The sequence below is a fragment of the Leptinotarsa decemlineata genome, unplaced genomic scaffold (assembly GCF_025532065.1).
Source record: "Leptinotarsa decemlineata unplaced genomic scaffold, Ldec_3_MD MMD2_P_RNA_scaffold_1, whole genome shotgun sequence".
Lineage (NCBI taxonomy): Eukaryota > Metazoa > Arthropoda > Insecta > Coleoptera > Chrysomelidae > Leptinotarsa > Leptinotarsa decemlineata.
Window position 1 is genome coordinate 432,625 of NW_027412523.1, and position 121,014 is coordinate 553,638.

General features: G+C 36.4%; 3 protein-coding genes and 1 pseudogene across 5 annotated transcripts; 2 read left to right on the forward strand and 2 right to left on the reverse strand.

Annotated features, from left to right (window-relative positions):
* Positions 1-4,906: 4,906 nt before the first annotated feature.
* On the forward strand, positions 4,907-30,718 carry mmm (missing minor mitochondria). Of its 3 annotated transcripts, XM_074186797.1 has the most exons (17): positions 4,907-4,945; positions 8,769-8,935; positions 10,125-10,279; positions 10,943-11,093; positions 11,656-11,842; positions 15,059-15,265; positions 18,241-18,486; positions 18,582-18,743; positions 21,443-21,629; positions 24,378-24,592; positions 24,658-24,910; positions 27,555-27,814; positions 28,088-28,259; positions 28,469-28,750; positions 29,340-29,511; positions 29,563-29,786; positions 30,564-30,718. In XM_074186797.1, exons 1-17 carry the CDS (start codon positions 4,922-4,924, stop codon positions 30,674-30,676), a joined length of 3,177 nt encoding a protein of 1,058 aa, XP_074042898.1. In that variant the 5' UTR covers positions 4,907-4,921; the 3' UTR covers positions 30,677-30,718. The 3 variants fall into 3 exon arrangements, with proteins under 3 accessions (XP_074042898.1, XP_074025321.1, XP_074025268.1); XM_074169220.1 differs by lacking the exons at positions 4,907-4,945; positions 8,769-8,935 and adding an exon at positions 8,994-9,156; XM_074169167.1 differs by lacking the exons at positions 4,907-4,945; positions 8,769-8,935 and adding an exon at positions 9,182-9,485.
* Positions 30,719-31,690: 972 nt separating this feature from the next.
* On the reverse strand, positions 31,691-93,198 carry LOC111513875 (tetratricopeptide repeat protein 28). The gene is made up of 37 exons (XM_074186733.1): positions 92,694-93,198; positions 79,565-79,624; positions 76,606-76,814; positions 73,422-73,641; positions 69,505-69,656; positions 66,777-66,936; positions 66,364-66,609; positions 62,992-63,110; positions 62,751-62,923; positions 60,206-60,487; positions 59,975-60,151; positions 59,706-59,918; positions 59,452-59,640; positions 59,185-59,392; positions 58,804-59,042; positions 58,546-58,746; positions 58,298-58,456; positions 58,022-58,239; positions 57,576-57,768; positions 55,858-56,106; positions 54,643-54,951; positions 54,295-54,429; positions 53,969-54,162; positions 53,571-53,816; positions 52,882-53,043; positions 44,421-44,611; positions 44,026-44,296; positions 43,567-43,720; positions 43,363-43,513; positions 43,159-43,310; positions 40,313-40,668; positions 36,336-36,512; positions 36,037-36,249; positions 34,959-35,181; positions 34,393-34,584; positions 33,938-34,142; positions 31,691-32,191 (listed from the first exon to the last, which is right to left on the reverse strand). The coding sequence occupies exons 1-37, from the start codon at positions 92,715-92,717 to the stop codon at positions 31,969-31,971; spliced, it is 7,245 nt and encodes a 2,414-aa protein (XP_074042834.1). The 5' UTR covers positions 92,718-93,198; the 3' UTR covers positions 31,691-31,968.
* LOC141479932 (dynein axonemal heavy chain 7 pseudogene) lies at positions 44,884-46,434 on the reverse strand (annotated as a pseudogene).
* Positions 93,199-101,022: 7,824 nt separating the features above from the next.
* LOC111516194 (CUE domain-containing protein 2) lies at positions 101,023-112,951 on the forward strand. Its single transcript, XM_023172369.2, has 5 exons — positions 101,023-101,173; positions 101,313-101,493; positions 105,685-105,859; positions 107,273-107,423; positions 109,578-112,951. Exons 2-5 carry the CDS (start codon positions 101,322-101,324, stop codon positions 109,938-109,940), a joined length of 861 nt encoding a protein of 286 aa, XP_023028137.1. The 5' UTR covers positions 101,023-101,173; positions 101,313-101,321; the 3' UTR covers positions 109,941-112,951.
* Positions 112,952-121,014: the final 8,063 nt, after the last annotated feature.

The window sequence follows — 121,014 nt, forward strand, 5'->3', positions numbered from 1 at the left end:
GAAACCAATTCAAAGTGTCACAGTTACCCATCAAGAAATGGAAATATAATTAAACTGCAGCAACATCGTACTAGATTGTTTCAAAAATCACCCTCTCTAGCAGCCTCCAAGCTATTCAATTGTCTACCTTCAAATATAAAGGGAATCCCATTAATATCTACTTTCAAACGCAAGTTAAACAATACCTTTTAGAGGGATGTTTTTATTCTATCAATGAGTATTTTGAGTGTACTTCCAAATAATTGTAATCAATGTAGTGTACTCTCTATGTAACACATATACATATTTTTTTATTTGACGTTTCCTATATCATTGTTAAATGATTATTTGAAAGGAATAAAACATTATTATTATTATAATATGACCCCAAATTCCTTCAATAAAATCTGATTAAATTTATTGCTGTTATGCTACTTGGGGATTGCTCCAATTGCTTCGCTGCGGGTAATTGAATATTTCTTATGTTCAATAGATAAATATTAAGTAGACGTTACTGGACAGACACATCGAGGTCACCGACAGAAATCCTGAATAATACATAAAAAAATTGAAAAATGTTGCTCCCAACCTTTCGAACCGAAAATATTTTGCCTTTTGTGTTGCATTCGTAATTACAACACCTTCCTTGATCACGTTTCAGCATTTACAAGAAACGTTCAACACGTTTGACTCGGATAAAAAAACTTGAAATGCCACGTTAAGTTTGTATATGGTGTAGCGAAATATCTACACAAACGGTGCGAACAAAAGTGAGAGGATATTGTTTGAAAAAGGGCGGAGCAGAGTAGAACGGGCGTAATATTTCAATGCCCATGAAATAGTTTCTAGTTACGGGGTGGTGCGTGTACCTTACCGGATATGCTGCAGTCATACACTACTAGAGAGTGATTTTGGTGTAATTATTCATTATTTCACTTGGAAGTTCCGTTAGAAAAAAAGATAAAACCGTATCTTAAGTATTTCCTGGATTCTTTTCAGAGCAAAATAGTGGCCAGCTTGGTATGGCCACTTTTTCCAATGTGAGACCGATTATATTTAGAAACACTAATGAAGGCAAATCAAAAATAGCGTGACCGATTCTTGAATTACAATTTTCGTTTACATTGCTATCCTTTTTTACTGATATTAGTTTTCTTTTATTTCAGATGGCAGATTCTCTCCGTTTGCTACAATTGGATTAGATAATAGACATCTCGTACTCTTGGTTTCTCTCTCAATATTCATTTAGTGCTGCTCTGAATGTGACTTTACGTTCTCGTGCTGATACTTCATCGTTAATGGACCCTTCCACTTTCCGAAAAATAATGATAAAAATCAATATCATTTGTTAGTTCTGTAGGAGAATGAGAAATTCATCAGGAAGTAACACCTAATTTTTTCCATTTCCAAAATGAATATTATTTTTGTAAAGCAGAAAAAATACATGAATGTACGACAAAACTATTCAAATATACTCTGTTCATCTGAGCAACAGAGTACCCCAAAACATTATCATGCATAATGCACGTAATCTCCCAGACAAGGCTGCTTATAGAGAGTCGCACTAAGGAACGACCGAAATTTTATTTTTTTCAATATGTGGCAGGGTACAGGAATTTTTTCAGGTAGAGTATAAGGACCCAACTTAGTAGTTTCTTGGCGGTTTGGCTGTCCTTGTTCATCTTTCACTGCCTGAACCACTGTGCATGCTGTTTTTGGCGAGTGCATTGGCTTGGGATGTGAGGGTTGAGCAAACCGGCCACCGTATGCCTGCTTCCACGTAGCCCCGCTGGATACGGGAATGACAGAATCACTTGTGGTTCTGTTATTTCCTAATTGAATGGCATCCTAACGATGGCTTGATTCTAAAGTGTGTGTATTCGTGCCGAGAGGATGGATGACACTGAGCCTATCAGCTGTCTCTACGGAACCTTGGAGATACCAGGCGCACTTTCGTCGTAGAATCGCCTTGTCACGGTAATGCGGGGCTCTGCCGTCATTGCCCTTCTTTCCCTAGCTACTCGTGGGACTTTTATGGAAAGAGTAAACTTAAAAATTATTTCTGACGCTGAGTCTACAGAGAAGATAGATGTCCAGCTTACGACTCTAACTGACCTCCTAGTAAATTTAGATCATGGGCGAGAGCTTCTCAACTCTCCAACTCCTGATCCAATAACTGAACCTAAAAAAAGGTTTGGTGGTGCAGCCAGGAAACGACAGAGTCGTTTCCTCAAGAGCGGGGTACCTTATGAAACCGCCTTCCACCAAATTCTTGAGCGGCTCACGCAGAATCTGCCTCAGGTGGAGGAACAAACCCCCTGTGAGCAGGTTAGCAAACGTTTGTGATCAATTGATGATTCACAAAAGCAGAGGCGAGAAAGCCTTGCACGGTTGAATTTGAGGCATCGTCAGGTGTAGCTGACGTGCAAAAACCCTCATATAGGAAGGTTGTCGTGGGTATCAAGGTGGGAATCTTGCACCTCGACTATCCGACTACCTCATTAACGATAAAACAGCAGAGCATATACTTTGTGCCTGCCCCGCTGGGGACCGAATCAGGTTTTAGAGTTCAGCAGAGCCGTACTCTCACTATCTTACCTGAAAGACCACTCACCATACAAACTAATGGGCTTCGTTAAGAAGCTGGGTTTATTTGGTCTAGTGTGAATAGGTGTGAGCCACAATAAACCCTTGTGGGTTGGTGGAGGGTCGAATAGACCCACTCACTTTGGACCTAACCTAACCCAACCCAGTAGTTTCTTCAGCCGGACAGTACTTGACTTTTTGAAAATTTTATACCTAAATACCGCATATGTACACACCACAGGCGTTAAAATGTATCTGACCACTCCGACACTGTAACAATGAATTACGTCAGCCGATTGCAGTTGAATCTGATTGGCCAGCGTAAGGAGGCTTCAGTGTCGTTGCTTTTCGATTTCGAAAGCCATGGGTTTTTGGAATTTCTTCCTGACGTTTCGCTGGCTAGCTTCTTCAGAGGTTCAACCATCATGGCTTGCTGTCCGATGCCTAACTATTAGGCTTCGTAAAGCGGATTTATGCCTTGTCAGGTAATCAGTTGTATTTGTACCTGAATTTGTACCTGTATTCGTACCTGCACTTGAACCTGGAACATTAAAAATCTTGCTGCCTGTTGTCCTGTTCGTTATTCTCGAATTCTTTAAAATGGGGTTCCATATTTGATTGAGGTTCACCGCTTCTTCTTTTTTGTTAAAATTATCCGTGTGTTTGTGGATCTCTGTTGACTCCCGTACCAGTCGGCTATGGTATCCCTGGTTGGGGGAAATTAGTTCTGTGTTCTCAAACAAAATTCTGTGGTCTCCTTCACTCAGTGCGTGTTCTGTCACAGCTGACTTGTCTGTGTGAACTAATTGCCCCCAATCAGGGATACCATAGCCGACTGGTACGGGAGGCAATAGAGATTCACAAACACACGGATAATTTTAACAGAAAAGAAGAAGCGGTGAACCTCAATCAAATATGGAACCCCATTTTGAAGAATTCGAGAATAACGAACAGGAAAACAGGCAGCAAGATTGTTAATGTTCCAGGTTCAAGTGCAGGTACGAATACAGGTACAAATTCATGTACAAATACAACTGATTACCTGACAAGGCACAAATATGCATTACGAAGCCTAAAGGGTAGTCATCGGACAGCAAGCCATGATGGTTAAACCTCTGAAGAAGCTAGCCACTCGCGCCAGCGAAACGTCACGAAGAAATTCCAAAAACCCACGGCTTTCAAACTCGAAAAGCAACGACACTGAAAACCTCAGCCGTGAAAGTCTAAACCATTTTGTAAGGGGGCTTGTTTAATTTACCCCATAGAAGCGAATGGGCGCGGTGATCATGCTTTGATCACGCATCTACCTTTTTTTGGGTTACCTTGTTAGTTTGATGGATATAGTTTAGTTCTACTCAGTCCAATATCGCTTCAACAAAATTCCAAATATAACCTCTCTGTTTCGTCACGACCATCGTTTTCAGTCGATTTTGAAAAACTACTGAAAAAAATCTGAAAAAAAAATGTTTGCACTATCGTACAATTTTCACCGAAAGGGTTATCCCAATATCAGTGGAAATATTAACCATTCTTGACTTACTCGTTCTTCAGATCGGGTTGACTCATTTTGCAATTAAGTAATTTTCAAAAATCGAAGAAATGATTGCAAGGGGTACGGGTATTTCTAAAAAAAAATATATTGTGGTGACTCAAAATTCTTTATTTTCTGGTAAAACATAAGAAATTAGATAATACAAACTCGAATGAAACAATCACTGATTTCACTGTTATCAATTGAACAAGAAAGTACTACGTTTGTTTATTTTAACACCCTCATCAATTATAAAACTTGAATACCTCATTTAGGTGCCTTTTGAATGGATAGTGTCCAATCGCTAAGTTTTTTAGATTTCCGTCAATTCATTTCCTGATATATTTCCATACCATAAAGTTCGAGATACAACAGTCAGAATAGCTAAAGCAAAACAATGTATTCTTCAAACCATCAATTGTTTTCGAAAGGTTAGGTTAGGTTAAGTACACTTATATACACTTTCGATGTATCATTTTTTTGTGATTCCTTGAATATCATAAGGTACTCCAAGAACATAAAAATATTCACACGTCATCATGTAGTTCTACAAAAATATTGTTTGTGTTGTACTTGTTATGTACTTGCATCAATTGATTCATTCACACTATTATGCATTAATTTTCTCTTTCAGCATCTAAATATACAGGCCTATCATGTTCATATAAAAAAACAAATGAAATTCTTCAATGAGTTTGTACTCATTATACTCCTGGTTTTATAATCAGAAGACCGGCGACAGAAATTGTAAATACTTGGTCCTTGGCTTAGTTTGATCAATACATTCATATCGTTTATTAAACTGGTGCACAATTGGTGTTGATAATGTCTTCAGAGTCGCTTTCTAATGTGAGTTTTATATTATATTATTGATTAATTGAAAACTTGAAAGTTTGGCATTATTGATGTCAACAATCACATATGCTCATTTCAATCAACTCTATTTTATTTTGCCACATCAACGTCATTTCTAGGTTAGCTAATCATTTATTGATAACCTATTATTTCGTTCATTTGTTTTACATAAAGTCATCAAATACTTTTATTGGGATTGGAGCATCAAACTTCTATATTTCATCATGGGTGATAAAGTTTATGCTCACAAATGTTATGTATGTGATATATGTCTATATACTTTTGATTGAGAATTGTAAATGATCTCATTTTCTACTTAATAATTTAATTGTGACCTGTATATTTTATAGATACCCATTTCCAGCTTGTTATTTGTGAATATTTAGATATCTATATTTTCTATAATCTTCCGACAATGAACATATACCTATGTGTGACCTCACCAAAGGTACATATACCTTTGGTGAGGTCAATTTTTTTGTAGAGCCTAGGTAAGCTTGTGGTAGTTACTAGGTGTGATGTACTGTTTGGAACCTTCGGTGTAGTATGAATATTACTGGAGTTTTTTCCCAACACCAAATCGTTATTTTTACAACTCGACACGTGTTTCGATCATCAAGTGATCATCTTCAAGAGGAAGATCCTCTTGAAGATGAAGAGGATCTTCAAGAGGATCTTCCTCTTGAAGATGATCACTTGGTGATCGTGTCGAGGTGTAAAAATAACGATTTGGTGTTGGGAAAAAATTCCAGGAATATTAGTTACTAGGTAATCAGAATTTCCAAAATTCTGAGAAAGTGAAAACAATAAATTAGCTTCTCTTTGTTCTGTAAAAAACATATAGGCATTCATTGTTGAGAAATCGATGTTCTAATGTTGATAAAAAAACTGATATTTCAATCGAAAATACTTTGGAACAAATTAACAATTCATAGCTACCTAAAATTTATAATAATAAACAGGTAATAGAAATTTAACAAGGATTGAATAATTGGAAAAGCTTTATAATCATACAAATGGTAATTTCAAAATGAGAAACTAAATGAAACCAATATAGAAAGTGGTGGAATAAAACAAATTTAATCTGATAATCAACAGGTCGAAAATAACATTTCAAAACGTTGAAAGAAAGATCCTTCCAAGTGCGAACTCGTTTCCTCCTTTTCATAAAATAGCACGTATACCTCTCCCCTCACAGGCGATTCTGTTCAAATTGGTGACCCACGTGAATCATCGTATTTGTGCCACGTGCCAATGTAGGGGTGTCTGCAGTATGCTGTGTATTGTACGCTGTGAGGAGACCCACTGTGATTCAAAAGTGCATATAGTTTATAACAACAAGGAGTCACATTGTCTGCTGCATAATTGCTAAGATCTAATTCATCTAAAGGAAATTCGATAGCAACATTCAATTTGCCTCTGAATCTTTCAGTTGGAGAGAATATTTTAAAATGAATTACTGAAATACGGGGATACTTATGGATTGATAGAGACTTTGTGCATTTTCTTCTTTCCTTGCACCTCGAACACGTCCATTCACAGTTCCCTCTCTTGTGATGGAATCCAAGCATCGTGACAAACTCAATTGGCCAGTTCCTGGTGGTATAGGGACTGACGAATCCTAGAAAGAACAAAAAGCTGCTGATGAGGGTCCATAGTGTGTGCACTTCTGCGTGGATTTCAATTGACCAATGAAATTATCTGCAATCTTAGAGTTATAAATACTATCTCAGCCGGAACTCTTGTACTTTTTCGCTGTCGCTCAATTTTTCATCAATCTCCGTTAAGATCGGTTGAGGTTTTTCATTTATTCCATTAACGTCATCATGTAAAACTTCTGAATGACAACGAAGGAACTCCTGGATATCTTGATGCTCATGACCCATGAATGCTGGGGCAAAACTTTGAATCTGACTCTTTAAGGAAATTGTGTTCACCACTCTATAAGATGAATCTTATAATCACAATTCTTTGATAACTTGATAACGGTTTAATTAAATCACCCTCCATACTAAAAATACTAGTCTTGATATCCTCCATGTATACATTTTTTTTAAATATTCCTTTGGTAAAAGCTGTTGTCAATATTTTTCAACCCATTAAACCCAAGGGTTTTGACTGAAGAATATATCACTGATGTGATGTTGTTGTGGCTGTTGATGCTACGTTAACCACTGCTGTCTTCTTCTGTGTAGTCACCGAAGCTATGATTCTTCCCATTATTGGACCAACGGGTTGAGAAATTTGAACTGCACGAAACTGAATTGGATAGATATAAGGCAGACCTGACGAATTTGTGAAAAAGTGATAATTCCAGAACTTGTTCATATTTTTCTGCATCTGAGAAAATCAGAAAATGGTTAGTTTGCTGACTCCATTTTGGGTGAATCTCAGAAAATTTTGATTTGATTCAGGAATATGGGTTCAGGAATATTTCTTCTGACTTTTGAGTAGACAGAAGAATACCCAATTCCCATGTGGCATCACCTCTTTGAATTGCGATACTAATTCTTTCAATCAAAAATGAATAGGCTTCGTAGTCATCGTTAAATGTCATCAGTCATCTACCAATTTCATTCAACAATTCAGAATCATATGATCCCAAAAGCACCAAAGGTTTCAATTGCAACATGAAAGACACAGTAGGAACTTTAGCAAAGTTTAATATTTTCGAAATTTATATTTTTCTGTAATCGTAGCAGCTGCACTACCGGAATTAGAAGTTGCAGCAAGATGTGAAGCTGCAACTGGGTCTACGCAGAAAGAAAGCTAACTTTTTATATTCGCTTTGTTAGAAATATAAATCTTTCTGAAATTATGAAACAACAAATAATCATTGGCGTTCCGGGTCGACTTCATTGATTCCAGTGGCGCATTTGCTTTTTCAGCTGCAGGAAAACCCAGAAAAACCTGCAGCACCACATCATCTGAAGATCTTGATCTAACGATGTCCTCTCTCTTATAAAACAAAATGTAAGGTGTCTCCAGAGGCTCCAATAAATTCAATGCATCGCCAGAACACTTCGTGACACGACTATCGTCAAACTGAAACCTGTCCGTTTCGTCTGATGAAGAATGAAGATTATAATAGTGGTCTGCTAGATTGAAGTATGATCATCAGTGTCTCAACTATACTTGTTTTCTTATAATAGTCAGTTAGTTTGGCGCATATTTGGCAATACAGTTGATCCATCACCCTTTAAAATTTCCAACGCTAGTTGAAGTTCCAGGAGCATTTACTACAAAGTATACAAGTGAGGATTTTTCCAGCGAAAGATCTAAAAATATAAGACGAGATAGATTGCATGGAATCATTTAATTTAGAGCGATCAGGAGTATTGATTTTGCTATTTTTTTGCTCACGAAGAGTATTCAACAAGAACCCCAAGAATTCAGAGTAACCTTCGTGTCCCACCGAGTTACTAGTATACTTCAAAGACTCCAGGAAATTGGTTGGTGGGAAATATGATACATTCTTACGAAATTGCAACGGCATGCACAATTTGAGAGACTTCTCCCCAAAAGTTTTCGAGAGAAAACGGTTCCTAGAGAATATTATTAATTTTGTAATTTCATATCTAATTTGAATAACCAAGACAGAAATTACTTTGTCAGTCCTATTCCGGATAATGATAATTTTTGATCGATTTTTACTTTCTGAGTTATTACGAATATTGACAAGGAAAATACATTTCTAGATGTAGTAAAGGTATGATATTAAGAATAAATTACAGGATCCATACAAATATTTTATTCTATGATAATCAAGTTTTTAATTTCATAGAAATATATCAACATTCATTACTTTCTGTCACAGTTAGAAGAAGAGATGTCTGACATAAAATCTGTAACTGCATTCAATAGAGAATCAATCATGAAATCTTCAAAAAAAAGAAAGAAACGCAAGAAGAAACACAAGGATATTTTTGATTTGCCAGGAGTTCACAAGTTACAATTATCAGAATTGGCACAAAAAATAATAGGGTGAGTTCACTAAAATATTTTTTATATACGTCAAAATGTGCGTCAAAGTGACATGTGTTTGAAAAATATATATCATGAATCAAAAAGAAATTCTCATTGAACAGGAGAAAAAATTGGATAGTAATGGAAAGTGTAGAAAACGTGTTTCAAGATTTATGTTGAAAAAGCCATCATTTTTGGAATGCTAATTGATTTTGAAGAAAATATAATGATATCCAAATGTAAGAACATTTGATAGGTATTGAAAAGCTGCAAATAAGTTGAGTGACCTCAACTTCACATCAATATTTTTTTTGTCTATTGATTTTGATAGAATTTGTATCTGTAAGGAAAATCAAGCCAATACAATATAAACAGTATCAATAAAACGATTAATAAGTATACCTGCAAAAAATAGAAAACATTACTCTCAGCAAAAAAATCAAACTTTCACCACCGTAGGACTGTAGTCAATCGATCGCTGTGTGAGCCGGCGGTTCGATACGCAAGGCCGGACGATCGATTTCCACTTCCTATCGTCCAACCCGTGTTAGGAATCACACGTTGAAAGGTAAGACCTCGTTAGTCCTCAGCTTGCACTTCTGAGAGTTGTTGTTCGTAGGACGGGGACATCTGGTTAACGGAAAAACATATTTTTTGAACAGAATACAAAAATAAATGGAAGCAACGAATATTTTCAATGATTCTTTTGAATTTCAGTCATATTTCGTATTCAGAAGTTCGTTGTATAATGGTATTTGTTCATCAACTATCATTGCTTGGTTAATTTTTCGGGCTGTTTTGCAACAACTTAATATTCTGATTGAATCGGCCATTACTTGATGAAGATCCATAGTAATTTCACAAACTACACCTAAACGATTTGATCTCCACAAACTTTATTGAAAAAATATATCACAACATGTTTCGCTAAACATTAGCTTTTTCAACCTTTTTCAATAAAGTTTATGGAGATCAATTTGTTTAGGTGTAGTTTGTGAAATTAACAACTTAATAGCAACAATAGGTAAGTTTCCTGTAATAAGAAAGCTAGGCTAATAATAGGCAACCATTCATCCAAATTAATGTGCTGAAGTATAACAATATTTAGATCTTTTTTGATCGACTCTTTCAGTTGTATTGCTAATATTTAGATCAACAACAAAACATAAAACACTAGTGATATCACTCTGATCTAGTTTTTCCCTAGTTGTGTTGCAGGTGACAATGTTACTGCGGAAAACCCTTGGATGTATGTAGATAAAGAGAAAATACAAGATAACTTGGAGTTACACGAGGAAAGTTCCGAATTTTTACCACTCAAAAAATACATTCTCGGTTTTCCTAGAAAGCAGTTTCTCATAGGTGAGAATTATATATTTTGGGATTCAAATAGGAACGATTTTTTCAGAAATTATGAAGAATTTTTTGAATGAGCGGTATTTGTTTCAAAATCAGTTGAAAAGAGATGAAACCACACATCAAAAATAATGTATTCATTGTCCAACACCAGACAGCGCTGCCATCTGTGGTACTGGGCGGAACCAAGCATGCATTGCTGAACTGAACCGCCTCCAAACAATAGGTCTGAATTTCATTTAGTTGTTTTGCAGTTAAATCTACAGAAAATGACATAGTCATTTCTCATTCGGCGATCGATGTCGAAGCTTGGATTTGTAACTGACCGCCTTTGGGAGCCTCTTTCATCATTGTGGTTTCTGTCTTCTGATATTCCACAGATGGTGTTTTCGTACTTACTTCAATGACATTCGAGTCTAACAATTCATTCCTGATTGAGCCTAACATCACTGATGATACCTATTATGGGTTGAAACAGTGCTGTATTGTTTTGGAACGCTTTGCTGCTTCTGTTCTGGTTTAATCGGTTGCTTCGGAATAGATTGTCATTGAAAACCTGGTTCATAATTGATATTTGAGCTTTCAGTAGTTCTCATAGGTCCATGTTTACTTTTATAACTTTTATAGAAAGCTTTGATTGACTTTTAAATATATGGTGACTTTTTTTAGGGTACATACCTGATGAATCTAGAGATGTGGAAGAATTCTACATCTGTGTTACAGAGCAAGCAACAGATACCGTTAAAGATATAATTGAGAAAATGAAACAGGAACAGGAAGAACGATTATTCAATACAATCAACAAAAGTGTGAAGGAATGGTATGAAAACTCTTTAATATTGTCACGATATTAGTTATCTGTGATACAATTTAAACCTGCATAATGGAATAGTTTTAGTGTCAAATTGGAACCTGTGGCGTGATATGATATTTTTATGCTCATCCAGATCAGTCTACATAATGAGGTCGCTAAATCGATTTCTAGGTCCATTCATTGTATTCTTTTGTTTTTGTTCCTACTTACCAGTTTTGATAATCAATATCAACCTGTTTTCTATGTATAATTAGTAAGGTTCCTAGACAGGTTGATATCTCTGTCCTCGGTCTGCGACTGAAAACACCTGCACCAGAATCGAAAGGTGTTTTTAATCCATCTGTGAACCAACAACTATCTGTTCTTAACATTTCTTCCTCCAAAATTAATTAGTAGTGACACTTAATGAAGCTGCCCTTTTGTGATATGAAAGTAATTCTACAATCCAATGATTGTTTTTTAAATGAAACATTTTCTTCATTTCCCTTGAAAGTCTTTTCAGTGAGAGCTTTAACTATTCATTGTCATCAATGCAATTTGTGATTTTCACTTCCATTATTTCTCGAAGGTTCACTCAAGGAACTGAAACCGAAGTGGACGAAGCCATTGTGAAAAATAATCGACCCTTGATCGAAGTTGAAGTTGAAACTGAATATCCTATTTTCTCTCCTAACACTCAGTTCAAAACTGTGAAAGCTGAGCAAAGGCGGGATGGTTACATGGAACTGAGATGTGTCGATGAAGTCATGGAAAACGTATGTAGAATAGATGAATTATTCAAAAGAAATATTTCTCATTATTATTCATTCTTACACTTTTGTGATTCATTTTAGTTTCAGTTCGAAGCCGCCTGACATTTATTTCTTTCAAGTCTCCGAAAAAGATTGCAACCTCATAGGCTATCTGGCTTCCTGCACTAGTTTGTACAGGTCCCTTGTTGAATGTTGTGATACTATTCTGGATATAAAACGGAATGACTACAAAATATTTAAAACATAACAATATTTAAACTGCATTGCATGCCTCCTCATTTTGTTCAGGTGTCTTCTCAGTCGGCAGTGTCCAGCAAAAAGCTGTGTAATTATTCTGAACCAATCTCTGTTGAAGTAGTTCTTCAATTCCCTTTTTGGGTCTGTGTTCCCGGTTGTATTTTCCCAGTGCTCTTTATGTTTTTTACAGCCTCACTTTCTGATATAATTCGGTACCAGAGATTCTGGTACTTCTCATAGAGTTGATTCCTGTTTGACGCACTCATCAGCCTTTCCATTGTCTGTTAGTACTGAGTATTTTGGCACCCTATGTAGAGTCAATCTCGTCTTCTTTTCTTTCAGTTCTTCCCACCAGGCCTAGTCCAGTCTTGGTATCACTTGGGGCAGATTGCCTGGCTTTGTGGCTATCTGTGGAAATATCGATTCACGCATTTCGTTGGGCCTTTCAATCTGGAAGTTCTTTCCCGCTAAGACAAGCAGAGTACTATCTAACTGTTCTCAATTCGTCGTATTTTTCAGTCCTCGTTTTCGAAAAGCATTTCTCCCTCAAGCATATATAACCCCTCATATTCGGGAACTGCAACTTTTGAAACTGGATGAAACGTGATTTGTTCACTACGCTTGTCTTGTCTACAAGATTTTAGCTACTAGACTACACATGTACCTTGAATTTCACTAGTTCGGACTTCTATTGTCTGATATATGAAATGATTTGAAATACCTGAAACAACTAAACAAGAAGAATTAAAAATAAATAGCTGAAAATAACAATTATATTAAGCAAAAACAACCTGAAATGAAATAATAGTGAAATAAAATACAAGTAAAAATAGAACGATTGAACGAAAATTTGAATTGAAGAAATAAAAATGAAAATAAAAATAAAAAAGTTAAGAGATTACATCTTGTGTAAAGAATTGGTCCTCCAGTTGAAAATAACAGTTACACGAATCCAACCACTATTAATCGACTAAAAGAGAAATCATAAAGACTCCATTAGACCATTCTTTCGGGCTCTGTAATGCGAAGGAACCAGACATCATCAAAAATTATTTCCAACGAAATGGCTACTCCAAAGCAATGGTAGAAAAAACTTTGGCTTGGAATTGTTATTTCCAACTGAAGGACGAATTCTCCACACAAGATGAGGGACTGCCAATAGGATCTTCACTTTCACCAGTCATTGCCAACATATATATGGAGTGGTTTGAAACTTTGGCCATTGAAGAAGCCCACAAGAGACCTCGAGTCTGGTTGAGATATTTTAACGACACCTTCATAATATGGAACCATGGGAATACTGAACTAGACGCCTTCCTGGAACACATCAACAGCATGAGACCTTCCATCACTTTCTCAATGGAGAAGGAAATCCACAACGAATTGCCATTCTTAGACGTTCTGTTGAAGAGGATCGACACTAAGTGGGAAACATCTGTATACTGAAAACCCACTCATACGGGACAGTATCTGAACCACGAATCCAACCACCAACAATCGACTGAAAGACGAATCATCAAGACTCTATTAGACCGTGCTTTCAGTCTCTGTAATACGAAGAAAGGTCTAGAGAAGGAACTAGACATCATCAAAAATGATTTCCAAAGCGATGGTAGAAAAAACTTTAGCTAAAAGACAGCAGTAGCCTCGCAAGGGAGATAAGCCTTCACAACCAGTGCTTGCACTTTCCTACATCAGAGGATTATCGGAGAGGATAAGAAGAATTGGTTCCAAGTAGAACATCAGAACCTACTTCAGATCCGGTAACACTATCCGTAGCAGCCTCACGAAAACCAGGCCACCAAACGCGGACTGCGATTCCAAGAATTGCATTAACCGGATACCCTGTGAGTGCGGAAAATCCTATATTGATGAAACTAAGAGGCCATTGAATGTTCGCATTGCCGAGCACAAGAAACGCACTCAGCGAGGGAAAATCCAATTTAGGAATAGCAGACCATGTTTGGCCCATTAACACAACATCAAGTGGTCCCAAGCTGAGATCATACACAGAGAGGAACATTGGTTTAGGAGAAAATTCAAGGTAGCCGCATACATGTTGTCCAACAACGTATTCAACCAAGCTAGCGTAGAGATACACAACATATGGAAACCCATCATCAAGCGAAAAATGACCAACTCCCGCCAAACGGTCATCTCCCACCGAACCAGTGAAGTGGAAAAAATGGAAAGCGGGGATAAGTGAAAGTACTGGAACGACCCATAAATAGTCATCTCTCGGAGGAATCAATCCAGTCATCACATGAAGACGATTGAAGATATTAACAATAGAAACGTCGTGAACTAACGTGACTTGTAATCTCTAACTTTTTTATTTTTTAATTTTTTCATTTCTTTAATTTTAATTTTTGTTCAATCATTTTATCTTTACTTGTATTTTATTTCAGGATATTTTTGCTTAATATAATTGTTATTTTCAGCTATTCATTTTTAATTGTTCTTGTTCAGTTGTTTTAGGGATTTCAAATCATTTTATATATTAGATAATGGAAGTCCGAACTAGTGAAATTCATCATGAAACATTGTCAATCACCTTCAAACACACATGTACCTTGTCTCAAAAAAATTTCTGGGAGACGACATTTACAACAATGATGAACATGAATGATAGGTTTTCTACTCCTCCTCTTACCCATCACTCTATCTGCTTAATAATATGCCCTCAGAGTATTGTAATTTATCTGGTCCCACTCTGCAAACAAATCTCGAAGAAGCTATCCTGAATGGGCAGCTGAACTCAATACCTGGAAGCAAATTTTGATCTTGTCAGTTTGTTTGTATCACATGTTTATAACCTATTTTTTTAGGCTTGGTTGATACCAATTTCAAAGTACTGTGTGTAATTTTTTGTATACTCATACAATGAATACTTATTCATATCATATATTATATCATATAAACAATGGTATGATAACTATATCACAAATCAATGCCTAAAGATATATCTATATTCATTTTCAGGTGTATAGAAAACGAATTGACGCCTCTGTGCAAGTAGCACCTCAATATTTGACTACGGAAGCTCAGACAACTTGTACATATCCATCAAATGCTGCAACTCAGTATCACTATGATGTGAACGATGATGAACAACTTTTCCAGAAATGCAAGCAGAACATCATCAGTTATGCAAATGAAAATATAGAGGATCTCTCGGAATTATTAAGGGTACTATATATTTTTTTGATTTCCCGATAAATCAATATTTCTGAGTCAAATACCTTAGAGGGTTTGTTGGTTATGGTCTGCAGAGTTTTCTGTCTGACGTTTCGTCCACGACTGCGGTTAAACACATACATTGTTTTTTTGAGGACAAACCCCAATCACTACAGAAGACTTCTCAAGGCTCTCTAAGAGCGGTTCCTGTGCCATTCAGGTTAGATTTGAATCGCTGAAGTTGAATTCATTTGGAAAAATGTTCTCAGCAATTTTATTCCACATAAACGCAGTTCTACAAATGAAGGGTTGTTAAACAGTGAAGTTCGAGATGTACTGAGTTGGCCTCAAAACGATGAGCAGCCACAGTAATGCTCTTGGTGGGATCAAATGTGTCAAGTTCCAGACTATCAAGTTTGCAAGTGATGTTCAGGCGGATGGCTTCTTTCTGAGGTTTGTTCAGTTCTCTGTTTCGGAATAGTGTTCAAAGCTTTTGAGAAGCAGCCTTTGCAATTCCAGCAACATGATTGGGCCAAAACATATTTGTGTCCATTTCATCCCCAAACAAACTCATCAAAGTGGAAAGCAGAATTGTCTGTTCTGACTTTATATCCGGTTTGGAGACATTTGTCTTTTTTGAGAAAACCGATGCCTGAGTTTTTGTGGCTTCGAATTGAACCTGGTTAAAATATGCAACCTCCTGCTGCCGTTGAAGATGTGAATCTGCAGCCGATGTCCAGGGAAGGGGCGGTCTATAACTCATATTTTCAGTACTATTTCCATTGTTGTCACAAATAACATTTTCGAGTATGAAATATGAACATTCAACATACGTAACTGGAGTTGTCTATGTTGAACAGAAAAATAACAGTGGCAATAAAAATGTTTTATCTAGTGAGGCTTACACCGAACATTTTTTTTTTCGGAATTGTATCCTGTTCAGTTTTTGAAAATATGTTGCAGATACACTCTGAAGGTTTCTGTACTTGTGTTGTACTCTTCAATAAAGTGGACTGTATAATCTGAGCTGATTTAATTGAGAATTTTGATTGGATAAAACGAATGCATAACTAAACTACACTGTATTACGCTCAATGTTCAAATTAATTCTGGCACAGAACACCCTTTAGGGTGTTCACTGTCGTTGGTGTTGTTGCCGAATTCGTGAACCGATTATCTTCTTTCACAATTCCTACACTGATAATATGAACGCAAATAAACGCAAAGTACTTCTTGAGCATCTCAGAGCAGCCCGCAGCAAACTTAGTAGGAACAAACCTCATCATCAACAACTAAGTATATTCCTACGAGGAAGTCACAAACAAAACAGACCCGTCTGAAACCGTGACTGCAGGCAATAGTGAATTAGAGAAAGTTAACACCTTCATTCCCCCAAACAGCTCCGAAGAAACCGATAGAACGGCCAAGAAAGAGAAACTACGAGATCTGGACACCAACACAGAATTTATCAACAAAATCGCAACCAGACAACAAAAGAAAACTCATTTCAAGAAAAAGTGAATCTTCTCTTTACCGCCTACTTCTTTTGTGTATTTGGTATCAAATAGGTCGAACTTTTTTTGTGTTTGCTTTATCTTTTCTCAATACTTTTGTTGAATGTATTCAAACATGCATCTGGGACATTCCAACGTGAGGTCTTTAATGGCACACTTTGTGCGCTGGTCAGGCCCTATCCCCCGAAGCTTCGATACATTCGGGAGGGCGCGCCAGCATTATCAACCAATGACCACTCCCCACACCGTGGGGTAGGTGATCATTGGGTCCGAGAATCATGTGCCCTGAGCAAGCGCAGTGAGCCAAGAATGGCAGCCTTCTGCATCTGTGCGGCTAAGAGTTCTGCCTTAGTGCGGCAAGCCGGTATGATTTTCAGATTCGAGAGTAGAGAAGACACCATTCCACCAAGGACTCCAATAATCAGAACAACCATCTTGACAGAGTGATCTGGATAGAGTCTGCGGAGTTCGAAGAGAAAATCTCGATATTTTATCCGTTTTTCCTCCTCTTTTCTGACGATATTCGTCTCGCCAGGAGCTGAAAACTCCACGACAAATATCGTTTTGGTCTGGTGGTCGAGAAGGACTACATCAGGCTTATTAGCTTATATGAGCCTGAGGGTGGGGAACAAATAGTTCCAATAAATTCGGCACTTCTCGTTCCCCACAACGGATTCAATATCCCCCGGAGCGTAGAGCAACACCGGTGTCTCATCAATACCGTAAGAGTGCCGTAGATGGTAGTATAGCACTGTTAGGGCCGCGTTATGTCGATGGATATAGGCCGAGACCGCATATGCTGGACATGCTGATAGCAAGTGCATTAGGGTCTCTTGCGCCTCGCGGCAGGCCCTGCACCTTATGTCAGGAACCTCTATACCCATCACGCGACTGCGGTAGACTAAAGTGTTGAAGACACCATCCTGGCAAGACATGATGAACCCTTCAGTTTTCGACTTCAGCCCACTCGACATGAGAAAAGCGAAGGTCACGCGCTTTGATAAGTCAAGGTCTCCAATGTTATTGAAGAAGACCCCATGCATTGGCTCATCCTTGCGTTTCCGCAGAAGTTAGGTAATCTCTGCGGCTTTTATCTGAGCTTTTTGCTGAACAGGTTCCAACTCGGTGACAGAGTTGTGGTCACCTCGTTCAGTGTCGAAAACTATACCGAGTTCATCAGCTGCTCGGGCAGCTGCTCTAAAGAGAAATGCTCCAATTCGTGCTCTCTCATGGTCACGGACTATGCAGAGAAGGGGATCCGAACTCCTGACGACTTTACAGGCTGTATCCAGCACCATTCTGTCATGTAGACACTCCAAACTCAAAAGTCCATGGCCTCCCTGTTGTCGGGGGAAGTACAATCGTGGAACAGACGATTTGGGATGCAAACTCCTATTGAGATGCATCATTTTTCGGGTCTTTACGTCTAGTAAAGTATAGACGATTTATTATTATTATTATTATTATTTTTAGGTCAATGGAGCGATAGATCTTTATACCGACGACTATTCTGCCCTAATTACTAACGATACGAAGTTTTCGAAAATATCTTCAGATGAAGAAGTCCAAGAATATATGTCCTTCATGGACGTGAACCTGTGCAAAGGTAAAATGATTGCTGATGCAGTATGGCACCCAATGTGGACAGGAATCATCGCAATAGCCTACGCCAATGCTGCTCCAAATGTTTATCAATCTGGACCAAAAATGGAGGATAATGTAAGATATTTTCAATTTTATCAATTCATTTCAAACATCCTATTTGGTACTAACCTAAATGCAATTTCAAGTCATCGACATTTTTTTTCAAAAAGGTTCTGAAAGCAGTTCATGGACTGAACTCGGTTCTTATCTGGAGCTGTTTGGATGGACTGCGGCCTAAATTGATTCTAGAAACTCCAAGAGAGGTTCACAAACTATCTTTTTGTAAATTTGACGAAAATATCCTCATTGGCGGTTGCAGTAATGGACAAATCGTAAGTTTATAGTGTTTTGTTGAACTCTAGTGTACTGATTGGCTACGAGATATTTCGGGATTAGAGAACAAAAACAAATATTAATCCCCAAAAATCACTTTATTGTTTTTCAAAATATGCCCCATGAAGATCTATACACTTTTGCATGCGTTTGAACCAATTGTCGAAGCACTTTTGCCACTCTGATTGAGGTATCTCCAAAACATGCATTCTGTCTAGGAGTGAACTACGACCACGATTGAATTCACCATTCCATCGATAAACCCTGGTCCTTGATGGAGCTTCATCGCCAAAAATTGAATTAAGTTCATCCATGCACTGTTGCTGAGTTAATCCACGTCGAGAGTTGTAAAAAATAATCGCACGAAAATGTTTACGATTGGGCGAGTTTTGGGCCAAAATGAATATTTTAAGTTATTGTAAACAACACAAATAGCGCGCGCGTATGTCAAAACGTTCTGAGTACGTATAAGCTCAAAAATGTCCAACTTTACGATAGAGCTGCCAGATTGCAACAGTGAAGTCTATCCAAATCCAAGATAGAGTAAAACAAAACAAAACCGAAGCGTGATGTTCACGTGATCGCCCAGTGTCAGATGGAAAGGGCAGCGTTCATTGGTGAATTCGCCTTCTTGGTACGAGTTCGGTACCAGCACATGGTTGTAATCAGTCTTTTGCGTGTTTGTGTGGCGTGCGTTATAGTATATTGTTTAAAATTGTTTTCCAAGATGTCCAGTACAGACACTGCTGATGACACTGTGAGCTATCCTCTGAGTCCAGCCAGGAAACGATCCAAAAAAAGACATTTGAGTGTTAAGATGAAAGGAGTGATTTTAAATGTGTTCAAGAAAGAGGTGGAAGAAATTGAGACATCGACTGTCGACGAAGTCGTATCGAAAGTTTCCGATAAAATTGGAGTGTGTTGCGCTTCGATTTACAATGTTTTACGGGAATATAAACAAAACCATACATTTTCCAAACCGAATACAAATCAGAATCGTCAAACCATTAAAAAAACAATAGATGATGCTGATAAACATGCAATCAGGAGGAAAGTGCTTGATTACTTTTTCAGAAATGAAATACCCACGATAGACAAACTACTCACAGAAATAAATGAAGATGTTTTATTGCCAAGTTTTAAGTGGTCAACATTCCATAAAGTATTGAAACATTTGAATTTTGTAAGGAAAAAACGAGGGCGCAATAGTTTATTATTGGATAGAGAGGAAATTGGGTTATGGAGGAGAGAGTATTTGACCAAAATTAAATATTAAAGGGAACAACAGAGAACAATTTATTGTATGGATGAAACCTGGGTTAATGCTGGTCATACTACCCCTAAAGTATGGGTCGATGAAACTGTGATCTCATCTAGGAGGACCTTTCTAGATGGACTATCCACCGGATTAACAAATCCATCAGGTAAACTTATATTTATATAAAGACCTGCCTCAATCTCAATATATGAAAAGTATCCCTCGGATTTGTTTTATTTACCTACACATCGGCAATGAGAATGGGTTTGTTGCTGAAGGGCTGTGGTGTTTGAGTCGAAGAAAACTAGATATCATCACAAAGAAATGAACGGTGAATCTTTCGAACAGTGGTTTTCCAAAGTTCTACCCCATCTGAAGGATAATGCTGTGATTGTAATGGACAATGCACCTTATCATTCGCGACGGTTAGAGAAGATTCCGACAACGTCTTCAAAGAAGGTTAAAATCCAAAATTGGCTGCGATCAAAGAATATTAGCTTTGAAGACTCAATGCTAAGAGCACAGCTACTAAAAATTGTCAAGAAGCGCAAGCTTGAATACCAAAAATATATAGTCGATGAGATGGCAGCAGGCCAAAACAAAATTGTCCTTCTCCTGCCTCCATACTACTGCGAGCTCAATCCCATCGAGTTAATATGGGCGGATGTGAAGAATTTTGTAGCTCAGCATAACATCACGTTCAAATTCGCAGATCTCAAAGTACTTTTTGATAAGGCTTTGAAAAGAGTTACAGCGGAGAAATGGGAGAAGTGTGTTCGGCATGTGATCTCGGAAGTCGAGACAAAGATGTGGAAGCTTGATAACATAATAGAGGCACAAATCGAGCCACTGATAATTCAGATTGGTGAGAATGACACTACTGATGAAGAGACAAATTCATCCAGTTGAATAATTTCGATTATTATTCCTTTTGATTTTACATAAAATAAAAAATATCAATAAAGAAATAAATACGTCTCTTTTCATATAATGCTTGAGTGCGCTGTGAAAAATCCAATGAAAATCTTTTATATTACACATATTATCTGCATTTTCCCGTTAAACTGCAAAACTTGTGCATTTCACTCGTTATTATAAAAAAGTTTTCCTAAATATGATAAAGCATTTGCGATCAACAAGATGTTGGTTCTGAATACGACCCTGGCCAATTCTTGAGATTTTCAATATCACGTGCGTAGGGCCATGTCAATGTTTACTTACATCCACTCTATCTTGGATTTGAATTTGCTTTAGGTTTGCCAAATCCCGAAACATAAAAGGCAACTTATCATACGTCTTTTGCGTCTGACGTGACTTTATATCTATTAAGAGCCTTGAAATCGAAAAACTGTGCGTCTGGTATGCTGGTAATATTCATTACTACATGAGAGATTCCAAACAGTGCATTACAAGTCTAACATAGCATAAATCTACTTTCAGATAATATGGGACATTAGAAATAAACTTCAGAAGGTGGATGAGTTCGAAATTTTGACGACTGCTCAGCAAAGATACCGAGCCTACATGCATTCTCTCATGGGATGGATGAAAAATATTCATGATCTGTCAATTGTGAGACCAACGGCTATTTCGGATTTGCGATATTCCCATAAACGTCCAGTCACAGGTGACCTCTATGTTAGAACTTTGTCTACATTATCAGCAAAGGACACTCACTCCAAATATGAAATCGGTTTTCTCTTTATGTTCTTCCTTTAGGGTTTTCGTGGGCCAATCATCTTTTTTGAAACATTTCCATAGACTTCAGTTCATTAGAATTAATTAGACAAGTTAACAACAACAGGCAACCAAAGAGCATACTATATAGCTTGTTAAAATAAAATAATGTTGTTGGGTTTACTGATTACTACATAAGAACACATGCAAAAATAAATTTGGATAGGCAATATTGTGAAATTGATTTTTATATAGCTGAAAATTGTTTTATATAAACATATATTGTAAAATAATAGATAAGGCAAAATTGTAAAATTATTTCAGGTTGGTATACCTGTATGGGTGGTACGCTTGGATGGTTTACCTGTATGGGATACCTACAGTGTGACCCATTTTTAATGGAAACACCCCCCTAAAATTTGAAGTTGTCAATCGATTTCAATAACTTTTTTTTTAAATGTCAAGTACTAAAAGATCTACCTTGGGAAAAAATTTGAAATGTTAATTGAAGTTTCAGGGCATACTACGATATTTTTTCTTAGTCGAAAATCGGGATTTTTTATTGAAAAAATCACTACGCCACTGGATTCAGACTGCCTCCAAATAGGTGTGACCAAAATTTCATGAAAAAATATTAATTAATAACAAAGTTATGACAACTCAAAAATTCGAAAACTCACACTACTAACAGTCACAATATATCATTTTTTTATGATTTCAACAATAAAGTGCCGCCAGATGAATAAAAAACAAATAGCGTAAATATTTTTAATGAAAATAACGGAATTACATTCATACAATTCAACTAACAATGAAACAAATAATTGTAATAAACGTAACTGATAACTAATTATTGAAATGTTTCGATTCAGTGCAACAATTAATTCGAACTCATATTCTAGTAGCCTCTACTAATCCACCACGCAATTCGATACATGTCTCGTAGCGCTTACGAATGTTTCTGATTACGTTCCTTAGTTCTTGAGGGCTAATATCTGCACATACCTGTCGAATTCTTGCACAAAGTTCATTTCTATCTCTTGAGCGGTTTTTGTGAACCTATTGTGTGAGAAGTCCCCAGAGAAAAAAATCCAAAACTGTGAGGTCTGGAGATCTGGGTGGCTACTCTATAAAAGGACTGCCACGGTCTATCCATCGGTTTGGAAATTGTTCACAGCTCTGGCATAATGAACTGAACACCCATCTAACTGAACAATTAAATTTGATCGTTCATTGATTGGCAGCTCGTGAATAGCATCCCAAAACTCTGCGTTTAAAAATTCCGGAACCCGCTGCGCATTAATGTTTTCCTCAAAAAAGAAAGGACCAATAATTCGTTCGTTCAATATCCCACACCGGACGTGATTTTTGGGAATACTGTCTTTTACAGTTTACAGTTTCACTACTCCATTTGTGTGTAACAATTTTGGCTTGAAAGGTTTAATATTTTTCGCCTTGAGACATCTCCGAATAGTTTCTCGCGGAATATTCAAATCTAAAGTGGCATTTCTTATACTGGCATTAGGATTATTTCCAAAATAATCTAAAATGATTTGATCATTCCTGTCATTCCTGTTTTGTCTTTGTACAGGATTACTTTTTAACATCATTTTTGATACTGCACCAGTTTCATTGAATATTTTATTTACCGTACCGCAGCTAGCACGAGGACGATCTGGACGTCTCTCATTAAATACTCTACAAACCTCTCTAACACTTCTAACGTCGTCTCCCGAAAGGCGTACAATTTCAATTTTCTCTCTTACGCTCAATCTTGCAGCCATGACACAAAATGATTCGAAGAACTGTAAGGTGAATATTGTTGACAATAGTACACTTAAATCTTTCACAAGTGTCAAACTGTAATATCATTTCCATGGCAACTAACATTTAAATTGAAATATTAGGTCTTAGTTTTAGTTAATTTGCGTGAAAACTTCAATGTAATTCCGTTATTTTCATTAAAAATATTTACGCTATTTGTTGTTTTTTTCATCTGGCGGCACTTTATTGTTGAAATCATTAAAAAAATATTCTCATGGCTATATCTGTTGATATAGGGTGTTCTTTGTGACTGTTAGCTGTGTGAGTTTTCGAATTTTTGAGTTGTCATAACTTTGTTAATAATGAATATTTTTTCATGAAATTCTGGTCACACCTGTTTAGAGGCACTCTGAATCCAGTGGCGTAGTGATTTTTTCAATAAAAAAATCACTAATAAAAAATCCCGATTTTCGTCTAAGAAAAAATATCGTAGTATGCCCTGAAACTTTAATAAACATTTCAAATGTTGTCCCAAGGTAGACCTTTAAATTTTAAAGGGGTGTTTCTATTAAAAATGAGTCACTGTATAACTTTCAAAATTTGGAATTTCTTTCAATTATGAGGCCTGAATATTGATTTTTTTCAACTTGGTAGAATGATTTGTGCCTCATTTTGAGATGAAGTTTCATATTGTTATTTTTTTTGCTTGGAAGTTATGAAAACTGTTTTTTCTGAGTTGATTTTTGAACTGGGGTCATTTAACCACTCCTCATCAATCTTTTCCATGTCGTTATTTCCATTCATTCTCAATGAATTCTCATATTTCGCCCATTGAACATATATTTTCGAAATCATCAACATAGAACGAATATAAAATTGGGGTCAAAACCGGACCTTGTGTGACACCATTTTCTCATTTCATGAACTATTTCAGGAATCAATTGGTTATCTCCATATTACGAGTTTTCCAAGATAGGCAATCTGATGGAAATTCCAGAAGACTGGGATAATCACTCTATGCAATTCTTATCTAGTAGTGAAGATGGTACAATTTTGATATGGGATCTCCTAAAGAAACCGACAGTTCAAGCAGGAGGATTCAAACCAAGAAAGTTGAAGAGATTGAAGAAACGCCCAAGTGCCCTGATGGTGAGATACTTTAGGAAAAAACTGTTTTTAACAATATATAATAATTCTTCACACGATGTTTTCAGGTAGATTTGTCACCCTATCATATCCTCCATTTGAATCTCAAACCGATATACAAGGTGAACGTTTCCAGGAAAGACAAAAAATTTCTAGCTATCTCCAACTCTCACGTTAACTACTGCTCAATGAAGTACACAGAAGTTAATCCTGAGAAGAGCAAAAAGAATGGACTCCACGAAAGAATAATATATACACCTATTTTTGATAGAAGTTCCCAAAAGGCTCTATCGCCGGAAATGCATATCGGCAGTATGGAAGGTGAACAATAAATTTTTTGAAATACTTCTGAAATACTGTTAGTTAGTATAATAATACGTTACAGTTATTATGAACATGTCTGAGGAAACACCTGTATTGTGAAACACTTTTTGCGGGTTTGTAACCTGTTTAGTAAGAATCTCAAAATAAAATGTTAATCGAAAACGTTATGGATTCATATTAAGTATCTGTCAATTTCGTCACATACAATAATATACAATAATATATATCATTTTTATATTTCTGCAGGAATACTGAAACGAATCACATATAATTATTTACAATAATGAGTATTCTGTGCTGAAAAAAAGTTATAAGTCTAACTGATAAATTCTACCACAGGGAAATATTTAGAATATTATTATATTTGTGCCACAATACGAAAAAAAATCATATTGAAACCATCAATAATATAAAATGATGTATATGGTTTCAAGTGATTATCTTCTATGCCGGGAAAAGTTATGAGTTCCATTGGAAAATTCAACCAGAGAGTAATATTTCAATTATCATTATATTTTTGCAAGAATACAGAAATGAATCACATTCAATGAAATACAATAATATATAAGATTTCACGTGATACCTCTTTTATACTACCAAAATCATGAGTTCAATTAAATAAGTCTACCCGAGGAAAATGTTTTGATTATTATAATATTTTTGCAATTATACAAAAACAAACATATTCAATAAAATACAATAATGTATATGGTTTCACGTGAAACGGCTTCTATACTAAAAAAGTTATGAGTTCATTTGAAAAATTATATGAAAGTTGAATATTTTGAATATTATAATATTTGTTGGAATGATACAAAAATAAATCACATTCAATAAAATACAATAATGTATATGGTTTCATGTGATACGTCTTTTATGCTACCAAAGTTATGAGTTCAATTGAATAATTTTACACGAGAGAGATATTTTGATTATTAAAATATATTTGCAATTATACAAAAACAAATCGCGTTCAATAAAATACAATAATGTATTGAGTTTCACGTGATACGGCTTCTGTACTGAAAAAGTAATGAGTTCAGTTGAAACATTCTACGAGAGAGGAATCTTGTCAATATTATAATACACACATTAAAAATCGCAATAATTTTTTTTAGATCGCTTTAGGGAAAAAAAAGTTGACGGGTGATTATTAAACGAATGTAACTTACAACAAAATTTATTGAATAGTCAAAAATACTGAGTGCGCATATAAGCAAAACTAAAAAAAATATGGCTCTTCTTTGGCACCCCGAGAAAAAATCATAATACAAAAAAAATTGGAATCAGTACAAAGTATGACCTCCACGCTGGTTTATTACGGCCCTACATCTATCGTGCATCGACAAAATGAGATTGTCAATGTCTTGTTGAGGTACATTTGCCCATTCAGCGATTAAAAGCTCTCTCAATTGAAACGTTGTGTGAGCCAGTCAGTCACTAAACACGCGACATGTGGACGAGCATTATCGTGCATTAGGTGAAAGTTTTCACCAACAGCACCAGCAAACGGACGGACGATAGGTAGAAGAATGGTGTCGAGGTACTGTCGAGCTGTGAGGGAGCGATTTGGAAAAATGAGATCGGTTCTGCCGCCGATCATGATTCCGCCCCATAGCATTACTGTACCACCTATGTATGTGTGGACTTCCTGGACGTGTCTCAAACGTTCATTATTTCCAGGTCGTCTCCACAGTCTTACTCGACGAGAATCTGGATGAAATCCAAATCTGGATTCGTCTGTAAACAAAACTGTGGCCCAATCATTTGCATCCCAGTTTTGATGTTCTTGACACTACTCTAATCTTCTACCGCGATTCCTCTCGACAAAGGTGAACATCTAAGTGGCCTTCTGTTGTGGAGATCTGCTTCATGCAGTCGATTTCTGACAGTATCACGACCAATGGTTACCTGGTGCGTCTGCTGCAACACGTTAACCAACTCAGGTGCTGTGATTGTCGGTTGTCTTCTTGCGGTTAAGACCAAAAATCGGTCTTGAACTGCAGTTGTAGCGCGTCCTCGCCCTGGATGTTGTTCGGCTGGACTGCCAGTTTCACGGAAACGCCGCCACAATCGACTGATAACACTTTGGGAGACCCCCAAACAAGAGCAACATCATTTTGTCGCATGCCACCTTGAACAAGCCCTACAGCTCTATTCATCTCAGCCAATGGTAAGTGATGGCGTTCCATGTTAAAGCACAATATTTCCAGTTTAATTGCTGAGCAAGAACTGCATAGAATGTACAAACTCGACATTTTCAGATTATTCATTTTAGCCGAAAACCTACAGTTTGTAAAAAACTTGATAAAAGATTAGTTACCGTTTTTGCAGGCTTTGTTCAACCCATAGAAATCTACAGGGTGGTCGAGTGTACCAATTTAATCGAAATTAAACGACCTCATGCATTTATTTTTATGATATTCAGTATGTTATAAAAATATCCCCAGACTTTTCCGATGTGTGTATTTTTGCAACAATACAAAAACAAATTACATTCAATGAAATACAATAATGTATATGGTTTTACTGAAAAAGTTATTGAAACATTCTACGAGAGAGAAATATTTTGATTATTATATTTTTACAATACGGAAACGGAAAAAAATAATCGAATGAAATAATATTCCTGAAATTATAGGTGACTATATCCACTTGCGCTGGGATGGCCAAGACTTCGACTTGGGAGAAGTTGTGAATTCCGAAAATGCCAAAGTGTTGAGCTGGGGAAAATATCATGATGGACCAGTTAATACTGTCCAGATATCTGAAGATAGTGACGTTATCTTAACGGTGGGTGGTAAAGTGTTTGCTCTTTGGAGAAACGATTTCCCCAATAGGCCTATTTTATGGAGGACTTGCAGGCAAATGTATACTACGGGAGAGTGGAATATTTTTCAGGTATTGTTTTATTCAAGATAATATAGATGATTGATATTTTTCAACTGTGGACTTCGATAATCAAACAACGCTGTTTTGACCCCCCGTAAGTCTCATCAGTGCTGCTAGGTACGTAAGACCCAACTTAATCTGTCCTTCCAGGACATTTGAGTCCAACAATACATTCATGGTTCAGCCTCGCACCACTTATGAGACCCGTGGCGAGTTGAAAGAGTGTTGCCTGGTATTGGGTGCTGGTTTTAACAAACTACCTCATTTTCAACTATTTTTTAGCCTTACATGATCATCAATAAGATCATCAATGGAGTTATCGAAAGCTGGACGATGTTCTCGAGTAGCAAATCGCCGGTCTTCTCATCGACATTCTCAAGTCAGTTTTTGACCGCATCAGCAATACATCCGTTAGAAATAAAAAAGGCAATTTATGGAGCTGGTGACAAACAGGGTACGCAGCGGAAAATGAAAAATGTTGTACTGAATTATGCGATACATTATTTATTTGGTAACTGCTTGAAGACGAGCAGTAAACAAATCTAAAGAAATGAACTTTAAATGCATAGCCCACTGATTAATAAGATTTGTTCACTGCCTGTCTTCAAGCATAGTCCACTAACTAATAAGAAAAGTTTAAACGATGAAAATTAAAAATTTCAGGTGCTTTTCGAATATTTTTCATGCCTGAAAACTTAGTACCCCAAGATGCCTCGGAAAAAAATGAGCAATTCAAGGAATTTATCAGGCGTGAAGTGAAGAGAAAAGAATTGTTCTTGAAATGGCAAACCGATTGGAATACACAAAACGCATCTCTAATAAGGTTACGGGAAAACCAACAAAAAGAAATAATGAATAAAGAAGAGGAAGAGCGCAAAGCTAAAGAAGCAGCTGAACTGGAAGAAAAGAGTGATGAAAAAGCCGTTAAAAAAGGTCCACAACCTGGTGAGATATTTCTCTTCTGAAAAGATTTTTGGAATACCAATGAACTACCCCTACTATTTAACTGAATATGTGAAACATGTTTCTCCTAGTGAGCTCTCTCTCTTCTCGTAGCTTATTTCGCAATTACCAGATTTTTATTTTTCTGTCATCTCGTCTACCGAGTTACACAGTACTATGTTGTAAATTATTCCCCGATAAAAAGTAATGTCGGCCACCACTGGTCTTAGTCGATCGACCGTGACTAGGCCAAATCGCGCTCAACTCTACTTGTGCTTCTCAATATTTATAAGTGTCGCGTTGCTTTGAGAAAATTCCTACCGGTTCCAGAAAATTTCCATCGAGTTATATAAGCACTACCAAGAGGCAGAGGATGCTAGTTCAGTAGAAAGTGTGGTGCACTCCTTTTGTAGGATACCCAAGTTTTTTCTTGATAACTTGCATACAAATGATAGTTGAATGCATTTTTCGACTACATCACCATATTTGCCATTATTTTGGTTCAGATTTTTGTTCTGGTGGGTTTCATCCATGAAAATCATGTTATGTCGAATTTATTGTGTTGAAATGTTTGAGTAACTTTATATTATAGGCAAATACGTTGAATGGGTGAAAGAGCAAAGGCAGATAGAAGAGGAGGCCAGAATAAAAAGTACAATAATTAGTAAAAAACAGTTAGATACCAAAGAGTTGGAAAAAAGAAGGAAACCTCTACAAAAGCTTGATGAAGAGAACGAAAGGAAAAAGAGAAAACAGAAACAGAGGTAACGATATTGAATTCGGGTACGATCAAGTAAAAATTCAATACGTTTCAGATTGAAGGAAGGTGAATCGATTTTCCAAGATACTGTAGCTTCTTTGTTTCCGGATGTGGTGAAAGAGAAACCGGCCCCGCCTCCTGATCCCTATGCAGGGGGTGAATCGCACAAAGAATTGGAGAAATGTTATTATGAATATATTGAATTATCACAACTCGCAGAAGAATTCATCGACGACAATCCTTACCATTACGACTTCGACTGGAAACAGGTTCTCATCAGTAAGTATCTAGATACTGAAACCTGAAATTCTCAATTTCTCAGAAAGTAAGTTCAACAAATTACGAGACAATACAAGATGTTTGAATTAAAATAGATAGGAAAAGGTAACAATAGCGAGTAACTCTCAAAATGAAGGTCCAAATATCAATAAAGGAATTGAATATCTAGCTATTTCTAGTTTACAATATTCACATGGAAATAGGCCTAAATATACGGGTTGCTTGAGTAAAAATATTCGTGAATATTATATTTTATGAGGATAACTAGATTAGAAAAGACCCATACAGTAGAGGATCAACTGTAAAACCCAGATTGGGAGACCCCTGAGAATAACTAAATAACTCAAATGAGATAAGTTAAAAATACCTTAAATATAAATAACGCAATCAATCAATCTGCTTTGTTGTAGAAATTTTAGAGCTGGTAACTCCGGGCTATATAAAATTCACAATTCACTGTTTAAAAGTAATAATTTGGATAGCAAGATCTTGATACCGAATAAAAACAGTCGCTCGGAACACAGTTTCCAAAATGTTCCTCATTTTGACAATTCAGGTTTTTGTTTCGTCGAAATCTACATAGTTGCTGTTTTGTCCGATTGGTGGAATTCCGTCTCGAAACTGGCATAGTATTATTAGGTGCAACCCAATCCTAAACGAATTTTTTGGTATTTATTTTTTTAAAATAACCTGAAAGCTCAGGCAACTTCCTAATATATCACTCTCAGTTGTTTTCTAAAGGATTCGGATGGTTTTAACCACCAATAATTATTTCAGGTGGAAAACAGAGAAGGCGAATTTTGGCCGATCCTCATAAATGGAGGAAGAAGAAAGATAATATCCAGAGAAGTTCAGCAGAACCAAGTGAAGGAACTGTAACTGTATTATGAGTTCGATATGAATAGTTGAAGCTTCAAAATATAGATAAAAATCAGTTTTTTCAATTACTCAAATTAAAGTGAAGTATGGTAACATGAAAAATTCAAATATTTCCCAACATTACGTTCAGTAAATAGAAAATTTGAGCTGAAACTGAACCTTGTGGTACACCAAAAGTTGAAATTATTCCATCATTTTCACAATTTTTGTTTACTTCTCTTCGATTTTGAAACTAATTGAAATACTTTTTAAGAATGACCTGCCACTTTACATATGAGTGTCAATCCACATACCACTGTCAAAATTTAAATCTTTGTCAATTATTGGGCCTTACTATTCACGCTTTTCAACTTGGTTGATAGATTTGCACTGATATTCAACATTTATTATAATACTGTTCATATTTTTTTCGTGTGCTCGTAAACTGTCACCATTTTTCGTGTTTGTAGGCCGTCAAGTTTGTTCCGCTTTTACCGGCGCGCTGGTTTGCCAGTCCTCTCTGCTTGGTATGATGATTTTGAAATAATTTTTAAAGTTGTACTGCGGAATTGTGTTATCCACGAGCATTCCTAGTAATGGATCTGCCTTCAGTTCATTGTATACTTTCAAGTATTCTGCAACATGTGACTGCCTGATTGGGGTTTGCCCCTGCATTAGCCTGTGTGTCACCAGTCGAGCTTCTATTTGAATGTAGATGTGCAATGGTGGAAGTCCGAGTAGGTTCTCAAGTGCTGCAGTTGGGGTCGTTTTCATGGCTGCCGCTATATTTATGATCATAAAATGAATAGAGAACTGGGGCTAAAACTCAACTGTGTGGAACACCATACGTTGCAAATACTTCATCTCCTTCAAAATTATAATATGATTTTTCTCCTGAGTTGTATGTTTAGTGAAGTTTCATGGTTTACTGTATCTATAAACAATATTTATTAGATCTGTCTCTGCTGACTGAGTGTTTGAATTCGGTTGGAACGCATATTGAAACATGGAAAGATAAAAAAATAATGTTAATCACAAAGACTCACTCATTATAAAAATATTTTATTTGAGAATTGGCAATTACAAACAGATCATTCAGACTCCATTGGAAGACAATAAATAGTTGAAATATACAAAAAAATAATACACTCCGACTGATGCAACAACTACTTGTGAACTATAAGGTGGAGAAGGCCTCTGTGGTATACTCCATCAAACGTCAATTCATCTTCTGATCCACTTTTCTGGCACTCATAAGCACAGTGTTAAGATAGGAAAAGTGAACAAGGAAAATTCTAGTATCTCCAGTGTTTTCCTACTTTTATCAACTCAGATTTGGATTGGGCACGCTTCTTCTGAGAGCAGGGACCGTCTTCATCTTGGCGTTTGGTTTGTTGGCAGCTAGATATGCCAGGAAATGATTGTTTTTGTAGCTCGAAGAAGTTGAGTCTGCTATACTGCGACCGTCACCTTCATCTCTTCGAGACATCTCTGAAAACGGAGAGAGTCGCTTTGGTTCAGTCTCTTCGATTCTCTTCCGTTCAGATCTGAAATTGGAAATAATTAGGTCGATATAGTTGAGAGGAAGATATGATCTTCATAAGCGTGATCCATTGCACTTATTATGCACGATAAATGGTGTTACATTTGGGAGTGATGAAATAGAATATACTCTCATGAAATATGAGAATTGAAACTTTCTATACCCTCAGTACATCCACACAAAGTATTGAAATGAAGCCAATGAATACTTACGTCACCGCATAGGAAATACTGGCTAATAGTGTCGGTGTACCCTTTGTATTTAATAGGTCTAAGAAGTGTAAAAGTGGGTGAAAAATAAATTGGAATGGTCAATTTATATTTAAGGTATTTGGTGAGTTGTGCCAGCAAAATGATCCAAATCAAACCAGAGTTACCGAGCCATTGGTGAAAAACTGGTCTAGCTACCGAGCAGCAATAGGTCCTCAACGTCCACAATGCAGCAATAAGCTTCGAAGTCAGGATGTTCTCATCATAGTTTGATGAATACTCGAGGATATAATTGTGGCACCTCTGGAAACCGGAGGCATAAGGTCACTCATCTATTTTATATGGATGATCTTTAACTTTATGCCTCTCGAGAAAAGGATCTCCATTAGTTTTTTAGCGGCGGTGGAAGAATATACGCATGCTATTGGTGGGAAATTCGGGATAGACGAATGTTCAACGGTCGATCTCAAAAGAAGATGATGCGAGGATTACGGAGAGGATGAGCAAGATGGAAGCACCCTGGACCATCTGCACTGCACCAACAACCAACAACACCACTCACAAAAAGCAGTGAGGAGCTTCCTCCTCGGCCAGTATTAGCACAAACTCCGACAGATGTGGTAATCGGAACTGTCGGGAAAAACAAATTTGCTGCTATGAATATTCTTGCCATTCCAGTCTCATTATACTCGTTTGGAGTACTGAAATAGACTCGAGAGAAGTTTTATCAACTCGACTTGAAGACCCGAAAAATGATCCTAAATCATCAGTTCCACGATTGTACTTTCCCTGATAATGGAATTCGAAGTGTCTGCATGACAGAATGGTACTGGATGGAGCCTGTAAAATCATCAGGAGTTTGGACCCCCTTCTCTGCCTAGTCCGCGACCATGACAGAGCAAGAATTTGGGGCAGCTGCCTGGGTGGCTGATGAACTGTGTCTAGTTTTTGACGCTCAACGAGGTGATCACAACTCTGTCAACGATTTGGAAGCCAACAACACAAGAATGAGCCAATGCTTGGGGTTTTCGTCAATAGCATCGAAGATCTGGGCTTTTCAAAGCACCTAACCTTAGCTTTCCTCAGATCGAGTGAGCTGGAGTTGGAAACTGAGGGGTTCATTATGGCTTGCCAGGATAGTGACTTCAACACCTCAGTCTACCGCAGTCGTCTGTTGGATATACGTTTATTGATCTTGATTTGACAAATTATTGTCAATGGTGGGGCCGAAATTGGTACAGTCGTTCCTGCAGAGAAAGTATGCAGAATACATATTTTTCTGTTTTGGAAAGAAACATAAACATAAATAAATGTTACTGGAGTTTTTTCCCAACACTAAATCGTTATTTTTAACACCTCGACACGTGTTTAGATCACCAAGTGATCCTCTTTGAAGATGATCACTTGGTGATCGAAACACGTGTCGAGGTGTTAAAAATAACGATTTAGTGTTGGGAAAAAACTCCAGTAATATTCATTACTACACCTAAGATTCCAAACAGTGCATCATAAGTAAACATAAACATGTCATAGGAACCTACCTCATCAGACTTTTTTTATGTTTCACTTCTCTCTCCAATATGTCAGCAGTGGTTAAATCAGAACTCTGAATTTGTTGAAGGGCACTTGCATTTTCTGTGAGCCACGGTTTACTGGACTTCAGTTTGCAGGTACAACTGTCAGGGTCACATCTTTGGCATTGCACAGGTTTGATTTCGCCACTGATGTCTTCGTCATCTAGTATACCTGAAAGTGGAGAAATTGGAAAATGTTTGAGAAAGTGTTGACGGGTAATTTCCATCAAGAGCATAGTGCATTTGAATAATTAAATATTCAAATATTTAGGTAGTAATCAAAATGAAATCATCAAAGCAAACAATATTTCTTTTATCTTTAGTATTGTATGTTGAGTCATCTGCAAGACTTCACCATATCGGAACCATTTTGTTTCAATGATGCAAAAATGTAAGAAAACTACTCAAAATCCGTTACTCACCCAATGTTATTTTTTCCAGTATAGAGTTGTCGGTCTTAGGAGCTGATTGAGATGACTGGTTGAGTAATAGTTTTGATAGGGGAGGTGCCAATCCCAAACCAATGTTTCTTTCATGATATACTTCAGAAATTGTAGGCGTCAACTCTCTATTGATATGCCTAAGTTGTGTTGCCAAAATTGTGTCATGTAAGGCTGTGAAGAAAAAGAAACGAAATTGGCTCATATTGGATATATTTTAGAATATAGATTAGATTAGGTTAGGTTAGGTTAGGTTAGGTTAGGTTAGGTTGAAAAAGAAGAGAAATGGTGAAGTGACTTATGGCGCTATCTCAATTCCCTTAACCAGTCAAAAAAATTGCAGGCTGTAATGAATTTGATTCAACTGTAGTATCATCATTGAGGAAGAAATTATAAATAAAATGAGCTCTGAAACTATTTCCTGTGGTAAATCAAAATGAAATATTCCTCAGAATATCAAAAACTTCTCACCTTGAAGGCTAACAGCCTTTGAATTCTCATTTTACAATTGATTTTAAGCAAATATGATTTTTCAAACATTCTCTTACTTAATGAAGCGCTTCCAGATTTCCCATCACTTATGTTTATATCCTGCTTCGAATCCTCTTTCTCGGGTGTAGAAGCAATCGAGGCCAAATTAGAAGCAGCTTCGGAATCATTTGGTGAGAAATAGAGCAGTCTTTCATTCGCTGGTAATGTTTCCTCACTTGGCAGTGTTATTGGTTTCCTACTTTGGTTTGGAGGAGGATGTAGAGGTTGAGCAGACGATACCTAAAACATCGAAAATTAGTTTACGACAATCTTGCTAAGACATCATCATTCAATGAAATGATTTCTACTGTTCTATACTATACTCAGCCATTTTGAAACGGTCATTTTGAACGGCTACACTTAAATGGCCACATCAAAATAGCCACAGTGGAATGACCACATTGAATGGCCACACTGAATGGCCACACTGAATGGCCACACTGAATGGCCACATTGAAATGGCCACATTGAAATGGCCACATTGAAATGGCCACATTGAACGGCCACATCGAAATGTTAACAAATTTTCATCTTGAATATATTTTTCATTTTCAGCCTGATTTTGAATGTTTTTCAATGAATGGATAGAAATGTATATCGGATTATTTCACATCAAACATATTTCCTGATACCTATGGCCCGATTTATATTGGGTCTTCCGACAGGGACTTCAAATCTTTGACAATTCATAACGGCCATCTTATGATATCACTAAATTGTAAATTTTTGCATAATTATTGTAAAAGATAGAAAACACACAAAGAAAACTCAAAGCTCTATTGGATAATTCACAAATTTGAAACTTATCTTGATATTGAAATGAATCAAAAAAGAATGTTTAAGAAATGAACATGCTGGTTTTGAGTGTCATCTAAAAATTGTATTTCACTACAGGGTGTTTCAAAATTAGCTGGTAGAAACAAATTTTTATTTTCCCTCGTATAATATGTATAATTCGGGCAAATCTATCTGATATAAATCAATCTAACACAAATTTCCTACCACTTATTGAAAAAAATATCGATATTGTTATCAATTTCAAGGTGTCTGTTTTTTATGTATCTGAGTGCAGTGGAAAGTCTAACATATTCTCACCTCTGTTCTTACGCTCAATCTGTCTAAAGTACACATAGCATTTCTCGGCTTCTTGTAAGGAATTTTGGTTTTGAAGGTGGTGTTGAAAAGTTTTGCTTCCATTTTTTCTAACTCGCTATCAGAACTATTTTCGAACAATCCAGCAGGCAAGTTATTATAAAGTGACGATAGTTCCGTTGCCGGTTTGACTCGTGGTGGTGGAAGAGGTGGAATCTGAAATATTATAAATTTTGACGTAATTGATCAGAAGATATTCAATAACGGAAAAACTCGAGGTATGGTGATATATGGAACTGTACCTGATTTTGTGTCTGCCTTCTTAAAATAGTGGCATGCCCGTTATCCCAATCAGTGGCTGAGCTGGCTGAACTAGAACTGTCTGGTCTTATATTGTCATTCTTTCCGTCGTTTTGGGCATAAAGATGTCGTATTCTTGTTTGATGGGCTAGTGAAAGAGCAATGTTCTGGTTTTCGGGCTGAAAGTTTCAATTTATGATTCAACTATATTACATGGTTCTCAAAATGTTCGGGGGCATCATCACCAGCTGATTTTTTGGTAATAATATAGCTAAAATGTTTGTTCAATTATCCTGGATCACTGCTGATGATTGTTTCCGAACTTCAGGTGTAAATGCTTTTATAACTGTTACTATCACTTTCATGAATTCAAACTTCTACGATTTCTCAATATTTCTTATCAGATTTTCACAAACCATTCATCATTACCACAAGAGATGATACACCACTTAGACGCATAAATATAAACTAATAGGTAAATCATACTTTCCTACCAGTAACGTAAAACTAAACTCCAAATGAGGAAGAGGAGATGAACTCATCATTTAGTGAACCCTTTGGGTTCACTATCGCAAGTCATCGCACCCAAATTAATGGTGGTTAGTAAAAGTCATTCCATTTTTCAAAATGATAAATCAGATTCAGTAATGACTCGCGGTATGTGGGAAGATCAAATATAGATTTGGAAAATTCAGATGGCATCTAGAGAATTCAATTCAGTTCTTAATTCAAATCAGTTGAGATTCGGATCAGTCCAGGATGTGATTAGTATAATAAAGTAGGTAATTAATACAGTGAGTTTCACCCGAGTGACAGAACAGAAGTATGAAGCAGTCACTGATGAAGAATTTGTTTGTGTTTTGGATTTGAACACAAACACAGTAAATTATAACTGAATCTGCAGAGTTAGTCTGTTAAGAAGCTACGAAAGTGAATATAGCTGCTTTAGATTACAAGATTATGATAACATAGAAAATGTGTAGCCCAAATGAAGGCTTCTGGCAGGTCTTCAAAATCAACAGAATAACTACGAAGGTGGGTAGGTAGGTCTTAAGCGACTGGATCTGTTCGACCTTCAACTGTAACAAGCGAGCGTTATTTGTGGCTGAGACCTAATCAAACTCGACCAAATGAATCCAACTTCTTAACAAACTCGATCACTTCATTTGGTGAGTGATATTTCAGGTCAGCTGGTAAGAGTTGATCTCTGCCAAACGCTGAAAATCTGACTACGTGGCACAGACTACATGGTCTGCTTCCAGAGTCTGAATTTTCTAATAGAAAATAATCCCCTCCAAGAATTCAGACCAGGTTATTTGCAGGATCTGCTCAATGGAAGATTATTTTATCTCCTGATGTAGATTCTGCTCGTGCTACTCAGAAATTCATTGCAAAGCCACTTGGCTGCACTACCTAGCTCCATCTCCTCTGTGAACTCTTTCTCTTAATCCTTTGTGACAGGAAGAACAGTTGTGGTCATTCACTAGACATCCGTCTCCTCTGTTGACTCAACTTATTTGCAGAATTTGCTTGGTGAGAGACTGCTTCCTCTCATGTTGCAAATTATATTCCTGCCGCTACAAAATTTAGGACAAGTCAGTGTCATAAAACTGAACTTAGGAGTTCATAATCCAATGCTACAGGGATAACAATTGCGGTCGTTTGAACTCATCTCCGCTTTGAACTCAGCTCAAAAGCCGGAGAATTGGGACAATATTTCTCCTGATTCTTTGTTACAGAAAAAATTGTTGATATCGTTTATTCGATATCTATATCCTCTATAGAATTAGATTCGGGATTTTGGTTACTTCGTGGTCCATAATGGAGTCCCACGAGTAGCTAGGAAAAGAAGGTCAATCACGGTTGAGTCCCGCATTATGATCACAAGGCTTTCTGCGACTACAAGACGCCCTATATGAGACACCACACCTGACAGAGGTAATCTATAGCTCCCGCGTAGGTACCTATAGATCAAAACTGTAAAAGACAAGTAATGAAACACAATAAAAGTGGTATGAAAATTGCATTCACTAATCAGATAGTTGAATGGTCATATTTGCCTGATATGGAAATGTTATACCATATTCAAAGAAATTAAACCAAATTTTGTGCAATATCAACTGAAAGTGGGTAGTACTTATGAAAGTTCAATGTTGAAAGCCTTGAAAAGCTAAATAATACCAAAAGTAGCATCTCTCGTGGAAGCAACATCAAAACCAATTCGAGTCATAAATTACTACAACTATTGGCCCAATAATGGCCTACAAAAAGAACAGTAGGCAGCAGAATGAAGAAGTTGAGGAGTCTCCCAACATGGAGGAAGAAGTTTTCTCTTTGGAGACTGACAGGAGCAGATCCAGAGAAAGTACACCATTCCTCGAAGACTCTGATAGACTAGAAGTAGAATCACTGAACGAAACCCATTCTGTACTTCTAGGTTTAATAGAAGATCAGGCATCTAGATCAATGCAGGAAGGGACGGCGGAGGAGTCTCCTAACATCCAGTAATGCCACTAAAAATAATACAAATTAACGTGGACAGAAGGGGGCAGCCCAAAAATTGCTAGCAAAAATCACAGAGGAAGAAGGAGTAGACATTGCCCTGGTCCAAGAGCCAAACGTCCGGATAACATCTAACAATCCACGGTGGATACTCGACTCGACAAATATCTGTGCGGTATTCTGCGCTAACTCGGGCTGCGGCGTGGTAACACACGTGAAGGGGCAGGGCTGTGCCTGCATCAAATTCGAAGATTGGGCATTATATAGTTGCTACATATCCCCCAATACCTCGCTAGAAGTATACAAGGAAAGGCTACACCTTATTTTGGATCACGTGGTGGACTCAAAGACCGAAGCGACAGTTGCGGGAGACTTCAATGCCAAATCGCCTTCCTGGAATTCACCATTAACAGATGCCAGAGGCACATATATGGACGAAGCGCTGCAAGCTCTGGACATGGTAGTCCTAAACGAGGGGAGTACCCCAACTTTCACTAGGGGAGCAACGACATCGTACATAGACGTAACCTTTGCCACGCAGACGGCTAGCAGATTGGTGCATTCGTGGAGGGTATCCACAGGGGAAAGCCTTAGCCTACATAGGCATATATTCTATGACATCGACAAAGGAAATGAGACACCGACGAGAGAATGGGTGGAAAGGCCTCGCCCGCAGGCAGATGTATTTAGAGACGTCATTCGGATAGCCCGCTAGGGGTGTAAAAGACGCAAAGAGCCTCGTCAAGGTAATCAAAGAGGCACAGGTTCTGAGTACGGTGGCGATACAGGTTGGTCCCAACAGGTTGCAGCCAGTATGGTGGAACGAGGAGATTGAGCAGCTCAGAACAATCTGCAATAGGCACAGGAGGTCCCTCACAAGAGCTAGAGGTAGAGACATGGATCAAACCACGATCGAAGGTCTAGAGGCAAGATATAAAAGCGGCAGGAAGGAATTAAAAACTGCAATTAGGAGAGCACAAAGGAGAAAATGAGAGGAGCTATGCAGTGAGTTGGAAGAAGACCCCTGGGGGAGAGGATATCAAATAGTCACAGGGTCGATGAGACATCTTAGGACCCCGTCCTAAGATTGGGAAATATTTATTATTTATTGTTATTTCATTTTTTTTATCAATTCATATATTCCTTCATATAATTTTTCATAATCGATGCATATTAACATCAACATTTGTTCAATACTTCTAACCTGTATACAGTATATCAGTTGTATGGAATGGACTTCTAATATGAGTCTTCATGCAGCTCCTTGAAGAGGTAGACGGCCATCAGGTTTACTCCGTAGTGATTTCATTCAAACGTTTGGTACTGTCATTTGTTTCATGAGACGATTTGATGAAATCATTCATTGAGTTATTCAGAGTTTGACTTGGGTTAGTACAAACATCGCTACATCGCGATAAGATTTTGTAGAGGCTTGCTGATAAAAACAATAACATTGAGACAAATGACACCATCTTACCTGTAGGACCACAGGTGGACTGGGTGTGAATGCCGCGTCAGACTCTCCACCACCGGGTCTTGCTAAAGTGGCGCTCCTCCTGAGCTTGCTATCCAAGGTTAATTTTCCATCAGGTGGGTTTGACGTTCGACCATCTGGTTCACCTCTCCGCCTAACATACGAGGTAAACGCTCCCCCAAACTTCGTGGTTGGTAATACTGTCCTGGAAAATGGTGGAGGGATGCGCAGTACAGGTTTGGGAGTGGGACACATGTTGAGTTCGTTATCAGAATGGGAGAAATCGTTATCTACAGATGCCAGGGATTCTAGACTGCTCGATGAATCGATTGTCAGGCTTTTTGGAGCTTCGTGGGTATCTGGAATTATAACACAAGATCAGTTGTGAGTTGAAAATTTCAGATTTCAAGTTAGCGAGTAGACAGAAATTATATCAATAATCAAACGTGTTCGCATTATCAACTGTTTTCTTTGGTTGATCATTTCATCAAGGTAAGGAAATATTTTTCTGTCAATTTTTTCTACAAAGCATGTTATGGAGCACCGATTGTGCTAAATAGCAAAAAAAACATTTGAACTATTTTTGTTGAATTCGCATTTTGGCTCTTGTGGGAGTCAATCTGTAAAAAATATACGACAGTGATCTAAGAAGTATCCGACTTCAACATGAAGCTAGCAGCAATCATAAATGAAAGCTAGTGAATTTCGTTGTTCATCTGTTGACAGTTTCAGCCATTTTGGAAGCGTAGTTGTTAGGTATAATCGAGGTAAACGATATTGTGCACTCTTAAAGTTGGCGGCACTCTCAAATGCCAAAAAAACAACAGATAGAAATGAACTGGCAGCGAACTAGTTCATGTATACTGTAGACTTGGCGGTTCGTATTGGATAACTTTTACTAACCGAGTTCTATGATTAGCTGAAGTCATTAAATTGAATTTGAAGTCATGTTACGGTGACGAATAGAAATCGGGAATGCGGGCATGGTTATCGCCGTCGTGCCATCAATGTTCAGTTCAGGAACTGATCGCGATTTGAGTGTTGAAATTCGATACAGTTATAATTACTTAAAACTTTTGTTATCTACTTAAAATTTGGCATCCTTGGACAATTACTAATACTAATAACGAATGTGATAAAAACACAGACTTTTTCCAGTGTAGTGATTCCAATAGCGATGGTGAACAATGTGAGAAAAAAATACCAGTGATTAAGATTCGGATGCATTTGAATATTGAAACACAGAGAGTATGTTTCAATGCATATAAGAATCTACATCTCAAGTTGTGTTTCGAGAGAAACAAACTATTACAAGCAACATCAGATTTGACCGAAATTCCATTCTCAACTGTACATAAAATACTCAAAAACAAACCTTATGAACGCAAGACGTGATGTGATACAAAATTACCAAAATCTTTAGATGTTCATCTAATAAAATAATTGAAAAAAATAATATAAGAGTGTTACAAAAGCAATAAGATTCCTACAACTGAAATCATAAGGAAGAAATTTAATTCTTTAGGCCATAACGTGAGCTGCTGTGATAAAACTCTTCAGAATTGGATAAAGAAACTAGGGTTCAGATTTAAAATAATGAACAAACGATAAGCAGATATGGAAAGCAGAAGAATAGTGGAATTGGGTAACAAATTCTTAGAACAAATAACTAAAGAACAACGACACATTTTCTATTTGGACGAAGCTTGGTATACCACTCACGCTACAGTTACGAAAGGATGGACTGATGGTTCGAGAATGTGTACGCTTAACATGCCTGCAAACAAAGTATCGCGACTAATCGTTGTGCATTGCGGAGGAAGTAAACGATGGGTTCCGAATTCTTTGAAATCATTTGGAAAAAAACTGCTATATTGACTATCTTAAGAACATGGAAGCTAATATTTTCGAGGAATGATTTGAAAACACATCGATCCCAAATTTGGATACGAATAGTGTGATAGTTCTTGACAACGCTTCCTACCATTCGCGACAGGTCATCAAAGTACCGAATAAAAATTCGAGGAAAGATGAAATACAAAGTTTTTTAATGGATAACAATTTGTATTTTGAAGATTACTATACCAAAAACCAAGTACTTGAGGTTTCACAGACAAACAAACACATTTGAAAAAGTGTATGCCCTTGAGAGTATTACTGAAAAGTATGGAAACACCATACTAAAACTTTATCCCTATTTTTCTGTGTTTCAATTCCATCGAGTTGGTTTGGGAAAAATAAAAACAAAGCCTCAGGCGTAAAAATAATTTTTCAAAATTTGATAAGAAAGTAGTAGAGCTAATTGAAGAAGAGAAGTATCTGATATTACCGAAGAAGACTGGCAGAAAAAGATTTGAAAAAGTGATTTTAGTTAAAAAAAACTATATGCATGGAGATTGGAGACTTTTAAAGGGTAAGAGATGGCAAATGTTATGAACATGTCAAAAGAATATGTTTGTCACATACTAAATATTTGAATGAACATTTCCAACGCTCTGTTGACGCAGTTTAGACACAATAAATCCGAGTTTTGGCGCTGATTAATCTCTGTAGATGAAACTTGCATACACCATTATACACCCGAAACAAAAATATAGTCCCAACAGTTGACTGCAAAGGGGGAACAGGCCCAAAAAAAAAAACAAAAACTGTTTTTTTGGCTTTTTCTTGAAGAGTACTTCGACCATACCACTAACGATGTCTACCGCAGTTGCAGTGGAAACGATTGGAGATTATAACCGAAGAAGGACACAGCAAAACCCGGAAACCAACCAAAACATTCATATTATTATTTTCATCAATGTCAATTTTTCAATTTTCAATATATGCAGTATTTTTCAATTACTCACCGAATAAAGCAAGCAACGCTTGTAAAGTGAACTGGATATTTCTTCTGTTCGCTTGTTTTCCCGTTCTCAAAGTAACTTTGTCTTGACCAACGTCGATCAAATCGAACCCTAAGGATGCTAGAAGTTCGTGACAGCCTGGCACCCTCCACAATCTGGAAATTATCAACAACTTCAGAAGTGTCTCAGAAATAATTTTCCACGTACCTGACATTCAGTGGTACATCGACATTGTCATTATCCAAACCCTTCGACGAGAATTGAGTTAAAGCAGTTTGAATGACCGCAATAATATCATCAGCGACGTCGGAGTTTGATGTTAGTTTGGATAAGGCGTATATTGAGGTACTGCTCAACCCTGAAAAATTTTCTTATTGCAGATATAAATGAGAATAATTGTTTTGATATTACCCAGCAGAGCTTGGAGGCTAGCAGAACATTGAGTCAGTCGTTCGTCTGGATCAGATTGAGGGAAGAACACACTGCTAGGTATACCATTTGAAGCCGGTTCGAATCTGAAGCCTACAGCCATTAGAAGCTCCTTCCACCCAGTCACTGGTCCAACCTGTTCCCAAAAAAATTGTCATACCTTACAAAAATATTGTAGCAAAAATGAACCCTAACGAGGAGGTAATCTTCTGAACCCATGTAAGAGCGCTGCTACTACACGCCCGTTTGAGGTGAGGTTCTGAATTCATTCATCTTATAATAATAACGTTTATTCTCCAAATAAACAACATAACTGAGGACGAACAAAAGAAGATGATTCAGCATTGGAATAGTAAGTTTTTTGGAGAAATGACCTCACACTAATGGGTTTGAGTATGTATATGTGATAAAATCAACCAAAAGTCACATATCTTCCCTCACCTTATTTTCAATGGACTTCTGAGTGGTATACATAGCATTTTTCTGGCCTCGGTGAATTCTCTGCAAACTCTTCTCAACCAGATGGAGGGTAACCCGAAGAGCATCTCTGCATTTTTCAGGGACCTGTAGAAGTTCACAAAGAGCTTGTCCCACTAGCGCCACCTTGTTGGAAAGACGGACATTCAAACCGACGAGGACAAATCCTGCCCAATTTGCAGGATGGGCAAAATGTTTGGTATGTTGAACGGTTTGCATGGCCTCTGATAAAGCCCTGAAGGAGACATTAACAAAACATTATTATGGATTTGTGGTACTAACTTTCCACAGAAGATCAAGAAGATGTGAATGAGTCTAGAGTCTCAAAATTACAAAATTTTCATTCACTGAATACTCACCTGGCAGCTCTGGTACCCTGCAACAATGACGAATAAAATGCCCTGAGTAGAATTTTGGTCGCAGTGTCTGGTACTGGCCACAAGGAAATGAGAACTGCTTGAGCTCCGGCTGATAAAAGGGATCTCACAAGTGCCACCAAACCGTCAGAAGTTGCCCAACCTTGTTGATCTCTTGTGTGTGATGAACTCACCTGTTGAAATTCAATTTGAAATTTCAGAGAAACATATTCTTAAAATTATGACAGCATGAAAACAGTAGATACTTGAGAAATTTATTTCTAATTTATTATGAGGTTATTAAATTATAGTCTATGAAAAAACCTATGAAGATTGAGAACGTCACTCTCGCCTATTGATGAATGGAAATTTTATCAGATCTCGTTTCGACAGATTTAACATGTAAAGCTCTCATTTTTCTTTAACATAAGTTATAATTCAGTCCAATACAATTAATACTAAGACTGTCATAGCCTACATTCTCACCTCACTCATCTAATCATAAAAAAACTAGGTCATCATGTAAAAAAATCCTCAGTGGAAATTCAAAAGATTCAAGACGAGATCTTGGCGAGGGAATAAGGAAAACTTTCAAAAGTTGAAAGAGATCCGATAGAAATCCTCCAATACCACCAATTTTCTGTAGACATGGTTAACATCTAGAAGCCAAGACCGTAGCCAGAAAACAATTTCGGGGGGGTTTAGTTTGGTGGAACAGTAGAAAAACATGAAATATTTTATTTCTATACATAATATATTGGTACTGTGAAATATAAAAACCCGTACAGTTAATCAAACCCTCCTAATTACTGGGACAACTGACAAAGCATTGCTACACCTCGCATGATCCAGTGTGCCTGCGGCTGGGAGGATGGCAGAGTCATGGCAATTACAAAATTCGTCGAATGTCCTATGGTAGATAAAACGCCTCTCCTTTCAGACGTTTTGTACACCGGACACGTATACGTTTTTTTCGGGAGGAGATCGTCTCTCTTCACTGGTTTTAACCATAAATATGGTACAATATCGTATAAAACCTTCGGAAGGGATTCGTCCAACTCCATTATATCATAATTCCATCGAGCACCGTCTAAAAACAATCCATAGACGTAGACACCATCTGCAGGAGGTTCGGTGAATTTAGATCTAGATTGAACCTCATAATCGAAAGTCAGGAGATCGATAGGAATCGTATATTTTCTGGCATAGTTTTGTTGTGCACCTGTTAAGAAAGCTTGTGTGAAGAAAACTCCTGATAGCCAAAAGGTGGGGGGCGCTCCTTCATCCATCCATTTTTGTAAAAAGGCCAATCTAGCCAGAAAATCATTGACATAACTTCCCAGAGGTTTCATAGAAGGATAAGATCGTTTTGCCCACATATGCGGTACTTTTCTTCCAGATCCACTGACATAACAATCTGACCTTTAATGGCTTTTTGAACGTTCTTCAAGCTGGTCCTGATGGCAGTTAACAAAACGTTGAAACGAGTCATTTCCTGAACCAAAACGGTGTTCATACTCTGCGTGTACGATACGGGGTACTTCTCCATAGCGGCATCACAGTCAAAGTTTGGTGGCAACTTCGCCAAAATATCTGAAGAAACCTCCATCACCACGTCGTCGGGAGATTTGGCGGAGTCACTGGTTGACATAGCATCCTGAGTGAGCAGAGTGTTGGCAAACAGTAAACTAGTTTCTTGCTGGTCCTTCATGATGTCTGCGTTTTCGTGCATCCCGAAAACTTCCGGATGGGTAATCAAAGGAAGAGACCTCGTATAGTTCATGAATTCTTCGTATTCCGTCTTGTCCGGGCAATAGTAAACTCATGTGGGATCGAAGAGATAATTTGGGATTTCCACCAGTTCTCTGCAATAAAACTTTCTGAGTATCGTCGAGAAAGTTCGACGGTCCCAGTCGTCCGTCAATCGGCCACCGTAGTTGCACTCTCCTGTTAAATAGAGCAAAGCATCATACTGGATATCCTCATACTCATTCAAGAACATGAAATATAAAAATGACTAAAGAAAGAAAATGGTGTTACATGAAAATATATATATTTACTAGAAAACCATTACACGAATATTACCATCTTTTTACAAAATCATATTTAGTTTTCTAGCTCTCTTTGCAGCAAACAAATCAATTACCTTCTCGGAGTCGATGTCAATTCTACGGTGGGTTGACATTAACGCCAAACCGTTTAGTCGTTCCTGTCTTGTGGAGTTTCTTAAATAAGTTTTAAGGCGTTTCAGAGAAGGAAGGTCCTTTCAGGGATACATGTGGAAACAGGTAGAGTCGCCAAGATCTTTAAAAGTTTGTACGCACATTGCCGTAAGGTTGTTTCATTGTGTTTCAGGGAAGTTTTTTTCAATATCCTCTTTCAAGCACTTGGTTTGTTTTGCCAAGGACTTGATAAAAGTTTTAACGGATTTTATAATTCCAATAGTATCTGTATCTGTAGAGTAGGGAGGGTGAGTGTAGCACTTGTCCTCACTAGGAGACATCTCCTTTATATCGGCAGGTGTAGGCCAAAACTCGCCGAACACACACTCTCTTATTGACGATAACTCCGGACACTCGCAAAGGACATGCCAGACAGTTTCATCTTCCTATTCACACACCCTGCATAGAGGTGTGTCCACTAACCCCATATTATGGAGGTGTTTTTCTTAGTTGACAGTGGCCAGTAGAAATCCTACTGTTAAGCGTAGATTTTTCCTGGTCATCGCTAGATAATTCTTCGGCGCCAGCTTCCCAGGGTCACCCAGATTGATCCTGCCAAGATTGTATCCTTTGATTCCATCCCATTTCTTTAGGGATTGAGCATGGATGTAATGTTTGGCTGATTCCGCAATTGTCTAAGTCATCAGGCCGTATGTGCCACTGAGTCCTAAAAGTCTTAGTCCAGCCGCTTCCTTGGCTAAAAAGTCAGCAATACGATTACCTTTACTCCTGTCGTGCCCTTTAATCCACCTCAGGATAATGTTATTATCTACCGAGGCTTTGGCTAAATCTTGGTGGCACTCTGTGGCACTCTATTACTAGCCCTGAGGTAACACGTTGTCTATTCAAGGTTGATAGGGCTTGTCTGCTATCAGTGCAGATTGTAATGTTTTTGTGGCAATTGAGATACCAGCCAGTTCTGTTTGAACCACGCTTGTATTTTTTCCCATTCCTCACTTAATCCTTAGGCTTGGTGATCTGGAGTACATGTCACATCCTGAGCCTCATTTGGTTTTTGAGCCGTCTGTATATATGCATATTGCATTTGTAGCATCTGACTTTGTGTTCTCTTTTATTTGTATTTTGTAGGGTTTATTAAACACAAACCTGGGTTCAATTGCATCACTGGTTGCCTGCAGCAGAGGTTGCGCACTGAGCGCTTCTCGCCATAGGCTCAATTGATCCATTCCTACTTCGAGGTTTATACCAGCCGTGCGCAATTGTAACATGGCTATTAACACAACCTTCTTAACGTATCGGTCCAGAGGGGACAGACCCGCGATTAATTCCTTTGCCGTGGTTGGTGTAGTTCTCATGGCTCCTGTGATGTTTAAACAATCCAATCGTTGTATTTGATATAATTTTTGAATGGCCGTTGCTTGTAGAACTTTCGGGGGAAATCAATACCCCTTGATCCCCCCTGGCTACGGCTTTGCTAGAAGCATTTGAAATCAGCCTTGCAAGATTCCTAGAGGGAAACCAGGAAACATGTATTTTTCCCCTATCTACGATAAGGCTCGAGTCTCTATGTAATAGTTGTTTATGGATGTTTATGAGTGTCTTTCCAGCAGGAAGGTTATTGCGATACTTCACTCACTTCATTAGTGATTTTTGTATAGCCAATACTATTCGTATCTCATTAAGACAGTGTTATTTGATGGTCAGCAGCAAGCATTCACATACATTTTGCTGCACAATGAACATAAAAAGCCTTTGTCCGTCCGACAGTTTTACATGTGCTATCTCGTGGACTTGATCGAAGCTACATTCGTCATTCATGATTCCGATTCATGAACTGACTGGATGGCCTTGCTCTTCTGTAAGAATATCATGACTCTCTGTAGCCAGTTCAATCTGTTACTGTGGTTAAGTAGACTCATCTTGGAGATAATCAGTTCTGTAATGTCCACTGATGACATGACCAGATTTTCCACTTCAGCCATAGCAACAGGTGACATACAGTGTGTCCAAGAAAAGGATCCTAAGCATGGGAATCTCAGTACCTGTTGGAGATACAGCTTAGGTTAAATTAGGAAAAAGTTGTGTTTTTTAAATCTTATTTACATGCCGTTTAGAAACTTGAAGAATTTTCATGGCCTGCTGAGATATTTGGGAATAACGAGAATTTGACAATATCAATTTTATTTTTTTCTGACTTTATTTGAAAAGATATCAAAAAACGAATAACACTTTTTCATTGGCACTTTTAAGGTACTACACGATGGTATTTTTATATTTTATATCCGACGTTTCGTTTTCAAGAAACCATCATCAACTTTATTTTTTTATATGACCCGAAACAAAAGTACACCCTGTATCTGATTCCATTTTTTATTACAAATTCAACGATGTATCACATGCCATTGTTTTCTTTTTAGTTTAAAGGAAAATCACATTTTTTCTATTTTTAAAAAATCTTCAAGTAGGCGTTGCAAACAAATGCTTTGACGTAAATACCTGTCACCGAGCCTGTCAAATATTAGTTAATTACACGATAAAATAGTAATTGTCGTTGTTGTTAGCCTGTTTGTCGAGTTGTTGTTTTTAGAGTTATTGTTACTGTTGTCGTTATTATTGTTTATTGTTGAATAGATAATATTGTGTTATTATCGTCGAATATGCCGGGTGACATACTAACGTGCTACATTTTGTGCCACAAAAATACTGTAAATACAGCAGCAATGTATCTCAATACATATCCAGAAAGAAAGCAGCCATGTAAGTCCATTTTCTTAGAGCTCGAAATTTAAAAGAATATGGTTCATTTAAAAAGCCTATTTTATCTCGAGAAAAGGAATCTTCAGAAGAAGCCCAAAATAATGTTTTACAAGCAGTTGTTGAGAACCCTGAAATATCAACTAGGCAAATAGAAAATAATGTAGGAGTAGCCAAATCCACTGCTCAATTTATTTTGCGTAAAAATAGATATCACCCCTATAAATTTAGGATTTGCCAAGGACTTAAACCAGGGGATTTCGAACGGCGCCGAAATTTTTGCGAATGGTATACACGCGCGTGTGAAGAAGATTATAATTTCCCTTCAAAAATAATATGGTCCGACGAAAGTATGGTCACTAATAATGGTATCTTCAACCGCCGCAATAAGCATTACTGGGCTCAGCAAAATCCGCGTGTTAAGAAAATATCAAGACATCAAGAACGTTTTGGGTTTAATATGTGGTGTGCAATTTTAGGAACTAAAATACTAGGTCCGTTTTTTTACTATAATTCTTTGACCGCCGAACGATACCATCATTTATTGCAAAACTATGTAGAAGACTGTTTAGATAATTTACCTCTGGCACAGGTCAATAACTGTTGGTTTCAACAAGACGGTGCTCCTGCACATAATTCTAGACAAGTTCGAGAGTATCTTTCCCAGCGATTTCCTGGAAGGTGGATTGGAACCTTTAGTGAAGTGTCTTGGCCAGCGCGATTCCCTGACTTAACTCCTCTGGACTTCTTCATATGGGGTTTTGTTGAAAACCGAGTTTACCAACATTCTTTTGAAACTGAACAGCAGTTACGAGAATGTGTAACTGTCGCATTCAACAGTATTACACCAGATATGTTACGTGATGTTTTAAGTTCTACAGTTAGAAGATCATACTTATGTTTGGAAAATAACGGAAACCTGTTTGAACACCTCCTTTGAATTAAATAAAAAATGCGTTAATTTCTTTGTTGTTTTCATTACTTTAAAAAAATCGTTATTAACCTACTTAAAAATACATTTTAAAAATAGAAAAAATGCAATTTTCCCTTAAACTAAAAAGAAAACAATGGCATGTGTTACATCGTTGAATTCGTAATAAAAAATGGAATCAGATACAGGGTGTACTTTTTTTTCGGGCTATTCAAAAAAATAAAGTTGATGATGGTTTTTTGAAAACGAAACGTCGGATATAAAAACTAAAAATACCATCGTGTAGTACCTTGAAAGTGCCAATGAAAAAGTGTTATTCGTTTTTTGATATCTTTTCAAATAAAGTCAGAAAAAAATAAAATTGATATTGTCAAATTCTCGTTTTTCCCAAATATCTCAGCAGGCCATGAAAATTCTTCAAGTTTCTAGACGGCATGTAAATAAGCTTTAAAGAACACAACTTTTTCCTAATTTAACCTAAGCTGTATCTCCAACAGGTACTGAGATTACCATGCTTAGGATCCTTATCTTGGACACACTGTATATACCACTTACATAATTCCTTCAGATTACTCAGAAGGAACGGCTATACTTTTCATTTCTTTTGGCCACTCAACGCGTTTGACTGAAAACGATTTTTTCTCCAGACATGACTGCCTCATTTAAACATTGCTCAACATCAACATACTTCCAGTAGTATGGAAAATTATATGAGGAAAAAAAGGAGTTGCAAGTCCAGTGGAACATTTGAACATTAGCTAGTGCGACGCTTCTGCTGGCTTCGACATGTTGATGAAACCTTCGTGGTTTGGAGTCACAAGTAAGATGAATTAGCAACATTTCTGTGACATTAGAATTCTTGGAATCCGAGAGTTTATTTAACAACAGAAAAAGAAAAGGGAGGAAGAGTCACTTTTCTGTACCGGGAAAACTACCTCATACGAACCGATATTTCAATATGCACTGCAATCATCATCCGCGACAGAAAAGGAGGGTTATTGAGACTCTGGTAGAGCAAGATGTAACGCTGAAGCGACCTACAATTGCGGAACTAGCCAAACGTCACACCCATGCTCAATCCCTAAAGAGATGGAATGGAATCAAAGGAGGCAGTCTTGCCAGGATCACTCTGGCGACCCTGTGATGCTGGCGCCGAAGAAATATCTAGACGATGACCAGGCAAAACCTACGCTCAACAGTAGGATTTCTGACTAGCCACTGTCAACTAAGGAAACACCTTCATATTATGGGGCTTGTTGACACACCTCTATACAGGATGTGTGAACAGGAAGATGAAACTGTCAGGCACGTCCTATGCGAGTGTCTGGAGTTATCATCAATAAGAGAGTGTGTGTTCGGCGAGTCTTGGCCTACACCTGCCGATATAAAGATAATGTCTCCCAGAGACCTGTCCATCTTCCTGTAAAGAACAGTATGAACGATGACCTAGGAGGTCAACTCCTCGGGAGGATGTACAATGGGTCACATGTGGCCTAAGTGCTGTGAGCCTACACTCAACCTTCCTACTCTACAGATACAGAACACTGGAGCGAACGGCCAATGGAATACCTTTTCTATCCTACATAAGCGGTGTGATATATCGAATTGGAGGTATACTTGAAAACCATGGAGTTGAATCGACAGTTGCAGAACATGCTCTCTAGAGCAGCCATAAAATTATTCAGAGAGGCTGTAGAAATACATAAACATAAGAATACTTCCAAACGTGAGGAAGAGGCCTCAAACATCAACAAGACATGGATACCGGCACTTCATAACAAAAAATTCTTCCACTAATTGAGGAAGGGCCGGAGACCAATCAAGAAAATTCGACACCTAGTCCCTCCATAAGTACTTCGACTGCTGCCGTGTCGCCTTCGATGATGTCTGCCGCAGTAGCAGACGAAACGTCAGGTATGAAAACCTACAGACCATGGCTTACAAACATAGAAACATTGGTTTACAAATCATCGGTTTGAGCACCACCACTTACTTACTTCTAACCCTTTTTTCAAAAGGGTTGGTTATGGTCTTCTCCTTAATTAGTATTACCAAGTGCTACCGGGTTGTTAGGCTACCTAGAATCGGCATTGGAGAGAGGTTTGTGCTCTTCTTTCGGGGATGATAATTCAGTGGAGGAACACGGAATCGTATTTCGATGGAATATATATTTTTTTAAATTATAGCCACAAGACTAAACTCAATGTATATGGCATGATAGCCTGGGAATAAATACAAAGAAAATGTGATTAATGGTAGAACTGGAATTTCTGGACTAGAATAACTCAAACTATCAGATCTGCAAAACGCTTCTCGACGGACGCTTCATTAACCTAGTTGACGTTTACATCTTCTGAAGTAGGCTACTACATCTTCTGAAGACACTAACTTGGTTAGTGAAATGCGAGTCGAGAAGAGTGTTTCAGTTCTAGTGTTTCGGAATACTGCTTCTCCGGAAAGTACTTTCAGTTGACAGGTTTCAATTTTCCGAAAGGATATTGATACCATTTCTAAAATAAATAATGTCAGGTTGAGGTACCCCTCCAAAATTTCATCTCTCATTCATGAAATAAACAAATGAAAATGTATAACTTACCACTACCAATCGAGCGGTGAGTCTAAGAGACAAAATGTCTGCAGCACTCAACAAAAATTCAGACAAAGGCGGTACCTCTGCAGAAATTGAAACTTCGTTACTCTCCTCTTCTTCGGCAGTATCTGTTATGTATAACCTTTTGGACTGACTTTGATCTAATACCTATAAAATAATAATTCATTGATTCATATTTGAATCCCTAGAAAGTAACACTTTTGACAAAAAAGTAGCAGGAATCGATGATTTCAAAAGCCCGATGTTATAGCTAGGTTGGCACAACCGATCTCTATACTCACGCGGAGTTTTAGCGACATCTATCATCTAGTTTGTTCACTATACTCAATATGCTGATTAACCTCAAATGTGTTTTGCGATTTTCATAATGATTTGTCTTAAATTTTGCATTGCACATGGAATTTTGTGCGCCGAAATACTCAAAAGTGTTTGCATAAGAATTACGAATAATACATATTTTGCGTTTCAATGATCAATTTCCGATACTTTTTTGACATGAAGTATATTATATTTACAGTCAGATTCTACCAGTATTGATACTTGAGACCAGAGATTGAACAACTGCACCACAGATTTACCTTTGAATGTGACAGAGTTCTTCAAAAACTGTTACATTCACTGTAGTTGATTGAAATTTAGAGCGGAAAACCAAGTTCAATATAGTGACAACTCACCTCTGCAGGACTTAGTACTAAAGAAGATAGCTTCCAAGAGACATGCGTTGCAAAATGAACACATTCCGCCTCTTGGATTTGGTTCAAAACCTGTTCTTTGGTTGCTGAACTACCGACCAGGACTTGAGTTTGCAGGAGCTCTGCAACCATAGTGGCTTCCTGTTCGGCATGAGGTATGTCTTTCCATCCCCAGTGTTCTGTCACAGCACTGGGTAACTTTGGATTCCCAACGATGAGACTCCTAACCTGTATCAGAAAATAGTTGTTTATTCAACTGAGCCGAGAAGTAAAATAGATTTACTGCCGCGGCTAGCCAGAATCATTTTTAATGCATTGTTACGTCCTTCATTGTTATCATCATTGTTGGTATAAATAGTGAAAGCTGAATATTCACTTACTGCTTGATCCTGATCCTGTTTTCGGGTTCTTCCGGATTTTAGGGTACTCAAGTTAGGAACAACGAATAGAGAAAATCTTTCACTGAGATATTCGGAGTTTTCACTGGCTGACCTCAGAACAGGAAAAGGTACTAGGAAAAGGTCGCTTTCCAATACTAAAATTAGTTCCCTTGGTCCTTCTTTAAATGAGGATACTGTAAAAAATAGGGCATTGCAAATTATACAAGCAAAAAACTAAGGAATCTAAACGGTATATGATAGTTGAAGATTGGAAAATGTTCAAACTCATATTGTTGAATTTGATGAGGAACATAAATTTAACTCACTTTTATTTGGTAGATGTTCTTCGAAGGGCTGGATAAGGAGTGTATACAAGGAATGTAAACAACTCGGCCCTTTCCATGTTTGTCGTCTTCCAATCCTTGTTGAACCTTGTGCACTAGCACTAGATCTGGTACTTCCTAAACAAATTTTAAATGATGTGCTATTGATCAGTTTGGTAAATATGTACTCTATACTAGGATTCTCATTCACATTCGACAAATGGCAGAATGATGAAACAAAACCTATTTGCTAGTGGTATGTTTGAAATGAAAAGTTTTTTTATAGGATATACACATTTTGATGGAGCAATTATCAGATGGAGTCATTGGAAGAACTAACGACAAGCTTACCTTGCAGTGAAGCTACGGATCCACCAACACTCCCCAATGAAAATAGGGAACTCAGCGAATAGTTGCTAGAATTCATCAGATGGTGTCGATTGATCATCCTTGAAAAACCCGTCCTGTCTGAAAGGGTATCTTCTGAATATTGATCCTCGGCTATGGTGGTACAAGGAGACAATTCCAAACCAAGACTATCCCTAACTGAAGTGACCATTTTTTCTAGTATGCCTGATCCAGACATTATGTGGTCGCTGTTTTCTGCATTGTCGTTTTCGGAACATTCCACCAATGATACAGAATGGAATTTCACTATGCCTTGAAAAATACAAGAGTTCAGTCTAGAATTCAGGAGTTCCGCAAGGAACAGTTCAAGCTTCCATATTATTTTTTGTTTACATCAACAGTATATGTTCCATCAGTAACTTTGGGGGGCAACTCATATCATATGCGGGCGATACGGCACGGATATTAGCAGGTACCAGTTGGAAGGGGCCATTTTAAGAATCAAGAAAGGGACTAACAGATATCCAGATATGTCTTAATATTTATAAAAAATTAACGTTTGGGCAGGAATATTGGTAAACCATATTGTAAGACCTCTATTTATTGATCAAAATTTAATGAGGGAACTATATTTGAATATGCTGGAAACTACCGTTGACCCTCTCATCATTGAAATCGTTGAAGCGAATCCTAATGAATTCGAAATCGATATTGTATTCCAACAAGATGGAGCACCACCACATTACTTTAGACAAGTAAGAAACTATTTGGATACTATTTTTCCCGGTCGTTGGATTGGCCGACGAGGTCCTACAGAATGGCCAGCCCGCTCGCCAGACTTGACATTAAAGAACTGTCTATACCTATGTATACACGATTTGAATTGTTCCTAACAATAATGATGTGTCGATGATTTACACATTGACACGTTGACAAAAGTCGTATATCCAGACAGACATCCATTCACTTATTGAAAAAATAAACCCGAGCTACTTCCTGTTTGAATTAAAAAGAGTGGAAGAACTTTACACATTGCAATTGATGGATTTCTGAAGGAGCATTTTTTTCTACTGATAGACTAAAAAAAATGTTTTGGTCAAGATATTTCGTGTGTGTCTGTCTCTAAATTCATAAGAAATATGGAGTTTCAATTCTGTTTCATTGAAATCGAGGGATAGAAGGTAGAAAGTTGAAAGGTAAAACTAAAAATATACTTACCCTTTGTAGGTAGAATCAGCCATGCGTACAGGAATCCTGCTGCGATGCTGTAATATAATACAGATGCTCTTTGCCTGTTAACTGTATCTTTCAAATTATCCAACGTGGCCATGTTGAATTCTTCCAGCTTACTGCTTTTGCTTCTAGATTTTGTATCAGATGATCCTTGTCGCTCTAGAAGCAGGTCAACAAAGGCTCTATTCCTGCTCCTTTCAGCTACAAGTAAAGCCTCATCGGAACGATTCAGACCTGTTCACAACATCATTTACTCATATTAGAGGTCCGAAATAATACATAAAGAAATAAAATTATGATAAAAAACTTTAAAATAAGCTTTTATTTAAGTGCCCTAAAAAATCTAAATAAAATTTCAAATCACATTAACCACATTCACTTATGACTTTACAGAATTGAAATTATAATAAAAGCTTGTCGCGATAATTTCAATTTGTAATTGAAATTTTGTCATTAGGTAGGCACCTACTGAACTTGTAAGCAAATCATAATGTTTGTAATTAAATAAAAATGCCGTGAATGCTTGAAATTTGGAACTTTAACCTTGAATAACTATTTTACACACATAGGATTTATCGGGTTTAAAATTTAAAATTTTATTTAAATTTCATCTGACTGAATATGTAGAGATTTTTTCTGGGCATCGCGAACTGTACAAGCCCAGCATGAACAATTGGCAACATTCTACGTTCAGCTGTACCATGGCTGAATTCAGCTGGAAATTGCACATATTTTGGTTGAATAACGTGGATCACATCTTTGCCGAAGTCGATACAAACTGATGGAATGTCCGTGTCATACATTTGTGCTCTCCGGAAACGGCCATATAATTTCTATTATATGACCGATGACACCATTCACTAGACCCTCAGACACATCAACATTATATCGCAACATCACCTTGGCCCCCACAAATATTTCCAACTCTTTAGGCAAACCCCCAGTCTCGTTTATATCAGATGGTATAATATTATTTAAATCTATATTATCATTTTCTCTAGTACAATCTATTAGACTATCTTGTGCAATTATTTCATTTCAGTGCGAATAAATATGTGTTCTTACAACCTACTACACCATTTTTGTCTTCTTTTTGAAATCGGGAAGTAGGTATTTTAAAGTAAAAGCTTGATTTAATTTTTTTTCTGGAAATATATTTTTTTTATTGAAGCCAACCCTGGATGCGGCATCTATTTTATGATGGGCGTAACAGTTGCCTATCATAAACGAATGCGTATACAAAATTTCGTGTCCCTGCTATTTACCGCTGACAAATTGCTCTTACGGAGCCGATCCTGGCAGCAACATCAGGGCACGTTTATGATTAACATGCATTGTCATCGGTTCTGGACCAGCATGCAAAATTTCAGGTCAATCGGATAACGGGAAGTGGGTCAGATTAATTTTACCAAGATTTGTTAACATACATACAATTCAAGTTGAATAAAAGCTTTTAAAAATAAAAAGCAACACTGTAAAACACTGGCGTGTATAGAATTTTGTTTCAGGAAACTATTTGATAACTTTTTTGATAACGATCCATAAAAATGTGTTTAAAACTGTTACTTTTTCCTGTAATTTCGGGAGAACCCTTGGGACCCCCTATAAATTCCGGTGCTTCCAGAAAAGTTGGAAGTAGAAGAAAAACAATACCTGAGTGATGTAAAATAAAATACGAAAAGCAGTATAGTATATGTACTCACAAACTAGCACCCTCTGCAACACTTGATAACTGGAAGATTGCAAATCGAATAGAGTCAATTTGTAGTCCTGAGTATTTCTTGTTTCTCTTCTGATGCTTTCCAGAAGGTGGGTCGCGGCTTCCAATTGGTTCCTCGCACCTTCCAGATCTCCGCTAGCCCAAAGAGCTAACCCCAGTCTGTTCCTTATTTTAGCCTGTACCAAAATTCGAACAGAAATATTCAATTAGATTTTTTCATTAGGATACACACTTCTGTTATCGACAGTAATTCCACGAAACCTCGAAATTTTTTCGCGCAAAACAGTGGACTCAGAAAATCAAAAGACGCACATAACTGATGATTTTCATTTTTGACTAGGATTTTGTTGAAGTATACTTAGTGTGAATTTAAAGTATTCAATGACGTAAACCTGAAAAATTTCGCTGTTATGACTATGTTTTCCTCACCTCTTCGTCTCGACGACCTAACGCTTCAGCGATACAAAGTCCTTGTGTCAGATATGTGATAGCTTGACTTCGATTTCCAAGGAGTTGGTGTACCCTGCCCAAAGCACTATAAGCCATTGTTTTTGCCAGTTGGTCATTCGTACTTGCAGCTATCGATAAATGTTGTTCTTGATATCTAACAGCCTGATCAAGTTTTCCAAGAGATTCATAAACAATACCTAAAACGAATGACAAGTTCAAACTTGCATATCATTTGCTATAATTTTTATATTTTACCTAAATTCCCACAGGCTCGGCTTTGCAAACCTGCCATACCTAGTTGTTCCGTTATTTCCAAATCATTTTGATGGTACTCCAGAGCTGTTGTGAACTCCCCCATTTGGTGACACACTGTTCCCAAACCACATATGGCGTCTGACTCCATCACACGGTCATCTGAAATGAAGATTTATTTTTTTAAAATCCAAAATACAAAACTAAAATTCAGTTGAACCAATAAGGAATAAACAAGATTGAGAGCTTACTCAGTTCTCTGGCGATGTTTCTTTGGTGATCAAGACAAGAAACAGCTTGTTCCAAGTTGCCAAGATTAGCATGTAGTTGCCCCAGCTCCCCGTATGCAGCAGCTTTGGCTTCTGGATGTCCCAACTCATGAGAAACTACCAATCTCTTCTCAAGGCAAACCAAAGCTTGTTGAAGATTCCCAAGCGATTTATGAGACTGACCTAAGGATCAAAATAATTGAGAAATAGTACAATTTTCGGTCACTTGTAGTGAATAACCTAGTCCTCTATAAGCTCTTTCTTGATCTCTCGGGCTCCTCATCTTCATTGCTATAGTTAAGTACTGTTCATGGCACTTGACAGCTTCTTCTGGATCACCCAAAGCTTCGTAGCAGTCACCCAGGCTTCCAAAAGCTCGACCTTTATCAAGCATTGCCACAGAGGAGTTTAACCTCTCAAGGGTTGCAAGTTGCTGTTCGAAATAACCAATAGCATCTTCATAGTGTGCCATATTGAGCCTTAAAAAATGAAAAATGTTCAACATCCTGATATCCTATACATTTCTATAATCACTTAGATACAATATAGTTATATCCTCAAAATATCTGAAAACAATGTCCCACTTCTGATTTTCAATCGAATATAATCTGCAAAATTCACCTCGCTATTCCAAGATTGCCATACGACTGCGCCTCCACAGCGCAATCTTGCAGTTCTTGAGCTCTTTCTAATTGTTCCTGATAACATTTAACTGCATGAGTGTAATTGCCCAATGCCATATGAACAGCTCCTAAATGTCCATGTGCTCTACATTCACCCGACAGCTCCGACATTTCTTGACGTAGTGTCAATTCTTGAGTGTGGTATCCTAAAAAAATTAAATTTAGAGAACATCTTTTCTCAATATGAGACCAAATTGAAACTAACCTAGAGCTTTATCGAATTTTTTTAGCAGTCTATGTGCAATGCCTAAAGCACCACAAGCAGCTGCCTCCATTCCCCTATCTCTGTTACTCCTTGCTAATGCTAATTGTCTATGATACATTTTAACAGCTTCTTCAATCTCTTCCATTTTTATCAGGACATCACCTATATTACCCATGGCTCGGAATTTACCTTGAAAAAATAATGTAGATGTACAAATTTCAAACAATGTTGGTCAACGTTCGTCAGATGCATACCAGGTGTGTTGTTTGTCATGTGGGCGATAGCCAAGAAATATTTTTGGCATTCCAGAGATGTATCTAGCTGACCCAGAGCCAAATGAGCTAAACCTAAATTACAGTATGCTCTTCCCATATTCATTTTATCCTGCAGATCTTTGGCTAGAGCTAAGTCTTGATCATAGTAACGCACTGCTTCCCTGTAGTTTCCTATACAATAATGTGCATAACCTAGAAAGGACATGGGTCATGTAAGTTGTTTTGAGTAAGAGTTCACTTGCGGATACCTAAGAAGTGGCATGCTTTTGCCTCGCCTTCCACATCAGAAAGTTCTTGTGACAACATCAGATATTGCTCGTAGTAAGGTATAGCCTCAGCAAATTCTGATCTCGAGCTCAAGCAGTTAGCAAGGTTTAATAAAGCGCACGCCTCACCAGCTGTATCTTTCAGTTCTCTAGCAATTCCTACGGAAAATAATATGAACTCCTCTGAATCTTCCGAAATAAATTACCTCATACCTAGATGAGCCCTATAATGTAATAGTGCCATGTCATGTGCTCCTAACGCCTGGTAAGCTACAGCTAAATTGCCATGAGTACTGGCTTCGGAACTTCTATCATGCACTTCTTTGCTGATGGTCAGTTCTTGCTTGTGGTACTTGATCGCCGATTCGTAGAACCCAGCAGCAGAGTAGGCATTACCAATGTTACCATAGGCTCTGCCCATTCCAGCTCGGTCCTGAAGGTTCCTAGCTATTGCAAGGTGAGCTTGGTGGAGTTTTAGTGCAGCATCATATTCTCCTATAATATAATCTGTTAGACTCGAAGGTATTTCATACTTTTATGTTTATTTTTCTCAACTGTATATTTCACTTGACATTTTTTTTACTGGGCATAATTTGTTATAAGAAATAAGTGCAATGTATATGTAACAAAATTATTGTCTGTGGATCACTTGCACAATACCAGATTCAAGCAAAAAACCACAAGAATTCCTAAGGTAAGCACATCTCGAAGTCAAAGATCTCTCACATATTTGGGCCCTATTGCCTATGCAGAAGTTCCATTCGAAATAAAGTCTATTACAAGTGATACCAGATTTAAAAAAGTACTGAAATTATGGCTAATTAATATAACAGTAGGTGAGATAAATGGAATATTGGAACGAAAAAAGAGTAAGTAGTGATACAGAAAGAAAAAGCACATGTTTTCACAAAAAAAAAATTTAAATATTTACTAGTACAAATGGAAATAATTTCACAATTCATGATCTACACCAGCTTTATACGTATATTTGAAATTTTATTCATGTTTTAATTTACATCTGTCATTATTGTTCACCATATTCTATACTGTTGCAATCTTTCTGAACAAGGACTTACCTTATATAATAGACAGCAACTCTACAAAAGTGCAGTCATCAAGGACCACATTAAGAACAGAACATTGAATGAAATATAAGACATATGACTTTCAATTACTCTACGTATATGGTGTATGAATGATGAATGTTATGACCGATAGTTTAGTTTGTAATGTTGTTTGTTCACTGATTCATGTTCATGCTATCTTTATTTATTTTTCCATTTCAATTGACATCACACACAAAACGCCTTAACTTAGTTTATTGTTTCAGTTTTTTTTGTCATACACAAGCTCTATGAGCCTCAGTGGCTTGTCATGTTTATTTCTGCATTTCTTCTTGTTTATATGTACATGTATTCAATCTTATGAAACAAACAATATTATTATTATTATTCAACTGTCGATAATATTTATCAAAATTACGAGAAAGTCTCCAAATCACTTTGGGTACTAAAATCCAGTTACTACATTTTGACGACCATGAGAAGAGAACACATTTTTGGATCTTTGTGAAAAGATTTCAAACTTAAAACTGGAAAAAATTGACGAGAATGCTAGGCTAGCTTGCTGGAATCAGTATAGAAAGATTCATGAAGGCGACGACACTGACGCTGACAAAAAATTCCAATATCTGCTACAATCCATAGAACTACAAAGAGCAGTTACCCAGGTTGGAGACCAGGATTGCCAGAGACGAATTCCTTATTGACGTATATGTAAGAGAGTATATGGCTCAACTGATCAACTGCCTTGACAAATGGAAAATTGGAAGGTGTAATGTTGGCGATGCGTTTTGTGTAGGATCGGACAATAAGAAGAGACTATAAAACAGAATGGTTATTAAAAATTCCAGGAATTTGTCATAAAAAGTGAAATCAACCAAAAGTAGGAAGCGTGAAGGTAGCTCGAGCTAGAAGACAAATACTACGTCAAGTCCAAAGGTTATTTCCTTCAGAATTCAAACAAGAAGAGGGCTGTCTACAATTTAGATACTCCAGGATGATTATCAAACAATCAAAGCAACTCTTCCGGTATAGAACAAGAAGAAAAAGTCAATTTAGAAATAAAGAGTATTTGGAAGAAAAAACTTGAAGAAGATTCACGAGAAAACCGACGTGATCGATGCGGCGAGTTGTGAAGACTCCCCAGCTCTATGAAATTCAATAATCCTTATCTTCTGGACATTATTCTCCATTTTTATGTTGATTTGTCTTCATTGCCTCTACAGCTGCCAGTAAAGTTGTTTAAATTAGAAAGAGGACCTCGTATCAATACATATTTGTAATAAGTTCGCTACAAAATGCCTTAGTGAAAACTGTCTCGAGGGTCACCGATTAAATGGCAGTAAATCTCAGATCGTGTATCATTTCACATCCTACCGACTGCGCCATGTGTTATTGAATATATGGACAGGATAGCTAGGATGTGAAATGATACACGATCTCGAGGGTCACCGATAAAACGGCAGTCAAGCACAGATCGTGTATCATTCCACATCCTAGCCATCCTGTTCATATATTCAATAACACAATATTCATTACTAGAAACTTTATTAGTGTTTCATCCAGAAAACTGACTACAACCAATTGAATGTCCTCCTCCATCATATTTGAAGGCTTTGAAGGAATGGTAAAAAAAATGAAATGTAATCTGGAATAGTAATGGTCAACTGAGTGGCCTTTTTCTGTCAGCAACTGACCTAGTAATTGATAGACAATTCCCAAGTTCGAACATGCTCTTCCTTCTCCAACTTTGTCCCTAGTCGACAGCGCAACATCTAGCTGTCTCTCATGCCACTGTTTTGATTGCATATAGTCTCCTGCACATCTTGCAGCGTGTCCAAGTCCTGCGTAAGCTCTCGCTTCCACTGACCTTCAATAAATAAAAAACATATCATTTCATTGTTTAATAATTATCATACTACTCTCATAGGTACTTACTTATCCCCAATAGCTTGTGCCAAACGTAAAACTTTTTCATGGTAAACGATTGCTTGCGTGAAATTTCTTTTGTAGTGATAACTCGAACCTAAATTGCTATAAGCTCTGGCCTCTTCTACCTATGAAACACAAACATGATTAAAAACAAATGAGTTTATTATATAAAAAATGAGTTACTATACAGTGTGTCTCACTTCTCATGGAAACACCCCTGTATCCTCCGTAATATTCGAGGTAGAAAGATGAAACTCTCAGGACTGATGGAAATGCTCAAAATGCACCTACCACCTGAATGGGGTTGGCCAAAGTGATATACACTGTCCGCCACTCGCGATGGATCACCCCATGTTTACGGTAAAACATATTAGGGGGCAAAATAGGCTCAAAATTCCTTCAGATTCGTAATCAGGACTACCAACTTACTACGATTACACTTTTTTCCTGAAAAACTTTCAGTCCTGAAGAATCCGAATTTGTCTCACTTGTTATAGAAACACCCCCGTATCTTCCGTAATATTCGAGGTGGAACGATGGGGTTGGCTAAAGTGATATACACTGTCCGTCCACAGTAAAAATGGGGTGTTCCATCGCGAGTGGCGGACAGTGTATATCACTTTGGCCAACCCCATTCAGGTGGTAGGTGCAATTTGAGCATTTTCATCAGTCCTGAGAATTTCATCGTTCTACCTCGAATATTACAGAAGATACGGGGGTGTTTCCATGAGAAGTGAGACACACTGTATAGCCTCGTGAAAAATTATAATGAAACATTATACTTTATGGAGATTGGCTAGAAAATCTGTGAATTTGAGAAAAATATTCTGTATATTCATACTGACAGCATACGAGTAAAAAAATTATAATGCATTATTTGGTGAATACTATTTTATACAAATTTCCAGCTCGATAGTATACATGCACAATTAGATTTTTTCTTGACAATTTTTTGAGTATTCAAGTTACCTATATGAAATCCTGTACATTCATTTCTCAGTTTTTGTAATAGTCTAATCAACAAGTTCAAAAACATGAAAAATAGAGATAAAGGTCCTAAAAATATGAACGATAGCTCTTTCGATTCGGAATCACCTCTAGAAAAATGTTTTTGAAGGATTTTGGTGCAGGTGAAAAATTGCAATTGTTAATAACACAATAAGATTTTGAAAAAATGGTATATAGTTTTTCGTTAATAACTCAAAAAGTATTGATATATAATCAATTTTAAAAAAAGCTCGTTAGTTAAAGAGGAGGAAATTTCCGATAAAAAAAGTCCCCACTCCCGAAACTCTAATGTCCATTATTTATAATTTCAATTTGACTTTGAAAATAGGGTTCCACGCGGTTGTTACGGCACGCGCGTGCTGCCGCTAAAGAGAGTTTATCAAAAGAAATAATTTTTTATGACATAAAATGTCATTAAAAAAATTTGAAAAAATCTAGTATCTTCTTAACACTTGAATGAACCGAGTTCCGTAGAAAAAAAAGTTATCACCATTTTTCAAAAAGTTGTTCAATTGTTAACTAACAAATATTTTCCCAATCTTCGTTGGCATAAATAATGGGATAAAAGGTATAAATAAATTGGCCTATAAATTTTGAACTTTGTAGAGTTCTTTTGATATATATATATATATATATATATATATATATATATATATATATATATATATATATATATATATATACTTCATACGATCCTGCGATAAAAGTTCATAAAAATTTATTAATTCGTTAAATTATTATTTTTTATAACTATTGCAAAATGAAATATCTAAAAATTGTTGATATTTTTTTTTTCAATTGATATTTAGCTATGACTGTTTTCACATTAAACAATGGCAGTTTTTAACATAGGATATTAATTTTTTACGTAATTTGTTCATTAAATTGTTTTAAATAGAGAAATTCAATATTTTTGAAATTTTTTTTTGCTATTTTGTTAAAGTTCCGACTCCCGGAGCTGTACCTCTATTATTTATAATTTTCATAGAGCCCTGAAACTAGACCCAAAAACGGGTAGTCTGGCTTTCGCCACAGCAACACAGCAACAAAAAAAATATTTAAACATAATTAAATATGAATATTATGAAATGAAAAAATTCATGGAGTTTTTAAAAACAATAATGAACAATAATCCGCAGTTAAAAAAATTTGTATCCCCATTTTTCCATTGATTATGCATTTGTTAAATAATAATTTTTTATAAACTGAAACTTAACATAAAAATCCTGATAATTAACAAACTGAATCCCTAGAATTTTTTTCACTCCGTGAAGTTGAAGTTCGTGAAAGAATAGATCGCCATTGCGAAAATTACAAAATTTTGATTTTCCACTTTTTTATTAAAAATTGAACATACATGTTTTCCCTATATCTTGATTTTTTCGATGTCTAACGGTTAAAAGCTACTCAAAAATATTTTTTTACATACATTGTTTATGAGTAAATCAAAAAACTTTTTTTCATAATATACTTATTGATGGAAATTATAATTTTCAGAGAAAAAACGGTCCCTTAAAAAATTTATTTGTTGCTAAAAATTGCGTTTATTTATTTACAATCGTTTTTTGCGACCAGATGTTAAAATTAAGGAAACTTTTTTCATAAAAATCATAAATTCTATTGTTCTTTGGGATTTAGAAATACTTATTTTTTTTTGGTTTTTCATGTTTATTTAAAAAACAATTTGTTAATAATATACTAATTTTTTCTATTTACTTTTTTTAAATACTCAATTATGTAGTAAAAGTAGCCATGCATTCAATTTTTTCTAATTTTCATGCCTTGAAATTTGTCTTTTTCATCCGCTCTTTTGTTTTTGAAATTATAATAACTCCTAAATTATTGAAGATATGATAATAATGCTTTAAGTCTTTTTTTGCGTTAATCTATTGTAAAACTGACATCAGACACTCATTCATTTGGGTGATAGTATCTCTCAAGTTCACACCTGAAACCATCAAAAGAGTATCATCAAATTCGTGATAGTTTGTGATGTCATTTAGCAACATAGAAAAAGTAGTGGGCCCTGCAGGAAGTGTGGCTAGCAGGAAGTATGAAAATACCATCAATTTCAGTTACTTTTTTACGACTAAGTATCGAACCGACGAAGGACATTATCTTGAATAACTATAACATCCTATGACGTTTTCACAAGGTGAAATGTTATTGCTTCCACTTCCTCAAGCTTGTACTTGAAGACAGTCAAGTCCAGAAATGCATTCATGATTCAGCCTAGTACGACTGATGATAACCTATGGCAGCTTGAAACAGCGCTGTCTGGTATTGAATGACCATACCAGACTATTTTCTGAAGGCTATCCAAATTAAATGAAAAAATGTGTTTTAGGATGATATAAAAGTTTGAATTACCTGGTTGCCCAACCTCCTAGCAATTCTTAGATGTTGTGTATGGCAATCTACTGCCGAATCAAAGTCACCCATCGCTAGGTACACAGCTCCGACATTACCGATTTCTCTTGCTTCTTGTAATTTATCACTCATCTGTTTCACTAGTTGAACACATTGCTTGTGTGAGGCAAGGGCGTTTGGGTAGTCCCCGATGGCTGTGTAAACGTGACCAAGGGATGTTAAAGCAGCTGCTGCAGCCTGGGTATCCTGAGAAAAAAGCAAATAGATAGTTGGACTGCCATTAAATCTCCTGGATTTATTCAATCATCGATGTATTTTCGTCTAATCTCAGATATTTGAACGGCTAGCCAAGTAGGGCATGGAGTTGTTAGCAAGAAAAGAAACTAGAACTACTACTCTTTCATTTTTCTCACCTTGCATTTCATTGCCAACACCAATTGGTACCTATGAGCGGTTAGCGCCTCTTTGTATGAACCTTGGCTGAAGTAAGCGGATCCCAAGTTTCCATGGGCTCTACATTCTCCAGCAGTGTCCCCTAAACTTTTTGCTATTGCCAGATCTTGCTGCATGTAACTGAAATCATTTAAAAAATTGATGCTTCGCTATATGAGAAGAGTTGTGAAACTAACACTCGTATAAAGAATTTTGGATGATTCCGTTGCCGTCACTATGGAAACACGTAGACCATTCAGTTTTAGCAATAGTATCAAAAAGATTATCAAAAATGGAAATCTGTGTTTCACTCCAAGCAAACTTTTCTGAACTTTGCAAAAATTATGAAAATGACGTCATTGAATTAACTCTTGGTACCACCTTTTATATTATTTTGTTATCATTCCTGATGTTGATCACTACCCAATGTTACATCATTTAATTACGTGAGGCGGTAAAAAATGGGCTATTTGGAATGTGACGTTTGTTGCTTTTCAGATATATCATTCCACATTTCTAAACTTTTGAATTCATCTTGAAACCTGATGTAATGTATTGGTCTCGACGTGTTCCTTGTGTCGAGTTATTATGGTCCGCCTAGTTTGTCCAACATACTCTTTATCATAATCCTGACCGCTCATTTCGTTAATCCCAGACGTTCCTTCTTAAGGTGTCTTGTCTTCAGAATTACTCAACACTTGTTGAATTGTACGAGTAGTTTTGAAAGCTATTTTCGTATATAATTTTTTTAAACGTTGGACCAATTTGTTGGTGTATTTTGGTTCATGAAGAAGATCTAGAAACAATTTGTTGCCTTATATTTTTTAAATCATTTAGCGTGATCAACTTTCCGTGCTGGTTTTTCACATTCTTAATGTCCATAATTTTGTTATTCTCTGAACCAATCTGTCACTCTAAAGAATAATTTCCAATTGGAAAATCTGTTGATATCTGTTAACGAAGAATGCTTTTCAGCAATTACTGTAGCCATGATTGGGATTTCTTTGTTATTTGCATTCTTGGCGTCTGATATAGTTCTTTTAGGCCAGGTAGATTCATTAACTCTCAAAAATTCTGGTTTGGAAAACCAATATTGGAGTGTATCGTATTTCTTCCATTTCTATCGTATTTTCGGGTTGCAATATCAACGCTATTCATTTTCGATGCCACCCAATGCCAATCCTCTTCATTGGTAAGTTCATCTAACCTGTGAGATACTAAATGACTGAGGCAACTAGAATTATCATTGATCCAATGAAGAACTGTTGTGGAATCTGACCAATGAAACATTTTGTCGATTCTGAGGTCAACTTCATTTTCGGGGGTCTGCCATAAACGATTTCCTAGAAAAGCTGCCCATTGATCTATCTTGGGAATCAAGCTGTTGCATAAATCAAGGAAACATCGATTTTTCCAACTGTAACCACTTTGAGGTAAGTTACCGAATCAAAACTTCCATCACAGAAGATATGTATTTCTAAGGTTATAGCTCGTGAATTGCCGAGGACCATTGGGGAATTACTAAGTTAGTTATTCTTTGTTGATCACTTATCAAATCTTACCACTTGTCATGAACTTATTCGTCTATAGAATCATCCCATTTAATTACGGTTGTCCAAATACCTTGAATTATGAGACGTGATCAAAAGGCCAAGTGGATCAAAAACTGCCATCACTATTTTCAGTTTACGTCTTTTTGTGGTTCGTTCAGTATTGCTTCCTTCGGAAAAAAATCAACTCTAAATATGAGCTGGTTTTCAGTATCATTGCAGTCCAATATGAAATCCTTGTTTATGTCTTCGTTGAGTTTGAATTTTTTCTCTGAGTTCTTCGGAATTTATTGACCAATCAAACAGTTCAGAACTGGTTTGGAGATTACTTTGAGAGCTTCTTCGGTGGAGTCTGCTGGATCGAGGTAATCATCTACGTAGTGAATTTTTGTTATTGTATCAATCGTTCTTGTATCATTTTCTGTTTGAGTGGCATCAAGATCAAGATGAATTGGATACAAGACGGAAACATGTAGCACCGAATGTCATTACTTGCATTTGATACATTCTGAATGGTTCGTCTCCATTTTCTCTCCATAAGAACTTTTGAGCATCTTGGCCCTCTAGTTGTATTTCAATCATATGCAATGCAATCTTCCATTGCCGGAATCTCATAAAGACAGGTGATTCCGGCAAGGCGATGGACATTCAAGCTGGTTCCCAATGACTCCGGTGCTACATCGGAAACTAGGCTTAATTTCTGTAACTCTATATTTGCTAGACGTCGTATAGCAGTGGCTTTACTTGGTTGCAGTGCAGACTTCTATAAGAGACCAATTTCTAATCTATTGCCGCTGATGCATCTTGATGTCTTCTCCATGATAGTTAGAGCTCTTTGGACGTGTTTTTAAAGAAGAAGATGATGAAGTTCCCAATGCGTCAATTTGGTTGCTAGAAAACATCGTTCTCCTCCAATATCTTGATTGTTTCTTTCGTTTCAAGGAATTTTTATTGGTTTGTTTCTTGATGTTACTCAAAATTTGTTAGCGAGCTTCACAAATAAATACTTCCGATACACTCTCAACAGAAATAACTAACTTGGTTAGCGAAATGCTCGTTGAGATACAGCATTATCGATTCATTTTAAGCTAGAGGTTCCAATTCTACCTATTAAGATCGATAGTCTGTTGAGCAATAGTTGTTCCAATCTAAAACTTACCCTATAGCCTTATCCAACTGATTCAACGCCCAATGTGCTGAGCTCAGGGCGCTGAAAACAGATCCTCGGAGTTTCAGAGAACACGATCCTATTCTCAAAGCAGATTCAAGGACAGTTACTGCCGAGTGATACAATCCTGCTGCTAGAAGCTCCTGCAATGCAAAGACGAATTGATAGTACAGGAGATAATCGCATTAGTGACTCTTGGTGCAATAATGCAGTGAGTATCGCATGCTATTTTATCGCCGACTAGAATGAGTCTGAGGTGATAATTAAGCCTGAAAATATTTTATTTTCGTTCAACCAAAGATGTAAATTCACCTTTACTTTCGAATATAGCGGGAGGAATAAAAATTTGTTTAATAAATTTATCAGATGGAAGCGAGACAAAAAAGTAATACAGGAGGTTATGCTTGCCTATTAAACAATGTAACGGCATACAAATACAAATAATTCATTCACATACAAATACATAAAACGGATGAGTTGTCTAATAATAATAATAATAATATATATATATATATATATATATATATATATATATATATATATATATATATATTACATATATATACATGTGATAATGAATCATAATATGATATTATATACGGGGTGTTCCATTTGAAAAATCAAAGAAGCCGCTACTTTATAGTAGAAGCGACAACGCCGCTTCGTCTAAAATATTTTAGGCGTGTAGGTCATATTGACCTACATTCCTCAACTGAATGGACTGCCGTATAGTTAACAGCTTCAAATCTCTGTGGATGGCTTCATTCCGCACGAACCATGGAGCATTCACCAGCATCCTGAGAAGTTTATTTTGCAACCTTTCCAAAATGGAGAGGTTTGACGGGGCGGTTCGTCCCCAAGCACCTGAAGCATACATGATGAGAGGCTTGAACATCGTGTTGTATAATAAAATCTTATTTTTAAGATTGAGTTTTGAATTTCCATTGACCAGAGGATAGAGTTTAGCTATCCTCATCTGCACTTTGCTCTTGATATACCTAATCAATGTGATTTGCCCAGGTGAGTCGGCGTTCTACCCAAAGACCTAGGTACTTTACGTCTCCTCAAGTCTATCGCTCACGTAAAGGCTGTACAGTAGTGGAGGCAGCACAGTTCCCTGAGGCACTCCAGCTTCGATTTCCCTGACGGGAGACAGGGTTCCCTCAACTCGGACCTGAAATGTTCTGCCTTTCAGGAAGGACCTAATCCACCACAGACTCGGTCGAAGGCTTTCGAAATATCCAGGAGGACGAGATGGACTGTCTTCCTGTTGTTCAGCTCTGAGATGGAATTTTCGACCAGTCTCAGGGCCTGCAGCTCGATGGAGTGTGCTCTCCTGAAGCCGAATCGTTCATCAGGCAGAACATTTCGGTCTTCAACTTCTTCTGTTAGCCTTTACAGCACAACACGTTTAGCCAACTTAGCCGTTGAGCAAAGCAGACTAATCGGACGATGATTCTGGGGAAACAGCAGGTTCTGGCCCTGTTTTGGAATCATGACAACTACGGCATGCTTCCATCTTCGAGGAAAGTATCTGAGAGTGATTGAGCTGTTGATAATGTTCAGCACGTATCTGATGAAGTTCTCCGGGAGCTGCTTCAACAACTTGTTGTTGATTGAATCAATTCCTGGAGCCTTCTTGGGTTTGGAGTCCCTAATGTATCCCTTCAATTCTTCCTCTGAAGCTGGACGGATCACGTCGTCATCATTTTCTCTAAGGATGCGCCGAACCCGGTGTTCCAGCCGGATATCACGGTCAATATCATCATCCGGATCAACGTTAAGTTGAAACTGACCCTCCATGGTGTCTGCAAAGGTCAGCGTCTTCTCGGCGGGAGAGTAGCAGGGAAGAGGGAAGGGAGCGGTTTTCCTCTTCTTCGAGCGATTCCAAACACTCGCTCCACCTCTCGTTTCTATAGTCAGTGATGGCCTGTTTAAGTTGGTTGGCCATCCTGCTAGCCGCAGCCTTGTCTCCAGGGTAGAGAGTCCGCTGATAAACTCGTCTGAGTCGATTTCTCTCCCGGATAAGGTTCTTTATCCTGGGAGGAAACTCATTGTATCTCCGCAGAAGTTCTGTCCTGGTTGAGGCTGCGCGGAAAGCGTTGTTCACAGACAATTCGAAATCTGCCACTGCCGCGTCGAGACCGTTGCGAGTTTGAAGCGCCTCACGGTCCGTACGTGTCTCCACTAGGTGAGCCTTGAAGGCTTCCCAATCCGTGGATGATCTCATGCAATAATCCTGTGGAGGGGGATCATCACCCAGAATCAGGAAGACTGGATTATGATCTGAGTCGAGTTCCGATAAAGTGTACACTTCGCAGGACATGGAGACGTTCCTGAGCAATGCGATATCAAGCACGTCAGGTCTTAAATCCCCACGGTAGAACGTGGGCTGGACCCATCATCTGGACCCATCACTCGATACTCATGCCTGTGAGCATGCGCATGGAGCGCTCGGTCGTTCGCATTAGTGAGTCTGCTCCAAAGATTGTGCTTGGCGTTGAAGTCACCAGCAGCAATTGTGGGGGTATTTGTCGACATCAGCAGTTCATTCATTGATTATGGGAGAAGACGATTCCGCGGAGGGTTGTAAACTGAGATTAGTCTATGACGACCTCTTGTCAGTTGGAGCTCAATGCCCACGGTTTCCGTGCCATGTAACTGATCCGAGTCAATGCCGAATTGTACGTGAGGAAGGTTACGTTTGACAAAAATGCCAACTCCTCCTCCAGCACGTCCAACGCGTTCTCTGTGGTAAAAACGGTAGTTTGGAATACCAAAAGGTTCATTGTGCAGGTGGGTTTCCTGCACCAGTGCAACATCGATGTTTTGTGGTATTAGAAAATTCTCAAAATCTGATTTCTTGTTTGAAATACTGTGGGCATTCCAAAATACAACCTTGAGAGAATTAGTCAATTTTGGTTGTCTAGCCATTAACAGGTTCCAGTTAGCACGTTGGTGTTCACCGTAAACATCTTTTCGAGTACGGGGAACAGAATGAAGAGTTTCTTCATCTGGTCCAGAGCGGAACAGATGTCACTAACCTTCGACGGGCGGGGACTACTGGGCGCCTCGGTCGGCCTGGCGTAGGTGTTACCGCGCTTGGCCGCTCCTGCGTAGCTCATTCCCGGGCGTGTGCCAAATGCTTCGACAGGATGCTTTCCAGGTGTGGGTGCACATCGGGGGGCATTTGAAGCTACTTTGGTCCTCCTGCAAACCCTGGGTAACTCAGGACAACCGCGGTAGTTTGCATTATGCACACTCTTGCAATTATTGCACTTGGGCGGATCTGCTCGTGGCTTCTTGCACTCATCTGAAAGGTGTCTGGAGGAAGGTGAGATATTTAAAATTCCGCATTGATTGGGAGCTCGCAACTAACCATACACAAGTGTTCGAATGGTGTTCTGCATGAGCTGACTTCGCTCTTGGATTTATTTCGAAAATTATGAAAAATGAAAGTAAGACAAACTAAACGCTACAAGTTGAATTTTGTATGGGTGCAGGTCAAGTCACGGCGTAAAATCGACTGGCTCGGATTCTCCTGCACACTCTCACAGACAATGGCGATGTTTTCGGCAGATCTTGCGTTTCGTCGACGTAAAGAGATTAGTCGTTTGTTTATTGAACCAGTGAACCCAAATTCATCCACCACATTGCGAATATTCCTTTTGGTAGGACGATTATGGAGACCGTAAAATGGGCGAAGCGCGGCGGTACGTTGCCCAAACAGATCATCAATTTTGATAAAACAGGTGCAGGTGTTGTTGAATGCTATATCAGACTAAAAAAATTACTACTAATTTGACAGATGTAGCTTCAACAAAATGGCCGTAATCAATTGTTAGAGGAAGCCCCTATTGAAAAACCCTATATTGAACACATCATGTAAGTATTCACTTTCTACTTACTTGGCCCACTACAGATATCAGCACAAAGGGACTCTGGTCCAGCTTCATAACTTCAAGCTGTTGAAACGTTGGCTCCAGATTGTGCCTAAGTGGGGACTTGATTGAAGCCTCCACAAGTCCCGCCAGTAGCTGTTGAGAGGTTGGATCCTGCGCCAGGCCCTGACTAAAGGCAGCCAAGGCGTCTCCATGACGTCCCAGGCATTGAAGTGCAACTCCTTGCCTAAAATCAATGTACTCTTAGGTCTGTGTTTTCAATCGGTGATACTGCAGTAACGATAGTTACAAATACAAGTGGTACAAAAACATATGAAGTTTATTTCTCATTTTTTTGAACAATACACTATTAAAGTTGGACGCACTTCTGAAAAACTTCACTGATATTTATGGCTTTACTGATATGATACTGATATGACTTGATTGTAGTGGTATTATCAAAATGTTCACATTTTTCTTGAAAGAGAAAAAATCAAAGAAGACACATCATTATTAAATTGAATGAAGCGTTTGTAAAACAGTTTTCTTGTAATGATCTGGCTGCAGGAATTAGCCTGCAGTGGTTTAGATCTTACCTGGAGAATCGTAGTCAGTTGGTAAAAACTGACCACTATTCACGTATTGGAGCTACTAGATATGGTGTGCCTCAGGGTGCGGTACTGGGACCTATTTTATTTTTGTTATATGCCAACGATATCTCCCATTTGAATATATCTGGGAGGTTCACGTTATTTGCAGATGATACCACTATACTTTATCACAGTAGTGATGAAACATCTTTACACAATGTCATACAACGTGATCTCGAAACAATAAGAACGTGGTTTGACAATAATCTCCTTGTACTCAACATCTCCAAAACTAACTTGTTAACCTTCAAATGTGAATTGGACACAATAATTCTTGATTCAACTAATATTGACAATTCCCCCTGCACAAAATTCTTGGGTCTTCATATTGACAGTAACCTGAGATTCGATGAACATGTTAAAAAACTGTCTAAAAAACTATCCTCTGGGTGCTATGCCATTAGAGTCATCAATAATGAGGTAGGATTTGCAGCAGCAAAATCTGCCTACCATGCATTAATTGAATCGCATATAGGTTATGTAATTGCTTTTTGGGGTGCATGCAATAAAAATTTATTACAGATAATAATAATAATAATAATAATAAATGTTTTTATTGCTACACAAAAAGCAGTTACAAAGAACAAGGTTGATTGTTGTTATGTAGCAAATGGCATCGTTCGCTCTTCTATCTTCTGAGAAAGATAGAATAGCGCTCTTCCACGCAACCACGACAAGGGACCAGTGACAAAAACTGGTCCCACCAGAAGAAAAAAGAATATACCTTCTCATAAACATAGTACAACTGAAAAAGAATATACATATAAATATAAATAAAAAATAATAATTATGTCACAAAGTGCAATGAATGTCGCATAAGTTCATCAATGTATCAGAAGTCTATTGCTAAAGTACCATCCAACAAAAGACTTTTAACCTTTTTCTTAAAGTTGAAGATTGACAAGTTTTTGAAATCATCGGGAATACAGTTGTAGATTTTAGCGATGCCATAGGAGAAGCAAGATCGGTAAAGCGAAGGGTTGTGCTTGGGTACAGATAATTTCTGTCGAAACCGGACATTAACATTGTGAGCTTCAGAACGCCTCTGAATTTTCGAATATAGATATGAAGGTTTTTTTGTGAGTAAAATTTTGTGATATAATACACAGCAATGCAAAATACGTCGTTTGTTCATAGGCAACCAGCCCAGTCCAGTAATGTAACTCGAGGTCGGAGTCCGTCTTTTAATACCGCATATCAGTCGGGTGCAAGAGTTTTGGAGTCTTTGTAGGCGAGTTCTGTCGGAGTTTTTTATAGCCGGCCCATAAACAACATCGCAGTAATTTAGCTGGGATGGGACGAGTGACTCGCATAGGGTGATTTTGCATGCTTTATTTAAAATATCTCTGTTGGAATAGATCAGTTTTAGGTTTACGAAAGCTTTTTTAATTATATGTGATATATGCGTGGAAAACGTGAGGGAGTCATCAAGAAATAACCCTAAATTTTTTTCGCAATTTGACAATTCGAGTGTTTCATTTCGGATGTAAAGGGAAATTAGAGGTCGGGATCTATTTTTGGTCGATTTCCTACCGAAAAGTATGGCTTTGGATTTGGTTGGGTTGATGGATAAACAGAATTTTTCTGATATATCGACAAGTCTCGCAAGATCCTCGTTAACCTCATTGCAGGCAGCAACGATATCTTTTTCATCAAATGCGAGGTACAGCTGCGTGTCATCCGCATAGAAATGTGATGTTACATGTTTCAAATGTTTACAGAATTGAGAGGTGTAAATAGTGAAGAGTAGCGGGCCCAATATTGATCCCTGAGGTACACCACACAAGGTTTCGATGGAGTCTGATGATGTAGAGTTCAGTATGACTCTTTGTGTGCGTTTATTGAGATAAGCAGACATAAGTTGCTGCGAAGATGGAGAAAAATCTATATAGTGTAGAATAGCTATCAACAATTCATGATTAATCCTGTCGAAAGCTTTTGAGTAATCAAGATCCAAGTTGTACAAAAAAGAGCCATTAGAGCCCTCTTCAAGATTAAGAGTCGCAAATCGTGCAAAGAATACTTTAAAAATCACCAAATCCTCACAGTGATCTCTATTTTTATATTGGAAACATCTTGTTTGATTCATAAGCACCGTGATCTATGTAAAGGAGCGTCATCGTCTTACAATACTCGATCTTCCCAAAACTCGACTCTTATGTTGCCTTTACCCAAAAGTCGCCTCGTAAAGGACTCTATTATATATAACGGCTTGTAAATATACAACTACTTTCCAGCAAGAATTAGGGAAATCAAGAATTATAATAGATTCAGAGGTAGTGTGAAGGTTTTACTCTTTGATCATCCCTTCTATAGCTTGGATGAATTTTTTATAGCCAAATTATCTGAATGAACTCATTATCCATATCTGTCATTGCTGAGGCTCAATTATGTGAATATGTATGTATGGATGAGTATCCTGTGTTTATTTGTGTTTATACATCTGTAAGTGTTATTTTAACTATATTTTAACATACATCCATGTACTAAAACTGACTTTGTCAACAAGAATTGTATTCTTTCGACAATAAAGCATATTCTGATTCTGATTCTGATTTTACCTGTAATAGGCTTTGGGCCATGTTGGACACAAATCTCTGGCTGTGACGGCATCCTGAAGAGCTTGCGCAAACAATCCCTGCTTCAGCCTGGCAGCAGACCTGTTGGAATACAATATGTGATTGGTTGGATCTAGCTGTAGAGCATCTGTATAAAGCGCTACAGCCGTTGCGAAGTCTCCATTTTGACAGGCAGCATTAGATTGGCGAACCTGAGAAATTAAAAAATTGTGAGAAACTTGGACCCACATTCATAGAGCCTGAGATAATAGTATTAATAGATAATAGTTTATAAACATTTCTCATAATCACCAGTCTTATTCCCAAGATCAATGTGAATGTTAATTTTAATTAAGGCTTTATGAAGCAACCTATTCTTTGGGGATTGAGGTTAGTTAAGCAACGTATTAGAAGACACTGTTTGTAATAATAACTTTCGAAAATGATTTTAGAATTATGGCAAATGAATTTGACGATCATGATATTCCAATCATGATCATTCGAAATACTGTTATAGTCATCTTCATTTTTATCAGGTTGGAGATTTATTTCCTTCCCCCTTCAACTAGGGTTCGTCAGGAGGACGAATGGTTCATAACTGAAGGTGTTTGGTTGGCGATATAAAAGTTATTGACCTCTATGCCGTTCTGGCCTTGCCCTTCCTGACTGAGGTATTTGATGACAGATGTCGTGGGGCCTCCACTGAACCGAGCGACGGAGCCTTCTGAATCGAGTGGGGTCGTCTACAGCATAATCTACAGCTTCCCTGACTAATGGGTTATCATGAGTTACCGCTCACTCGAAAACCTTATGATTCCTCGACTGAATGGACTGCCGTATAGTTAACAGCTTCAAATCTCTGCGGATGGCTTCATTCCGCATGAACCATAGAGCATTCACCAGCAGCCTGATAAGTTTGTTTTGCAACCTTTCCAAAATGGAGAGGTTTAACGGAGCGGTTTGTCCCCAAGCACCTGAAGCATACATGACGATAGGCTTGAACATCGTGTTGTATACTAAAATCTTATTTTTCGGAAGGTCGCTCACGTGAAGGCTGTACATTATTGGAGACAGCACAGCTCCCTGAGGCATTCCAGCTTGGATTTCCCCGACAGGAGACAGGGTTCCTTGAACTCGGACCTGAAATGTTTTGCCTTTTAGAAAGGACCTAATCTACCGGACCAGACCCCTAGGCAGGTCGAAATCGAGCATTTTGTGTAGCAGGCCTCTGTGCCAGACTCAGTCGAAGACCTTCGAAATATCCAGGAGGACAAGATTTACTGTCTTCCTGTTGTTCAGCTCTGAGATGGAATTTTCGACCAGTCTCAGGGCCTTCAGCTCAGTGAAGCCGAATTGTTCGTCAGGCAGAACATTTCGGTCTTCAACTTCTTCTGTTAAACTTTACAGCATAACACGTTCAGCCAACTTAGCCGTTAAGCAATGCAGACTGATAGGACGATGATTCGAAATACCGAAATTCACTAATAATAAATGGTGTGGAAAGTTCGAAGGCTAACACACACATGACGCTACTAGTTTCAAATCCATGTGATTTTCAGTTAACTTCAACCTTCAAAAGACACGTGTACAAATTTCGCAGCTGTCGGACTATTAGATTGTGGGATAGAATATTTTGAGTGAAGCAACTGTTGTTAGTTCGAAGAAAATTGATAAACATGAATTTAATATGTTAATGAAGCATTGCTTTTTGGCGAAAAAAAAATAATACTGTTGAAGGCAAGGCTTGACTTGATAAATATTATTTCGACATTGCACCAGAAAAATCAACCGTTGGTTTGCTGAATTTATAGGAGATGAAATGAGCACCGAGGACGATTCATACAGGGGGCGTCCCAAAGAGGCTGTTACCGACGAAAACATAAAAAAGTCAACAAAATGATTTGGGGTGACCACGAAATGAAGTTGATCGAGATGGCTAAAGCTCTAAAGATATCAAAGAAACGTTTTCGACATCGTGCACGAATATTTGGATGTGCGAAAGCTCTGATCAAAATGGGTGCCGTACGAGCTCACAATCGACCAAAAACAAAAACGAATTGTAGTAACTGCCATTGCGATGGTTACCGTGAAATATTATTTCATTCATAGAGATCGAGGTCGATCACCAGTTTTTTCGGTGTCGATATTTTTCCAGTTGAAAAAGCGCTGAATTACTTTATGACTGTCAGACCTTTAAGCGTCGTTGTGGTACAAGTTGGGCTAGACTAAACAAATGTATATTTTACATCCTGCCGATGATCATACGCTGGAGAAGTTAAAAAACGCTGAGATGAGGATTTTGTGGCTAGCGTTGCTGACACGAGGGCTTGGGAGTTTTATGCGGGAGCACAAAAGGTTGGTCACCAGAACTCGTCGAGACGAGATCGGGAGTCTCATCCCTCAGCCTTCAAGGCTGGGGAAGTTGGCCTAAATAGGGGAGTTATTTTGTCTAACCGCGTGGTGCGAAATTTAAGGAAAAATGTAGTGATATTGTAAGCCGGTATTGGGTAACGGGAAGTTTAAAATAAAAGTGTTGGTGTTGAAGACACACCGGTTCAACGGAACCTATGGTTGACCATGAACCACCAAAAAGGCGTTATGTGAGTGTTTGTTTTTTTAATAATCTGAGCCTGAAAAAATAAAAATTTTGAAATGGAATGTTTACAAAACTTTAGAGGAGAATTTTATAACTTTTAATCTGAAGAGAATTTCGAAGGGGTCTGAAACTACATCTTTCCCGACCCCAAATGGTGATTTTTCTGATCGTTTCGTAGGTAAGAGTGGCGAAGTTAGAAAAACTGAAAAAGATTTTCCCACTTCAATGAAAAATTGACAGGGAATTTTCTGAAATCGAGATGAATGCCTGAGATGCTTTAAAATTATGAGTACTCAACTGAATATTAAATAGAATAAAAGTTAGTTTGTTTCAGAACCTTTGAGAGAATCACTGAAAAATAACTACCTTCTCAAGAAACAGAGATTTGCTTGCGGCTGGTAATTCTGAGGTTCCTTCGGGTTCAACCTGAAAAAAATAAAAATTATATTCAATGCATTACATGTATTCAAAAACAGATGATAATTATTTTCATCACTCTCACATCGATCGATTGACTGAGTGAACAAAGCACCCATGTCGAACCGCCCGGCTACCGAACGATTCATAATTGATTATGTCTGATAATTCGCTTTACCGTACTTTTTGAAGCCCCCCCGTATGTTTTCGGAAAATTCAATCATACGTAAGGACACGTTTTTTATTATTGTTTCCTTTCTACACTATCATTAAAGTCTCCTTTGTACCTAAGCGGTTTTTGTCTTTTTGCCAAAAAGTAATAATTAACGTCTTCTCGGCTGGGTCTACGCCCAATCCCAGCATTCGTTTCGTACCGTCTGGTTATCCCAATTACTGCGCTCTCGTCCCCTTCACGACAGAATCGTGTAATGAGTTTTTTTTCTCACATTTTGTGGTTTTGAGGTCGGCGAACACAATGAAGCATGAAGTTTAGATTTTAGATGGAAACAATTTGTTTGAATATCTTATAAGTATAGACACGAGAATGGATTTGAAAAGGTGTATTTTAACAGTTTTTTGTGTGCAATTCACTGACCATTACGTGACGAAAATTATTAACATTCTCCATGATAATAATTCAACGATTTCCGCACTGAATTTTATTTAAGACGCATTTCGCCTATTGGTAGCTTCATCAAATGGACTGGTAGATATATACCATCATAATAGGTATTCTATACAATAACAATTTTCAATTGAAGATGATTTATAAGCAACGTCGCACTTGAAGTGACCAACGGATAATCCTCTTACCAACCCTGCAGAGGCGTACCAAAATAATATTTTTATTTATTTAAACACATAGGTAATTACGTAAAAATTGTTATAGTAGGTGGCGCTACCTGGTGTTAATGGTAAAACTGCTTACATTTTCTTATTATACCTAATACAGTACTTCAAAAAAACAGAAAAAATTACAAAATAATTATTATGTTCCTTTTATATAGAAAGAGAACTACAAAGCAAAGAAATCATTACCTATGTTATGCTTGTGAAGTTTCAGAATCCACTGACTCGTCCGAAGAGGAATCCCAGTCACACTTAAATCTATTAGTATTTGGTCGAAGATAGTGTCTACCATCCCGTCCAATCTCCACATTTTCTCTTCTTCCTTGATCACATGGGCTACAGCATTAGCCTAATCTTCTTTCCGTATCCGTTCCATTGCGAGTTCTAATGAACGTTGGACATCAGAAATTTTATATGTCACGTTTTCACGAGCTACTTAACCCTCAATTTGAGCCCAGATCAATTATATCGGATTTAACTCGCAATGGTAAGAAGGGACTCTCAAAATGGTGATGCCTTCAGCACGAGCTATTGTATCCACCACAAGCTGGCGATATCTGTCACGATGCTGTTTAATGACACTCATAAGCTCGGCCTTAACCATGTCCTCGGAAAAATGAAATTCCTTTTTGTCCTAACCAACTCTGCATGTCTGCTTTTCTGGTGGTCATAGTTGATAGCTGTTCTACTAATCGGCTGTGATAAGAAGCGTTATCCATTACTATTACCGAATTTGGCTCGACTCGTGAAAGAAGGGATTCAAACCATCCTTCAAAGCGTTGGGCGTCCATGTCTTCGTGATAATCTCCCGTTTCTTTGGATGAAAAAATTAGTGCACTATCGTCTAAAAAGCCACTCTCGCTACCTATATGGACGACAATTAGTCGTTGCCCTTTACCCGTTGGTCCGCGTTGCCCTTTACCCTGTTGATAAACCGTCCACAAATGCTTGACGATAACTAGTTACAGTAGTATCTTGCGAGATCTTAGATACTGTGTGACCAGCATTCACTCACGTTTCGTCCAGATAATACATCTATTTGTGAGCAGAACGCATTTCTCTAATAGAGCGAAGATATTTCCGTCGCCATGAGGCTATATGTTCTCTTTCTATTAAGACAGATTTACGGGATCGTTTGGCATATTTGAATTTTAAATATTCTTTTATTATTTTCCTTAACTTCCCTTTGCTCATTTTTGGAATGAGATCATTATCCATTACCCTTGTCCTAATGGATTCGAGGGTTGGCGCTTTATTCTCGAAAAAGAAAGAATGAATGGTATAGCGTACAAAAGTTTTCTGGTACTCGTCCAATTCAATTTTTTTCTACCACGACAATGTACTTTTGAAGCTTGCACAATCCCAGCCACCTTTTTTATACGTACAATGCGTTCAATTGTCGACATGGATATTCCCGTTAAAAATGAACATTGGGCTACAGCTTCCACTGTATGGAGTGTATTTTTTAAATTTTCGTACACTCTACAGACAATCTGTTTTTCTTCTAACGACATAAACTTCCGCTTTCTTTGTACATTACGTGGACCTGCTACGGCATCCATCTTAATACTATAAAAATAATAAAATTCAATCATATCATTCAGCTATTTGTCAATTGTTTACTTACCTCAAAAACTATTTCAAAGTTGATGTATTTTGAAAAACAGTTTATTATGAGATAGAACAGATTAACAAATCCGCAACACGTGTTTCGCTGCACAGTAGCTTTTTCAAGCGTGTTCACTAACAAACTGAATTCTACATACATTGTGATTTATATATAGGTACTTTTTGAAATATTACTTTGTACCTAGAAACTAATAATATTCTAGGAACTAATTAATTTCAGTTATACCTGAGTTTAACGAACATTTATACCTGAGTTTAATGACTAGATCGAATAAATTATTTCACAATAAAGTGTGAATGTAATGAAAATCTATGATAATGTATTTTGAAAAACAAGTATCGGCCAACTCCATCTTATATTTTGAAGTTAATAAATATAACAGTCTATTCAATAAATATAATAAAATATTTGTTTGAAGGTGACTGACAATGTTTCGTGATGAATTTCACTAGTTCGGACTTCCATTGTCTATTATATAAAATGATTTGAAATCCCTGAAACAAGTAAAAAAGAATGATTAAAAAAGGATAGTTGAAAAAACAATTATATTAAGCAACAATAAACCTGAAATGAAATGATAGTGAAATAACCTACAAGTAAAAATATAATAATTGAATGAATAAAAAAAATAAAAATTAAAGGGATGCAAAAAAGAAAATAATAAAAATAAAAAGTGTAGAGATTCCAAGTCACGTTAGTTCACGACGTTTCGATTGTTGGTATCTACAATCACCCGAAGACGATTGTAGATACCAACAATCGAAACGTCGTGAACTAACGTGACTTGGAATCTCTACATTTTTTATTTTTATTATTTTCTTTTTTGCATCCCTTTAATTTTTATTTTTTTATTCATTCAATTATTATATTTTTACTTGTAGGTTATTTCACTATCATTTCATTTCAGGTTTATTGTTGCTTAATATAATTGTTATTTTCAACTATCCTTTTTTAATCATTCTTTTTTACTTGTTTCAGGGATTTCAAATCATTTTATATAATAGACAATGGAAGTCCGAACTAGTGAAATTCATAATAAAATATATTTAATAAATACAAAACAAAGTTACCTTCACAAGAAACGGAACACACTACGCCTATGCAGATAAGGACGCTTGATAATAAAGAAACCGAATGACTAGTTTGGCATTTTAAGGACGCAAATATAATAGACCTACGAAGTTTACCGATGTTTCAAAGTATTTAACGCTCGTACATCCTATCGATATGCAGAAGCTATCTTGTTACGGGGGGCAAATTTCATGGAATTATCTTACTTTTCAATTATTTACAATGGCACTGCATAGACAATAAAAATGACCTCGGTAAGAATTCAGTTCTAACATCCAACATTGTTGCCGTTAGCTGTCAGTTCAATTTGTATATGAGTTACCTTCAATTGAAAATTGTTATAGTATAGAATGTCTTTTATGGAGGGTCCTTAATTAGGTGCTTCCTATTTTCAAATTTAAATAAAACCAAGTGTGTGTGTGAGATAAAATCGAAATTTTTTATTTGTTTTAAAGACCTATATAGTATTATGTGTGGAATATTGAATAGTTCAAATGTCCGCCATGGCCTCTTTGAGTGATGTGCATCCAAAACGTCCAATTTTCTATGACTCTAGTGCATAAATCAGGCTGAATTCAACCGTTGGCAAGGGTTATGTTGGCTTTGAGGATCGCTATGGTTTGTGGTTTATTCGCATACACCTGCGACTTAAGAATACTCAAGAAGAAAATGTCTAACGGGGTTAAATCACACAATCTCGGTGGCCACTTCACACTTATTTTTTCAAAATAAGTGTTTTCTACTTCTACTTACGGAAACTTCAACAAAACGTCAAATTTATTTCCAAAGCATTCTTGTGAAGAATGCAAAATATTCGTAATAACTTCAACATGCATCGATTATCAAATAATCGACTTGAAGTTTTCAAGTCCAAATATTTAGAAAACGGTTGCTTACAGCGGCTAGTAACAAGGGTAGCTTATTTACGTAGATATGTGTTTGAATATTGATTTATTCTGGCTTTGAGCGTGACTCCTTTTCTTTTACTTATAGGAAAATGACTGAGAGTTTTATTGACATTTTTACATTTTTATTTTTTTTTAGACAAAAGTGACAGTAGTGCATGACAAGCATATGACATCACTGCATGACCACCTTATATTTTATGTTGTCTTAAAAAACGGTAGACACTGTTTAACTTTTAACACACTCCCTCAACAGAAAATATATGAACATAAAAAAAATTACAAATAAGCAATTACACTCCTTGAAAATAAGGAATGATTAGACATACAATAATGATAGAATATATAGGTAGGAGCATCAACAATACAACATATTGAATGATGAATGCAAAAAAAAAGAGTAAATATTTCACTAAAAATACGACAAACAATTGGCACAAAAAAAAGCACATAAGTGTACAGTTTTATAGGGCACATGAGAGTACAGTTTCAAGAACACATTAGCTGTTCCCTGAGAAAGGCAAATTTGATAGCTTCAAGAGGTTTTGTTAGGATGTCAGCTACATTTTGATCTGTAGGACAATAAGTGATCTTAAACCATCCTTTCTTAAATTCGTCTTTTATAAGATGATACTTTACATCTATATAAATGCATTTTCTTGTAAGCTGATTGGCCTTGATCATCTTGATACAGCTTGTGTTGTCTACATGGAGAACAACATTGATCTTGTGTTCGAGCAATTCTTCAAGGACGGATTTTACATATTTCATCTCCTTACAGCATTGAGCCGCTGCAATGTATTCAGCTTCAGTAGATGATTGTGCAACAAGGGATTGCTTCCGTGAGCACCAGGCAATTGGTCCATTTGCATATTTCATTAAATAACCGGTGGTACTCTTTCCATCCTTTTTATCTCCTCCATGGCTTGAGTCGCAGTAAACCTCCAGGGTGTATTTATTTTTATTTTTGTTTGAGTACAATATACCATTTATTTTAGTTCCTTTCAGATATCTGATGGTTCTTTTGACATTTGAGACATCATGTCTTTTAGGATTTTTGGTAGATCTGCTTTCAAAATTTACTGCGAATGCAATATCAGGACGGGTTTTACATGATAGATAAATCATACTTCCGACTGCAGATTGGTATGGAAAACTTGATTCATCATTCTTCGTTTCCTCATGGGTGTAGTCTTGATGTACTATAGGAGTATTTTTCTCCTTTGTGTATCCATCCAAATTATACTTTGCAATAACTTCTTGACAGTATTGTTCTTGATTGATGAATATTCCATCTTCTCTTTGGCTAATTTGGATACCCAAGTAATTCTTTGGTTCAAGGTTGACTGTAGTTTCAAACAACTTCTGCATCTTGGACAGCAATTTCTTCATTTCGTTTGGATCTTCAGCTATCACGAGACCGTCATCCACATGAATGGCAACAAATAGTTTCTCTCCTGAAGTAGATTTGAAGACACACTGATCAGTCAATAGCTGTTTCAGCCCTTCTTGTTTAAGGAATTCAGTTAGCCGTTTAAACCATTGCTGTGGTGCTTGTTTGAGTCCATAGATAGCTTTTCTTAATTTGCAGATTTTTCCTTGAACATTGTATCCTTCAGGCAGATGCATATAAATTTCTTGTTGCAGATCCCCGTAGAGGAAAGCTGATTTTACATCAAAGGTGCACATTTGTAAATTTTCAGAGGCTGCAATGGCCAGGAGCATTCGAAGAGAATTTGCTTGTACAACAGAGCTGTAGATTTCTTGATAGTCGAGATTCTTCTTCTGCTGACATCCTCTTGCCACCAATCTGGCTCTGTAGCGACCATCTGACTTGATTCTAAAAACCCAGCGACTGGTCAAAATTTCTTTACCCACAGCACAGTTAGAATCCACTAGTTCCCAAGTTTCATTTTTTTGCAGGCAGTCTTGTTCTTCTTTAATAGCAGTCTTCCATTTTTCTTTATCATGACTCTTCATACAGTCTTTGTAGGTAATAGATTCTTCTGCTAACATAACATAATCTTCATATTTCTTTGGTAATCTGACTTGTCTATGAGGTCTTTGGTTAAGTGGAACATTTTCAGGTACCTCATTTTCCTCCTCTTCAGACTCAGTTTCTTCATCACTTGAATCTTGATCTTCTTCATCTGCCATAACTGGTTCATTTACAATTGGATCTTCCTGATGATTTTCTTGATCTTCTGGGTGATCTTCTGGTTCTTCGTCAGCTTGGGCTAGTTCATCATCTTTGGATAAATTCATAAAATTTTCAATCTTGATAGCTGATGGTACAGGATTTTCCACTTCTTTTATACCAATTACAACGATATCATGAGATGGATAAATCTTTCTTTCAGCTTCATCCCAGATCCTATATCCATTAGATGTGTATCCTACCAGAATACCTCGTTTTCCTCGACATTCGGTTTTCTTCAGGAGTCCAACCTTCTTGGCATATAATTGTGAGCCATACACTTGAAGATGAGAGAGATCTGGTTTTTGATGAGTCCACATTTCAATAGGAGTGGTATCGATGGTTGAAGATGGTGATCTGTTGTGAAGGTATGCTGCTGTTTCTATGGCTGTACCCCATAGATAATCTGGCAGATGAGCATGATGAAGCAGTGCTCTCATTTTATTGCATAGAGTGTAGTTCATCCTTTCCGCCGTTCCATTTAGTTCTGGAGTGTGAGGTATGGTATAGTCCAGATGAATACCTTTTTTTTTTGCACCAAGCCTTGAAGTTGTTGGAGCGGTATTCTCCACCATTGTCCAGTCTGATTTTGGATACTTTCAAATTGTGGTGATTTTCAGATGCAGCAATGTATTCCTTAAGTAGATCTTCCACTTCATCTTTTGTTTCCATTAGAAAGACTTGCACAACATGGGTAAAGTCATCAATAATGGTCATAAAATAATTCTTGTTATCATATGTGGGTGGAGTGATTTTCCCACATACATCCGTATGAATGATTTGAAGTGGCCTTTCTGCCCTTTTACGTTTTGTGTTGAAGGGTTTTCTTATAAGATTGGCACAGGCACATGTCTCACATACAGTTTCAAATTTGCAATTGTTTAGTGAGCATGGCACTCCCTCACACAGACTTGGAATTTTCTTCATTGACTCAAAATTGATATGACCCAATTTTTGATGCCATTTCATTTGTTCTTCTTGGACAGTGAGTAAGGATTGACAATATGATTTAGCACTGAGGTCAACCACAAATAGACCATTTGAGGTTTTATGCCCTCGCATAACTTCTTTGCCATTTTTGAAGATGGTCACACCTTCTTTCTTGAATATCACCTCACCATTGTTTTCGGTGATTGCATTTACTGACAGTAAGTTCTTGGAAAGTTGAGGCACATAGGACACTTCTTGCAGTGTTACTGCATCTGCTTCGATAGTTCCCAACAATGTTGCACTCAGACCTTGACCTTTCTTGGCACTTGAGATTTTCAGTTGTGACTCTTGTGCATTTATCAGCAAATGATGTTCATTTGTAAGATGAGTGGTACACCCACTATCCACAACAAAGAGAATGTTGCTTGACTTTTCATTATATAGGGCTTCATTCATTGGCGCTTCTTGATCAACAGTTTCAGCGAAAAAGGCAGCTTTCTCATTTTTCTTTTGGTGTGCATTTTTGTAAAAACAGTCTTCTGATGCATGATTGTTTCTTCCACAAAAGATGCATTTGACATTTGAACTTGCAGAGCTTGTACTTGGTTGTCCAGTTTTATTTTTCTTTTTGAAGCATTCATCTTCATTATGATTATTGCGACGACAAGTCTTGCAATATTTCTTGTGTGGGCACTGTGGTCTTTTATGGCCATCTTCACCACATTTATGACATACTATTTTATCCCCATTTTTATTTTTACATTTGTTCTTCGCTTTACCTTCAGCATTAAAAGCTGCTGCTGTTGAGTCAAGTTTGGTTGTCTTCCAATATTCCTCTTCAGAGCAGAGACGTGCCACCAGGTTGTCAACACTTTTATTTACTTGTGGTGTTGATTCCCAGGCACTTATAAAGGAATGATAATGTTCAGGTAGTGAAGCAAGAATCTTTGTAACCAACATTTCTTCGGTTACTTGTTCTTTGAATTGTGAAAGCTTGAAGACTATGTACTTAAGATGACTGATATTATCCATGGTAGTCTTCGCTTTGTCGAACTTGTATGAATGGAATTCTAGCAAGAGCTTTTGCTTTTGATGGGTAGTGTCCCTTCTATAAATGCTTACCAATGTGTTATACATTTCTTTTGATGTACTGCATGCCATAATGTGAGACAAAATGGACTTGTCCAGAGTTCGCACAATGATATATTGGGCTTCATTATCCTTGGCAATCCAGGCATTTTTGGCCTTGACTTGATCTGGCTTTGTTTCATCAGCATCAGGCTTAGTTTCAGTTCCAGATACAATACCCCACTGTTGCTTTGCCTTAAATAAAATGGTAATAGAGAAATTCCATATTTCAAAGGTGTCTTGTCCATTCAATATTTGGATATTGCTCAATTCATGCTCTTTGGTCGTCATTTTTTGGGTTAGCACACCGGCACTCAGATGACCGTGAACACTTTTAAAGAATCACCAGAATACTTCCACTAGGGTTACATTCACAACACTCGAGGCAGCTGGGCCCATAACCTGTTTGAATATTGATTTATTCTGGCTTTGAGCGTGACTCCTTTTCTTTTACTTATAGGAAAATGACTGAGAGTTTTATTGACATTTTTACATTTTTATTTTTTTTTAGACAAAAGTGACAGTAGTGCATGACAAGCATATGACATCACTGCATGACCACCTTATATTTTATGTTGTCTTAAAAAACGGTAGACACTGTTTAACTTTTAACAATATGATAGAGGAATCGATTTTTTTACTGAAAAATGTGCTAGAAGTAGGTACGCCCAAAAAAGTTATGAATCTTTAAAAAAGAAAAAGACGTGTAGGTGGCGCCCCCTACGAGTAAGAGCAATAAGAACATCAGGTTCGAATTCGACACCTCAAAAACCTCCTATTATCAAGTTTCGTTTAATTAAGTTCAGTATTTCAAAAGTTATTTGAAAAAAACGAAAATAAAAATAAAACTTCAACATCCTGTATCTTGGAAACGAAGCGTTTCCGGACATTTATTTATTTGGACAATTCATATTAGAATATTGTGAGGAATCACCTCCTGAAGTTTGTCAAAGTACTTTTGAATCACCCTGTATACAGTGTCATCCCCAAAGGATGCACCATATGGGAAACTTATTTATTAAGAGTTTTTCGACAAAAAGACAATTTCGATAAAAGTTCGTGCATTCTTTAAAACTAAATATGCACCAACAATATACAGTAAAACACACGTAATATACGAGGAACCTTCAAATATTTGATTTTGAGACAAGAATAAAGTACTCTTATTTTGAAAAATCTTGTTATGTAGAAAAGTTGTTCAGCATTGAAAAATACTTCTAGATTTAAACTCATGGCCATCTAAGTTAATTTTTATTTTTTTACCCATTTTTTAAATGGGGACTACGAAAAAAAATTGCTGAAACGATAAATAGATAGCATCCTGTATACGACAGTTTATTTCAAGAGCCTATGATATTACAAAATACACAACTATGGTGTTAACCACGGTCAATTTTTTGAAGAGTAAAATACGTTTTTGGTGCAAAATTCCATTTTAGATGGTTCACAAACTTTTATCAAGAATAACTTTTTGTCGAAAAACCCTTAATAAATGAGTTTCCCATATGGTGCTTACATTGGGGATGACACTGTAGAACCTCGTTTCTCTTTGACATGGACACTAATCATGCATCTGCGTGAAATTGCCAAATCAGAATCATCAATAACAATTTCGAAATGTTCAATACACCTCTTTCTATTTGGAGTTGAAAATATTTTTTTCTGACCATTTTCTATTTTTTTCCATCTTCAACATTCCCAAAGACAATAAATAACTTAAAGTTCACCACACAGAATAATTTCTCCAATTACTGTACTAAAACAATGATCACTACACGAGTTCCTCGATGTTAAGCTCTCATCCCACTCCGCTGGCTGATTTACTGCTCATCCAATATCCAGAGTCACAGCTAGATTTGCTAAGCTGTACTATGAGTTGGAATATTTCTCGAAATTCATAGTTTTTCTTTCGAATTTGCAGTGCGTTTAGTTATTTTAATGTTTGTTAATTTTTTTCTACGCCTTCTAAAAACTGCCATTTCACGATTGCGAAATTTGTTTCAACAATTTTAATGTCTTATTGAAATCACCGCCAGGTAATGGAATATTCACTAGTCTGTGAAGAATGCAGCTACTTTATGTCGATATGGGTGCGTCAAAGATTTATATAAGGTAATGTTAATGTGTAGGAAAGTTTACGAAATATTAACAATTCTATTATACAATGAAAATTCATAGTTTTGAAGATGGACAGTGTTCCATGTGAGTGAAATTTTACCCTTCTATTCACATTATTTTGTAGCAATCCTGTGAATGATATCTGATTTAATTCCATATACAAACTGAATAGACGAAAGTGTTTTTCTATTATTCCACTTCTACTATTCTACGCTGTTTCAGGTGGAAAAGGACTCATGAAATCTTCTGTTTACGACCCGTTTGCGTTATAAAAATAGGGTAGACCCGGTAAAGAATGTTGAACCCGCAGATGAGAGCTCTAGCAAATCATAACGAGATCACAGAATTTTTCAAGCACTCTATCAGCGTTTTGCATTTATAATGAGCATTTATTACTTTTTACCAGGTTTTAGGAAACAGTATAATGGAGGTCGCCGAAGAAATAGATGCACCTGTCCTTACCGCTTGGGGTGCTGTTCCAAGCCTCAAATCTGTGAACTGTTTCCCAATTCTCAAACTTTAACCTCTATTTTACGCCTAATCATACCGACAGAATGCATTTTCTGAGTTATCCGAGTGCTACATAGATTTAATCGGTGAAACTTATAGATTATACCCAAATATCTGTTTAAAAATCTCATTAAAAGATGAATCTCAAATTTTGATTATTGCTTATTGGTAAAAAGACAGAAACCGCTATGAAATAAAGGAGAGTTTAATGATAGTGTAGAAAGGAAACCATAATGAAAATCGTGTTCCTATGTATGATTAATATCTCGGCGATCTTATACAAGGAGACTCGAAAAAGTTATTCATCCACAAACCGGCATGCACAAAGTCGACGAAATAATGTTGGAAATAGTTAAAACTATTATATCAATTTGGTAGGTACAGAATATGTGAATCCAAAAAATTTGCTACTTCTTGTTTTAAATTGAGACATCTTCGCCGTGCTCCAATAATAGATATCGTTAGCGAGTTCATTTATTTGGGACATTTGGTTTATCTGCACACTCTTTATACTGAGGAACACGATGAATTCAGTTTTCTTCGGATTGAGGGAAAGGAAATTGGGAGTGAGGCCTTCATTTTTAAGTCCCCATTAATTGTGTTCTCCTGAATAATTGGGTTTCTTTTTGAAAATACACGCAATGTATCGTCTGTATATATCTTATAATATAAATAGTTCAATGTCGAGTTTTTTGGGGGTCCGGTTTCAACAATGTATAAAAATATGCCCAAGTCAGGCTTTCAACAAGTATTTTTCACGAAGTTTGCGACATAGTGCTACCTGAGCTTCATACAAAAAAAATGGAGAATCTTCTAAAGAAAGAAATGAAGTGAAAAATATCAAAATAAACTGTTCACAAACATGTATAGATAGTGCAACCAAGTAACTTCAGACACAAAACTGAAGAAGAAGCCCTATCGAAACAACTTCTCTCTCATGTACATTGAATTATACAAATAACAAACGCAAAACACTTTTTCCTATTTGGTTTGTACCCCAAATTTTTTATGGAATCAAATCAGATATCATTCACAGAACTGCTACACAATATAGTACATGATAATTGATACCCACTGACTGAAGTTGGAATTTGAATTCCACAAGAAACAGTGTTAGGGCCTCTTTGTTTCGTTTGCGATTCATCCCTCGAATTATCAGTCTTTAAAAAATGTTTCACATAGAGAAGTTCCTTTATTCCATTCACCTGATCTTCATAGCGAATGTAACATTAGTTCGATAAAAAAAAAATTCCGCATTTTAATTGTAACTTACCGAAAAATTCACAGTAGAATGAAAATCGTGTTCGTGAGTCAAAGGCATAGGTAATTATTGTAACTGTATTTGTGTACTAAATTCATCCCCGATTGAAAAAAGGACTTCAGTATAAAAAAGTGAAGTTTTGTGTTCAGGAGGGAGAATAATCAATAATTTATTTTTACTGAATGGGGTAATAGGAGTATAGTTTTGTTCCGATGTGTTTGAATATAGACTAAATAGGATAGACACGTTTAAAAACACGGAAACCTTATTTTTCCACTTTCAAATATCTTCCTTCAATATTTTTATGAAGTATTGTAGAAAAATCAAGGCAGGATTCAGTCTGAGAAAAATATGAGAGTATGGAATCAGCTCTATATCGAAATAATTCGTAATTTTAATTTTTTGGTATCAGTTCTTTAAAAATCCCTCATCTGTTAATCCTATACATATACATTGATCTTTTTTTTCAAATACCTTACCTCTGTGAAATCTCTATGCGACATCTTCCTCCTTCGAAAAATGATATTTCGTAACTCATATTACACTCAGGAAACAAAACTTTTCATCTAGTTCACTCATGCGTAACCTCTTCAAGCAGTTTCAAAAATATTTCTTCATGAACTTTTCTTCAGTAAAATCAAAACGCAGTAGTCATCAAAATATTTGATTCCTTTTAATAATTAAAAATGACCTTAACCTTCACAATCACTACTTTCCGCACTATTTCCAGCCATAAATTCGGCCCGGATGACTCAAAAATTGCTTTTCAATAAAACTATCGACACGACAAGCACTTTTTCGGATTCGGAGTTTTTTCGACAAATCATAGCAATTTACAGATCACAAAACAAGTTTACATCGCATCTAACAGTTATTTCAATGCTCGGTACAATGCTACGTTATTTACTTCGTGCTCGCATTCTTTAGCACACCACGGCCATCTTGGATGTTGGAATGCAGGTAATACTCTCGCAGGTGACTTGATTCCGTCGGTACACGATTAGCTTTTGTCTTTTACCTTTAGGAGATGGAGGTACGGATGACGTGAAGAGAACTACAGACGTGAAACAGGTACGACACCTCCGGATACCTGGGTACTTATTCCTAATGAGTACGACTTGGCTAATTATTAGTTATTATTGAATATATGCAGTCTCTACGAGTTACTAGCCAGTTATTTATTCTGTATAAGTATTTCTCTCCAACCAATCAAATATTTTTATTCGTCAATCTCAGTTTGTTCCTATCATCATGAACCAATTTATAAATTCTTGCGTGACCACTGGTAATATAATATATGTGATATTTTTGTTTTTAGAATTATTTAGGGTTTAACTGATGTATTTTTTTGAATCGCTCCAATTATAGAGCAGTTAATGTTTCGCGACAAGACGTAGATAATGCTGCATTGTGTTGATTTTTTCGGGATGCCACAAAAATAGCGCTTGGAGGTCCTTTTTTAAGCGATTTTTCATTTCTGTTAAAATTCTGTAATGCTTGTTGTGTTTGAGGAAATATATTGCAAACAAAAATATGATAGAAGATAGAATTAGTTGGTAACTAACTAAATATTTAAATTTTCAATTCAAGTGGCAACGGTAAACTATAAAAATAATTTCACCCCCAATTGACATTATACAGCGTGACTCACGGTCGATGGTAGGTTAGACGTTTCTGGAAAACGCAAAGCATGATTTTTCTGAAAATCTTAGCAATTATATTTTTTTAAATGGAACACCCCGTATATTAATACATTTTTGGAATTGTTCTAGTATTTTAATACTTTTTTGTTGATAATGTCCTATACCTATCTCTATCTGTTTTCGAGATAAAAAATAAATTGTGCTAAATATGGTCCAAAACATAGCCTTAATTGAAAAGTACATCAGTACTCTCAATTCATGAAAAGTTGATATTTTGGTGTTACTTCGACAAACTCGAAATATTCAAATAACACCAAAAAATCGACTCCATATCATACAGGGCTTGCTAAAATTACTATTATTTCCATTGTGCATAAAAGTAGTCGAAAGTTCATTTTTTCAAATGAAACCCCCTGTATATTACTCGATAAATTGAAAGATGGTGAAAAATGCTTCGAGATGACATACATGTCTCTATACCTAAATCGTCAAGTTTTCTTAATAAAGCCGTTTTTGTGCAAAAATAGTTATTCACGTTTTACCTACTACAAGTGTTGAAAGTGGCATTTTATTTTGTGAGTGGGGATTATTGCAAAACGAGCGTCAGCAAGTGGAGCAAACTCACGAGCAAAATAAAATCACTTTTAACAAATGTATCATACAAATTTTTTGTATAACGTTACTGCTGATAATAAAAAAAGTTATAGGGTCCATGGGATTTGAACACACGATCTTTGGATTACAAGGCATATGTTTCAACTACATACGCCAACTCACGTTATTTTAAGGAGGATTATTGGTTAGTCATGAAGGACTTTCTACAGTTGGACTGAATACTAGATACTTCGTCATCGTCAGTAACTTCACAGGGATTTAATATTACCAATAGCACGAACTGCATGTGTGAACTTTTCTAAATGATTTTTTGGTAGGTGTTCTGATTGAAGTGTTTCTATCAAAGAGATTTTCAATAACAGTTGTACAAAAAATAATGTTTAAAGAATTTGATTTCTAGGTAGCCGTGGAAATATCAAGCTTATGACAGTTTGGTGACTTTTATAAGTAATTGATAAATGGTTATTGACGGTGTTTTAAAAAATCGCCAAAAATGAATGCAAATATTGATTATTCAAACGAAGTTCTTATGAAATTATTTATTATACACGGACAGTGTGATCAAATCATTGCCAGAACTTGTAGAAAATTCAACCAAATGTATTCTGAATCAACACCAATGAACGAGAGGAAGTTTGTAAGATTACAAAATAATTTCCTTAACTATGGCTCCATGTTAAAAGCGCCTTCAACATTACCAAAACCTGTTACTTCAAATGAGAACAATACTGTTAACGTTTTGGCATATTTTTATGCATATCCAGAAGCTTCCATTCGCAGTGCAGAAAAAATTCAGGTGTATCACATGCTTCAGTACAACGAATTTTGAAAAATCACGGAATGCATCCGTATAAATTTACCAAAGTTCAAGCTTTAAAAGCAGAAGACTTCGAACGTAGAATGCATTTTTGTGAATCCCTTTTGATTCATATACAGGAAGATCGGGAATTTTTGTCAAAAATAATTTGGAGCGACGAATCAAAATTTACGGGGGATGGTATTTTCAATAGAAAGAATAAACATTTTTGGGCTGATCATAATCCTCATGTTACAAAAGAAATGGGTTTTCAAGAAAAATTTGACCTGAAAGTTTTCTGTACTCTGAAAAACAATAAAATTAGCTTTTTTATTTATGAAGACACACTGAATGCAGGGAGATATCTCCAAATATGAAGGACGACTGTAACCTATTTTCTTGAAAATTTGCCTTTAGAGGATTATAGGAATTCGTGGTTTCAACTGGACGGAGCGCCAGCTCATTTCACCCAGGAAGTTTCCAGGAAACCTGACGAACTCTTCGATGATTGTTGGTTTAGGTGTTTAGGACCGTGGGATTGGCCACTGAGAACACCCGATCTCACGCCATTTGACTTTTTTATGGGGTGTTTTAAAAGAAAGGGTATACAGTACTCCAGTGCCTACCAAAGAAGAATTGCGACGGCGAATAGTGCGGAGTATTGAAGATCTGGATCCCTAGGAAATTGAAAAAGCAACCACAACTCGCGTACAAAAAAAAAACATTTAAAAGTGTTTAGAATGTAATGGACAACATTTTCAGCATTTATTGTGAAAATGTGATATTTTGTTTACAATTTTGTTATTTTGAATCATCCTATTCTGTTATTTTCTGTACTTTCACATGTTTTAGCCCACAAAATCTTACTTTTTACCTAGAAATGACTGATTTTTGGTACAGTTGTTTCCTGGAAACTTTGAGCCATAGTTAAGGAAATTATTTTGTAACCTTACAAACTTCCTCTCGTTCATTGGTGTTAATTCAGGATAGATACATTTGGTTGAATTTTTTACACGTTCTGACAATGATTTGATCACTTTGTTCATGTGTATAATAAATAATTTCATAAGAACTTCGTTTGAATAATCGATATTTGCATTCATTTTGGAAGATGATTCGAAACACCGTCGATAACTCTTTGTAAATTACTCATAAAAGTAACCGAACTGCTATAAGCTTGATAATTCCACTGCTACCTAAATCCAAATTCTAAAAAAAAATAATGTTTCTAGAAGAAGCGACTTTATTGAGAAAACTTGACGATTTAGTTTTAGGGACATCATAAATCATCTTGAAGCATTTTTCACCATCTTTCAATTTACCGAGTAATATACAGGCGGTTTCATTTAAAAAAATGAACTTTTGACTACTTTAATGCACAATGGAAATAATAGTAATTTTAGCACGCCCTGTATGATATGGTGTCGATTTCTTGGTGTTATTTGAATATTTCGAGTTTGTCCAAACTATCATCAAAATATCAACTTTTCATGAATGGAGAGTACTGATGTACTTAATTTCAATTAAGGCTATGTTTTGGACCATATTTAGCACAATTTATTTTTTATCTCGAAAACAGCTAGAGATAGGTATAGGACATTATTAACAAAAAAGTAATAAAATACCAGAGCGATTCCAAAAATATATAAATATACGGGGTGGTCCATTAAAAAAAGTAAAGTTGCTAGGACTTTTTGATGGAAGTGGCAACGCCGCAATGCTGAAAATATTTTAGATCGATAGAACAGGTAAGGAAATGTGAGAGGTAAAATTTTCAGATAAATCATGCTTTGAAGTTTTCCAGAAACGTCTAACCTACCATCGACCGTGAGTCACGCTGTCAATTTTAGTAACATTTATCGATCACAGAAGTAAAATTTTCAATGCCTAGCCGCTAGGAAATTTTTTTTAACGTTTTTTCAACGTTAAGTTTTATTTAAAATCTTGCTATGCATAAGCAGCCGACCAAAAAAATACTCCAATGATTTAATTCCAAAACAAAATTATTACCATATGTATATCTATATCTTGTGAAAATATATTGAAAGATAATAAAAATGTAAGCAGGTTTGGTTAGGTTAGCTCCAAAGTGAGTGGGTCTATTCGACCCTCCACCGCAACCCGCAAGGGTTTATTGTGGCTCACACCTATTCACACTCGACCAAATAAACTCAGATTCTTAACGGAGGCGATTAGTTTTATATGGTGAGTGGTCTTTCAGGTCAGATGGTAAGAGTAGGGTTGTGCAGAACTCTAGAAACCTTATTCGGTCTCCAGCGGGCTAGGAACAAAGTATGTGCTCTACTGTTTCATCACCTAACCTAACCTAATGTTTTTTAGATCAGTTCAATAATAATGAATAGGCTTCATCGAAAAATGAGAAGGAGTACAAACGAATAAAGCTACAGAAGTATTATTCTTCATCACAATCATTAAAGTATGCCCTATATAGAATCACAATAGTTGAATTGTCTGCAATAATTTTTAATGCACTGTTTGGAACCTTTGGTATAGTAATGAATATTACTAGTGTATAATCTCAACACCAAACCGTTTTTTCAACACCTCGACACGTGTTTCAATCACCAAGTAATAATATTGAAAAGGAAGATTAAACTCGATGGTTTGGCGAAGGCGCCGGACAAAATTTGAGATTTAGTGGGCTTAACTCTTGATGGAAGGAAAAGAGATGATCTTCCTACTTGTTTACTTTGTGATAACTGAAAAAAAAATCAGGTGAAACCGAATATAAATATGTTGAATTATTTCTAAGTTTATGCAATAAAAAAATCGTACTTGAAGTTGTTCATTAACCTGGTACTCTAGATAATACATTGTTTCACAAAGAAAATTAACTTTGAATCGATAATATTTTTGCAAGTAAGCACCAATAATCCAAATGCTTTTAGAAATGATTATATATACCTAACAATTGGATTCAACAAGTGTAATGTCTATTTGAACAACTCAGGTTGACCAAAAAACCTTCGTCGATTCATAGATCATGAATAATAATTAATGTAAAAGACTGAGGAATCGTTTTATAAAGTTTCGCAGATGATACGGCAATCTTTCATGAAAGTGAATCTTGGGGAACCCTGAAAAATAAAGTTGAGAATAATATGTGTGAAATTCAAGAATATTTCAATCAGAAAAAAATACATATAAATTTCGAAAATATATATAGACTCAATAAAATTTTTCTATCTCGCCAGACTCCAAGGATGTAGTGAAAGACAAAGCTTGGCCTTGCAACTGACCGCCTTGGGGAGCCTTTCTTATCTTTTGATAACACCTTCAGTAATATCTATAGTGAATTGTATATTGTATTCATTCACAAATTAATCGCAGATATCGCTGGAAGGTAATTAGAACTAATGTACTGTATAGATAACTCATACATTATCGCGTTTTGAGATTTTTTTGTGATTGAATCCAATTTATTTCATCTGTTATATAAAATGACGGTTCAATGAAAGTAGTTGAGTCATCCTGAAATTGTGTATATAGCCATAATTTCTCATTCTGAACAACTATTCTGTCAAGGCCAACTTGTCTTTTTGAAAACTGAAAATATCCTTGAAATTATTTTTCGCCGAGCAAAACTCAATAAACACAATCTTAATTTTTTTTTCATTTTCAGTTCATCACATAGAGAAATATACATTTTGTCTCTCTCCTTACCAAATATTATACAAGCAAACAATAATAACCAACTACATGGATTTTTTCCAATATTCATAATTAAAATAAAAAAATCTAATGGAATGACACAGTATTATTAGTGTAGAAAGGAAGTAAATTGGTGGTTCTTTGTCGATAATAATCTTTATATCATTTGATATTTGTCGATAACGGGAATATGAAATATCTAACACTCAATTTTTTTCTCCTCAATAACGAGGTAATGATCAGTAGGAGATAGAAAGTAAGATTTACTGATTAGAAACATGCATATGTCTCAGTTTGGAAATCTTTTGATTTCCATGACAAAAAATTTGTCCGCTTTAATGTCATATGTTTTTTGTAGCTCCGGATATTTATTCCACTGTGTCGTGGTTTATACTGATCGATATAGTACTCTGTATATTGATGTTGTTCATATGATGTCGTCAAGCGATTTTCTACCAATTTTTCTCTATGAATTCAAATTGAAAATGCGTTGCGAAAAATTAATCAGACATTTGGCAATAATGGTGTTGATAAACGCATTGTTCGTCGTTGGTTTTGCAAAATTTCGTTCCGGAGATTTTATCCTAGAAGACGAGCCATAAAGTGGTCAACCTACAATAATTCAGGTCGAGGATTTGAGGAACCTGGTGGAAAGTGACCCACCAGAAAGGCTCAAAAAGTGGGAGCCCCACGATTTGAGTAATCGGCAAAAATTGTCACGTTTCAAAGTATGTTCTTCCTTGCTTTTGCCTAACCTAGACAATCCTTTTTAGATCGGATAGTCAGGTGTGATGAAAAGTGGATTAGTTATTATAAATGTTCGGGACAGTAATTGAACACTAATGAACCACCCAGATACTTCCTAAAGGCAAAAAACCACCAAGAAAATCGACGAAATGTATTGAAAATTACGTCAGCAGTGGCCGGCACAACATTTAGTCTGATGTTAATGACACATCAGAGCAAAACTTTCCTTTGTCATATCAAACCCTTCTCTGCCTCCACATCTCCTTATTCTTTGAGAGTGTTATGACGACTATGTCATGCCTATGTCATGTCAGGTTAACTTTTTTCGATAAAAATTTCCAAATAGCCAAAAATAAAGGTGTGTTACTCCTAGAAAATTTCATAATTTTTGACAAAGCTCGTATACAATTGAAAGAATTTGATAAAGATGCTTTCATTTCGGATTTTATTTCTCGTAGAACCTTTAATGAGGAATATAACAAAATTATTAATAACAAAGTTTTCCATATATGGTCCCAACCTATTGAGACATACCGTATACTATCCAGTTGAAAATATTGAAGTGGGTCTCATACATTTCTGACAGTGAAAGAAATATATCTGATATTTTTTTTCTTGAGAATATTGAAATTTCAATTCGACTTTGAATTTGAATGACAGTGTATTATATAAAAGTACTATATAAATATATTCAAAAAATACTTCACTTTTAGTTTTTAAAATTATAAATCAGCCTTTTACGTTTAATAATTTAGTCATGGGTTATATCACTTTTGTAGCTAAACTTATTTTTTTGATATTTAATCAAAACACCAGAATAAAATAAAGTTTTGAATGTCAACTTTCATTTACTAGGGTCACTGTACGAAGCAAGAACCAAGCACTGAGCGATATCCTGCTGATCACCCCCTAAAGCCGTCTCTGTATATTCATTTCCTAACAAAAGTGAGATATCCTTTCAACGTGTATAGTCAGTACAGTTCTTAAATTGAGTGACGAGTCTACCAATTGATCCGATGGATTCCCCTATTTGTCGATTCGAATAGTAAGCGAATTTCTATTGTTTGAAGCAATCCATCAGTAATTTTATGTTGAATTTAATAACTCGCCTATTGTTACGCTGTTGACTTACTCTTAAATCCTTTCGCAGTCGATGTAACAAAGTCATGATTCTAAAAAATTTTGAACTATTTTCAGAAACAGTGGTTTTATATTTCACATTACACTAGTTCTCTGTTCCTATTTCCTACTCTATTTTTTTACAATTCAATCATCCTTTTTACTTGTCTCACTCGGTAAGTGAAATGAATTCACTGGCAAATTTCATGCAAACGCTCCCTCTAGGAGATGAACTATTAACCAAAAATTAACTTTTGTTTTGTATTGATTGTTTTCGGCAATCTAGATTGGAAAAGTCTTTCTATTTGATTGAAATCAGAAAAAATTAATAAAAGCCCCTGTTTCAGTAATCATCTTTAATTTTCTGGTGAGTTTTAAGTTATGAAACCTCTGGTAAACAGAGTTTTAACAAAATATTCGATGTTAAAAAAAGAGGGACCTCCCTGGGTTGAAGGATTATTTTAGTATCATCCCGATGATTCCATTGTCTCAACATTGTTTTTCAGATTACTATCATGTCAAAGAAAAATATTGCTGAACAAGAGACCATAATAAAAGATTCCCTCTTCGATTTGGTCAAAACCAACATTCCTGATGCAGATCTGAACTTGATTGATGAAATTGTTCTGTCTTATGTTGTTGCTATTCTGGAAGATGTTGGATCCGATCCAGTATTCGATGTTGAAGGTGAGATAATAGAAAAGTGCATACTTCGTAAGGAAATTCATGGCGAACAACTAAAAAATTAACATTGCCATGTCAAGTGAATTTTGAAACCAAACATAATTATTATCTGTTGGAAGTATTATCTGTTACCCCCTGCTTTCACTCATTGTTCAATAATATTACTCACACTTGTGAAAAATGTGCATGAGGCAATTTTCCAAAATTACACCACAAGCAAGTGAATTCAAGGTTTGCAGGAAATATTTGTTATCAATTTCCCACCTTCACTATTTTGGATAGTTTTGAACCCATCACTCAACTTTTTATAGTTTTCAATTACTTGATATTGTTAAAGGTAGGTACATCTGTGTGGTCACAATGACTGTTGAAGTTTTTGACATTCGTATGACATAAATCATTCATGCAAGTTTTAAACTGAAAGCCAGTTATTAACTTTTCCGATAGTATATAAAAAGTAGTGAATTTCCAAAAATCTTTCTGAAATAACTACTTCTTCCTACAACCAGTGAATTGTACTTTTAATCATTTTTTCTTCAATAATTTGCTCTACAAAAGTACATTGTTACACAATTACCCATTAAAAAGTGTTTTTATTCTCAATATGATCCCAGTGTTTCATGTGAAAACATAATTTTCCTTGTCGCGAGGAAATGAAATAGTAAACACAGTTCGACAAGAACTGTGGGTTGAATTTTTGTGAAGGATTTTCTAAAATTAAAGTAATGAAATATACCTATTTCAACAGAGATTGATTAAACGTTTGTACAAAATAAAAAAGGGATGTTTTCCTTATTTCACATATCAGTGTCAAAGTCTGGTAACTACTAACAAAATCCTTTCTGTGATATCGATTTAATAACTATTCTCATCGTCTTCAAACTGAATAACCGTAATGATGAAAATTAAGTATTTTGTTTGAGATCCAATGAAAATTGATCTCTACAATTTTGTCAGTTCGTGAACGCTGTCTGTTGAAAAAATGAAGTGAGATTTCATTTTTCCCATAAAAAATTCATTTATTCATCAATTTCTATTTTGTCCCCTTCGGCGTAGTCCCCGTCAGATGTAATACACTTGTGCCAGTGGTTTTTTTCAATCCTTGAAGAAGTTCTGCTATGCACTTTTTGAATTTTGTCACCTCAATTGTCGTAAAACGCCATCCTTTCGTGGGTCTCTTCAATCTTGGGAACAGTAAAAAGTCGCAGAGGGCCAAATCTGGTAAATACGGTGGCTGAGGCATGATTACGGTGTTGTTTTTGGTTTTACAATTTCCTTCACTTTCATCGGTTGTTGATGTGTCCAGGGCAAGCGTCATCATTCACATCTTCTCGACCTTCTGTGAAAAGCTTGAACCACTTGTAAACATTTTTCTGACTCAGAGTACAATCACCATATGCCACTGTCAACATTTCAAGTGTTTTTGAGAACTCAATTCCATTTTTCTCACAAAATTTGATGCGAATTATTATATTCATTTGTTTCAACAAAGAAAATCTTCATCTAATCTTAATGGCTGCCACAGACAAAGTAAACAACAAAGATTACAACAACTACTTCTAGATATGAAACAGTATACCTGGTTGGGCCGAATCCTAATGCGCCACAGTGGTTGTCTATGATAGATGAAAAAGGGAACTGTTTCATCGATAGTGAAATTTGGGGGTAAATTTTTAATTTTCGACAAGATCTATAACAAGTTATATAACGTTTACTAAAACAATAGGGTTGAAATTGGATTGATAGAAATTGTTTGTCAGGAAGGCAAGTAATAGCAAATCTACTGAAATATTTTTTTTTTCTATGGATGCTATACGATGTGCTACTTCTCTCATCGCTTTCATATCTTCAAAACGAAATATTTCTCACGCAGTGAGAAATATCTGCCATTACAGTGAGAAATAATTTCTTACTGTTATCACGATAACCCAAGTCACTCATGAATTGTTACATGTCAGATTGATATGACATGTTCTCCATGTTGACAACAATACGCCGACGATTCGCGTGCAATATCCAAGTATCCCATTGTCGGCGTTTCCATAACAACAAAACCGAAGCACTGCATAATTATTGCTGTCAGCTTACCCAACTAAGATAGTTTTATTGTTGATTGTTATAGTGTAAACAGTTCAGATTTATTAAATATTAAATACAATGGAATACAAAGATTTAGAGTTGGAAAATACACCTCCAGAAATTGTTCAGAAATCAATAGATGTTTGCAATAATTTGCTACTAAGCACATCAAGAGAAAAATATGAAATCCATTACAGAAACTTTATAGATTGGAAAATGAAAGCCAAGGTAAATTCTCGTTCCGAAAATACCTTGTTAGTTTATTTTGAAGAGTTGTCAAGAAGATTGAAATCATCAACATTATGGTCTCAGCACTCGATTCTGAGGAGTACCTTAATTATTAAAAACTGTGTTGATATATCAAAATACGTAAAACTACGTGCATTTTTAAAACGCAAATCTGAAAAATATGCTCCAAAACAGTCAAAAACATTAACTTCTGAAGAAATTCAATAATTTTTAAAAGATGCACCTGATGAAAAGTATTTGCTAATAAAGGTATGAATTGAAATTTTTAAATTGTTATCGAAAAATGAATGTTTGGTTTTGATTTCAGGCTGCTTTAGCTATTGGCCTTACAGGGGCATGCCCTTGTGATGAACTTCGAAAATTAAAAAATGATGACATGGAAGATCCTAATTCAGCTCTTTCATTAAAATTACCCGATACTAAAACCAAGGTTCCTAGAAATTTCAGAGTCACAGGAGAATTCTACCAAAATTACAAAAAATATGTGAAGCTTTGACCATGCACAAATGAAACACTTTTTTTTTAATTACAAAAATAGCAAATGTACGAAACAGCCTGTGGAGATGAATAAATTTGGCACCATGGCGAAAGAAATATCGAAATTTTTGCAATTACCGAACCCTGAATTATATACCGGCCACTGTTTCTAAAGGTCATCTGCGACTATTTTAGTTAATGCAGGGCAGATCTTTTAACTTTTAAAACGCCATGGGGGTTGGAAATTCAGCAATGTTGCTGAATCTTATATCTACAACTCCATAGCTAACAAAATGAAAATTTCAAAAAGTATAGCAGAATCCATTCAGCCTCCAGCACCATTAGAACCTGGACACAACGATGCTGTGGAAGCTCAGAACGTTTCCCCATCAACTTCAACTTCGACCGGAGCTAATATTTCAATTACCAAAAACATGTTGAAACAAAACGACCTACCAGGAATTACTTTACAAAATTGTTCAAATATAACTGTTAATTACTATTTTAAATAAAATATAAAAATGAGTTAATGACATACAAGTATTATTAAATATGTATTTTAATTTTCAATACTTGAAAATAACGCAACCATATAAAGAGTACAGTGTACAGTGCGTGAGAAATATGTCGTTTTTCTCACTTGTTGTACGATATACTATTTATTATGTGGTTTTGTCACTTACAATGCTCATGCTAAGTCAATTTTTTGTGATATCAGATGTCAAAATTTGTTACTCCCTTAGTAAGAATAATGATCTTGACTGAACGTGAAAAAATATTATTTTCATTGAAAGGTACATACATAAAAACCAAAAACTTGGCTTTTGCTGAAAAATAGCGCCTTTTAACACAATAAAGGTCAATAAACAAAACAAAATGATCAGAAAACTAATTTCACTGGCGACACAACACGTGGATTCTAATGTAAATCAATGTCAATTACCAAAACAAATTGTTTCTATTGTGCCAACTGCCATTATAGTAGAGCGCTCAGGTGGATGTCTGTGGAACTGAACAATAAAGGCGGGAAACTGTCAAGATACTTATCTAAACGTAGTTGTTGTAATATGTGATAAACAATGAATACAGCTGATTTTTTTAGCAGTTTAGGGGCATGTATACCAAATTAATTTAAAAAAATGACAATGGGACTTCTCAAACCCCAAAAAGTTCTCGTTACTTTCTGAACATACCCTGTATATCATTTATGCAGTATGCCCATCTGGGGTATTCCCATCTAACATATAATTAATGGAACGAGGCCAGTCATCATTTGCAAACTATTTACCCTCAATGGTGAAAGTGCGTGCAATATAGAGATTGAAAAAATTCTATTTTCATAAATGTCATGCGTTTTCAGAGTTAATTTCGCAATGTATATTTTTCAAGGATTTTGTGAGATGATGTCCGCCTATTTTCCTGAATTTGAATGCATAAATCACGCCACCGTTTGTCAGTGGATGTTTCAATTAGAAGCGAAGCTACATGAATCGGAACAGGCAGAAGATAAGAGTTCTACTCTGGACATATCTCTCCCTGAAATTGTTCCCAAAACTAAACCAAGGTGAGTTCTTATGAAAATACGTACCTCCCAGAATATTTTATGGAAAGAAAAATTGCTCAAAATGTATAAAAATATATGAGTTGGTGTATTTATTTTTGACGAGAAACATTCCATTTTTATATATCTATTAAAAACCAGAATTAAAACACTATCCCTTGGCTGTCCTTGTTCATCTTTCATTGCCTGAATCACTGTGCATGCTGTGTTTGGAGAGTGCATTGGCTTGGGATGTGGGGATTGAGCAAACGGCCATCGGATTCCTGCTTCCACGTAGCCCCGCTGGATACGGGAATGACAGAATCACTTGTGGATCTGTTATTCTCTAACTGAATGGCATCCCAACGATGGCCTAACCCTAAGGTGTGTGTATCCGTGCCGAGAGGATGAATGACACTGAGCCTATCAGCTGTCTCTATGGAACCTTCCAGATACCGGGCGCTTTATCGTCGTAGCATCGCCTTGTCACAGTAATGCGGGGCTCTGCCGTAATTAACCTTCTTTCTCTAGCTACTCGTGGGACTTTTATAGACAGAGTAAACTTGAAAATTCTTTCTGATGCTGTGTCTATAGAGGAGATGGATGTCCAGCTTACGACTCCAACTGACCTCCCTGTAAACTAGATCAGGAGCGAGTCTACAGAGGAGATGGAAGTCGAGTTTACGACTCCAACTGATCTTCCTGTAAAATTCAATTCAGGAGCGAGTCTACAGAGGAGATGGATGTCGAGTTTACGACTCCAGCTGACCTCCCTGTACATTTAGGTCAGGAGCGAGTCTACAGAGGAGATGCATATCGAGCTTACGACTCCAACTGACCTCCCTGTACATTTAGTTCAGGAGCGAGAGCTTCTCAACTCTCCAACTCCTAATCCAATAACTGAACCTAAAAAAAAGGTTTGGTGGTGCAACCAGGAAACGGCTGAGTCGTCTCTTCAAGAGCAGGGTACCTTATGAAACCGCCTTGTGAGTGTGAATAGGTGTGAGCCACAATAAACTTTTGCGGGTTGCGGTGGAGGGTCGAATAGACCCGCTCACTTTGGATCTAACGTAACCTAACCTAGCATCATCAGGAAATGGCTAAAACCGATACTTAATTCAGTTATATTCGGTAATGAGGTTCCATCAATGACGTTTCGTCCAAATGAATAAAAGATACTGTAACTCAGCTGAAATATTTAGTTTTGGCCACCTCCTGATGATGCTAACTTAGTTAGCAAAGAGTGTTTTGGGCGACAGTGCTTTAGTTCTGGTGTGGTTTGAATTATATCAAGGAGGTTACCTACAGCGCTATCTGCCCGCGAATAGATCAAGCAATAATGTCGATAATTCTGTCAAATACAGATCCTGAGCTTGAGAGTTACAAGCAAACAAACATACATACATACAAGATTTTCATACATTTTTCATTCTTAAGGTCCCATAACAATTCGGAGAGTGATGTTCCAAAACGAACTCATAAGCTGTCAGAAATGAGTGATGGAGGTTCCACCGACAGCTCATGTTGCGATTTTCCAGATGAAATGGATATTTTGCAGGAAATGTTCCCGTCAGTGTGTACCATTGAGGTGAGAGAAAAATTCATTCCGCCATTTTCAGCTGGTTGTTACACAGGGTGTTTATTGAACATGCGGCAAAAATTTAATGGGGTTTTAACTTGTATTATTGTAAGGATATTTTATTCTTTGATGATTTTTGATAGGGCGTTTTGTTTCGAAGATACAGAGTGAAAATTTTGACCAAAAATTACATGTAATGTTTTCTAATCTACGAGAACTGTTGAAAGTGACTAACCCCCCGCTCGGGGGGTTAATGACTTTAGGTGTCCCATGGGAAATAATCCAGGGGGTTCACGTCCGGTGATCGAGCAGGCTATAAGTGAGGTCCACCTCGACCAATCCAGCGATCTCCGTATGTTACTGTTTGAAAACTCTCGAGACAAAATGCTAAAATGCGCTGGTGCACCATCGTGCGTAAACCATATTGCATTTCTTGTAACCAATGGTACATCCTCCAGAAACCGAGGTAGCGTTCGTTCCAAAAAGTTGCGGTATACCTCGCCGGTAAGTCTTCCTGACAGAAATACCGGTCCAATTAGGAAGTGACCTACAATTTCCACCCAAACGTTTAGCGAGAACTGATGATGAAGCGATCTTTAAGATGTGATGTGCTAAAAAAAGAGGCTTACAGGAATCTTGCACTCTAGCTCTGGTAATGAATCTCACTGCTCTTTTTTGTATTGTGAAAAGTTGACTCAATAAGTTTTGACAGCTGCTCCACCTGAAACAAATTCCATACCGCCAGTGGGACTCGAAAAGTGCAAAGTATGCTTTTCTAGCAGAGAGATAGTCCAAAGACTTAGCAATAGACCTTATCGCATAACAACTTGAGGATAATTTTTTGCATAGTATACTAATATGCGTTCCAAATTTTAATTTGTTGCCCATGTTGAGGCCTAAAAATTTGTTCTCTAGTTTATGATCAATGATGTGTTCTTCAAGAATTATATGATCCAGGTTACATTTAAAGGACATTGTATTAGTCTTTGATGTATTGAAAGATAATAAATTGGCATCACATCATTGTTTAACCTTGCCTGTATCTTGCTCTACCCTAATTTTTAGTGCATCAGTGCTTCTTCCATGTCAAAGTATAGACGTGTCATCAGCAAAACTTGTGAATTTGCCTTCAATCGATATATATGCCAGATCATTTATATATAATAAAAACAGCAAAGGCCCGAGGACAGATCCCTGAGGTACTCCGCATTTAATGCTCATTTTATCTGATGAACTTTTGAAATTCACTACTTGAACACGATCTGATAGATATGACTCAAACCACAGCAAGATGTTTCCTCTAAATCCGTAGATGCAACAAATAGTCTCTAAGAATGTTCCAAATCGTCCCGTTACTTACAAAGTATTTGCAATTTTTTGAGGATCTTCTTCTATCATGGCCAGCATATTCTCTTCTACTTCTACCGTTCTTACTGTCATTGATGTATACTTTGGAAGGTTTTTCTATTAGGCACATTACGATTAAAAAATCGTTCACTGTACAACCGCTTACCTTCCAATGAATTGCCATCAGCAAGTCCATAAATGAAATGCATGTCAGCCATTTCTGCGTTACTATAGCCATTCATGATAGATTCAACAATTTTGGTCTTTCAGTAAACAACCAAAATTCTTGAATCTATTCATTTCTAAACATTCTTTTCCAAATGTAACTCATCATAATCGTGGTTGAACTCATGTCCTTCTGCCAAAAGATAGTTTGAAAATGTGGAATTGAGCTTCCCATTCAAGAAACTAGTTGTATGTTCTTCAATTCTTTGGGAAAATTTTCTCCCCGTTTGGCCAATATATAGTTTCGGGCAAGAACCACAAGTCATCTTATGTACTCCTGATCTACCCAACACTGAAGTTTTGTCTTTAATGTTTTTAATATATTTTAAGTTATCTTAGCTTCATTGAATATTGTCGTACTTGACTTTATTGTTGCCTATACATTAGTGACAATGTGAATGTATCCACCAGATTGGTAACAACACTTTGTCAATGATACTTGTATGATTTTTGAGATAATTAAATACATTTGATTGATTTGCTGACAATTGAGTTTTTTGTGGAAGTTTGTAATGAGTACATCTGGATAAAAATAGCGAGGATTTGAATCAATTTCTAAATGAATCATGATACAAAATTATGCATTTATAGGTGAAACACTGCCTCGCCATAGCAGCTGGAGACATTGAACGTGCCACTCAAATACTCATCGATCGCCAAGAGAGTGGCCAATGCTTGGCTCAGAACAATTCTCTAACCATTCAAGTGAGTAAAAAAACAATCGACGATTCCGAACTCAAACATCGTATCATAGAAAGATACTCTTACGTCGACAAAGACGCCTTCAATAAGGAGCATCGACCTGTCGCTCCGAAAGTCGAACCTAAAAAGATGGTTCGCTATCGAGACAACAAAATAGTGAGTCTCAAGGGGGAGAGGTTCACAGAGGTTAAGAAAGGAGAGGATGTCGACGATATTTCGTTAAAGAAAAACAAGAAAGGCCATACTCCGTAACCCAATGGTCGAGAAACTCTTGACAGGAAGTCCGAGGTAGGGTTTTTCGACGGTTTTAATTTTTTTATTTTACTCGACTACTTAACTACTTTTTATTTTTATGTTATGTTAGTTCCTTTTGTTCGAATATTTTATTTATATGTAATGGTTGTGTTTCCTCGTAGAAATCATTTATCGAAATACTCGAAAGCTGGATTGTTGAGTATTATTTTTTGTTGCATCAAAGTCGTATTGAATGTACGAAAGTATTTGTTAGATAGATGTAATGTAGCTAACTCAGAACACAAGGTGTTGATTAGTGATTCAATGTTGAGGTATAGATCTGCGTTAAAATTATATATAATTCTCATCAGTTTTAACTAGCTATAAGGAGCAAGTGTTAAGCTGGAGTGTTGGCCTTGAACAACCAAAAAAAATGTAACTCCACACTCTTCATGACTACTTCAGTACTGCGTTTTTAAAGATTAGTAACATTGTTGCTGTGATATTGATACTATTTTACTGTGAAATGATTTATTTTCAGGTGTGGTGAATAAAAATTTGGTAGAAGGCTTTTCAAACTGTGGTTTCAGGTTTTCAGACAGTCGTTTGTTAAAATTTCTTCCTGACGTTTCACTGGCGTGGGTGGCTGGTATCTCAGAGGTATGTGTTACCGCTTCTTAGGTTAAAATTCACAGTGTATGAGTGGCCGGAGAAGAGGGAAGGCCTGACCAATCACGATCATATAATAGTTATTAATGAATATTATTCTATTGTGTATTCACCTATACCTCCGCCTCCGTTGAATTTTACTTTAGCGGAAGTCATCTTTTACATTTCCGCCTCTCAGCTTCCCTACACAACGGGATCTGTCGGAAAACGACTATTTGTTTGGCAGATACCACGACGGAGATTGGGCAGATAAAGTTCTTGCACACAACTTCGGAAAATAATCGAGTATCCACCTACAGACTAGTTCAAAGATGTCTTATGACATCTAGAAAGAGAGTGGACACATTTTACCCAGTCATTACCTTTCTGGAATAATATTGACATTTTGTCAGTACAATTACAATAACGTTTACCGTTTGTCATCAATCGAAGATGATTGTCGATACTAGCAATTGAAACGTCATGAAGTAACTTGGTTTGAAATCTGTTTTTTTTTTGTTTTCATTTTATTGTTTTTCAATTTTTTGATTACTTTCAACTTCTTTTTCTGACTTATGTCTTATTTTTATTTTCATTCTTTTTTATTTCTTTTTACTCTGTGGTCTTTGTCAGCTTTTATCTTAATTATTTTATTCCTTGTATTCTCATTTCACGTATTATTGCTTAATATAATTGATATTCCAGCAATTCATTTCAATTTTATTTGTTCTTTTGAATTCTTCAGAATCATATTACACAATGGAAGTGAAAACTAGTAAAATAACGTTTACAGTGAAAGAGTAATTGCTACTGTTTTCAATGTATACATGTATTTTTCCAATTTATCCATCTTTCACCACATTAAATAAACATACAAAAGCGGAACTTGTTGAACACATACAAATATTGTTATTATTATTATTATTAGAAGATGAAATTCCAACTGAAGGAACTATATTTATATTACCATGATCAGTTTTCCACCTAGAAAATAATAGTATTTCCAGATTACTTCGAAACTTGTGAGAAAACAATAAGTACTGCTAATTTTATGTCCCTCTATGCAAGTAGCATATCAGTCTCTCCCGTACTGTGAATTTCCCCAACCTTATGGATCTATTAAATGTAGTTAATTCATTAAACGTCCGATTATAAAAAAAATGTGATAAGTTCGAGGTCTACACATCTTCGCTTGACAACTTGCTCCAGTTTTATGTACACCTTCATTAGTATTACTATGTTAAGTATTAAGCTAGTCAAATATTAAAAATGTTTTGAGGCATTTTTGTCCTTTATTGTGAGGTTTTAATTGGAAGTTATTGATGAAAATCAAGGTGATGGTCATTTTTTCGACTAATTTCTATGAGTGCCCCATTGTCGAAGGTAACATATATTTGTGTTACAGATATGAACCGATAGTGATGGAGTAAGCGGAAGCTTCTCATACAAGGTGTACAAATTGAGTAGCGAGAAAAATTCTTTGAAATATTATTTGAATAAAAGTTTATAAATGTCGATAATAACTCGTGTATCTCCCCAAACGTTTTTAAAACTTCTTCGTTAATTGACTGTCAGACCTTGAGACACAAACCGTTTTGGACAATACCTTCTGTTTGAACACAGAAGTCTTCTCACTTGTTACGGCGCATTCTACAAAATGAGTTATCCATCTTGTATCGTCTGCCTAAGTTTTTCCAAAATTTCCGTTGCATTATTTCACAATATAATGCTAAGAATAATCAAAAGCCTCGTGTTTTTCACATGTCTACTTCCTGCCTTTCTAAGGCTTACATTTTCTATGTTGCAAGATGTAATAATTAGACTCGTTACTTGATTTGCACAGCTTATGATCAGTTTTTTGTCAAGGAAATGTTGTTGTTCTGTGCCATTATTGCCTCTTCATATTGAAGTTGGCCCATTTTTTATTAGAAAAACGTGACTTCCATCTGATAATTTTCAATTACTTCGAAGTACTGCCTTTTCGAATATTCATTTAAGAATACCTGTGATTTTTCTCTCTTAAATTGAAGCCTTGGTATACCGATATGTTTCTCTTATTGAACATTTATCCTGCATTCAATATTTTGAGCACTTGAAAATTTTGTAGAAAATTTCATTTCCTACATGTGGAGAATTCATATAGGCAACTATTATAACTCCGTGAAGTGAACAATCAGTGTTGAATGCATATTGATATTGTCGATAAGATTTAAGATTTCTCAATTGTCCCAAATAGAAATTTTATTTATCTGATTACAAAATAATTTAGAACTGACTGCTGTTGATATTTTGTATTATAATTATTTTCTTTAAAGCACATGTTATCACTTAGTGTATTTTTTTACTTTGCCAGTGTGAAAGAAATAAATTTTTTCAACTTCCATCTTTCATTTCATTTGCTATTTGATACATCTCCAAGGGTTTGCAGGAGTCTCGATTTTTGGCATCACACATACATCGTTTAAGCTCTTTTCTGTATAATGAAAACAGTCTGCAATTGAGCTTTGCACAGAAAGGAATTCCATAATTTGAAGGAGAATCAATGAGTTAGAAATAATTCAATTCAGCGGCAGACAAACCAAGTTCCTTATAAGTTATTCTCACTGTTGCTACCTTTTTATTGAGGGTTAGATTGCGATTGGCGAATCCTTAAAAAATTTAGAACTATACTAAAACCAATAATGATTGAGAGTAGAAGTAAGCCCAGTTGACAGCAAATCGGGGGCGTGCTTATTAATTTTCGAGAGGGTTAAGAACTTTTTTTCACTATTGGGTTTCAGCAATTGATAAGTGAACTCTTTATAACTATTCTCAAGCTTTCGAATAACTTAAACTCATCTTCAGGGGTACTAGAAAATACAAATTACAAATTTTTGATAATAGAATATAATATAAATGTAAATGTACAAATTTTCGTCTAATCTTCAACCTCAGATTCGTCACTGTTGCTACCGCTATCATCAAAGTGAATTATAATTGGTTCAATATTGTGTTCAATACGGTTGTCTACGTCCCACATTTTTTGCTCTTCTTTAAAAACATGCTGCATGCATTTCTTCCAGTCTTCTGCAGAAACAGTTCGAATAGCTTCTTGTAGGTGATGTTGCACGTCCACTAATTTAAATGTTCTGTTTTTTCGTGCCACATATCCTTTTACTTGCGCCCAGATTAATTCTATTGGGTTTAATTCGCAGTGGTATGGTGGTAACCTTAAAACTGTAATTCCACGACTTAACGCCATTTCATCCACTGCGAATTTTTTATATTTGTCTGTGTGTAATTTTATTAGCTGAAGTAGTTCTGCCTTTAAACTATCTTTGTTATATTGGATGTTCTTATTAATTAACAATTCTTGAATTGCTGCTTTTTTCCATGATTGTTTCGGTAATAGTTCTAAATGTCGACTATGGTATCGGGCATTGTCCATGACGATGACAGACCCAGGTTCCACAAGTTGAATGATGCCTTCAAACCATTTTTCAAACACCTCCGCTTTCATCTCTTCATGATAGTCGTCTGTTTTCTTAGATTTAAATATTAATTCACCATTTGGTAAAAATCCACTGTCGCTTCCTATATGCGTAACTATCAGACGACTACCTTTTCCAGATGGCTGTTTTAACCCAACTGACAAACCTTCAATAAAGGCTTGTCGTGCACTTGTTTCTTATCTTCATTAATTATATATTAACGATAGGCTAATAATGTATGCAGACGATTCCTGGGTAGTGATTGCGGCACAGACTCTTGAGGAATTGCATCAAAAAACAAAATGTGTAGTCAACACGTTTCTGAACTGGTGTAATGAAAATTCAATTAAATTAAATCTTGATAAAATCCAAATCTTGATAAGACAACATATATGAACTTTAGATACAGAAGGAATACTATACGTGTATTTGGGTGTTCATTTGGATGTGTTTGTGAGTTGGGACAAACACATAAATCATATCAGTAAGAACCTTAGCTCAGTATTTTATGTCATTGTACAATTGAAGAAAACATTGAATTTGAGTACTCTCATTTGTGTATACTATTCTTTAGTTTATAATCATCTATCATACAATGTCTATGGGGTAACCCTGTTATCCCGCGGAAAGTATTTATTAAACAGAAAAGAATCATGAGACTTATCTTTAATATCCCACATGGTGACACCTGCAGGCATGCCTTTAAAAAAATTATATCCTCACCCTACCATCTATCCTCATAATTAAAGCTCTACTTTATGTCATAGATATTTTACCAGGAATGCTCATGATTTTGATATTAGACACAACATTAAGCCATGCATGTCTCAGTGAAAGCCAAATTAAGGTGAAACCTCGAAAGGCTCATTAAATGAATTATGGTTCCTTAGTTCGTACCCACATTTACTTGGATAACTGTGGTAATTCTAGAGCTAATACATGCAATCTATCATACTGAAATATCCCCGAACTATTTGGAAATTAATATTTACAATCATCTATCTCGAGAAATCAGAGAAATGAATCTAACCAAGTTCAAATCGACAATAAAGCGCTCATTGATTCGAGGAGGTTATTATAATCTAACTCAGTACTATGAATCTAGCTTGCTATGACAGCATAGTGTATGAAACTTTAGTGTGTATACCCCCAAATTGTCATTCTTTTTCATCTTATGTGTAAATTTCAAATTTAAATATTGTCTTTGTTTATGGTGCATACTATGATCAACTTTTAAAACTGACAATCGGAAGGCCGTGGGTTCGATTCCTGCCTCGACCAGATTGCTCGAGAGAATTTATCTGGTTGAAGCTGGGATGATTCTGCAACCGTGTTAAGAATCACACGTTAAAAGGTAAGACCTCGTTAGTCCTTAGCTCGCACAAGTTTTTCAACTTCTGAGAGTTGTCGTTCGTATGGGGGCGACATCTGATTAACAGAAAAACAGATTTTAAACAGATATCCATCTACGGATGGCTGCTATATGATAATACGAATAAATATATTATTATTATTTTGGTATGCTGTCTTGTGGAGTTTTATTACACCATAATATTGTGGTATCATCGGCGAATAGGGTAAATTTTCCTTCTATATCGATAGATGTAGAATCGTTAATGTATAACAAGAAAAGTATCGGTCCCAGTATTGAACTTTGTGGTACACCATCCTTCATTTCGTCTTCTGATGAGGATGGTAGGTTTTTACAATCTGACTTCTTCCTGCGAGGTAATTCTCAAACCATTTATGAGTAATTCCACGGATGCCACAGTGATAGTCCTACAAAATATCATCAACAATAAATAGCATCTTCAGAACCTATGGACAACAAAATTTGCTTTTCATTATCATTTCTCTTGAAAATTCATATATTTTTGCCACTCTATATATTCAACAAAATTTTTACTAGTAATACCTACCTATTACTATATGCCATTTTGATACTTCCAGCTTTGATTTTTAATTTTAGCTTTGATATTTTTGGCACTGTAACCATGTCAAGATGATTTTCATTCCTTTTAGGGAAAACATTTCTGATACTTCGTTTTATATTTTACTTTGATTTATTGTAATTCTTTGCTCTTTTGCCTACTTGGTCATATCTTTATACTACGACTTGATTCAGCAATCATAGCATATCCTGTTCTAAAATTGGAATATTGTGGTACAGTATGAAAAGGACAAGAATCCAGATGATTACAAATACAAAGTTGCCTCAGTAATGATTACAACAAATACATGATTATGAAAAAGTTTGAATAGTTTCAATTCAAAATGAAAAAGAGTAGGCGGGGAGTGGATTGTGATAGGCAACCCTTTGTTGCCAACCTTGTTGAAAGAGTTGCATAACTCTAGCAGATATTGATAGTTTGTGAACTTTTTTCAGAACGTTAAAAAAAGTCTGAACGTTGTTTGGATAATGAAAACCTCGTTTGGCAATACTTCAAAGAACTCTACCGAGAAATGAAAGAGGAAGTAAACCTTGAAGGTTAAAGTGAAATGCCATTAATGAATTCTCCAGCAACACCGAGTCAACTGAATACTAATAGTGATTATTTGCAAAGTAAATATTGCACAAGCTGTTTATGGCTAGTATTACCCTTATTTGTATTCCCACTACATGGTAATGTGGATATAATCTACTGGATTCATCAATGGCAAACAATGCATTATTATCTAATGCCAATTTCACATTTTTTATAATTTATTCTACATGAACCAGGTTTTTAACACGAGTATGTTTTGAAATGGCGAACTTCAAGAGAAGAATAATGGTCGTATACAGGATGCGATACCGAAAACGAAACAGATCGAATATCTTGAAGACACATTTGTTGAGGAAAATGCAAAACAGGTTTTTGATTCAAGTGACACACTTTTATATAATTTTCTATGGAAATCATCCATGTGACACTAAGCAACTTTTCGTTTTGGCGTCCTTTTGCGTTCATACTTCAATTCTTTTGAAATTTGATTTGAGCGAGCCATAAAAAGATAACAAAAATTGAAAAAGATGAGGAAAAAAGGTAAAAGATTTATAACTGAGGTCCTCTACGACGTTTCGACTTTTAGTGATGACAGTGAGCAAAACCTTGACTTTTGATCGACTTTGGCATGCTTTTCATCGTCTTGTCTCTCCTGGGATTATCCAGTGGGACGATTGGACTTTGGTTTCGATGTCATAACCATACGTTCATGATAAGTCACCAGATATGATCCTTTTAAGCAAATTTGGATGGCCGTTGACGTCAATAAACAATTCCTGAGCGATGCTCATACGAAGGTTTTTTTGTTCAAAAGTCAGCAACACGCTGCCACACGCTTCATGTCCGAAAGTTCCGAAAAAATTACATAGCATGAGCATTTCTAGACGGCATTTGAGCAAAAAGTGAATAAAACAAAAACGAAGATTTTTTAAATCCTCCATTTCACTTTATTTTTATCTTATCGGCGTTCCAAAATTCGACAGTGTATACAAAAGCTGTTCGTCTTATAAGTAGGTATTTGTAGAGTTGGGAGGGTGAGACTCACAGCACTTAGGCCATATATGACCAGAGTTGGGTCGGATACAGGAAAAAAGGATCCGAATACCGGATACGGATACTTTCAATGTATCCGGATACTTTGTAAAAAAATACGGATACTTTCACCTAAAAATGTACTCGGATACAAGTACCTATTATTATTAAGTAATTATACCTAGGCTTTACGAGCAATTCAATCCTTTCAGCAACTTCTCAAATTAAAGAAGACTTAACATCTTTATACAATATCTCAACAGCACATAATCTCACATTTAAACTTTCGAAATCAGTAGCTATGCTTCTCGGAACGAAATCAAAACGTGAACAGCTAACACAAAATTTTTCAAATCAGGTTAGCAGGTATGCCGTTAACCTTTGTAAGTGAAATCAAAAACCTAGGTATTTGGTTTGATGTTGACCTAAGATTCACCAAGCGCGTCAGCTATCTCTGCCAGATCTCGTTCAATATTCTGAGACAGCTGTATCCTAGTCGTGATTTGCTATCTACTAAAATGAAACTTGAGTTGTGCGAATCGCTGGTGATATCTAAATTATCATATTGCGACAGTATTTATGGTCCAGCACTTCTACAGGCTGATGCAGATAGACTACAAAAAATTCAAATTCCTGTTTACGTTTTTCTCATGGAATACGTAAATTTTAACATATTAGTATGAAATTTAAAGAAACAGGATGGCTCAAATTAGATAACTGTCGAAAACTCCATTCACTTACTTCGACACACAAAGTTATAACGTCTGGCAAACCTACGTATCTCCTCAATAAACTTACTATGTTCAAAAACCTCAATCGGGTGAACACAAGGAAAAATAATATGCTAGTTATTCCCAAACACTCAACTGCACTGTACCAACGTTCTTTTTCATATTCTATCATATTCTATCACTAAATTCTATCACTCTTCCCAAGGAGTTTTGGAACTTCTCTTTATACAATTTCAAGAAGAAATTGAAAATCTCACTTCAGTCACTATAGAGATGCTTTTAAGACGGACCTGCACATGATTATTGTTTACACTAGGGTTATAAATGAATGTTAATAAGTGTTTACTAAGGTGAAAATATTTTACAAGAATTCAGGCACATATTTATATTTATATTTAGAATTAAATTATTACTTTTTTTATTATTAAATCATTATTGGATGCATCAAACTATTATTTAAAAATTTAATTTTTATTTGATTTGTACTTTTATATTTTATACTCACACGAGTATAAATTGTTCTGGAAATAAGTATTTTTATTTTATATACGCTAATATTCAAATTTTACTTTTATATCTTTCTATGATTCACTTATATTTTTATAGTTTTCTATGATTCACCTATATTTTTCTTTTTTTTTTTTTCGCTAGGTTAAGTTGAAAAGCGGCCTAGGCTGATACTTCACCTATTCATTGACCCTTAATTATTGTTCTAAATTTGTATTCCATTTTTATATTATGTCGATGAATAAAGACGATTATTATTATTATTATTTGGATACTTTCACGGATACTTTTAGAGTTAGTTAAAATAGTATTTTAATGTATACAAGTAAAAACACTAGGGATGAATATCAAAAACAAAAAGTGTTAAAAAAGATAGGAAATAAAAGAAACTCAAAAAACAGTTTGTATTTATTTTGTAAACAAAAAACATTTCAGCAGAAAAAAAATATTTTTAGCTTTTACCACATTGTTCGCTAGATGTGACATTTATATCTATAATAGTACCTTTGAGTTTGAATTTGCCTTCGTCAGTACCACTACCTCAAAGTGTTCATCACTTAAAGTTTTTCTCTTTGGTGTATCAATCATAGTTGCAGAAGAGAAAAGTCTTTCTGCTGGTGCTGACGAAGGTAAGCATGTATTATACTTGAGTGACACTTTTTTTAATATTGGGCATTCATGTAATACTTGTAAATTCGTTCTTTTGTCTTCCAGGTATCTTAATAATTCCAGCTGAATTTTTGTAATTTTTATTGCTACTTTCACTGGTACCCTCAGTACCCTGTTCGTTCATAGTACTACTACTGCCTACAGTGCCTACTTCTTGGTTATCTTGGGAATCCGTGAAATCAAAAAAGTCGTCCACATTTTGATCCCCGCTTTCATCTGATTCGTTGTAAGATTCATATTCCATCTGTTTTTTTTGCAACATTTATTATACATTTTTCAATATCTTCCAAATATTTTTTTGGATTTTTCACAATGTTATACCACTTTAGTTTAAATTTGGGAAGCAGAACTGCTGCTATAACTGGATCTTCCCATTCCAAATTTAAAATTTTATCAAAATGAGTATTTAAACTTGAATTGAAGGGGTTATATTTTTAGGAGTGATTAATTTTTTGGGAAAGAAAGTTTTTGTCTTTCTACTACTCCATCTGATACAAAAAAAGGGATGAGAGAATCTTCCAAAGAAAGGAAGGAAGTAATCAATTTGAAACTCTATACATGAATGTGTAGATCATGCAAATAAGTAACTTTCAGGAGGACTTCCTTTCAGTTTGTGACTGAAAGTTACTTCTTTGCATGATCTACACATTCATGTATAGAGTTTCAAATTGATTACTTCCTTCCTTTCTTTGGAAAATTCTCTCATCCCTTTTTTTGTATCAGATGGAGTAGTAGAAAGCCAAAAACTTTCTTTCCCAAAAAAGTATTTAAACTGTTTATGCTCATTTTTGCTAAATGTTCTTCTCCATATTTCAATTTATTTTGGGTTTGGGCAATGAGTTTTTCATACTGGTTAATTAAAAAAATTAGACTAGGCGATATGTAATTCAAGTTCACACATTGCAAAATTTAATTTTTTTGTTGAAAAAATGCAGAAAGATAGTAAGACTTTAAGGTAATAATTGAACAAATTACGTATTGCAATTGAGTCATAAATACCGTTATATTGGAAAACTGAAAAACAACTGAAATTAAAACGAATATTTTATTTCCAATTATACAGAGTTATTGAAAAATGGATACAGAAAATGTTCACAAATGAAATGGATTTCATCAGGGTTCTTTATAAGGAATGGATAATTGATATGGGAATTATGAAATGGCCATGCACATACGACATAGATTCTGACTGAACGAGATTAATTGGTACTTGCTATCTTTTGGTGAGGGAAGGCGGTAAAATATTTCACCGCCTTACCTCACCCCGTTTTCGAGGATGCTGAACTTCGAGTTTGGGTGTCCCAATCCCGTAAATGGAAGAAAACAAGCCCCAAGTGGAGTCTACTGCACATTTTTGATATACGAGGCAGTATAATAACTTATTTTTCGAGGTGACAAAGTGCTAAAATTGTATTTCACCGTTTTCGAAGATGCCCGACAAAATGTTGGGCATGGTCTCATTCATCGAATAATTTAAAAGTATCCGAAAAAGTATTCGGATACTTACAAATTTGGCCACGGATACGGATACTGAATACAAAATTTGAAA

Bases quoted from the DNA above. Each gene is read 5' to 3' on its own strand.
- LOC111513875 (XM_074186733.1), bottom strand. From the start codon at position 92,717: ATGTCGCATAGAGATTTCACAGAG. The intron at 53,044-53,570 runs GTGAGTTGTCAC...ATTATTTTATAG, and splicing joins TAGTACTAAGTCCTGCAGAG to GTATTAGATCAAAGTCAGTC. The intron at 34,585-34,958 runs GTAAGAGAATGT...TTTTCTTCACAG, and splicing joins ATCTGGAAGCGCTTCATTAA to CCTTACATGACACAATTTTG.
- mmm (XM_074186797.1), top strand. From the start codon at position 4,922: ATGTCTTCAGAGTCGCTTTCTAAT. The intron at 18,487-18,581 runs GTAAGATATTTT...TTTTTCAAAAAG, and splicing joins GACCAAAAATGGAGGATAAT to GTTCTGAAAGCAGTTCATGG. The intron at 18,744-21,442 runs GTAAGTTTATAG...ATCTACTTTCAG, and splicing joins GTTGCAGTAATGGACAAATC to ATAATATGGGACATTAGAAA.
- LOC111516194 (XM_023172369.2), top strand. From the start codon at position 101,322: ATGTCAAAGAAAAATATTGCTGAACAAGAGACCATAATAAAAGATTCC. The intron at 101,494-105,684 runs GTGAGATAATAG...ATATTTTTCAAG, and splicing joins TCCAGTATTCGATGTTGAAG to GATTTTGTGAGATGATGTCC. The intron at 107,424-109,577 runs GTGAGAGAAAAA...ATGCATTTATAG, and splicing joins CGTCAGTGTGTACCATTGAG to GTGAAACACTGCCTCGCCAT.